General features: G+C 39.2%; 2 protein-coding genes across 2 annotated transcripts; one reads left to right on the top strand and one right to left on the bottom strand.

Moving 5' to 3' along the window:
* Nucleotides 1–2,137: 2,137 nt before the first annotated feature.
* Nucleotides 2,138–56,396, top strand: syndig1 (synapse differentiation inducing 1). The gene is made up of 4 exons (XM_084390943.1): nt 2,138–2,469; nt 8,184–8,799; nt 26,179–26,316; nt 52,370–56,396. The coding sequence occupies exons 2-4, from the start codon at nt 8,266–8,268 to the stop codon at nt 52,526–52,528; spliced, it is 831 nt and encodes a 276-aa protein (XP_084247069.1). The 5' UTR covers nt 2,138–2,469; nt 8,184–8,265; the 3' UTR covers nt 52,529–56,396.
* Nucleotides 48,001–49,657, bottom strand: LOC311280192 (serine/threonine-protein kinase pim-2-like; the record flags this gene model as incomplete). Its single annotated transcript, XM_084392166.1, has 7 exons — nt 48,001–48,101; nt 48,204–48,585; nt 48,770–48,820; nt 48,992–49,084; nt 49,272–49,328; nt 49,449–49,463; nt 49,652–49,657. 7 exons carry the CDS (start codon nt 49,655–49,657, stop codon nt 48,001–48,003), a joined length of 705 nt encoding a protein of 234 aa, XP_084248292.1.
* Nucleotides 56,397–100,938: the final 44,542 nt, after the last annotated feature.

Below are 100,938 nucleotides of genomic sequence, written 5' to 3'. Positions count from 1 at the left end.
GAACTAATCCTTTAACTGGCTACTCTCTGCTGTCTCCGACGACGACATATTTTCCTGTTGGCCACCATAACTTTTGTTGGTTGCAATTCGCAACCTCACCACTAGATGCAGCTAAAAATCACACACTGCACCTTTAAAGCACAATAAAAACACCACACATTAAAAACTTGATTTTCACCACAGGGGGACTGTAATAATAAAATAGCCCAATTTATTATAACATAAATATGAATAAAATAAAATAAAATACCATGTATCAAATATCGTTTCATATCAGTTTAATGCAGAAGTGAGTGTCTCTGAAACTCACATTTTGTATTAATATAATTTTAATATCAATATTTGTTTAAAAGTATTGATACCTTTAAGTAAGTAACTTGTGAGCCTCGATACATTGATGCTGCTGTAGACCTATCGATATGCCCATCCTTAATAATAACAGCTATGGCGGGAAACACCTGTTGTTCACCATTTATGCTGAAGGCCCACTGAAGTGCCTTGAAACGCGCAGCATTATTCAATGTGTTGACGACGTAGGCTGCATCTGAAATATAAACAGCTGACTTGTTGCCTCACTGCTTTATCAGGCAATTCCTCACAGGTACCTCACAAAACTGATTTCAGACAGACTTGATATGCAGCTAAATAGAGTGAGCTTTGGTGAAAACTAAGCAAATATTTACTAGTAGTCATTTCTCGCTAGAAATGACATTAGAAGTGGAAAACGTTGGTCAAAAACGTACATTTACACACAAACTGACCAGCAACCGCAACTTTTAGATGCCATCTTTCTTTTTCTAGCTCAACTGTCACCGAATGGAAAGCACAGGATTGTGGGATATAATAGGCAGTGAAGGATATATCAATGCTGCCTTCAAAAATCCATCAGAAGAAGGTTTCTCAGGAGACAGGAGGTGAAGCTAACATGGAGTCCTCCAAAGGCAGCATTTATAAGTTTTCGGATGCAGCCGTAATTTCCGCTGAAACAGGAAGACAGGGCGGGACATATGGAACAGCTCCTCCCTTTTTAAAAAATAGCCAATAGCATTTCATTTATATCACAGCTTGGCCAGAGCCGTTGAGCTTGATAAAGTTGCAGTGTCCTCCTAATCTCCTCCATATTGCTTTAAAATATAGCATTCTGGGAAGAATTTAAATGGGTCCGATACGTTTTGTGGTCTGCGGCGACTCGATCAAATTCAAGCTCTGTGTGTCTTGTCTCTGGACCGGAGCAGACTGTGTGGCGCTTGACACGTGAAACCAGACTTCATTCGCCCCAATGGAAAACATATTTACACTGTCTGAATCGTTCCCTATCCCCTATACAGTGCACTATGTGCCATTCACCATGTATAGAAAATAGTAAATGTGTAACAAAAATGATCAATTTTATATAGCCGCAGCTTCAGCGTCTATTTATAATGTAGAGGGAGGGGCTTCAGATTCGCATTTGATCGGACAGAAAATCTGATAAGAAGCTGAGGTGCAGAGTGATGTCATCAAAACCATTGCTCCATATTGGCAGAAGTTTTGAATGCTTATATTATCTAAATGTGAATTTTGTCATTGTTTTGGAGCTCACTAGCTTATAGATAACAGTACGACTAACATATTCATACTAAAAGCCAAAAAACTTCCATTTTGATTTCAGGGGGACTTTAATAAATTGGTTTGGTTACACTTTATTTTAAGGTGTTACAGTGTAATACATTTAAGTACTGAGTAATAATAATTAACTACATGTAGCCTACTATAGGGTACGATTAAGGTTTGGTTGAAGGTTAGTTGCATGTAATTATGCATAATTTACTGTTATTACACTATGGTAAGTACATGTATACATGTAACAAGGACACTGTAAAATAAAGTGTTACCAGAAGTTTAAAGACTTGCTGCATTGTGAATATAGTCACTCAACTGCTGGCCATAACAACACAGTTTAGCTGTCACTAGGTTCATAATATAACCATATAATATAAGTGTTAAAATTAGTTTAAATTTGAATTAAACAAATAAATAGGCTATTCATGATGAAAACAAATGGTGTCTCTGCCCTGACTCCTGCCAGTGCGATCTTTAGGACCCAGGGGAACTCGAGCTCATCCATATAAAGACCGCAGATGAGGAGAAAGCAAGTGCACTAGAGTGCTGGAAAATCAACAGTCTCAACGTGTCGTTTCGCTTTTTAACTAGTCTTACCGCAGTCGTATTAAAACGGCTGGCAAGATGCAGTATAATCGACACCGAGTCCGCATGAAAGGTTTTTACTGGTGATTTCTCCATCCTCCTCACATTCTTGATAGATGACTTCTCGAAGCGGGGACAAAACTGGAACACGTTGGACTTTTATTTATCACTCTTCTCCAAAAAATAATATTGTGAAAGGATATATGACACGAGCATTTAACCAGAGATTATCCGTCGTTCAGATGAACATTTAGTGACTGCTACACCAGCTCACCTTGGAAGGTAAGTTACCAGTCTGATCACGAACTTGTACAGCAAATGAATGATTGCACCAAGATGACATCAGTGAATCACAGGCTTTCTGAAGCCTGGCAACAGAGAAACCTTTCTCAAGTCTGTTGTTTGTCTTCATTCTTGCACTGGTGCATTTTACCCAGAGATCACTTGATGCGCAGGTTGATTGATTAATTAATGTAGCAGAGATATATTTTCATCTGCTAGTCAATAATCATAATGAGAGATAGCGGAGGATCATTAAATAATTAAACTTGCATTCATGTGGTCAGTTATGTTGGTTATATATGACATATTTACAAGTCATCTAATCATTGTTTTGTGTCTCAGTCGGATTGGTCTTCATGAACAGATCCCGGACTCAGGGCTGTTTTTGTTTGCTTTGAATGTCCAGAATTGCAGTGCAAAACCCTTTCCGAAAATATTTGCTCAGGATTCATGTTTTGGTCTGATAACATGATTTTGTAGTTATGAAATAAAATTGAATTATTGTAAGTGTTTGAGAAAGAATAAGAGTTCAAATCCAAACAAGCTGTATTATTGAAAACGTAGCCTAGTTAATTTAGTCAATCGATTAAAAAAATAAGTAGGCTAATCACACATTTTTCTGTAATCAATGGCGATTAATCGCACTTAACATCAAAGTTGTAATAATTTCACATTTATTATCCAAATAATGTAGAAACAACATAAAGACAGTATCCTACATATTAAATATTTGTTTAAAGGCATCTTTTTATGAAAGAAGCCAATATCGCTTCAGTCTCTATGAAATAGACCCCCCTCAATTTGAGCCATTATAGCCATTCATCATTACAGTATAATTAAAAGCTATCAATTTTAACATTTATTAGACTTTAAACTTAAAAAAATCTTTACATAAACCCATTATAAATGTCACATGTATCTGTGACCTTCAATATATCAGGGCTCAATTTTTTTTCTATTGGCCCAGTCAGACCAGTTAAGATTTTTACTATTGTTTTTGTTGTTTCTAACCCATGTAACTTGTAAATAGCTTCAAGTAGGTAGGTCTTACAGGTACATAAACTGAATAAAGTTTTCAAACACTTCACAGTCTTCACTGCATAAATTATGAATTAAATATAGATTTCTCCTTGTTAAAGCTACAAATGTTATTCAGTCAAGAGCTGTGAGTGATTTTTCTCTTTTTTTTATTCTTTGATTATCCTTAATGACAAACAGCAGCAGGTTTGTTAGGCTGCTGTCACTTTCAGACCTGACGCACATGACACGGATCTGACACGCATCCCATTTTCACAACTCTACGTTCATTTAAGACTTCATTCATTTTACTCATTTGAGACTCTGCATTCAAGGATAGGCTACTCTACAAAACGGGCGTTTTGGCTTAATTTTGTGTGTTTTTGTTGTCTGAAGGGGCTTTCTGTGCGCACGAGTCATGTGTGTGTCACACAGATCGGAGATTCACAGATGCGCGCCAGTACCGCACTGCATGCCGTTTTCTTTTGTGTCACACTTAAATGATTTGAATGAATAAGAGCGTGATCTTATATTGTAACATTAGCAAAAAGATGACAGGAAAAAAACAGATGCTGCCTTAATTGCTTTAAATATTTTTAACACGTTAAACCAAAAAAGTTAATTGCGTTCATTAACGCGTTCATTTTGACAGCACTAAGTGAATTACGTAGAGAACCAAGTGTTCCATTTGAGAAAAATGGATTTAAAAATGTTAATTATATAATATAATTATAATATAAATAATTATAATAATCTAGCACACCACACAAGCAATGTGAGAAAATTGTACGTTGCTCTTTAATATCGATTTTAAAACACCAAACTCTGTGTTAGTACATTAAAGGCAGCAGCACTAAATGTGCCTGACAGTAATAAAGGGATTGTTCACCCAAAATGTAAATTCTGTCATTAATTACTCACCCTCATGTCGTTCCAAACCTGTAAGACATTTGTTCATCTTCGGAACACAAGTCAAGATCTTTTTAATGAAATCTGAGAGTTTTCTGACCCTTTTTCTGACCATTGACAGCTACCATTTTCAAGCCTCAGAAAGGTAGTAAAGACATCATTAAAGTAATCCATATGACTCCACCCACTGCGCAATATGACGTCGGAGTGACGTCATTTTCGGTCCATTGAAGGGGTTGTTTTGTGACGCCAGGCAACGTCTTTTTTTCGACGTCTTCCGCACGTCTAATGTTGACGTCCATCCACAAAAGTTCGTTTGTGGGAAGAAGGAAGGAGACGGGTTCGGCTTGCTGTGGATCGTGTGTTTTAGATAAGTCTTTTCCAAACAATAATCGCGCTCAGTGCGCTCAAACAAAACAGCGGCTTCTTTAGGCTTCTCCTCATGAGACGACAGGCACGCACACACACACACTTCTTGTTCTTGTTTTCCCTGGGAATCAAACCCGTGATCTTAGCGTTACAAGCGACAACGCTCTACTGTTTGAGCTACAGCATCACACTTTTGTACGCGTCTCCAGTTATCACCTGATGCTGAGACGATCAAATGGAGTTTTTGGAAAATGATCTTAAATAATTATAAATAATCTGTATTCATATGTATTAATCATGTTGATAATAACAATGTTGATATTTGTAAATATTTTTTTTTTTACATAGTAATCATGTAAATTTCCTGCACCTGTCATAGACGTCCAAATGACGTCCAAAAAAATTACCCAGTTCAAAGGTCCAATGTTGAACGTCAATATGACGTCCAAGTTGGGTCATGGTTGAACGTCCAAATAGTGGACCTAGTTTGGACGTCGAATAGATGTCCAGAATTGGTCATGGACCGACGGACCCAATATAGACATGATCTGCACGTCTATCCGATGTCCAATGTTTAGTGGGCAGTGTTAATCCATGTAACCGCAATTTTATGAAGTGACGTGAGTGCTTTGTTAGGGCAAAAAAAACCCTGCAATAATTTACCACTTTATTTACAAAATATTAATCTCCAATGTGCAACAGCATCTGCTCTCGTCAACACAACACACATATTTAGTAAATTTTTTGTAAATAAAGTGGTAAATTGTGTTTCTTTTTGGTGTTGTTTTTTTGCACCAATGAAGCACTCACGTCGCTTCAAAACTAAGGTTAAACCACTGGAGTCACATGGATTACTTTAATGATGTCTTTACTACCTTTCTGGGGCTTGAAAGCGGTAGTTGCGTAGACTGTCAATGGAGGGACAGAAAGCTCTCAGATTTAATCAAAAAGATTTTCATTTGTGTTCCGAAGATGATTGAAAGTCTTACGGTTTTGGAACAACATGAGGGTGTCATTTTTTGGTGAACTAACCCTTTAAGGCTGTACTGAAGACAGAGCATTTGACCAATCAGATGAAAGGGGCGTTTCAGCACCACCCACATGTGTGAATGAAATATGGAAGCCATGAACCGATTTGTAAACCACAAACAAAAAATGAGAAATTGAGCCAAAATCAGTGTTCTGTGTCTGTTAAACTACACGAAACAAAAAACAAACAAACAAACAAACATTTTTTCATTTCTCGTTATTTCTTTTCAGAGAGTATATCAAACGTGTAACCGACTGTTGTTTTCAATTCTATATATTTTTTTAAAGATTGGAGGAATATGTTCATTACGATTTACAAGCCTAGAAAACATGGAGTTCCTCACTTTCAGAAACCTGCTCCTCATATCTGTTAAAAAGACATTTTCATTTACTTTGTGAATTTTGTTGGCCAATAAGTTTTCTAAAGTCTAAGTTTTATAAGAGGCTTATACCAGACTATCATGGTTTGTTTTAATTATACATTTTTTTGATACAGTAACCTATATGGGATTTTCTATGGCTGATGCCGATATCTATAAGGCAGAGTGGCTGATATAATATACAGAAGACAATTAAGTATCAGCAAATGAGTGGTACACAAACTTGCTCAACTGAAAAGAAAGCTTATCTTACGCAACATTTACTCAAACCTCACTAAAACAGAAACAAAAAATGTTTATTATCAATTGACAAAGCTGTCAGTAGAATTTGGGGATATAAACACTTCTGTCTGAAAACCGCTAAATGTTGTACGATTACATGGCCTGGACAAAATATCGGTCTATCGCTAATGTTTAATGTTTCATTCCTGGAGTCTTTAATGTGGTATTGATGTTTTCACACTAGCCCTGTTAAACTGATGTATGTTTCCTTGGAGGGCATCCAGTGCTGTTTAGCGTATCTAAAACAGTGTCAAATCTGAGGGCCAAAGTGCTGAGATCAGGTATTAGAGTTCCTACTCTTTAAAGTACCACTGCAAAGTGTAGGAACGAAGCATCGAAATGTTTACAGGACACTGCTGATGGTGTGATGGATTTTTCTGTGCTCATGGCAGTGGAGTCGAAATCAGATTAGGATGCTGCACACCCATTAGGTGCCCCAGCAATGGACACCGCTTTTATTCGGCACACTGCTGAACTTAGCAGAAAAGAAAGTTTGTGTATTGGGCAACCTGGCTGTAGGGTTTTAGATAACTCTGCAAATTGATGGCCTAGACATGCATTTTATTAGAGCAACCAACATTCACTTGATTGAGAAACAACAATACAATGGTCTTTTGAGAGTTCAGAGGAAAAAACAAACAAAGTTGGTATGAAGACTATTCTAATCTATGACAGTCGGAGAACATCAGACATTTGTCAATGCATGATCTGTATTTATCTGAAAAAATAAATATATATATTACATTTAGTTTAGTCTTAAATATTCACTATAAAAATATTAAACTCAATTGCAATTCAGAGTTCAATTACAGTTTTTTAATAATTTGAATTATTTTTTTTTTGTCAGATTCAAATTGCATAAATAAAATTAAGAAAACACAGACATGCATGTGTGTTTTTATATACTGTATATATACTTTTTTAATGCCAGTTATTAATTGTCAGCGTGGATTCTCATTAGATTGTTGTTGTTGTTGTTGTACTTCTTTTAAAATGTATGAATTATTATTTATTTATTTTTTTTTTTTTTACATATTACAGTCCTTAGACATTTTTTTTTAATGGTACAGAATTTAAATGTAATTATGAAAATTGGGGAGGTACATGAAAAAAATTGCTAAATTAATTGTTCTGTATAAATACCAAGTTCTGGCATGAAACTCTAGATGGCGCAGGCTGATTGGTCCTTAACGCAACTGGATGACATTTGCATCGTTTACTACATGGCACAAGCTGATTGGTTCCTTTTGCATCTGCAGCCAATAAGCTTGCTACTCAGCATTCAAATAGCTGGTTATCGTTTACTATAGCAGTTTCCAGTGCGCTTCAGAGTTCCTCTGAAACCCTCCACCTTCCCCAGCTCCACCTGTATAGATCTGCCAGGGGTTATTTTATATAAGCTATTTGTGCAGCAGCAGTATGTTTTACATGCTCACAGCATGTTTTTATAGACCAAATAATTAACATTGTCATGTCCATTACCATGCTAAAAATCGTGCTAGAAATAGACTTAATTTTCTTTTGAGCAAAATATAATTACTATTTTCTTTCTCTTGATTTTGGGGTGAAATATGATCCAGACATGCTCTTGACAGGTTTTGTGAGATACATCAATTCACCAATATATTTCTTTCACTGTTCCATTAAACACTGACATTTGTTGATGTGTGTGACCTCAAATTCCTCCATCACAGTTTTTATAACCATCGGTGATGTGTGTTCTTGCAGGAAGAAGGGGAGTGACTCTTGAACCTCATGCCTCCACAAAGCCATTCATGAGGCAAGCCTTCCTCCACATCAACAGACCAGCATGGAGAAAGGGCTCCGAACACGACTAGAAACAGGAGTGGCAGATGAGAATCTTACTCAAGGGAAGAACCCATTAGTAGGGAGCGCTGACTTGGGACATGAATGTTGCAAACGTAATGGTTTGATCAATACCCACAACTTAATGGTGGAGACTAAGGAAGGACTGGTGTCGGTCTATTCTGCTCCACAGTACCAGGGCCATGTGGTGTCCAAGGACAAAAATGGGACACCGGATGGTAGAGGACCCCCACAGTTGCTCAACCCCAGCACCCTTCCCCAGGCTATAGACCCTTACTACAGGCCCAATCTCATTCTCTACCCCGAGAGCGTGTTGAGAGCATGGGGAGAGGGAGGGGACTGCTGCGAGACCACCTTCATTGAGGACATGACCCCTGCCTCGTCTGCCGGTGCCGTCACTAAAGATGGGATTCTGTTCTCTGACAGCAGGCTTCTGGATCTCTCTATGGAAGACGCCAAGATTCAGACACTGTCCTATGATGTAGATGATGACGATGATGAATTTCAAGAGCTCGAGGTGAGAGACTGCATTACTCTTTTAAATATAGTTCACCTGGTTACTAACTCACTCTCATGTCATTCCAAACCTGTATCGACTTCCTTTCTTCTTACAATGAAAGCCAATGGTAGGGCTGCACGATTTGGGGGAAAATGTCTAATTGGATTTTTGTGATAATGATTTTTATGGTCATTTTTATGAAATTTATGAAATAAAAAATAAAAGCTCTATGTTTGCTGTGCTTGTTTGGAGGTCTGCACAATTTGACTAAAACATCTGTGATTATATATCAATGTATCTATAATAAAAAATATTATTATAATTATTACTATTGTAATATTTTACTATATATATTACAGAACTATTTTTTTGGTATAAAAAAAACCAAGCAAGCTCAGCCCAGGTGAGAACTAATGCAATTAGTTACTTTTTTAGGGAGTAACTAAAGCAATATGGTAATATATTACTATTAAAAGTAACTTTCCCCAACACTTCTTATAATGCAGGAAATAATAATAATTTGAAATATTTCTTTCAGACAAATCGCATTACCAGAAGTGCTGTGATTACATAATTGTATACGTCCCTTTTTTGCATGCGCACCCTTACACACAAACCAGGATTTACAATACTGCCTACGTAGGCAGCTTACTATGTTTTGGAACAGAGCCAACTTTTTGCTGTATTTTTAGTCTGTCCGAATAATTTCTGCATCACACAAATGTTTTGTTTCCAATCCATACCCTTGTGAACCATACTTTTGTCCAATGCTATAAGGAAGGTGTGAGCTCTGTCTTTGGCCCTTATTTAACACCATCCTGTGATATGGTGCTGCTGATCTTTGCAAGAGCATGTGTCTGGAGCTCTTGCCAGACGACTGAGAGAGAGTGGCTGAACAGAGGGGTGTAGAGAGCTGGTCTGGACAACCAGTACCCGCTGCTGCCCTCCTGTTCACACCACCTGTTCGGAGGCCGATGCGCAGCTTCACAGAGCCGTGCACAAGTGGCCACTGCAGAGCACAGCCAAACAGGCAGATGTGTTGTGGACTGTGTCTCATCAAGTTCACTTTGTCGTCAATTACGTGACCTCCAAAAAAGCCTATCATGCAGTCAACGAATTAAAAATGAACATTTTGGAATGTAATGTTGCTGTTTGAGCATGAAAAGTGTGTGCAAAGTTACAAAGCACAAAGTCACTCCAAAGGGAGTTATTTGCTATATCAGTAAGCACTGATCCCCCCCCCCCCCCCCCCCCCCCCCCCCCCCCCCCAAGAATAAATAATTCTTGCCCAAGGCATTTAAAAAAGGGGGGCGGAGCCTGGTTGAGTTAGTTAGTAGTGTGTTGTCGCCATGTCTGAGACAATGAAATTCACGGTTATGGTAAGAGTATGTGTGTGCGATATTGACAAAAAAGTTTTTCTGGAGTTTTTTCGATAACTATGATTAGATGATATTTTGCTGAGTGTGTTATTGTGCTGGTACCTCAAGGACTGCTGTGGACTGCTGACTCCTAAAGTTTTGGATATTTTTCATATTCTGTGCGGAGGTTAGTTCTCAGCATTGACAGAAATGACATTTTCCAGTAAGTTTAAATTGATTTCTGTCTTTTATCAGCATTTTTACCTTTACATGGGCAATTTTTCCTTACCTAATGAAATTAATAATTTATGATGTCAAATTCTTACATTTCATCAATAAATTCAACAAGACACCATATGGTTGTTTCCAGTCAAATGAAATCAGTATCAATGAAATCCATCTTTGCAATGCAGAGGAAACTCAAGCTGCATCTGAGCTGTGCAAATGCATAAATGTTTTAAATGTTTTAAAAATCAAACATTGAATATTGATATATGGAGCGATTTTAAAATCTAAAAGATACTTTAAATATGAAACTTAAACTGCCAGTAGGTGGCGGCAAGCAGGGGCGTGTCTAGAGCATTTTCAGTGGGGGGGCCATGCTGGGGCACTGCCTCCAAACGGGGTGGCCGCCAGTGACCAAAAAAAAAAAGAAGCTATATTCTACAGTAGCCTATATTACGTAAATCCTACTGATTTTATTTTTTTAACTTGAATAAAGTTACTTGTAAACAAATATAGTAATAAAGCACATTTTTGATTAATTTAGTTTTTTGTCATCCCTGCATCCATTAAGTTAAATTTGAGAGACAGTGTTTATTATTTTGTGTTTTCATAAAACTAACAAGTTTATAAAATAAAAGCAATTTTAATAACGAGCCATTTTAAAAACCCAGAAGCAGAAACGATGTCAACTATTTTCTTTTAATTAGTTTGGCAATTACAATACAGTAGTTTTATTCACAATCTCTTTCAAATAATAATAATAAAAAATAAAATAAAAACAAATTCCCCCCACTGTAATAATTCAAATGGTTTGGCCAAAACATCAGTGTTTCATTCAGCATTTCTTTCAGACTCATTTACAAAAAAGCTGAGTAACTCAGAGTTAAAGGGATGGTTCACTTTGAAATTAAATTTTGGTATGTTTTAGCTTACGTATGTTTAAGGGCATTCACGATGTAGGTGTCTTTTTTTTCCGCAGTAGTTTCAATTTTGATATTTTTAGGTCAAACCGTTCTTGTCTGTCAGTGTCAGTCATATAATAATGCAGGTCTATGATCACTATCTCAAAGAGCATGCACAAATTAAGTCCAAATTAAACAATTCCCCATCGTAAGTACACATTGATGGCCTAAGACACGAAACGAGCGGTTTGTGTGAGAAAAAGAGCAGTATTTATATCGTTTTTACCTCTACACAACCACGTCCAAGTGATCTGAGGGCGCGCGCGCGCTTCCTGGTGTTTGACGTGTGCGCGCGTTCTGGCTTAGTCTGCGCAAGCTCCGGAAAGAGCCGGACGTGATCTCGGATGTGTACAAGAGGTAAAAAACGATATATTTACTGTTTGTTTTCTCACACAAACCGCTCGTTTCGTGTCTTAGGCCATCATTGTGTACTTAAGATGGGTTACTTACTCACAACTTGCGACCGTTGTTTCTCTGGCGCTGCACTTCTTTGAATCGCGAACTTTCAGTAGAGTCTATAAACTGATTGGCCGTAAAATGAACCAATCACAAGACATCTTATAGGGGGGGCACCTGGGGTGGCCAATCGAATTTCAGGGGGGGCCGGTGCCCCCCCTGGCCACCACGTAGACCCGCCCCTGGCGGCAAGTCACTGTTAATGAGCGAGTCATTTACTCAACAGATTTGTTCAAACGACTGATCATTTCAGGAACGAAGCATTTGGCTTTCTTAATGAGTGAGTCATTGAATCATTAATTCAACCAGTTTATTCAAAAGGACTGATTCATTCAGTAACGAAACACAGCTGTGTTGCTCAAAGACGCAAAACAGTTCTGCTGTGGCTTTGTTTAGAACTATTTCCGTTTGCGAAATAGAGCAAAAACAGGCAATATTGTGTCTAAAATGTAAGTCACTTAATATGTACTTATCGTTTATTAAACTGCGGTAAATGATATTTGGAAAACGGCACTCTTTGTGATATAGCCTAAAAGACAAATGCTCATGCAGGGGCATTTTTACTGCATTTTAATAGAGTAAATCACACAATGAGAGCATGCTGACCTAAAGCGTCTTATCACGCAGTTTATGCGTGGACTCTCAAGGCGTGTTTTGTTTGGTTTTTGCAAAGTGAGGGACATACTCAATAATGTCAGATTGCACATCGATAAAACAACAATTATTATAGACGATATATCACACACCCTAGGTAAGGGGCATGACATTTTCACAACACAATGGTCCAGCCCACCAATTGACCCTTCGCTAAGCCACGCCCGAAAACCGCCACAGGCCAATCGTGGCTTAGCAACCGTAACTAGGCGCGGGAGGTCTGGCAAGCTTTCGAGTGAGGGAAACTTGCCGAAGCGTTGTGCGTATGGATTGTGCAAATCTGATACCCGGTATCCTAAAAGTTTGGACATTGGGGTGGAATACAAGACAAGACAAGAATAATGTCTTGTGTTTATTCCACAAGATTTATGGATAAGCTGTTTGATTTATAATTATTATATTATAAATACGTAGACCCGCCCCTGGCGGCAAGTCACTGTTAATGAGCGAGTCATTTACTCAACAGATTTGTTCAAACGACTGATCATTTCAGGAACGAAGCATTTGGCTTTCTTAATGAGTGAGTCATTGAATCATTAATTCAACCAGTTTATTCAAAAGGACTGATTCATTCAGTAACGAAACACAGCTGTGTTGCTCAAAGACGCAAAACAGTTCTGCTGTGGCTTTGTTTAGAACTATTTCCGTTTGCGAAATAGAGCAAAAACAGGCAATATTGTGTCTAAAATGTAAGTCACTTAATATGTACTTATCGTTTATTAAACTGCGGTAAATGATATTTGGAAAACGGCACTCTTTGTGATATAGCCTAAAAGACAAATGCTCATGCAGGGGCATTTTTACTGCATTTTAATAGAGTAAATCACACAATGAGAGCATGCTGACCTAAAGCGTCTTATCACGCAGTTTATGCGTGGACTCTCAAGGCGTGTTTTGTTTGGTTTTTGCAAAGTGAGGGACATACTCAATAATGTCAGATTGCACATCGATAAAACAACAATTATTATAGACGATATATCACACACCCTAGGTAAGGGGCATGACATTTTCACAACACAATGGTCCAGCCCACCAATTGACCCTTCGCTAAGCCACGCCCGAAAACCGCCACAGGCCAATCGTGGCTTAGCAACCGTAACTAGGCGCGGGAGGTCTGGCAAGCTTTCGAGTGAGGGAAACTTGCCGAAGCGTTGTGCGTATGGATTGTGCAAATCTGATACCCGGTATCCTAAAAGTTTGGACATTGGGGTGGAATACAAGACAAGACAAGAATAATGTCTTGTGTTTATTCCACAAGATTTATGGATAAGCTGTTTGATTTATAATTATTATATTATTTTCAAATTTCACTCACCCTGCTGTGCATGAACATAGCTGTTCCTCAATTTGTGTGTTTCCCATTTGAATGGTCAGCGTACGAGGTGGCTGCTGCTTGCGCTGGGACCTATAGGCTTTAGCTTCAATTTTGATTAAATTATTCTCTAATCGGTTGCATATTATGTCGTGGATATATCCCTCGAATGCATACTGCAGTCCCTTTTGTCTTGCTCTCTCAAATATTTCACCTGTTTGCCAAAAATGACTAATTATCTCCTTGGGAATGTCTTGCATTCATACTGTAATTAGACGTTCCAGGCGCGAAAGCTTGTCAGGCGTAGCAACAGTAACTAAGGAGGGCGGGGCTTAGCGAAGGGTCAATTAGAGCACATTGCATTTATCGGAAGGAGGGGCTTCGTAGAGACAAGAACTAAACGGAGCGTTACTGACAGGCTGAGAAAAAGGTGCTGCAATAATGTAAAATATGTGAAAAATAATGTGTTTTTTTGTACATTCAAGCATGAAAACCGATTCTAGTAAACCCCAAAAACTAAATAAAGGGCATAGGTCACCTTTAATAAAGGCCATTCATTGATCATAATGAAAATAATGATCTGCATCTGCCAGAATTTTAATTTTAATTAAAATCTGAACAGTCATTGTATGAAAAAGAGCTGTTTGAAGGTTAAAGACACTCTATCTCTTTTGGGTATTCCATAATCGGCTAATCAGAAATCTAATTTATGGAGAGATTAATCAGTCTATGAAATGTGGGAAATGAAAATCTGATTGCATTGTCCTGAAAAAAACATCACATCATACAGCACAGGACAGCTTGCACAGCCACTACGATGACTCATGTAACACTTTCCCTTATTGCTTTCACGAGTGCATTTTGAGGAGAAGGAAAAAATTTTTTTTACCTGCAGAGATAACTCTGTCACGCCTCCTTTCATAATCGCAGCCTTTAGAATATGCTCTGGCCTTTTTGAAATTCAAATTGGAATCAAATTAATGGAACACTTGACATTCCTATTATGCAGACACACTTCTCAATCTGTTGCACCATTACGTCCTCGCACACGTTGCTTCATATGACACGCTGTTTGGAAGAAGATGTGCCAGGTTATGGGAGCAACTCGCCACTTCACAGCTAAAGACAATTTGAGCAAATGAGATCTTGCAAGATGTGTACTGAAGTTTGTCAATGAGGCTGGACTGGAAGTTGGCAACTGTTCATTCTTATTTGCATAATTAGAAATATGGTGTACCCAGGTGATGCAATCAGATGAATATTAAATTCCATTTGTCATTTCATTTCAACACTCTGCCTCATATTAGGAACTACAGTTGAAATTTAGCTTTTAGCTAATACTATTATAATAGAGCATGAGTTGTCCCTATATGAATAAATGGATATTATGGTATAAATACACTTCTGATGATTCACAGGGGTTAAGGAACATGCTTTGTGTTCCACGAATCTCACAAAAAAAATTCTAACCTTTTTGTGTCAGAATCTCACAAAAAAAAAAAACCATTTCACACCAAAATTAATTGGAAATAGCTAATTATTTTATTGACTCCCATCCCATCCCTTTAATAGAGTCATTTAAATGTTTCATTTTGCTTGTCTTATGTGAGAAGAAAAAACATTTGGCCAAATGCATAAAATGACAGCTTTAAAAGTTGTAATGCTACGATTAACTCTCATTAAATCAGGTAGGCCTCTTGGGAAACATTACATCATACACAGTACTGTAATCTGAAACGAACTGCTCTGACAGACAGGTTGAGGATCCAAACGCAGCTTTTATTGGGACAATCCAGAATTGTAATCCATAAAACAGGCAAATTGGTCAGATACAGTGCAGATAATCCAGACAATAAACCCCAGTGCAGAAAACAAAGGCAAACAGGGAAATCCAGGACAACAGGCAGATGATCAAAACTACAATGCGGGAAACCAGGATACAAGGGCTCAGAACATACAAGACTCTGCAAAGAATGAATGAGGCCCCGTTTACACGAAGGGAAGACGCAGATATTTCTCTGCGGTTTTGCCTCTCATTTACACGAAAACCCCGTTTTTATCACAGAAAACGATTACTTCTAAAAACTCCGGCCAAAGTGGAGATTTCTGATAACGCCGGTTATGTGTTGCCGTGTCAACTGGGAGAAACGGGATTTTAAGTTCTCAAACGTCACATTATGCGCCAGAAAATGCTTAACGTCACGTGAGCGCCCTAGGAAGTCACTTGTGTTATTCGTTGTTGTCGATTCTGAGGATTCTGATTGGCTTGCATGGCTTTATCCTTCTCCCTACACTGCCACCCATAGGTTTGGCATAGTTATGATGGCGCTCGACGGCGTATTTATGCCGGTTGATGTAAATGACACATTTTTTGAAAACGATGTTGTGTGCACGATGTTATTATTGAAAACGGAGGGGGGGGAATATTTTTTTCTCTAAATACCCGGCTATGTGTACATGTGGCCTAAAAACACCAGGTTTATATAGGCAAACATAAATGAGATCATGAAAAACAGATGATAGTAATCAGAACATGAGTCCAGGCAATGGGTTATGGGAAATGTAGTTCATAAAGTGGTAGCAATAGCCTAGGGAGGAGGGCCCTCTGGTGGAGATCAAGGGCACTCCAGCTGGATGTAACAGTAATCAGTGTTTATTCAAAATTGTTATATATAAAGAAGCTCTGGGTTTGCTATGCTTGTTTGTAGGTGATTATATGTCAATTTGTGATTATATATCGATATAACTATAATAATAATAATTTTAAAGTGCAACAGTACAATTACAATGCTTTTATTTATGGCTGTCTTAATTTTTATTTTATTTTTAAACGGTAAACCACCTATTTTGGCAGAAAACTGCAGAGATCCCTCAAAGTCATCAAAATCAAAACGAATCACCATGAATCTAAATTGACAAAGACATTTTTTTGGAACATTGCATTGCTTACTATAAATGATTTAACTGTGCACAGCTTTTTTTCTTTATAAGTCTTTACTATGAATTATTTTTGCATATTTTGGAGCCTTGGTGTGTCGACTTTTTTCTGTTTTTCTTTTTTATTGTTTCCTTTCTAACCCTGAGCATAATTTTGCTGGTGATGTGCGTGCTTTGGTCTTGTTTTGCCAATATTCAAAAAAAGCTCAGCTTTCCAAATGTTAAAAATTAGATAATCAAGCTAGACCTTCTTCTTTAAGACTATGAAGATCTGCAATATGGGCATTATTTAGGCATTAGCTTTATCTGTAAAAGATCTTAGGTCAGTGTAGCTTCTAATAATGTCACATTTCGGGATTAGGAGACAAAATGGTTTAAGAATTAAAGAGTAAATGGAAGAACATGCTGCTCACTAGTGGAGAGTGACAACAAAGATCATTGATGAAACAATAGTGGGAGAGGAGAGGACGCTGGCGTTTGTTGTGTCGCCGCTTCTCCGCCGTTTTTCTCGTTTTTCTCGTTTTCTCTTGAGTTTTGCACGGATTCATACGAAACTGAAAGCTTTACTTACCTACTGACATCTTCTCCAACCTCAACGAATTGACGGTCCACTCCCGCTGTCAGTAGTGAACAACCGGACTTCTCTGTCGTTCCAGCGTTGCTACTACATTGCACCGCGTTGCAATGATATGCACCATCTTCTCTCTGTGCTTGACAGTCTTCCACAGTCTGTCAGTCTTCCATCTCTGTGTTTGGTTAGCGACTAGCTCCAGGCAAACACTTTCGGCGACCGGCATGAAGCTCGAGTATTCTATCTCACAGCTGCTAACTCTCAACAACTGCTTCATTCCAACGCCTATTGCAGCCATCAAAGAACTTGGACTTCAGCGCCGTCCGCGATACATCCACAGAAGTTCCCGTCGAAAGTTTGTTTACCACCAGCCTGGCAATTCTGCTTCAAACATTCCCTCCTTCTGGACCACTGGTGCACGTCTACCGCGTCATCAGAGCAGTGCCGCTCTCGGTGCTAACAACACTGGAAACATCGCGAGCTCTCAGAACGCTCAGCTGAGCAGCACGGAAAACATCGCGAGATCTCTCCACATTAAGTTGGACAGAAAACGTGGAGTAGATCCTGGTGTACTACGGCCTCTACAAAGATCCACTACAGCATCAACACTCAAAATAGAACTATTCAATACACAATCCCTTACAAATAAAGCAGCTTTCATACAAGACCACATCATGGAAAAGGGATTAGACTTAATGTGTCTGACAGAAACATGGCACCAGCCAGGGGTTTACTCAGCGCTAAATGAAGCCTGCCCCCCCGGTTACAGCTACCTGGAGAGAGCACGCAGCACTGGTCGGGGTGGCGGCCTAGCTGTCATACACCAACAAAACTTGGAGCTGTCCCCCCTCCCCCTGCCTACATTGTCCTCATTTGAATGCCTTGCATTTAAATGTCAACCTCCCTTCCCCATGACAATACTTCTGATCTACCGGCCCCCCAAACCAAACTCAGCTTTCATCCCAGAGATACGTGACCTTCTCACAACACTCTGCACCACCTCTACCAATATTACTATACTTGGGGATATTAATATTCATGTAGACAACCCCTCCTGCCACTTTACAGCTGAGTTTCTGCAAGTACTAGATTGCCTCAACCTCCAACAACATGTCGATGTCCCCACACACTCCAGGGGGCACATACTGGATCTGGTCATTTCGAACTCCGCCCCTATTAGCAACCTTCTGGTGTATGATTTGGGTGTATCTGACCATAAGGCCATCTCAATGGAGCTGTCAATACTGTCCCCACACAACAAAGTCAGGCGTCAAATCTGTTATAGGGACCTGAGAAAGATCAACCTGGACACCTTGACCATCGACCTCCAACATCTCTCCTCTGCCGACTTCTCTTCAGCCACTGAGTCAGCTGACTTCTACAACAAATCTCTAAGCAGTCTCCTAGATCTCCACGCCCCTGTCAAAACTAAAACTGTAAGCTTCTTACGCTCAGCCCCCTGGTACACCAATGAACTCCGGCAAATGAAAACAGCTGGGCGTGTCCTTGAGCGTCGTCTCAAGACCTCAGAACTCAATGTTCATAAGCAAGCCTACAGAGAACATCAGAGGTCCTATGCAAGGTCCTTGAGAAATGCACGTTCACTGTTCTTTTCCAACATTATCAATAACAGCCCTGGAAACTCCAAGCAACTTTTCTCTACCATACATGGCATCCTCAAACCGCAAACTCACTTTCATTCAGAAGCAACAGAGGAGAGGTGTAACAAATTCATTACTTTCTTCAGAAAAAAAGTAGACACCATTCGCTCCATGCTATCTAGTTTCTCCACACTGCCTGCCCCGACTGCTGAACCACAGCCCGAGATTTCCCAACATCTCTGTTGTTTTTTGGCCATTTCACAGCGAGAGGTTGAGGACATTATTAAAAAGATGAAACCATCCACCTGTGCCCTGGACCCCTTCCCCACAGCTCTGGTAAAATCCAACTCCCATGCCATAAGTCCCCTGATCACAAAGGTCATTAACCACTCCCTCCGGGCTGGCTTTGTCCCATCAACACTGAAAACCGCTGTCATCAGGCCAGTTCTCAAAAAACCCACCCTAGACCCAGAAGTCTTCGCCAACTACAGGCCTATCTCCAACCTTCCATTTCTCTCTAAGGTGATGGAAAAAGTAGTTGCCGCGCAGCTCCAGGACCATCTAAAACAAAACAACCTATTCGAAAAGTTTCAGTCTGGTTTCCGCCCTGGCCACAGCACAGAAACAGCCCTGGTCAGGGTCACAAATGACCTGCTGATGACTGCTGACTCTGGCTCTTCATCTCTTCTCATCCTCCTAGACTTGACTGCAGCATTTGACACTGTGGACCACAACATCCTCCTCCACCGGCTAAATTCTGTTATCGGTGTCTCTGACTCTGCCCTTGAGTGGCTCTCATCTTACCTTACTGGGAGAACTGAGCATGTCGCCTTGGGAAATACTAAATCTCTGTCACACAATGTCACCTGTGGTGTCCCTCAAGGTTCAGTGCTCAGCCCCACCCTGTTCATTCTTTACATGCTCCCCCTTGGCCACGTCATCAGCCGACACGGAATTTCATTCCATTGCTATGCTGATGACACTCAACTTTACATCAGGACAAGCCCAACTTCCTCTTCCGCCTTGATATCATCCACTCTGAACACCTGCCTGGAGGAGGTAGAGGCGTGGATGAAACAAAACTTTCTGCAGCTAAACAGCACGAAGACTGAAGCCATCTTAGTTGGCACTCCACACCAGGTTCGGTCATCTGACATTACCAGCATCACCTTCTCTGGCCAAAATATTCCACTTTTAACATCAGCCACAAACCTGGGTGTTAAAATGGACTCCCATCTGACATTTGAGCCTCACATTAAACATCTCTGCAAGACCTCCTTCTTCCACCTCAGGAACATTGCCAAACTTCGTTCCATACTCACCTCTGCAGATGCTGAAAAGCTTGTCCACGCCTTTATCTCCTCCAGGCTGGATTACTGTAATGCGCTCCTTACCGGGATCTCTGAAAAAAGCCTTCAGAAGCTACAGAACATCCAGAACCCCCATCCTCAAATCACTCCACTGGCTTCCTGTCTCACTCAGGATTGAGTACAAGGTCTCTCTACTTACCTATCAGTGCATCCATGGTGAAGCCCCCCCCTACCTCAAGGAACTCCTTACTCCACAGACCTCAACACGTGCCCTCCGATCTGCCTCTGCGTATCTCCTGAAACCTCCCAGGACCAAGCTTCGTACAATGGGAGATCGGGCTTTCTGCTCAGCTGCCCCTAGTCTGTGGAATGCTCTCCCTGACTACCTGAGGACACCACAGACTTTGGATGCTTTTAAACGAGGCCTTAAAACCCACCTTTTTAAGAGAGCTTTTGATTGAACTCCCTTTTTCTGTTTTATCCTTTTTTTTTTATCATGTAGCACTTTGAGATTTTCTTAAATATAAAGTGCATTACAAATTAAATTTATTATAAAATTTTTTATTAAACTAGCAGCAGAGTAGAATTCATGTAAATCCAATGCGAGTGTAGTTTGGCTGATGTAGTCTCCAACCATCTTCCTTGAGACTGTGTGAGGGCAGTTCACTCTGCCCTGTATCTGTTAACATATGCAGAAGGCATTTTGGTGCAAATTGGTCTCAAGAGAACCAGGTTGTGCAAGCTGTTTATGCCCTTGTGTGTAGTAAATAAGGTGAAAAAGGAAACATCCTTCTACACACCATTGACTGTGTCTTATATAGCTGTGATTAATACATACCCAAGAACATGTCATCCAGTGTTGTGGCCTTGAGTTTCTATTAGGGCTGTGTATCACAAAGAATCTGGTGATACGATATGTATCACGATACAGGGATTATGATACGATATATTGAGATATTTTGCAATTCAGTAAGAAAGGTGATATATTGTGATATTTCTTTTTTTTAGGAAGTAGATCTAATAAAAAAAAAAACTCATAAAGTACACACCACCATACACCATATATATATATATATATATATATATATAATTATATAAATTATATTATTATCTACACTCACCTAAAGGATCATTAAGAACACCACCATACTAATACTGTGTTTGACCCCCTTTCGCCTTCAGAACTGCCTTAATTCTACGTGGCATTGATTCAACAAGGTGCTGAAAGCATTCTTTAGAAATGTTGGCCCATATTGATAGGATAGCATCTTGCAGTTGATGGAGATTTGTGGGATGCACATCCAGGGCACGAAGCTCCCGTTTCCCCACATCCCAAAGATGCTTTATTGGGTTGAGATCTGGTGACTGTGGGGGCCATTTTAGTACAGTGAACTCATTGTCATGTTCAAGAAACCAATTTGAAATGATTCGAGCTTTGTGACATGGTGCATTATCCTGCTGGAAGTAGCCATCAGAGGATGGGTACATGGTGGTCATAAAGGGATGGACATGGTCAGAAACAATGCTCAGGTAGGCCGTGGCATTTAAACGATGCCCAATTGGCACTAAGGGGCCTAAAGTGTGCCAAGAAAACATCCCCCACACCATTACACCACGACCACCAGCCTGCACAGTGGTAACAAGGCATGATGGATCCATGTTCTCATTCTGTTTACGCCAAATTCTGACTCTACCATCTGAATGTCTCAACAGAAATCGAGACTCATCAGACCAGGCAACATTTTTCCAGTCTTCAACCATCCAATTTTGGTGAGCTCGTGCAAATTGTAGCCTCTTTTTCCTATTTGTAGTGGAGATGAGTGGTACCCGGTGGGGTCTTCTGCTGTTGTAGCCCATCCGCCTCAAGGTTGTGCGTGTTGTGGCTTCACAAATGCTTTGCTGCATACCTCGGTTGTAACGAGTGGTTATTTCAGTCAAAGTTGCTCTTCTATCAGCTTGAATCAGTCGCCCCATTCTCCTCTGACCTCTAGCATCAACAAGGCATTTTCGCCCACAGGACTGCCGCATACTGGATGTTTTTCGCTTTTCACACCATTCTTTGTAAACCCTAGAAATGGTTGTGCGTGAAAATCCCAGTAACTGAGCAGATTGTTTACTCAGACCGGCCCGTCTGGCACCAACAACCATGCCATGCTCAAAATTGCTTAAATCACCTTTCTTTCCCATTCTGACATTCAGTTTGGAGTTCAGGAGATTGTCTTGACCAGGACACCCCTAAATGCATTAAAGCAACTGCCATGTGATTGGTTGATTAGATAATTGCAATAATGAGAAATTGAACAGGTGTTCCTAATAATCCTTTAGGTGAGTGTGTATATATATATATATATCAGGGTTTCCGTTGTCCGGTAATTGCCGGACATTGACCAAAAAAAAAATGAAATGTCCGACAAAATTAAATCTCTCCGGTCAAATTGTCCGATTAAAATTGCCTAACACCGTGTCCTAACTAACTACATGAGACGCGATAAAAGGTAGGCCTATCTTTTCCATGTTAATCAGAGTTTTTGTCCAAACCAGACGCGATGGCGACACGCGACATTTCTAATTTAGAAACGGTAGGCTAACTATTTTTCTGCGACGTCGCGCTGGAACATCAAACACAAAGTGTGGCAATGATAATCTCTGGTAGGCTACTGTTTATGTGCTTTATTTCATGTTAAAAGCGTGAAATGTGACTTTGAATATCATTTAGTGCTCCAGCTTTGAAGCTGTAAAAGCAACAATGGATATAATTCACCTCAGATCTTGAAATTAAACAAATGGAAACATGAACGTTAAAACTGTGAACAAACAGGTGTATTATTTGACAAAGAATATTTTAGTAACTCAGTAGCCTATTTTTTAAATGGTGTAATATCTGTGAATGTTATTATGTAGCTACTTATCCATTTTCTTGCGAGTGCCTCAAGTTTACTCTCTAGTCGGTAGTCGGTTAAAAAAGAAAAAGTGATCTCTAAATTAGGCTATTATAGGCAGGCAGTGGACTAAACGCTACTACAGTTAGCCATCTCATTCCAAGATCTTTTTGTGTGAAGTGAACAAATCCCTCACACTCAATTTTTCATAACTGTCACAAAGAACCAGCAAAAGATTATGAATCTTGATAATAATATATTTCTTGATAATCATAATTCATAATGATTATGAATATGTAAAATATTTCAATGAGACATTTTAATTGTCTATTAATAAACAAGTGTTTTCTGTGTCGGCTGCAAAGATGAAGTCTGACTCGCGATCTTCGCAGTAGTGAACGCGCCGGAGAGAGATAGACATTTCATACAGATTACATCGTTTTATTTTATTTTGAATGGTTCTGTTTAAAAGTAGAGATTTATGTAGATAATAGATATATATTTTTTTCTTTTTTTTTTTTTTTTGTGTGTGAGGCGAGTAGGCTACCTTAGGTCTATACGTTAAATTTCGGTTCATAGATGATAGCTTAACGTTAGCTCCAGACAGTTCAGGCGCTGGCGCCTCCATTTCGTGATTATTTATTGTCTGCTATATTTACTTTTTATTTAATAAATCGAGAAAATTGGATGATGAAACACTGATTAAAATTAAGATACAATTAATACAAAACGAAATTCGTTTTAAAGAAAGGCTTTGTGCTTTCTGTTTGAGGTCTCATCTGTGGAAGTTTTAAAGCAGTCTTTTAGTGCCGCTTTGAACGGTCGCGACGCGTCCGTAATGGAGAACTGTCACGTAAGATGGTAATATTATAAATAATAAATCGTGTAATAATCCCGCCCCCCTAATTAAGAGGCGGTATTTGACCGGCATATCATCAAAATGTCCGGAAAACGAAACCTCTATGACCGGCACCATTTTTTTCTAGCGGAAACTCTGATATATATATATATATATTTTTTTTTAATAGTTTTACATTACAGATAGTGCATAGTTCACGTTATATTTAATACTGTAAAGTTGCTTACTTTAAAGCAATCTATTGTATAAAGCACGATATAAATAAACGTGACGTGACTGGAGTGCTGAATTGCAGAGCTTGTGCAAACATATCCGCATCGCAATGATCATATGCTTTCTTAATTGTTTTCTCACATCAGTTTTGCTGTTATCTAAACGCATCTAAACGCGCAGCAGCGCGGAGGGCGTGGGGATGTTAAGTGAGCTCTTAGATTCAATGTTTTTTCCGAGTATTATATTTTAGCGTGGCTTATTTTGAAAACAACATGATTCTTGATGATCTGGACAGAACCTCGAATGCACTGGCATATCAATTACCTCGAGTTGCTGGAAGTGTTGCTGTCCCTGCTGAGGTTTCAGCTGTTGATCGGAGTGCGGTTTTCGTTCACGTCGCGTGACGCAAATTGCCCACCCTCTCCTCTGGAGTCAGACTAAAGTTACCGTGGTCCCAGGCGAGCTCAATCGTGCAGCAGACGCGATGTCCCGGCAAGTATTGCTCCAAGGACAGTGAACTTCCAACTCCCAAGCTATCCAGCTGACCTGGAGTCAATTCGGCGAAGCACAGGTTGATCTGTTCACTTCCAAGGAATCCTCCCAATACCCTTTGTAGTATTTCTTGTACAAGGCCCCCCTTATCATAGATGCACTGGCACACAGCTGGCCCCGGGGTCCATACAAGGGTATGGGTACATGGTCAGGGAGGACAAAGAAGAAGTCCTGTTGTTTGCACCGTATTGGCCGAGCCGGACTTGGTTCTTGGAGCCCATGTTCCTAAAACATTCCCTCCCTGGCGGATCCCTCTAAGGAAGAACCTCCTTTCTCAGGGATAAGGCACAATTTGTGCACACTGCACGATGGAGAGAAGTGTTGTGCAGTTACACAACACTGCAAAGAGAGTTGGGGGTAAATAAATAATTTAGCAATGTGCTGCTTTTGCTGCTGGTCAAGCAAATGTTTGATATAATTGTAAATATATCTATTAAAATACTGATATTCTGGTCTATAACTCCTCCCCGAACATCCCGCAGCCCTGTTTCTTGCCCTCTCATTGGCTGTAGGTCATCGCCAATGTAGTTTTCAGTCAGAACACATTCGCAAAGCAGGATTTTGAATCACCGACAGGTCCAGATATTTAGCATGCCAAATATCTCACGGGTGTTGGCGATTCTCTGATAATTCATCGCATTCACAGATCGCGTCTTTGATAATTCACACTGCGTGATTGTCACTCACGCGAACGAGCACCGAAACCTCGGGCAAATATCGGGCCTAAAATCGTTCAGTGTGAACAGCAGGTGCCAGCAGGTTGGACCCTCACCCTACGTGCCCAAAGTTCCCACTTCCCCTTTTAGGGATCAAGTGGTGAACTTGCAAGCCCTGCCTTGAGACAAGGCCTTAGGATTGCTGTGTCCAGTACGTGCCTATTTTTTTTAGAAAATTTTAAATGTAGCCTACTGTATCCAAATCGATACTGAATAAAATTGAATCGAGATCAGAATTTAATTGAATCACAAGCTTGTGATCCGAAATCAAATTGTGAAATTTGTTAAAATACCCAGGCCTAATTCTTTTCAGGAATTCAAATTCAAGTTTTAGCCTATATCTTTAAAACAATTCTTTAGAAATGTTTTTGAAAATACAAAATTAGAAGAAGCAATTTTATTCTCAAGAGTTTTTGATGAATCCGTTCACTGAACTTCTGTTTTATTGAGACGAAGTATTTGAAAAATAAGCCACTTTTTATTTGGGATAATGTACCGTTGAACAGTGTACAAAAAGAACAGGTACATTAAGCAAGTAGTAGGGTCGATTTTAACCTTATACTATAAACTCCTCCACATGCAAAATGTGTTACTATATTGTTAGTGGACCCTTGTCTATCTTAGACCTCCTATAGCCTTGTTAGCATTATTACTCCACTTTTTTTGGTCTTATTTTTCCCTGAAAATTAGGGAAAAAGAGATGATTCCCTCAAAGAGATGTGAAATGGAGAGAGTTTGATGAAAAGCCTCTCTGTCATCTGATTCATTCAGTGTTTTGTGTGTTTTCTGCAGAGTGAGTACTCAAGTGACTCAGAGAGTGAAGACAATTTCCTCCTGATGCCTCCGAGGGACCACCTGGGCCTCAGTGTTTTCTCCATGCTCTGCTGTTTCTGGCCCCTGGGAATTGCAGCTTTCTACCTGTCTCATGAGGTGAGAAGTTCTCAACAAATAACTAATATGCCAACATAAATGCCAAGGATTTGTTATATTTCTTAATAATAATAAAAAGCCCATCTATTCACTCTTAAAATAAAGGTTCCAAAAGGTTTCAAAAGCAACAAGAGGATTTGAATTAAGGATACCTATAAAGATCTAGTTCTAAAAATCGTTCTAAATTTAAAAGAATAGTCCACACCACAACTATAACGATAACGGCACACAGAAACGATATTGTTGAAAGCCCTTTTTATGAATTTTTTGTTTCTCCAGCTGATGAACGATAAAAACATTGACAGCCAATCAGAATCCACCTGACCTTAAAGAGCTCGAGGATTTAAAGCGGCAGATAACAAAACTGCAGTGTGTGCTTAGAATAAACAGGAGTGGATGCTGATATTTTATTGCTTAGATGCTAATATGTGGAGTCATTTTGTTATAGTTATCTTTGTAGTTATCCTTCTTGGTGTGGAACAGGTCTTTTCAGTCGTTTTACAATGGTATTAAATTATGATTTTATTGTCCAACTTTTTTTGAGAAGTTGTAAGCCAGGTAATATTGCTTTTTGTGCACTTTTCTTCCTGTGAGAATGCAGTTCACACTCAAAACATTTGCATTGCATTTATTTAATAATGATAATAATAATTTTACATTTATTATCAATCCTTCAGATTAGAGTTTTATTGATACGTTCACCATACTTGTCCCATATTATGCTGGATGCTCCTGTGCTTTGGAAACAAAGACTTAGGGCACTCTGTTTAGCAGCTAAAACTCTCAGTGCACACTGCAGGGTAAAGCCAGTCGTTATGTGTTACACTTTGAACATTTGAAAACAAATATCCATTTATGTAGTCTGATGTATGCTGCAGGGCAGAAGATGGAGAATTCCCCGGGTTTGCCACATTGTTTCATAAAGGTGAATATAGTATGCTGCAGTGTCAGATGTATTTATAGCTTACCGCAATGCTCTTGAGAGGAGAGAGATTGCTTACAGAAAGTGTGCTGAGAGAGGGAGAGGTCATTCGCCTCTGGTGGGAAACGTACCGAGAAGTGGTAATCGCAGTATTTTCACGCATTCCCCTTCTTATTAAATGCTTATTTCAAAGCATTAATTCAAAACAGGAAAATGATGGATATGTGTAGTGTTCATCTCCCTTTGTTTATGGGTGAAAAACAAGTCTATTTTTTTCTTGCTTTTTGACATTATTTTTAAAGGGACACTCCACCCATTTGCATTAAGAGGTCCATTGTTAGAAAACCAGTCATACTATTGAATGGTCATGCAACATTCTCTCATTTTCCCCTGAGACGAGAGAAATCCACTATTTACCTTTTTCACTTCCTCCAACAATGACGCAAAAATCGTCATTTGACGTCATTGTTGGAGGAAGTGTAAAAAGGGTGGATTTCTGTAAAGACTACAAGCACAAGTTCCTCATCTTTCCCAGGGGGCGGGACCCGCTCACGCTACAGACCTATTACAGATCAGTGGGTGGGACTTTACTCTCTGAAACTGAAAGCAATATCCTTCATCTTGTTTGAAGCTAAGCTAACAGGCGCTGTGGAGACAGATGTAAAGTTATGACAATAGCGGAGGAGAGTGCTCAATATGATATAGAAGAAGAGGATTTCGGAAGTCTGATGCTTGAATCAGGTGTTTGTGGCTACCTTTACAAGCCGCATTATAGCGAAGAGCCGCCGAGGCAGAAGACCTGCCTGCCGCGGACGAGGAGCCCGGACTGGCTCGAGTTAGGGCGGACTGGTGGCGCCGGTGATCTCACTATGCAACTCATAGACTGTAAGATGCAACTACGAACACAGAGATAGAGTCCGTCTGCGGCAAAGAATTTCAACGATGACAATTTCTCCTGGACGAAATCTCTGAATCAGACGAGGACACGGACGTTTGTGTTGAGAACTATCCTAGTTTCGCACCGCATATGTTCTGACTGAACATCCAGGTACCATGCAATAATTCACCTTTACAAAAAAGAAATGCAAACGAGGAGTAATGCACTAATGAGTTCGCCAACTAACTAGACATTTTGTGTGAATGTGAAATGAATTTCAAGCTCTGGTGGTAGCTAGCCTTGTAGACGGAAGAGTGATTTCTCTTATAGGCAGATATGCGCTTTCTGGATTAGTGGGAGTGGCTTGCGGAGCTGTGCAATGTGGTGCATTGTGGGAGTTGTTGTCTTTCATACAAATGCGTCCTGAAGTTATTTTTTGTCTTTCCTCGGTCACGAAGGCACCAAATTCAAAATTTATTTTACATTTCGACTACATATATGACCCACTTTAAATAAAAAACAATGTTCAAATGGGTGGAATGCCCCTTTAAGAATTTTCTTAAACGTGGCAGTATTAAAAAACGGTATAACTAATATTATAAATGATGTATAAATATTTTACAATTACAATCATTATGTTTGTGCATTTTCTTCCCACAACAATAATGTCACGATGTTAAAATATCTTAAAGTGCCCTGTTTACAATAGGTCTACATGCATCCAAGGTTACTTAAATTTCCTCATAATATACATTGCAGCATCACTTAATTTCTCATAATGTCTGGAACAGTTTGATCAAGTATTTAGTCTCTCTAAACCCTTCCTTTCCACAAGCCTACTCTGCTCTTGATTGTCTGTTGTGATTGGTCTACCGCTTCCAGCGCGTGTTGGAAATGAAATGAATTTCAGCTCCGGATCTTCCTCAGCACTTGATACACAGTGAAACGAACAGTAACAATGGCATCGATTTTACCGTATCAATTCCAGCCTCATCTTTTTTAAATGCATGCATGGTGGATTTGTTTTCGCAGCAGAAAATGGTGTCCTTTCAACATGTCGACAACACGAACTAAACTCTTCCAGGCCTCAGTTATAACTGCTGTGTTTGAGGGTCAAAGTTGTTGTTCACATTGTTCACAGGCAGCCAATGAAGACCAAAATCTGGCAATATGCAAGTTTGTTACAAACTTACGTAGGTGTAACACTGGGTGCTCCAGAGATAAAAAAAAGAGTAGGATCCAAGTGCAGTATTAGTGGTTTATTAATAAAATAACACAAGTGATCCAAACAAAGGCCAAACAGAGTAAACCAAGACACTGGGAAAGGCAGGCAAAAACAGAACAGAAAGAACAACACCAGAACAACACCAAGAACATGGGAAAACACCGGGGTTACACAAGATAACAAGGGGCTAACACAGGACAGGTGAAGTTGATTAATTGTCATGGAAACTAACTAGGGTTGCTACTAAACACAGGAAGTGAGAACAGAAACATTTCCACCACACTGGAACAATAGGAACAAAAAAACTTCAACTTTAAAGTCCTTACACAAGACAAGGGAACACAAGACAGGAATCATGACAGAGCGGATTTCAGACAGGAGAGATCGGGAGCGGAACGTGGGAGGGATGGAGGGCCAGGCCAGTGTGGTGGAAATGGAGACTGAGGAGGATCAGAAAGCCAAGGCGAAGCCGGCAAGGCAGAGCTGACGGGGCTGAAGACCATCTCAGCAGAACAGGCGGATCTGGAGACCACATGACGGGGCAGGCATACCTGGTGTTGACCACGGCGGGGCTGGTGAAGCAGAAGACCAAGACCACTACGATGGAGCAGATGGAGCAGAAGATCAGATGCCCACCATGGCGGAGCAGGCGGAACTGTAACGGAGAGCACAAAGAGGTTACAAATGGCCATAACGGGAAGCACAGAGGGTTCAAAGAAGGCCTCGAGAGGATCAGTTGCGGTTGCCGCCTCTTTCAGAGGGTCCTCAGTGTTCGCCGTCACCTCGAGAGGAGCAGTAGAAATGTATTCAGCTCAAATACACAAGATGGCGGCTGCCATTACAGGAAACACCGCTGATGGCGGTAGGACCTCTTGGGCCACTGGACCTGGGGCCACCATACATGGAAGAGCGTGGACCACCGGACTCGTGACCACCGAACTTGGATCCACTGAATCCCTCAGACTTGGGACCACCGGACTTGGAAGCCCACGAGGTGGGCCAAGTTCTGCGTGATTAATTGTCATGGAAACTAACTAGGGTTGCTATGGAGACTAACAAGGGTAACTACAGAAACAAACAAGGCACAAAGCAAACAGGAACTAAACACAGGAAGTAAACACAGAAACAATATGAACAGAAAAGACTTAAAAGTCCTTAAACACAAGACAGGAGTCATGACAGGAAGTAAGACTGGAATTAGTGATGACTTTTTTTTTATATATAGGCAGTTCAGAATTTATTATTTCTTTTGGGAGACAAAAACTGCACTTTGATCTTTGAAACTGTAGACCTTTTACATTCACAAACATGTCTATTACACACCTACAAGAAAGGTAATATCTGAAAAGCATAATAAAGGCACTTTAATGTTCCTCAAACAGACCTCATTTTCTTAAAGAAAAACATCATTTCTATTGATTTTGGACTGAAATATGTCCTGAACATGTGCTTGATGGGTTTTGCGAGGGTCATTATGTGTTTAAACTTTCAGTGTTTTCATCTGATGCTGACTTTAAAAGCAGTTTATGGCCCCATCTCTCTCTCTCGCTCTGTTTTTCTCTTTCATGCGATACATCACGACTCAACACCCACAGCTCTCTAATTCTGTGTCTGAAAAAATAAAAATCCTTTCTCAGCCTAGTTCTTAAAATCTAAGCCTACACCATAATCAATTTACTGCAATCCTTCTCCTGACAATCCATGTCAACAGATTCACATTATTTTGGAATGTTTTGTCATGTAAAAATATCACAACAAAATGTTGTCAAAATGTTATTGTGCACTAAGTAGAAATATCGGAATAAATATATAAACATCTGTGTTAAAAGATGCTATATGCAGAGTAGGTTGTTAGTGAGTACATGTTAGACACATTAAATTATGCTTCAATTTTGTGAATGCATTAAAATAAAATGAATTGGTTCAATAGCAGTCTGTATCAACCACACAGTAACATTATTTCTGTCTTACAATAATTCAAATTATCACAGAAGTACTGGGATAAGAGTTTATAGTTCGGATATAAACACGGATGTCTACAGTTATCTATAGATTAAATAATTTTGGAGCAACCTTCATACTTAAATCATCTATTGAAAGTAACTTGACGCTTCAAATAAAGATTGTATCAATTACATTGTTACACCAGTAAGTGGCGACAAGTAACTGTTACAAAATGTATTTGTCATTGAATCATTTATTGAAGAGATTTGTTCAAAAAACCTTGATTCATCAGTCTTTATGAGTGAGTCATTGAATCATTGATTCAAACCGATTTGTAAAAAAAAAAATCGAAATAATTAAATATTTTTAAATAGACTGCAGCAATTAACATTTTGTTAGAACTACTGTTAAATTACATCTTATTTTGTTTAGTTGTCTATTCAGGATAGTGGGAGAATCATGATTCTCAGTTTATTTAGAAGTGTGCAACTCTAATTTATAGACACAAACTCTTGGGTATAAAAAGATATTAAACATTTTCATTGTTATTCCCCCCAAAATGGATCATTTAAAACAAAAAAGTTTAACACACCTTTTGTAACCACACAGCGCATTTTGTCACAGTATACGTGCTAACTTGCAAAGAAAATGTACAAAAATATCAAAGCAGTTAAGGCCAATGAATAATGTAATTAATAAATTGTATAAAACCTAAAACCTACCTTCATTATACAGTTTAGTACTCTTGTCTAAATGTAGACTGAATGTTTTTTTGTTTTTTGTTTTTTACTGAAATGACAAAAATATGATATTGGAGTTCACAAAAACATTCAAATTATTCATACCATTCCTAATAATAGTTACATTTTTGCATCAACCTTATATATCTTGTGTGGCAACTAGCCCTGGCCTCGCCTTTATGATTTTTTCTCTCTCTGCTATAGACTCCAGGTGTACCTAAAGAAAATGTTTAAACTGCACTTTTTACAGCAATTTAAATGTAACATCATTAATTTGAATTTAGAATTGTGTGTGTGTGTTGAAGGCTCAGTAATACAGTCTGAATGGTCATGTATTATACATCTAGTGTTGCTCCAGGACCTTTCATCTTCTCAGTGAGTTTGGCGAGAAGCTAATGGATGGCCGATATGAAAGTCATCCGCCAGTGGGATATTCTGTGTGAATGAACCAGGCGTGATGTGCCTTGAGGGAGGCCGAAGCAGCCTCTTTGAACAGCTTTTTTTTTTCCTATTCTTTTTCAGCGGCATCATTTTTAAAAGGTTATTGCTGTCGGCTGATATAATTGCATAGAGATGTAATCAGATCTAAATAATTAGAAGGAACTACAAGTCATATTAACTAAGAATGAATAATGACCACTGATAGCATCCTTTTATTTTCATGTGCTGTCTGCAATCTTTTAGCTCTCAATTCACTTATGAAAATCAGGTGCAAACTCTACCAAAATGTAGTGCTTAATACACTTTGCATGGCACAATGTCCCATGTTGCACGTTGTTCTGAGTGCTAGATTGTGGAGGATACCTTACTTTACTGAGATTTAACAGCTCCAGCACTGTGATCCAGTCTCCTAAATCTGAAACACTTGTCTGCACCACGCATCTGGGCATATTGTGAACACCCATTTTTGTAGCCATTATTTCTACCAGGTTTTATTATTGGATTTTCTTCAGCATTATGGGAAGTGTGGTGGTAACCCTAGAATTTTTCTATCAAAAGTTTTTTTTTTTTTTTTTTTGATTAAGCTAAAATTACACTGGCTTCAGGTAGGTCTGTCTAAAAAGTTTAATTAATTAATGGGGTGGTGGAGGGATGCTGGAAAACTGTCATAGAACAGCAGTAAATATGCTGTATATATACAACCTGATGCTAATTGAGTTGACTGGATGAGCTCCTCCCACGATGATTAGGTTAATTATCTGAACGTACAGTACTTCTCCCGAACTTTGTTAATAAAACATCACATAAACATTCATGTACTCACACATCAGTTGTGATAAATGGAAGCTCAAGCATGTTCGCTTGACGTGCAAGAACTAGTGAGGTTCATTCTCGTGTTACGCCGCACGTTTGAGCTTCTCAAGAACCAATGAGGTTCATTCTCGTGTTACGCAGCACATTTTGAGCTTCAGCAAGAACCAATGTGGTTCATTCTCGTGTTACGCAGCACGTTTGAGCTTCTCAAGAACCAATGAGGTTCATTCTCGTGTTACACAGCACGTTTTGAGCTTCAGCAAGAACCAATGTTGTTCATTCTCATGTTACGCAGCACGTTTAAGCTTCTCAAGAACCAATGAGGTTCATCTCGTGTTACGCATTACGTCTGAGCTTCAGCAAGAACCAGTGAGGTTTATTCTTGTGTTACGCAGCACATTTTGAGCTTCAGCAAGAACCAATGAGGTTCATCTCGTGTTACGCATTATGTCTGAGCTTCAGCAAAAACCAATAAGGTTCATTCTCGTGTTACGCAGCACATTTAAGCTTCTCAAGAACCAATAAGGTTCATTCTCGTGTTACGCAGCACATTTAAGCTTCTCAAGAACCAATAAGGTTCATTCTCGTGTTACGCAGCACATTTAAGCTTCTCAAGAACCGATGAGGTTTATTCTCGTGTTACGCAGCACGTTTAAGCTTCTCAAGAACCAATGAGGTTCATTCTCGTGTTACGCAGCACGTTTGAGCTTCTCAAGAACCGATGAGGTTTATTCTTGTGTTACACAGCACGTTTTGAGCTTCAGCAAAAACCAATAAGGTTCATTCTCGTGTTACGCAGCACGTTTTGAGCTTCAGCAAGAACCAATGTTGTTCATTCTCGTGTTACGCAGCACGTTTGAGCTTCAGGAAGAACCAGTGAGGTTCATTCTCGTGTTACGCAGCACATTTTGAGCTTCAGCAAGAACCTATGAGGTTCATCTCGTGTTACACATTACGTTTGAGCTTCCGCAAGAACCAATGAGATTCATTCTCGTGTTACGCAGCACGTTTGAGCTTCAGCAAGAACCAGTGAGGTTCATTCTCGTGTTACGCAGCACATTTTGAGCTTCAGCAAGAACCTATGAGGTTCATCTCGTGTTACACATTACGTCTGAGCTTCAGCAAAAACCAATAAGGTTCATTCTCGTGTTACGCAGCATATTTTGAGCTTCAGCAAGAACCAATGTTGTTCATTCTCGTGTTACGCAGCACGTTTGAGCTTCTCAAGAACCAATTAGGTTCATTCACGTGTTACGCAGCACATTTGAGCTTCTCAGGAACCAATGAGGTTCATTCTCGTGTTACGCATTACGTTTAAGCTTCTCAAGAACCAATGAGGTTCATTCTCGTGTTACGCAGCACGTTTGAGCTTTTCAAGAACTAGTGAGTTTCATTCTCGTGTTACGAAAGACGTCTGAGCTTCAGCAAGGACCAATGAGGTTCATTCTCGTGTTACGCAGCACGACTGAGCTTCTCAAGAACCAGTGAGTTTCATTCTCGTGTTACGCAGCACGTTTGAGCTTCTCAAGAACCAATGAGGTTCATTCTCGTGTTACGCAGCTCGTTTAAGCTTCTCAAGAACCAATGAGGTTCATTCTCGTGTTACGCAGCACGTTTAAGCTTCTCAAGAACCAATGAGGTTCATTCTCGTGTTACGCAGCTCGTTTAAGCTTCTCAAGAACCAATGAGGTTCATTCTCGTGTTACGCAGCACGTTTAAGCTTCTCAAGAACCAATGAGGTTTATTCTTGTGTTACACAGCACGTTTTGAGCTTCAGCAAGAACCAATGAGGTTCATCTCGTGTTACGCATTACGTCTGAGCTTCAGCAAGAACCTATGAGGTTCATCTCGTGTTACACAGCACGTTTTGAGCTTCAGCAAGAACCAATGAGGTTCATCTCGTGTTACGCATTACGTCTGAGCTTCAGCAAAAACCAATAAGGTTCATTCTCGTGTTACGCAGCATATTTTGAGCTTCAGCAAGAACCAATGTTGTTCATTCTCGTGTTACGCAGCACGTTTAAGCTTCTCAAGAACCAATGAGGTTCATTCTCGTGTTACGCAGCACGTTTGAGCTTCTCAAGAACCAATGAGGTTCATTCACGTGTTACGCAGCACATTTGAGCTTCTCAGGAACCAATGAGGTTCATCTCGTGTTACGCATTACGTTTGAGCTTCAGCAAGAACCAATGTGGTTTATTCTCGTGTTACGCAGCACGTTTAAGCTTCTCAAGAACCAATGAGGTTCATTCTCGTGTTACGCAGCACGTTTGAGCTTCTCAAGAACTAGTGAGGTTCATTCTTGTGTTACGAAAGACGTCTGAGCTTCAGCAAGGACCAATGAGGTTCATTCTCATATTACGCAGCACGACTGAGCTTCTCAAGAACCAGTGAGTTTCATTCTTGTGTCACGCAGCACGTTTTGAGCTTCAGCAAGAACCGATGAGGTTTATTCTTGTGTTACATAGCACGTTTGAACTTCTGCAAGAACCAATGAGGTTCATCTTGTGTTACGTAGCACGTTTGAGCTTCAGCAAGAGCCAGTGTGGTTCATCTCGTGTTACGCAGCACGTTTGAGCTTCTCAAGAACCGATGAGGTTTATTCTTGTGTTACGAGAAACAGCATGTTTGAGCTTCTGTTTATGTTCGCTGATCAATATTTAAATCTGAATAATAGACTAAATTAAATCTGATCATCATAAAAAGTGATCATGTCTCTTCAGAAAATTTGGACTAAACCGCTGAATTCATATGGATTAGTTTTACAATATCTTTATGTACTTTTTGTAGCATCAAAGTGGTAGTTGCTGAGACTGTCAATGGAGGGACAGAAATCTCTCATATTTCATCAAAAAGATCTTAATTTGTGTTTCGAAGATGAACGAAAGTCTTATGGGTTTGGAACGACACTTTCATTTTTGGGTGAACTATCTCTTTAAGTCACAGTACTGGACTAAGTTTCTTAGAAATATGTCTAGGCTTGTTGTTTGATAATTCTCCAAATATTTTTCCATTTTTTTCAGTTGGGGAGAGTTCTGCTCAGAGACCCTTAAACATTTTTTTGTTTTTTGTTTGTCATTTACTATTCATCTCTCCTCAATAATCATGCTTTCAAACAATGCACAAATTATAATTGTTTTGTGTGGGTTTGTGGTTTTATGTCATTGCTTACTAATTGCATCTGTGTATTGGGGGATGCATTTTTATGAATTTTTTCTATTTAAGTTACCCAGTGATTGCCTCCATGTAAATTTCAATGTTTTTCACCAAAGCAAGTAATTAATTCTGAATTTTAAAATGGTTTTATATTGAGATAAAAATTTTAATGGATTTTAATGTAGAATTAAATCACACATCTTATCACATTTGGGCCTTATGACATGCTAAACAATAACATGTAGTATGATTTCCAACAGTCAAAAAGGGGGAACATTTTATTAAATTATAATATTTAGTAAATAAAAAATAAATTGAATTATTACGGTTATGAATTTGTAGTAGCCATTAGACTGCATCATGATGCTTACACATTTCCATATTTACCACCAGCGCCTCTCATGCAAGTCAAGTCAAGTCACATTTATTTATATAGCACTTTTTACAATACAGATTGTTTCAAAGCAGCTTTAAATTTTCCAGAGATAACAGCAAAATAATGCAAAAAAGTTTGTTTCCAGAAGAAAATAATGTCACAGTCCAGCTTAAGTAAGTTCAGTGATGTTTCATTTTTGTTTTAAAAACGTTATTAATTTAGTTCATTTATATATATTTAGCCACTCTGGAGTAAACTGTGATGTCATCGTCCTGGGCTGTGTTTCCAGATAACGATGGATCTTAGCACTTACGAGGATTTTCTACGAGCGACTTTACGAACGTTCGTGTTCATTTCACGTGCGTTTCACAAAAATGCACTTAGCACGATCGCACGCAGCTGTGCTTTAAGTGCTACTTAAGAGTCGCTGTCCGTTTGTCAAGTGCTGAAATGTCACCTTGTAGAATGGCTCGTAATTGTAGCACACGCTTGTATTTTGAAATCTATAAAAAGCACAAACCTTCGGGTGGAGACACCAGCAAAATGGCTGAACCACACAAAAAAAAAAAAAAACATTTTCTAAAAGAGGAGATTAATGTCATTTTATATGAGGTGGAGCTATCCAAACGTATTTTCAGCAGGTTTAAAGCTACAATATGCAATAATTTTTTGCCGCTAGAGGGCGCTACATTCCAAACAACAACAACGGCGTTCTTGATGACGATGTGAAGGAGCGTGGAATGATGGGAACTGTCGTTTTAAACTCCACCGTGGATGTAAATCAGTCAGACGGGAATCGAAAAATCATGTTCATGGATGAGGCTAAGTTCTTTTTTTATAATGACATGCTTTTTGTGGCGAGGGGGGCGTGGTTCAGCGCGGTCTGTAATGGGAGACGGAAGCGACGAGCAAGTAGGTCAAGTGCAAATGAGGAACACCTGTGTCTTATTGCTGTGATCCGCGTGGAGAGACCGCTTTTAAGCCGCGCACTGGAACGAGAGAGAGACTGAAGAGAAAATTGGACGCAGAGAAAGAAAACCGGTGGATCCGAGCTCTCATTTTTTAACTGTTTTGTGCTGTCGCGGTTGCCATGGTGAATGCGCGTTGTGCACGACTTTTGTTTGTTTTGCTTTATTTTAATAAAGTACGAGTCCCAGTCACGCCGATCCCTGTTTTCTTCCTTCCTGACTCTTGAACCTCATCACACTTTTATTTCATTAAAATGAATTAACCGCAAGAAAAGTAAGGTTTAATATTAATTTGGTTATCATAGATGTTACTGTATGTCGAATTCATTGTTGTGATAACGCGGCGCAGTTTTACGTGTTCTAAACAATTGCTGTAAAAGTACATTCGAACATACCCACATCATTTGCCAAAATACTGATTAATCTTTATGTATAACACATGCTATATTTATTTACATGGCCATAAACACCAGACGTGATAAACAATGTCAATAAACTAAACACAAATCTAAAGCAATAATACTTCCCTTACATAAACATAACTATTACAGAATGCTACATTTGGAAAATATAAAATTAAGCATGCTTTGTCGACAGAACCAGCTGCAATCGGTAAAGAATAATTGTGTTCCATAACGACTGCAAGAAACAAGCTAACGTTTGTTGCTTGATAGACGCTACAACTACAACTTCCGCATTTGTCCAGGACTCCACGCAGTACGAGCGTAAACCGAGGGTAACGCGGATATGACGCAGTTGACTGGCGACTCCCAGCTCCCCCCTGCTCTAACGCCCCGTTTCCTTGGTTAAAATCGCAATTTTCTCACGATTTTAAAATAGTTGGAAACATTTGGGATATTGTAAGTAATCAACTTAAGAAAATATATAACACTGGCATTGAGATTATGGGATATTTTAATGCAAAATTCTTGCATATTGACATGCCATATAATTACATTTCACTTGAATAAAGGTGTAATCTGCCGGTTGTCCTGCAGGTGACCTCATAACTCTGTCTTCTTACGATGCACTTGGGGATTTACGATTACTCCAGAGCGCTCGTAGATCTACGATGATTTTTAAGTGCTACTTAAGTTACGATGCTTTTGGGAAACAGACCGTAATATTAAGATCAGTCGTACGATCGTTTTTACGATCTACTTAGGCTTACGATGCTTTTGGGAAACGCAGCCCAGCTCAGTTCAGTTCTTGTATAATAGTGTCAATGCAGGCAGATCAATATTATTGATGATAATAAATTAAATGTTAAATTGAATGTCCCCAACTAAGCGAGCCAAGCCAATGGCAACATAGGTGGAAAAAGGCGACAGTGGCAAGAAAACAAAACTCCATCAGGGACAGAATGGAGAAAAAAACCTTGGGAGAACCCAGGCTCAGTCGGGAGGGCAGTTCTCCTCTGGCCAATGAACGAACAGTGTATGATTATGATTCAAGCAGCATTACAGGTCAGAAGTCAGATTGGATTGGAACAATCAGAATATTATCCAGTTCCATCTGGCTGAAGATCGGAGTCACGCCGGTATGGAGACGAGTTTGTTGAGGATCAGTGCCGATGGCTGTGGTGTCAATGAGGCCTTCACAGGGGAGAGTCTAGTTGACACAATTTCTGCTGACACTTCAGGGATGCGTTGTGGTCGTGTCTAGGTGCAGGTCCACCATCTGATCTGGATACGGCCCAGATCCGGCTGACTACATCATGCGTTGTGGTCGTGTCTAGGTGCAGGTCCACCATCTGATCTGGATACGGCCCAGATCCGGCTGACTACATCATGCGTTGTGGTCGTGTCTAGTCGAAAAATAAGCAGATCTAGCCGTTTTTAAGGCTTTTCTGTACACAATCGTGCTCTCTCTCCACGAAATTCGAAAAATGTCTAGTTTTGTTTTCTTCCAGTTGCGCTCCATTTTTCTGGCTGCTCTCTTAAGGGCCTGAGTGTGCTCGTTGTACCACGGCGTTGGACTATTTTCTTTAATCTTCTTTAAGCGCAAAGGAGCAACTGTGTCTAAAGTGCTGGAAAAGAGAGAGTTAAAAGTTCTGTCGAAATATCGAGTTCTTCTAACTAAGCTATCTGGGATGCTGAGGAGATGAAACTGTTCAGGAATATTATTAATAAAGCAATCTTTAGTGGCAGAAGTGATAGTTCTAACATATTGGTAACACAGAGTCGGCTTTGCAACCTTGGCTAAATGGAGTATACACGCATAAATGGAAAACACTGTCTCATCAGATATATTACAATCAAATAATAATTTCAGATGTACTGCCCTTATTAGACCTCAAACCATGAGCAATTATTAATTCTGGGCAGGCCAGTGAATGCTGTTCCTATTCTGTCCTGAAACTGAACTGTTTTTGCTAAGCTTGTGTGCATAATCTGATTCATTGCTTTTAGAGCATGTTTTAACACAAACACAATAAGCTCCTTATATAATGGTTTGGCGAGAGAGAGTGCGAGTGTGGGCCTTGTAGAACATAAGCTTTGAATAAAATACCTTTTTTTTTAACAATGGGTGGATGCCTTCAACAAAATGGTTCTCATTTCGTCAGCAACACCGTGGGTGCTCTGTGCTCGGATCACCGCAGAGATTCACATAAGCCTATTTCACAAGTCAATATGCATTTATGCTGTAGTTGATGATTATGCAGGAATCTCACATATTAATATTGCAGGAAATATATTCTGCGCAGCAAGGGAGGATGAAAATAACTTCCTCAAAATCCTCAAAAAAATGGATGAGAAAATAATTTCACTTCACTAAAACCCACCCATAACCCGCCTTTCTGGAACGTCACACAGACCCTTAATTTCACCAACAAATGGAAGTTTTATCAGAACACTAATCAGAAAGAAATCACTGGAAACTAGCGAGATCGCAAAACGAACATGATAAAAGCGTCCATTTGGCATTTTTGTTATTTACTTAAAGATTTTAAACTCAAGCATCGATGTTTTACCAGAGTTTTACAGTAATGATACATTGATCATAATGAATTAATTTATGTCAAGATTGCACATTAGTCACACTGAAATAAAGTGGTGTTTAACATTTTAACATTATTTCACAAAAAAGAAAACATTCAGTTTCTGTTTATTAGTCACAGGACAGTATGTTTACATCACATTTAGAAAGAATGATCATTTCTACGTATTTTCCACCAAAAATACGACCTGTGGAGCTTTAGCGCTTTAGCACTCTCTATTTTCAGTCAGAGAAACAGAGGAAGGTCCCGAAAAAATGGAGTTGCTTTATTTTATGACATATGCGGAGATATGGATATCAGACAGTCCGATATAAAGAGACGAGACGTACTGACAGATAAACAAATACATGATTGTGATAGCCTACATGATTTGTCTGATTTCTTCAAGTGGTCGTATTTTACCATGTTTAATATTTTAAATATTTTACCATGTTTAAACGCAACTGGCCCTGGCACGCACTAGCTCGCCCGCTTTTGGCCCCCTAAAGCTTGTGCGGTGGTTTTGCTTTTCGCAAATAAAATATATTGTTTCAATTGTTGTCTTCATGAGATTTATTTTGTTTTAATAAATAGAATATTAATTGCATAGTTAATGTAAAACTAAGTAAATACTAAATAGAATTGTATTTGGTTTCTCTTTTTTATGTAATGTTTTTTTTTTTAACCAGAAAACTGTGACAACATTAAGTGTAACTGGAAAATTAATTTATATTTGATATATATATATATATATATATATATATATATATATATATATATATATATATATATATATACTGTTGCTCTGCAGTAAGATTTGATATAATCACTGATACGGCAAAGTGAGCGATTGTCGTGTCTCATTTAGTTTCTTTTTCATTTTCTTTTTTTTATCTTCTGTGTCATTACTCTATTGTTAATTAGTTTTTACTTTGATTTTATGGTAATTAATTATGCATGGCTAAATTGAAGCAGTAATTAGGCTACTAAGTACAGTCCTTCATCCGTACGGAACAATAGGCTGATAATCATGTTTGCACACTGACTGTGCACATTATCAGCAGGGGAGGAAGAACACATGAATACTTTGCAAATCAAAGATCAAATACAGCCTGACTTATTTGGAAAAAGGATGCATTATAAATACTGGAGATTACACATAAGGCTGAACAATAAAGATATTTTTCTGGCATCGACAGGTCAGACGTTCAGATCTTAACTTGCTCTGCCAATATTTTGACTGGCCCTTGATAGATAGATAGATAGATAGATAGATAGATAGATAGATAGATAGATAGATAGATAGATAGATAGATAGATAGATAGATAGATAGATAGATAGATAGATAGATAGATTCTTATTCATTCTTATTCGAACTCATTCTTAGTTCATGTTTACTAAGGTATAGTTAAGGTATAGTTAATGAACCTTATTGTAAAGTGTTACCGTTAAGCTTTGTCATAATGTGACATTAAGTTGATAAATAATAATAATTGCATATATTTTACATAACATATGCATTGTTTTAAAGATTATAAGCCACAAGAATAAAGCAGTGTTCATGTTGGTATGAGACTAGTATGATACAATCCCTTATCTGTGTAAAGTTATATCGAGTCTTTCAGTTCATGTCCTTACCATAAATTCAGTAAGTTTTGAAGGACAGCAGACAGGGCCGGTTTACATGGAACAAATTCCAGCCAAAAGAAATATATTGGTAGCTCATAACCAGGAGTTCATAAACAGTTTATTTATTTTTTTATTTACTGAATAATTCATATTATTGCTTTAACAAAAATATAAGCATGGCAAACCCTCTAGACATTTGGTCCAATTTACTTCCATTGTAAGTGCATTATTGTAAAAACTTTTTTTCAGAATGCCTTTCTGTGGTAATAAACTTTATGCCACAAATGCTATTATAACTTATATATTGAATTACAGCTGACTAGTAAATGCATTCATTATACATTCGAAAGATATTGTATTTTTAATGTGTATTTTAAATTAGTTTCCTCAGATTGTCACTACTAACATTTGCCTCTCTGATAAAAAAGAAAGGACAGCCTGTAAGGCACTGAGTAAACGTGGTTGTGCCAGTGAACTGTGACATTTCCAGAGGCCTAAGAACATTTAAGATAGATGCCAGGAAAACAAATGAATAACTGACCTGAAGACAACAACATACTGCTTTGCTGCTTGGACTGTAGGGCTAAAATTTATGCTCTGGCAGTAAGCGTTACAAAAACCATGCTAACTCAGATTGTATTGCAAGCCCAAGGGGAAACATCTCCACAAGGCTCATGTGTACCAATGAGGACTCAAAGCTCACTAGTGGACTGTCTGCTTTTCAAACAATGCATCATGATAATGTCAGTGACAGTTTTATTAGATGAAGTCTTCTGTGATGGATTTAGTGAATTCTGAATGAATAAAAGCAGTGTGTTTAGCCCTGCATGATATCACAGCTTTGATTTATACATCACAAGGCTCTTGTTGTGCATAAACTGTAAATGAAATTGAAACACAAAAGCTTCCCTTCTGAAAAAGTACACACAGTACTATAGCTTTTTTTTTTAAAGTACTTATTACGGAAACAATACGCTTTATAAAGATATACTTAAGTGTAAAATGAATGTAATGTTTTCAGACACGGCTGCATGTTATTTAAAATTAAATTAAAGTATATTATAGTTTAAATTTATATTAAAGCTACACTGTGTAATTTTTTAAGTTGATTCTTTGCAAAAAACACTTTGTTCTTTCAAAATGATATGTACTCATTAATGTGTAATTACTTACCAACTAATGAAGTATTCTCGTAAGTGCAGAATCTGCCATTTAGCATACATACGAGCGAGTCGCTCGAATAGCGGCAGCCATGTTGCGCCTCCATCTTGAAAATACATTAGACAAAGAGGGACATACCTGGAAATTCAAGCTTCGCCTTTCGCGTTTTACACTCAGTGACGCCGTGACGAATGCGAGGGGGAGATTACTCGCGACTGCCAGCAGATTTGAATTAATACGGCCACCGTAGGAGTTAAAAAGCCCTCGGAATGGGAGGGACTAGAAAGTAATATTCAGTTGGTAGTCATAAACAATTTCACTGCTAGATGGGAGAAAATCCTACACAGTGTAGCTTTAAATGCAATTTGTTTAACTTAAGAGTGTTTTTTGACCCACTCAAGTAGGACTTAAAGGGACTGTGTGTAGGAATTTCTCCCATCTAGTGGTGAAACTGTATTTTGCATTCAAACGAATAATGCTCTCCAGCGCCTCACTTTTTCAAATGCGCGTTGCATCTACGGTAGCCGTTATGTACTAAAAAGCTATGACAGGATGTCTTATAATAGCACTTCGAGTTTTTCTTCGGGTGAACAGGTTTGTTATTTAAAACAAACTGAAACTTGAAACAACGAAAAAAAGAATGTTACAGTATGAATTACTGACTGTGAAAAACATTAACTATGGTAATTAGTAGTAATGCCTTCTTTACTCGTTATATTTTTTGAAGTACGTGCATTGTTAGATATCATCATCATCATCATCATCATCATCATCAGAGCCTTCTCTAACGTTACTTTACTCAATAGCTGCTATTCATCAAAGAGCCTGTTTAACTTTTAACTATAAATGTTCTACTGTCTATATAATAAAGTACACAACCAAGCAATGAAAAAAAAGCTTGTAATAAAGACCGTAACATTGACTTACCTGTCGAGAAGAAAGCAGGCAACTTCAGGGTCTCTTTTGAAAGCTTTCTCCTGCATTAGCTATCCCGACATTAGCCCTTGTTTTTGTAATCTCCGGTCACGTTTCCTTTTACGGTCTATTTTGGACTTTTTCGACGATGAGGACTCCTTATCCTGTGACTCAGCATATGTATGAATGAACGGTGTATAAATAACCGTGCAGCGCAGCCTTTTAAACTTGCCGCAGCAGTGACAAGCGCCTCTCACTGCTCTGCTCCTCCGCTTCTGCTGGCTTCAGTCACGTGACGCTGGTTCTGAACGAAACGCGTTGTGGAAACGCGCTGGCCTAGTACTTTTTGTCCCTCTCTGCTATTATAGTTTTTCAAGATGGCGGAACTACATGGAAGCCTCCGTGGACCTACCCGTCCCATGTGTATAAAGATAATAAATTCTTCGTTTACGAGGATTAGTCTGATCATTGGCATAGGTATTTGTACACCATTGAGGGCATATTTATGAATAAAAATATTGATTTTAGATAATAAAATACCTAAAAAGCTACACATAGTCCCTTTAACTACATCTTTATATATAATTTCATTATTATATCATTATTTCTGTTGTCTTTGAAACATATACTGTCATGTATTGACAAGCATACATTTTTATGTCATTTCGATTGTATGATGATGTAGGTGCTGATGTATTTTCTGCTACTTCCGAAGCAGATGCTCAGAAAGCTGTCTCAGACAGCGTGTGAATACTGAATTGAGCTGTTTCACGTCGTCTTGCGCAAATTCATAGAAAGTATTTAAAAATAATAATAAAAGGCATGTCTCGCCGAGTATAGTAAAGATAGTTGGTTAAACAGCTGAGAAATAAAACACACATGTACAGTATAAGTAGGCTATATTGGATCAGTGCATTAGGCCTTAAAGTGACAGCAGCCTAATAATCCTGCTGCTCTCTCAAACAACAAAGGACAAAGGAAAAAAAAAAAACTGAATAACTTTTGTAACTTTAATGAAGATTAACCTGTTTAATTTATACAGTGAAGACAGTGTTATTTTACATCTCATAACTGTCTATTTTTGCAAAAAGGCTTCATGGCCGGTAAATTTTCTTAAGCCACCGGCCATTGGCAGGTCATTTCATAATCATATGATGAACTTTACACAGTTTTTGAACTGGACTGAATCAACATTAAACTGTCTTCAGCTGAATAATGGCACTACTGTCTTAGAGCTGCTTTACAGCACGACTGAATTCTGTTTGAGTCATTGATCATTATCTTCCTGTTTATCACTGTAAAGCTGCTTTGTACAATCTGAAATGTATAAAGCGCTTTATAAATAAAGGTGACTTTAAATTTATAAGAAATTAAATGTGTCTGTGATGACTTGAGGACTTCTTTCCATGCAGTCTTCAGTCTCTCATGTTCTTGCTCAGACGTGGACAGGCTCTGATCTCTCTGGTGAAGCGGCTCACGTGAGTGGCTTGAGTTCCTGTCAGGATGATATCCATCCAATCCTGCATTTAATCCGGTGCGTTTTTTTTTGTAGTCTGGATGGTGTGTGTCCAACCCTGGAGAAGAAAAGCAAAATAATTCTTAACTCTGACAGTCTATTACCTCCCAGGCTTTGGGCTGGACTTCAGAAAGCCAAATATGTTATTCCATATCCAATACAAAGATTATATGAACATGTCTCTTTTAGAGCTTCTTTATAGCAGAATTCTGTTAATTTCCTGTTTATTACCATGAAGCTGCTTTGAAAATCCAGAATTGAAGATAAATGATAACACAAATGTTGTGTCCTACTCTGTCTGTTCCACTTCCTCACTCCTGAAATCACTGATCGAGTGAATCTCCTGAACTTCTCCAATCTACAGTAGATCATTTCTAATCCACTTATGTTGTAAGATCTGCTCTACCGTCGGGCGTTTAGTTGGATCCAGGGTTAGGCACTGGCTAATCAGATCACTGCATTCTGTACACATTTTATCAAGGAGAGAGCTGGTTAGTCATGACCATGTGACACTAATGTTGGCATCTATGAAAACAGCATCTGAAACATGATTAATATAAGGTCAAGTGTTCTTTATCTTTACTTTAAAGGTGAAGTATGTATTTTCTGCGGCACTAGTGGCACGTTGCGAAATTACAAAATAAAGCATATTTTCAAACAACCTAGTAAACGCCCCCCAACTCAAACGCAGCTCTTTACTGGTTCTTGTGAAGGATTGTTTCAGGTCCAACATATTAGGAATACTTTCAGCTCTGTTGCATTTGTCTTTTTGAACATTTATCTTTATGAACATTGGTCTTTCTGAATGAGTGCATGATGATGCTGTATGGTATTGAAGCATCCTTTGTAGCACGTAGCATCACAACGCTCTGTTCACTTTGACGAGTTCATGACCTGTTTAATCTTTGAAGGTATAAATGCAGTGAATTTTTCCCGTGGCTTATCACTGTTGCAGGTCTACACGAATATAGGCGAATTCAAGTGTTTTCATGCAAAGAATAAAATTGTCATTACACTGATTGTTGTTAGATTTTTAATAGTCTTAGTTTTAAAGGCTTAATAGTCTATTTAAAGGGAATGATTGTGGTGGGGAGTTTGCTCAAACTATGGTAGCGAAACTTGTTTTAAAAGACGGCGCCGTCTGCGGAGTCTTGTCTTGCTTACAGGAGTACTGGATTACTGCCCTCCTGAAGTCTTCACAGAACCTCGATTTCATGCCGTCCCAGCAAATGTCAGTGAATGCATACTGTCAGTTAAGTCCTATTCGGATGCTAATATTGTTTCTCATGGGCTCGTCCGGTATTTTAAACATTTACAGGGGGTAAGTCTGTGATTTTATTGCTGTCCGAATCCATAATGTCAGTGTTTTTTCTCACCCAACCCGCGTAAAAATCCCTGGCCAAATTAGCCTACCTACTGTTTTTTGACAGACACGTCGTGTGGTAATTTTAATTGCCGTCTGAATCCACATCTCTGAGTTTACAAGAAGAGATTCCAAATTTACTGTTTAAATCCTTTTTGATCACTGCCGAGCACCGTACGCAAGATGTACACTTTTATTACTGAAATGCTGGAAAGTATTTACAAGAACAATATTTCATCGCAGCTCCACCTCAGCGAACAAAAATGGGAAAGAGAAGTAAGCACGTAAAAATTTGAAAAATGGCAGCAATATATGATACAATTTTAAAACATGTAGGCTAGGCTATTATAATTTGGTTTATTTTTTATAATATCTCATGAGCCCTAATAAATGCAATTTCAACTATTTCTGAAGTGCTTCTTTTATAAAGAACACCGCTTTCTCACATAACGCAGTGAAGCAGCCCCTGCACGAGAGAATAATTGATTCTCGAGCCATCGATATCAACCAATTCAGCACCATCGCCACGGACAGCACCGGGTAACGTCGCACGTAAGAAGGTATATCTTAAGCAGCTTCCTAAGGTATGGTTCGGGGAACACGCCTAGAAATGGTATACCTTTGGTTAAGTTATACCTTAAGAGTCTTCGTAGCGAGCTAAGAGACAACGTTATTGGGAAACCCAGCCCAGACATTTGCTGGGACGGCGTGAAATCGAGGTCCTGTGAAGACTTCAGGTGGGCAGTAATCCAGTACTCCTGTAAGCAAGACATTTGTGCATTGTTGAGCAATTTTTTCAAAGTGTCAAATAATCAGCAAGTCATTACATCCAGGTTTCCACACACTCCCAAAATGCTCACCAATGTAAATGTGGCTGTCGTAGCCATCACTACTAAGCAGCTGACCACAGCCAAAGTCTATCAGCTTGAGCTCTAACGTGTCTTTCTTCAACAGGAAATTGTGTGCATGAACATCATTGTGAAAAACGTCATGATCAATGCAGTGTTGCACTGCCAGCACAGCCTGTCGCATGATGACCCGTGCGGTCGTTTCGTCCAGTTGAGGATTACGAATGATAAAGTCCAGCACGCTCTCGCAGGGTTCGGGATACTCCATCACCAGGGTGAATTTTCGAGGGTGCTCAAACCAATCGTGTAGTTCTATGACGTAGGGGCTTATGGGTTCTTGCCTCATCATTAGCAGCAGAGCCACTTCTGTAATGAGAGGTTCGGGACGCCCAGGCTAGAGAAAAGAAAAGAAGGTATTTTTAAAGGTACTTTTCTTTGATCTTTGTAGATCCGATCAACAGAGCCTTTCCAGGCTTATTTGTCCATTACATTTACACCTAATGCTTCCTACAGGTGTATTGACTACAGTAATCAGCACTTAAACAACTAAATACACATTCAGCTTTTGGCCAACTTACAATAGCAAGATAAACATCGTTGCAAGTCTTGCGCATCCGCTTGATGGCAACCTGCAAAAATGAAAAAAGAAACACACTATTCAATAACAGTAACAGCATTCAAGCGCCTGACCTTACACATAACATTTACGATTTGAGCATCCAAGTATTAAACCATGTGTATTAAATGTTTTGATGCATGAAAGAGCAAAATGTTTATACAATTCAACAAGACTGCTTTACCTTTTTGCCATCAAATTTGCGTGTTCCCTCAAACACTCTTCCGAATCCTCCAGATCCAATCATCTCTCCCGCGTTATAGAGACTCAAAGGAGTCTGAAAAACAAACAGGAAAATATGAGAAATATATGAGCTTGCTAGATCCTTTGTTTTATATTAAGAATATCAAAATTATATTAATATGGGGAAAATAATATTAAGATTCTCTGATAACAAGATAAGATATCTTTAGTGGGAAACAAGACGATAATACTGTTTAAAACAATAATGACTGCAGATTTACCATGATCTGGCTCGACGCCGGAGTGATCTGGATCAGAATCTGGCTCTCAGTCCAGATCTAGTGGAGGAACGAAAGGCTCCACAACATCCACAGCTTTACTGTCAGAACAGCTGAGCGAATTCTTCATAGCCATCCATATACTCTTCAAGAAAGAAGATTTTTTTTTCATCTTCTTACATTATGTGGGTTTTTCTGAAACAAAGGGGAAAAAATTAAAACACTTAAATAAAAATTAGAAACATTTCTGACCTGACATTTAACAATGAAATCATTATATAACTTACATTTTACCGTTACATTCTTATCTTTAATGTCACAAATCCAAAGTAATGCAAATATTTCCAAGCTATCCGCCTGACGACACCGTTTCTGCTTAATACCTGCATAAACGTCCCTTAGGGGTGACCAAAATATATGTTGTATTTTTATTAACTAATATAGCCTAATATATATATTAAACACTGTAATAAATTCATTGCTCTGTTGATATTAGTTAATGCATTTACTTACATTAAGTAATGAGAGCTTATAGTAAAGTATACCAAAATATTGTTATATATAATAAATAATATTGTTGTTAATGTAATTGATCAATAGTTAAAATTAAAAGTTTTTAATTTACATGTAAAAAAGTAGCAAAATAGACAAATAGGCAAAATTGATGTGCATTCAATTGACCTTTTTGTAAATATTTAATCATTTAACTGCAGGGAAATATTTTTTACTTAAAGGGATGTTCAAAGGTAAAATAACTTGCATCCCTTAACTAATAAACTTTATTTAACATAACATCCATTAATGCACAAATGAGATAAGCACAAATAAGTTACATAAATGCTTGTTATGTAGTTTAAACTAGTTGCCATGCAGTGTCTAGGGTGTTTTGGTGGTTACTAGGTGGTTGCTTTCAGGCCTGAAGAGTCAAGAGAGCTCACACCAAAATCTCATTGAGATCCAGGTCTCTAAATATGGCTTGGGTTCCTCCTTCAGTGCAAGTCTACAGGATTTGTTCTTGCCTTTTTGTCATTCTTCAGGCGGAAATCATACCTTATTGCTTAGAAAAGTAATAGCACACAATTTGAGGTTTCAAAATTGTAGCACAGATGGTGTGGGACCAGTATGTAACAAAATGTAATACTTACTTATTTGAAGTATTACAACATGTTGCCATGTGTTATTAAGAGGCTTAAATGTATTACAAATCTAAAAATGATTAAAATTAAGAACACAGCAAGAATGATCCACTTACAAAATTAAATCACCTTCATGTTTTGCCAGGTATTTTGTCAGGTATTACAAGAGTTTGTAGAAAAGCTTTGTAAAGGACAGCTGTCAGTGTCAAGTATCATGCAAGTATTACAGCATGCCTGTCTGCAGCATGTTGCCATGCTGTCGGAAGCGCTGACATCTTGCAGTAATCTCAAGAGTCCCAAAAGCAGGCAGAACGCATAAATTTTACAGCTGCCCTGTCAATGACCACTTTCACTGGAAGCTAGTGGATCTTCCAGATGGACAAAGCTCTCATGGGCTCTCATTATGCCTGTGAATTCTTTCTAAATAGCTCATACAATATTTTATCAGATCCTGTCCAGTCGACTACCTCTTTGCTCTTTCACGTTATCTTCTCTTTCACTTTATCCTCACCTTTTATTGTATCAACTCAGAAACATGGCCTTGGCTTGTAGTTGACATGAAAAACTGAATATGTACTTTCGTAATTCATGTTCCTTGTGCAGTTTTTTTTTTAATGGTAGTGTATATGCATTTGCACTAAAATGGCATGGAGAGGTGACCAAATGTTTATGCATGTTTATTGTAAATTATTCACAGAGCAGATAAAATACTTATAATCATTTATCTTTTTGACTCATCCCTTTTCTTAAAAATCATCTGAAATATGAGGTTTATCATTTTATAAAACTTTATTTTATTTGATTAACATGTAGTACATGTTAGTAGATAATATTATGGGCCAGATTTACTAAACGGGGCAAATTAGCATGAAAACGCAATTCCAAAAAAAGCACAGATGGGAGTTCTGCACGTGATCTACTGACGACACGCAAATGAAAGAACACAGATCAGCCGGATCATTCCCATAACGACCAACACAACCTGGCGCAAATTAGCATCTGGTTTAAGACATGCTTTTTTGGGCAGTAAATAATGGCACAAATACCAGTAAATTGACGAGCGCAAACCTTAGTAAATCGCCTTGCGGGATTTATTTAAGTACTCTCCTCCCATAAATTTTGCATCTGAAAGGGAAACTCCTACAAATGCATATGCAATTAGGTCAGTTTTTAATTGTTTTGTTTGTTTTCTATATATTTCTATATGGTTTCCGTGATAACATTATTTACCATGATCATTTTGGTCACTATAATCGTGATATGAAATTGTCTCTATTTCTTAAACATGCTCTCATTTTTGCTAGGCTGACACACATTAGCTTTATATCATCCAGGCAAAAAAGGAATACACATTTGAGCATGACTAATTTTGTTTTGTTCCTACCTCATGATGCAGTTGGTCAGATGTAGCTGAATTATGATCGGCTGCTAAATGTGAGGGCAATTTCAATCTGACCCGATTAGCATCATCAGATTATTGTGGGCCGAACCGTTTGATGGATGTGGGCAAAAATGAAAGACACAAGCCTACAGACAGACAGTCCAACTTTTCTCTGTATGCAATTACAACCATTATGCAAATAAATCTAGGTATTAAATGTCGAAATATCTCTGAGTGGTCAGGTAGGAGTAGCTGTAAGTGAGCAAGGAAGGATAACAATGTTGTAGCGAGGTGTTGAGATGTAAATGAATTCATCAGAAATATCTCTCCTTAATCTTGGCAACGTTTCCTGGACTTCAAAGGCTGCAAGCCCCCGCAGGAGAGCTCTGAGTCATGCAGCACTTATTATTTATGCTCTTTACCAGATCTGTCAGTCAGCTGTTGGAGAAGGGCCAATTAATAATTTCTCTGTTTTCTTTCTCTCTGCATCTCTCTTATGCGATCATAGCTCATTCACACTGCAAACCTTTCCAAAACATGTCAACATGTGCTATTTTTGTCTTTGTTCTACCTCCCTCATGCAGACTAACAAAGCGGTGACTAAAGGGGACTTTCACCATGCCAGCTCCAGCTCCAGACGTGCGCTCTTCCTCGCCGTACTGTCCATCACCATCGGGACGGGCATCTACGTGGGTGTGGCTGTGGCCCTTATCGCATACCTCTCCAAAAACAATCACTTGTAGCCTTCTCATGCCCTAACCACTCTTTCTTTTCAGCAGTCAGATAAAGACTGGTTTACTTTGGGATCAGCTTTTTGAGAAAACCCCCAAAGGTCACAATATGGGACTCACCAGCAATGTGTTCCACTCCTGCACTTTTAAAAGTCACGTTCCCATTTAATTGGGAACATAATTGTTTGTGTAAATGTCCTGATCACCTTTCTGCATTTTCTTGTGACTATGCCGCCACCACAACATTTTTTTTAGGTTTTTTTTGTGCTCAACGTTTGTGCAAGTGCAAATCTAATGCTACACACATGAGATTTTGGCCAAATTAAAGTCAATTTGAAATCAAAAGGGACCTCATTTACTTAAGTAAAGAACTGATTTACTTATGCATGTTCCCGCTCATATTGTGCACATTTTTCCAAAGAAATCGTTTATCAAAATTGAATCTTTTGCTCCGCCACTGAAACACTTTTCCTATTTGTCATCAGATAGCATTGAATAATGGATGGCCGATCCAATAAATTCCCACTAGATGAAATCAAACCGGTTGCACCAGAATTGCAAAAGAATTTTAGAAAAGAAAGTACAACTTACACACTACTAAATATAATTTGTTGCACCATTAATTGAAACATAACTCTACGTATAAACTAAATATTTATGGAAGCCTCCAACCAGGAGTAACAGTCAGAATAAAACAGCAGATTGATTGAATTGCCGTGGATGCACACAAGACTGAGGCGCCAAGTGCCAAGGGCATTCTGAGCATTTCAATGGAAGTGTTTCCGCTGGGTAAATCCCCATAGGCCTCCCATTCCTCAGCACGCTCATTCAGTTGAGTTCACGGATGAGTTAGGCGGTTCACCTTAGGGTGAATTTAATTTCTCATCCGGGGCTCTCGAAAATGATGAACTGTTAATTGCAGCATCGAAAGGTAGCAGATGACGCGCCTAGGCCCCCATTATCTCATGTGAGGCTGAGTTGGCTGCTGTGCTTGCCCGGGCCACCCTGTCCGTTGCTTTCGCGGTTGGATGATTGGTTTCTGGGCTCGAAGTGTGATGCACAGTTGCACTCCGTCCCAGTGCCTTTCTTCCTGGAAGTGCATCAGGAGCTCACAAAGTCATGGAAGGCAGCTTTCACTGCCAGAATATGCTTCGCAGGTTCTTCTGCCCTCACTACACTCAATGGCAGGGCAGCCAGGGGGTACTTGGAGGTCCCCCAGGTTGAGCATGTGAGTACAGTGCATCTGTGCCCGCAGAAGGCTGCCACCTGGAGGAACCATCTGAGGCTTCTTTCCAGTTTACCTTGTGCTGCTAGACAGGCTGCCTCCGCCCTGCATGCCATGGCCATCCTGCAGGTCCATCAGGTTAAGGCATTGAAAGAACTGCACGAGGGCAGGTCTGACCCAAGGCTAATGCAGGAGCTGCCCTCAGCGACAAAAGTCACGACACAGGCTTTGGGTCAGGCGATGTCCACCTAGGAGCGCCATCTATGGCTTAACCTTGCCGAGATGCAAGATGCAGGGAAAGTGCGCTTTCTTGACGCTCCCATCTCCTAAGGTGGCCTCTTTGGCGACACTGTTGAGATCTTCTTACAACAGTTAACAGCAGTGAAGAAGCAGATGGAGGCAATCAGACACATCCTGCCTCAGCAATCTACAGGCCTCCGAGGTCCCGCTCTCTGTCTGCCTATCGCAGAGGCCATCCCCCTCAATGGAGGTCCTCCTGCAGGAAGGTGACCAGTCCTTCAGGTCTATCAGGTACTTGCAAGCCCTCCCTCAGGTTTGAGACAGACACAGCCTTATGTCTGCAGTGTCCAGTTCACGCCCTGCGCATTTATTTGGAGCGCACTGAGAGCTTTAGACGATCTGAACAGCTCTTTGTCTGTTTCGGGGGACAGCAGAAGGGGAAGGCTTTCTCCAAGTAGAGGATCGCCCACTGGATTGTGGATGCCATTTCTTAGGCATACCAAGCCCAGGGCGTGCTATGCCCCTGGGAATACAAGCACACTCCACCAGTGGAGTTGCTCCCTCCTGGGCACTAGTGAATGGCGCCTCCCTGACAGACATCTGTAGAGCGGTGGGGTGGGTTACACCCAATACTTTTGCAAGATTTTATAATCTCAGAGTGGATCTGGTTTCGTCCCAAGTGTTACTGGGTACGAATGGGTAAACGGCTGGGTATATCACTTGCACTCAGTGCCTTTCCCCTAGGGGTGTTGAAATTAATCGTTACATCGATGTATCACGATGCGGATATGGACGATTCTGCATCGATACAGTAATAGACCATAATTGATTAAAGCCTACTGACTTTTCTCTGACTTCTCGCGCTAGCAGAGAATTGTGCTACCAAGCCCATTACTCATGCTATGCCCCTTTTCAGGAGAGGCTGTATACTTGGGCTTAGTGCTCCATATGTGCTGATTAGCTATTGGTAATCCCATATGAAGTATTTTTCACTGTTTCCCTGTCAGTAAACCCTGTGTCTTCCCCTAAACAGAGCCTTGCTCTGCCTCTAGTCGCTGTGATTGTGAGTTTCTCCCTTCTCAGGCACCCTTCACAGAGAATTTCTCCATTTGTGGCACCTCCTGGTTGGTAAGTCCATGTGATGTATTTCCACGTCTGGCCTGCTCAGCTGTAAGTTTTTGTAAAAGAACAAAAAAAAAAAACCCAGAAAAGGTCAAAAATGGCTGAAGCAACCTATTCCCATTGTAAGTACAGTCCTTACTCCCCCTTGTGGTACGAAGGACTACGGCAACTTACTTGGAAAGGTTACGATGTGGCCTGAGTTCACTTGTTCTTAGGCATGTAGCTGTCTTCTGACACCTGCACCGTCAAACCTTGTAACACAGTTCAGCTGGTTGTGGCGTTTAGCATAGGGACGACCACTAGTGTCAATACATCGACACAATGTTGTGTAAGTGACAGATAGGGAATGTCTTGTTTACTATTGTAAACTCTTTTCCCTGAGGGAGGGAACGAGATGTTGTGACCCTCCTGCCACAACACTGAACTACCTGAAATGGCCAGGACACTGTCTCGGCTCCTCAGTACAAACCTGAATGAGTGGAGCAAGCCATCTCCTTTTATACCTGTATTTCCAAGGGAGTGGCATGCAAATTCCATTTACCAGTTATCATTGGCCTTTTCTGAAATTTCAGAGGTACATGGGGCTATACCCTAGTGTCACGACATCGACACAATGTCTTACGACGTTACTCAGCCTCTAGTGTAGACTTTATGTTCTAAGATCTTACAAACGGCTGGTGCAACCCCTCCCATTTTGTTTCTTGTTGAAGTTTATTTCACTCAGAAATCAGATTATAGAAGTTAAATGGGCTGTGAACAGTATTTCATCTTGACTTTAATATTGGGTTGTCACAAACACAGTATTTGGTATACAGATCTAACCTGTCAAAAGATCCAAACAAGATCTGAATTAGAATCTGAACAATCAGATGACTTTTCTTGAATGTTTTTTTGTTTTTTTTTGTGGATTATGTAAAGCATCTATTTGAAGTGCCATAGTGCTTTCAAGCCTTTTTAAGCGGTTCTAAATCTTAAGGTTTGTGAAACACAAAGGGGCATTTTCAACACTCTTTTGATATTACAGAAACAAAATGAACATGAAGCCATATAGATGGGTTGCTCAAGCCTGCGTGTGGACTTTTTTCTGAATGTATGGGTGAAGTCATTCTTGTGGGGCTGTAACATTCACTATTAACTACTCTGTAATAAAGTCCTAAGGCTTTCAGTTTATACTATTCAGTTTATGTCTATCTATAAAGCTGTAAATGCCTCCTCTGTCAAATTTTCTCCCGTACTTTGGGAAACACCTCTTGCCAGCAAGCTCATGCTAATTAAATGTGGTCTTTTCATTCAAACATGGTGCCGGTGTCTTTGTCTGATTTGGGCCATTTGATCTCATAATGTCTTTCTACGTTGTATTAATATATTTGAGGTTTATGATGCAGTGTTAAAAAAATGAAGGTTCACAGAAAGACAAACAAATAGAAACTTAGATTTGTGTCTAATTTTCCAAATCTTTATCTAGAAGCGCATCTTATTCAATCTTGTACATTTGTACATTGTACATTAATCTTGAACTTCTTCATGCAGTGGATTAAACTACAAGCCCTCATTCACAAATGTACGTTCACGGAATACCAATAAGAACGCATTTGCACACTGCATTTGCACTGCATTTGGTTCTGTTCTGGGCAAGAACTCCCTGCACATCCGTGCAGCCTAGCATGGATAAGAGCAATAACCCCCTTAGGGTAAACAGAACAGAACCAACATTAATGTACTGCAGGTATCATTAATTAATAAGATTTTAATGTACAACATAAGTCGAAATTCAAAGGGGAATCAGAATGCCAAATCCTGACTGACGAGAGGAGCTGAGGATGGAGGAGGGTAATTCGCTCCTGAGAAACGCGATAGCTGTTGATAATACTGAAGGAGCTTGTATATGTATACAGTGATAGGTGTTGTATTCCTATAGGTAGACGTGGATCAGCTGAGAGTCAGCTGATACGAGCTTGACTAACGTGACCTGCCAGAACTGACGCTATGCTTAATTTCTGTATTGATTCAGGTAATAGCTGAAGTGATGGTCGCTACAGATTTTATTGTACTGTTGTGAGTATGTTATGGAAAAATTAGGAAGAGTTCTGTTCAGTTACAATAGTTCCTTGACAACATGAAATCATGAGAGGACAACCCAGCAGAACCTCAAGGTGGAAGAATTTGTCCAGAAGATTAACATTGCGGATAGCATTTGTTGATTTGTGGTTCTGATTATTGAAATCTGAATGGAATGGCAAAGAAACAGTTATGTTAATTTATGTTAACGTAAGTAAGGTTCAATTTAGATTAAGATTATATTATGGTTGTTACATGAATTTAAGGAAGGTTTAAAAAGATAAATGGAAAACATTATAGAAAAAAACATTTTTGTTTTTATGGTGTTATTATCAGTGTTTTAAAGATAGTATGAGCAAAACAACCAAACTTTAGGCATCAGCAGATGTTGTTCTATATACTGTAATCAAATATTGTTCTAGCACACACATTTTGAGGGTGAATAAAGGAAGACTGAATTTGCAATTTCTGGTAAACTCGTTTTTAAAAGGTAGACAGCTAGATCTGCCTCTTGACCTGCTGTCTATCCTGAAGTTTTCATTCTACAGCTCCCATGGGCTGGCTGAATAACTAATCACCTGTGCATATTTCATAAAAAAAAGAGATATCTCCACAGTTTGCCAGAGATATTGCCTGAGGTTAGGATCTCAAATTGTATATAGTTTGCATAAACAAAAGTAGGCAACTTGTTAAACACTGCTTCCTAATTAAGGGAACAGTCATGTTGTCTGAACATAATGCCCATCTAGAAGAAATTAACTCTGTAAAGCCTGACATATGAAATAATAAAACATATACAATAATGACTAAGAGATGAACAAAATAACATCATCTTGAAGTATTACTAACAATATAAAATTTCATTAAAATAATAAAAGATTTTACAAGACACGTTTACTGTACCACGAACTGATGGGGGACATTTTTAGAATTACAATAAAAGGCCTTTTACTTGCTAAAAATGTATAAACTATTAATCAAATGACAAGGCATGTAGTAGATTGTGTTCAACAGGTTTTTCAGCAAAGTTTTGATCGTGTTGATAGTTTAGAGGCCTTATAAATTGATAAAATAGGCTTTATAAGGTTAATAAAGACCTTAGCATTAACTATTACACTTGGACAGAAAGACAGGATGAGAGAGCGTTAATGTGCGTTGGTGGGTTTATGTAACAATTCAATGACAGTGTTTGTAATTTAAGTAATCCTAAAACGGGGATGTAAGACAGTCACTAAATCAATGTGGTCTTTGCATGGTCCCGGTAAATATAAGGGTTTTTACGATCCTTGTTCATAGTTTTAGGATTAATTTGAAGGGCTGACTCTCTCAGCAGCATCTGTTACTGCGATGAGATGATGAGTCATTCGTTGGGAAGTGCACATCTGCAGTTTTCCACCAGCGGAGGAGGAAAGCATAACACAGGCTTATAACTCAAATAAATGTAATTATACGACTATGTGGGTGCTTATGATCAGTTCAGCATCTTCTGGATTAAATTCTGATTTAAAATCTGGTTCAAATAATTGATTCTAAGTACATTATATTTTCAGCAAGGAAGCATTAAATTGCTCATAAGTTACAGAGTGTCACAATCACGTTTGTTTGGATTCTTTGTGTTTCATCATCGTCTGCCTTAATCATTCATTTGTGGGCACGGATACTTATTATGTTCAGCTGTGCACTCATCAATCACCATCATCATCACAGTGCTCTGTCAGTGTAGTATCCGGTGTCATCTATCCCTACATAAGTAGATACGGTAATGTTAAGTGGTTCTTTTCTGCCATATTTTGGATATACCTGTGGATTATCATTAAAGACTATATTTGAACTGTATTCTACATCTTCATCTGCCTTGTCTACCACAAACTCTGACAGAGTGGCCTGCCTATAGCGGACAACACGCTGCAGTTTTGCCTTCTCACAGTTCATTCAGGATACGACGACGAGACGGTCAAATCGTTGTATTGGATCGGTGCCACCTATTACCACCCATTAGACCTCCCAGACACCAACGGACTTTGCTGGAGGGAGGCCATTATCAGGTGTCTGGAGAGTGTCTACCTCGAATCCAAACAACAGCCTGACCCAGAATCCAGCCCGTCACCACCCCGAATGATGGATTTGATGTCTAAGCCCCCCGCAGACTGGATGCTTCTACCGGCCGCAACGAGTGAGCCGATGCCCGAGGAAGGGATGAGAGTGCCCACCATCGCACCGGAGCCGAAGCACCATGTAGAGTCTGACCAGGGGTGTGAGCCGACTTCACCTGCCGCCACCGTGGGAGTCCTTGTGGAGTTTGAGGGATGGAAGCTATGAAGGGTATGAATTCCCTGTATCCCTTAATTTTACCAGAAAGTATATCGTCGTCTTCAGTCCTTTTAGCTGTAACGAATGGACTTTTGCTCTAGACATTTTTCCCCTCTCCCCTGTTGTCATCGGCCCTCAAACCGGTTCTCTTCAAAGACCGTTATCACTTCTACTCTCCTGAACGATCTCAGCAAGAGACTGTTTCTGCAATCCTCAAAAGATAGCACAGCAGACCAGACGACACAATCCATTTGGTCAAAGACTATAGAGACAAACTTCCAATAAACAAAAGAACATTTACTCCATTCTTACCTACAAACTTTCCAAAATATTTATAGTATTTCTCCTGTGTTTTATGCGTGTCCCTATGTTTTATTAGTTATGACTAGTTATGATTCTTTAGTTATGTTAGAGTAACTTCAAATGTTGATGTCCAAAGATGATGTATCACTGCTTTAACGTCTTCAAATCCCCTCTTTCTTAGTATCAAAATAATCCTCTTTTGATTTTATAATCAATGGTGTACAATGATAAATTACATTATATTTTTACCATACTTTTGTGTAAAGACTGCACAAATTCTCCATGCCAGCATGAACATGCAAATGGAGATAAGATGAACAAAGACTTTCACCAGGTCATCTTTGATTGGTCACCTCAACAAATGGGTGTGAACTGATAGGACCTTTAATAGTGTCTGATTAGTTCAGATCTTTGCTCAATCTCTTTGAGACAACATTCTCCTGTCTCCTTCCGGCAACTTCATCTTCAAGTTAATTTCTTTGGATTCAACATGGATCCCAAACGAACACTTCAGTGCACTCCTGGCAAAATCATCAAGAATCTCAAGAATCTCCTGCATCTGGACTTGTTCAGCAACTGAAGTCAATGCAAGTACCTGTTCGCAGCCTTTAGATGCGTTTCTAAGTTATTGTGCCCCTTTAAGGTGCCCCTGATTCTTTGATGTTTCTCATAGGTTGTGGTTAACTGATTATAATCTTGCCATTCCCTTTTCTTCTCTCTCTCTTTCTTCACTTTTCTTTACTTTCTTGATTCTTTATACAATCTTTGCTTAGTTTAGTTGTGTGTGTAGCCTACCTTAGTTTCATTTATTAAACCATTATATTGACGCGTTATTGTCTCTGTGTCTGCCACATACCGAAGTCACTTAAACATCTTGATCCAGCGATACCTATGCTATTACCCTGCTAGTACTTTATTTACTTTAGTTGGAAAAGGTTATTCTTTCTTGGCCAGGAAGATAACATATTTCCTAGAAATAATAATTGATTATGCTTTCTGTTCATTGGATGAACTGATTAAATAATTGTACTATTAATTCTGCTACAGTCAATTCTAAAAATAATACAAATATTTATAATTAATTATAATCTGTTAAAATTAATTATATATTTTGAGCTAATTTGGTACATAGCCCTGCCCAGCCTCCCTCTCCCACCACCTCACCAGACAGTTTCAAAAGTTCTATATATATTTTTTTTGGGGGGTTTCTGCATTGGTCTTCAGTCTCTTCCCCAGTCTCCAGCCATCAGCGCCACCCAGTTATCACTGTCTTCCATCAATTCTTCGGTACCACCCCTGCCTCCTCTCAGTAGCATGGCACCAACCCGGACCTGTCGGGAGCCATCTCCTTCTGCCCCCAGCCTCAGTGCGCTACGCTCTGCCTCGACCCATCGCCCTGGCTCCTGCGCTTGCACTCTTTCAGCCCTCGACTTCAGCGTGGGCCATCCGGCCTCGCCGGACTCCCTCGGCACGTCTGCTCCACCTGGGTCAGACATCGCTTTGCCTCCACTGCGGACTTGCGGACCATTCACTGGTCCTCCACCCCTCTCTAGTCCTCCACCCCTTCGGCTGCTGTTTGCTGGGCCCTACCTCAGGTTTTGCCTCCGCCGTCGTCGCGCTAACTTGCCCTCGGACCTCCGGATCCCCACCTCAATCTCGGGAGGTCGTCGCTGTGGCTCCATTGCGGCCTCCAAAATCTTTGCCATCTCTCCACCACCTCGGCTCATCGGCTGCGCAGTGGCCTCCATCCTCGCCGTCATTGTCTCCAGTCATCCCCATGGCTCCTCCCTCCATCAAAACCGACATGGGGTACTCCCCTGGCTGTGGCCTGGATGAAGAACCATTGGGATGATTGTGAGCCAAGGGAGATTGGAGTGAGCCAATCAGCTCAAGGTCATCCCTTGGCTCACTCCATCTTTATCACCTCTAGAACCTCCTCCTGCCTGTCTGTGCCATCCCTTCGCCAGCCACCTTAACCATCACCTCATCCTCTTTGTCTCCTCTTCTCCACGGTGCTTTTCGAGTCACATTTATTTATATAGCGCTTTTTGTAAAACACAGATTGTTTCAAAGCAGCTTTACAGAGATAACAGGAAAATAATGCAACAAAGTTGGTTTCCAGATAGCGTCACAGTCCAGCTTAAGTAAGTTCTGTGATGTCTCATTTTTGTTTTTGGAAAAAAGTTATTAATTTAGTTAATTTATATATATAGCCGCTCTGGAGAAAACCGTGATGTCATCGTCCAGCTCAGTTCATTTCTCATATAATGGTAGATTACCATCAGGCAGATTAATTTTATTGTGTTATGTTTAATGTCCCCAACACAGCAAGCCAAAAACCAATGGCAACAAAGGTGAAAAAAGGCGACAGTGGCAAGGAACCAAAACTCCATCAGGTGGCAGAATGGAGAAAGAAACCATGGGAGAAACCAGCCTCAGTCAGGGGGCTAGTCTGAAAAATTGGTCTATGTCTTCTTTTTTACGGCCGATTCGACATGTTGAATCGGCGTCGGGCCGTCGGTGAAGGAGGGAACTCTGATTGGCTATTCAGCTTAGTGAACGAGTCAGTGCACGAGAATAATAGCAAAACAGCGAGCAAAGAAGTCAAAACAGTACAGAGAGAAGGCTGTTCTAATGTTATGTCATCTTACCTGAGAGTTCCTTTGTCGAATATTTCAATATTAAAATGAGCGGAATGGAATAAAGAAAGTGTTAAGCAGGATTGATATTCAAAACAGTAAGCACGCACTTCTTTGTTTATGGTTTGAGTATCTGCAGCCTGCAGCGTCGGTTTCCCTTTTTGAATGACGAATATAGATGACTATATGTGGATTATCATTAAAGACTATATTTGAACCGTATTCTTCATCTTCGTCTGCCTTGTCTATCACGACCTGTGACACAGTGAAAGTGTTTATTGAAATAGACATATCATTTATTTGTAATTCTTTTGTAACATTATGAATGTCCCAAAACAAATAAACTGTTATTTTTGATTAATTTATTTTGTCCTTGCTGAATAAAAGTATGTTTTTTTTCTTAATTACCCCCAAACTTTTTAAACATTGATAAAAAAAAAAGAAACGTTTCAGCACATTAGAATGATTTCTGAAGGATCATGTGACACTGAAGACTGGAGTAATGATTCTGAAAATTCAGCTTTGCATCACAGGAATAAATTACATTTGAAAATATATAGAAAACAGTTATTCCAAATTGTGCTATTTCACAGGTCTAGTGTTTTTACTGTATTTTTCATCACATAAATGCAGCATTGGTGAGCTTAAGAGACTTTCAGAGGTAGATATGGAACAATTGTAGACTGATGTTAAAGGGTACATATGGATGTTTTTGCACATTTTGTCTGCACATTCATTTCCTTCCTGTGTTTTCCAGGCTACCTTTTAAAAGTGAAATGTTACAATAATCCACCCATCCAGTAATCGTAGTGAAACGTCAAATGTTCCTGACAAACACGGTGGTTCATAGCACAATTAACTGCATTTGTACTGATACTGTTACTATTCTGCTAAAAGGGTTAAATGGCATCTGCGCGTAAGAGTGCAATTAGCCTAATGCACAGTTGTTCCATGTTTACGATCATTTGCTGAGATGTGATCTCAAGAGCTTTAATAATGTTAGAGGGGTTTGTATGTGTTTACTGCATTTGTGAGTTTTAGTTAATCTCTCTTCCACCTCAACCCAAATAATTAGGTTGCAACATAATACCTGTTGTAAGCCATGACTTGGGGGTGGAAGCAGATTTTCAGTCTCATAATTGGCAGATTGAAATGACTTGTGGCCTTATCAGACTGTCAAATGCTACAATGAATTTATTATTCAAATGAGCACCTGAACATTGGAAAAACACAGATTTCACCTGAGGGTATTATTGGAGAAAATAATTCATGTTCTTCTCAGTTTATGTGAGGTGAATATCAATGAAGCTGGTCAAATTTATGGACCTTCTCAACAGCACTGCTTGCAGGACGTTCTGTACCACATATTTGTACTAAAAATGACAGGATAAATACCATACAAACTCTTACTACTCTTACTACCATACTCCTCTTACAATTTCTACAGTATATAGCCTATAACGTCCATAGAATAAGATTTATTTGGAATATTGGGTTACACTCCCTAGTGGAAAAAAGTATACTTTATTGTATTTGAAATATATTCCCTTTTTCAATAGTACATTGCAAATATACTAACAAAAATGGTACTATCTTTAAATATATTAAAAGTATATTAGCATCATGCTTTTACCTATTTTCACAATACAACTTTTAACACACTTTAAAATAATTGTACTTTAGTATATTTTCTAAAAATATACTTTAGAAAAATATACTTTAAAGTTTTTAAAAGTGTATTTATTTGCACTTTATTAATAATTAAAAACAAGCATACTTTTAACATATTTCTAAAAAGTGCACTATAAGTACATTGGTAATAAATATATGCTTAGTTACACTTTTAAAGGAGACATATCATGCTTTTAAATTGTTCCTTTTTACATATAAATCATACATTTGTAGTCTATATAAAGCGGAACTGCAATGCTTGGGTCTGAATTCTTCATTATTATAGCTCCACAGGCCCCTTTTCTACCCCTTTTCTGATGTGCGTCTGAGAGCAACTCGTTTTGGTGCGGTCTCTTTAAATACAATTGAGACACTTCATACCCCGCCCCCTCTCCAGGTTGCAGAGGTTCAACTCCACCCCATTCGGCCATTTTTGTAGTTTGATAGCAGAGATACGATTATCTAGCGGCACAGAAACTTTTTATTCACACGTTATTAACAAAATGTCAACAACGGAAGACTTGTCCAGCCAGCCTTAGATGTTCGAGCCAGAGTCGGAGCCGGAGCGAGATGAAAATGAAGACGACGAACCTGTAGAACAACGTATTCATATGGATGTATCGCACTGGTGTGTACTGTATTTACACATGAAACTTTGGTCTTCCGACCTTTTACCACCGTGTCGATTTATTTCGATTAATATGTGCGAGGGAGAGAGAGCAAGACAGCGTCTAGTTTGGAGACGGTGATGTCTTGTTTACACTTTCGCCTGGCTCTGAAGAGAGAGAGAGAGAGAGAGAGAGAGAGAGAGAGAGAGCGCTGCTCGTTCTTTCAGTTAAACATGCGCCCTTGTCACAAGCGCGGCAGTTTATCTACATTAGACGGTGTAATGAAGCGTGTGGGTTACTACATCCAACAACCGAACATTTTAACTTACCCTCTCGTAACTTCTGCATCCTTTAGCTTGGACTACAAAATTGCAGCGAGAAATAAAAATGGCGGATTGCTCGAAGTGTTGGGCCGGAAGTCAATGTCCTTATTTGGCAGTTCCGCTGCAAATACTGTGACGTAATAGTTCAAAAAACGTCATAGATAACAGAAAAATCGGAACAGGTTGAAAAATATGACCAAAACAGAATATAAAGATATCAACGAAGCACCTGAAGAGAATAATTTCATATTTTCTGTACTTCTAAACACTCCAAATATACAACAAAATGCATTTAAGGGCTAAAAAAGTGCATTTGGCATGATATGTCCCCTTTAAGAAATATGCTAAACACAAGCATACTTTTATTATATTTCTAAAAAGTACACTGCAAGTACTTTGGTAATAAATATATGCTTAGTTACATTTTTAAAGCACAACTCTCGCCAAAATGCAACCTAGGATCTTTTTGTTAATCTGCCAGAGGCAAACTTTCATTTAAAAGCATAATTAGAATGGAAATTTTCGTTTTCGGTCAAATTGCCTTTTGAATGGGAGTGCTAGGGGCACGACTATTATAGCATCAAAATCACTATTTTTAAAACACTAAGAAAGAACTCCAAAGTTCAGCTAGTTACTAAATAAATAATAAATTGATAATAAACACCATGGAGGTGGAGGGAGGAGGTGATGGAGGGAGGAACCAGAGGATAGCCCAAAGCAGAGATAAGAGGGAGGAGTGATAATGAAGCCAGGAGCCCAACTGACTGAGGATGATGGTGGAACCGAAGGGAAGGAGGATCCCACTTGAGCCAGAGGGGTGGAGGGTTGAGGCACAGCTGGAGATCCAGAAGTCTGAAGCAGAGCCAGAGCGACGATAGACCAAGGTGGAGCCAGAGGGACCCCGGCTGTTGTGTATTGCATTCTAAGAGTTGCATGTTTTGTCCTTACGACACACCGTACTGGTTCCCGGTTGTATTGCATTGTTACCTGCATACATGGTGAAGTAAGCAGTAAAGCTGCAATGTGAAAATGCGTGTATCAGTGTCATCACTCAAGCAGTGCACGGTCATCGCTTACCGATGTAACAAACTGGCGACGAGGATAAATGCTCTCTTCTCTATCCGCTACACTTGTAGAAGTACGTGTTACTCAGCTAACAGCGGCTCATTATCTTGCATGCATTTGCCGGAAGCTAACAGGCTAAACGAATGTGAAGAAAGTGAGTGTTAGCGAGGGGGCCACGTCAATTGTTCCTGTATTGAAAAAGGATGGATCAGTCAGAATTTGTCGTGATTTCAAGGTTACTGTCAACCCCGTTTTAACTGTGGAACAGTACCCCTTGCCACTAATTAAAGTTCTTTTTGCTGGATTAGCAGGCAGCCAGAAATTCAGCAAGATAAATTTAGGTCAAACTTACCTCCAAAGGCAGGTCGATCCTGTTTCCCAAGAGCTGCTGACCATTGTGACACACAAGGGCCTGTACAGATATCAGAGGCTTCCTTTCGGCATAACGTCGGCTCCAGCGTTGTTCCAGCATGCCATGGACCAGATCCTGAGTGGATTGAATGGAGTACAGTGTTATCTCGATGAATCACAGGAAAAGACGATGAGGATCATCTCGGGAACCTGAATGTAACACTTCAGAGGCTAAATGAGTATGGCTTTTTTAATGAAGAAAGACTAATGTAAATTTTTCCCGCCCTCCATCAAGTATCTAGGACAGGTAATTGACATTAGGCCAGTAGGCTTCGTCCCCTACATGAACTGTTGAACAAGTCCAAACAATGGAATTGATCTGACAAATGTGAGAAGGCATTCAGGGACGTGAAATGTACATTAACACAATCAGAGGTCCTCACACATTACAACCCTTCGCTACTGATACAGTTGACATGTGATGCTTCACCGTAGTGTGTCTGTGTGGTAATTTCCCATGTAATGCCATCCTGTGAAGAACGGCCAATCACCTTTGCGTCAAGGTCTCTGAACTCAGCAGAGAGTTATCATCATAATCTTCTGCTTATCCGGGGCCGGGTTGCGGGGGCAGCAGTCTAAGCAGAGATGCCCAGACTTCCCTCTCCCTAGACACTTTCTCCAGCTCTTCCGGGGGAATACCGAGGCATTCCCAGGCCAGCCGGGAGACATAATCCCCCCAGCAATCCTCCCCGGGAAGGCATCCAGGAGGCATCCGGAACAGATGCCTGAGCCACCTCAGCTGGCTCTTCTCGATATGGAGGAGCAGCGGCTCTACTCTGAGCTCCTCCCGAGTGACAGAGCTCCTCACCCCATCTCTAAGGGAGTGCCCAGCCACCCTGCAGAGAAAGCTCATTTCGGCCGCCTGTATCCGGAATCTTGTCCTTTCGGTCATGAACCACAGCTCATGACCATAGGTAAGAGTAGGAACGTAGATTGACCAGTAAATCGAGAGCTTCGCCTTGCAGCTCAGCTCCTTCTTCACTACAACAGACCGGTACATAGACCGCATTACTGCAGAAGCTGCACCAATCCGTCTGTTGATCTCCCGTTCCATCCATCCCTCACTCGTGAACAAGACCCCAAGATACTTGAACTCCTCCACTTGAGGCAGGAACTCTCCACCAACCTGAAGCGAGTAAGTCACCCTTTTCCGACTGAGAACCATGGCCTTGGACTTGGAGGTGCTGATTCTCATCCCAGCCGCTTCACACTCGGTTGCAAACTGTCCCAGTGCAAGCTGAAGGTCCTGGTCTGATGAGGTCAACACGACAACATAATCCGCAAAAAGCAGAGACGAAATCGTGTGATCCCCAAACTGGACACCCTCCGGCCCCTGGCTGCGCTTAGAAATTCTGTCCATAAAAATTATGAACAGAACCGGTGACAAAGGGCAGCTCTGCCAGAGTCCAACATGCACTGGGAACAAGTCTGACTTACTGCCGGCAATACGAACCAAGCTCCTGCTCCGGTCGTACAGGGACTGGACAGCCCTTAACAGAGGGCCCCATACCCTATACTCCCAGAGCACCCTCCACAGGACGTCGCGAGGGACACAGTCGAATGCCTTCTCCAAATCCACAAAGCACATGTGGATTGGTTGGGCAAACTCCCATGAACCCTCCAGCACCCTGGAGAGGGTATAGAGCTGGTCCATCGTTCCATGACCGGGACGAAAACCACACTGTTCCTCCTGAATCGGGGTTCGACTATCGGCCGAATTCTCCTCTCTAGAACCCTGGAATAGACTTGGAGGCTGAGAAGTGTGATCCCCCTATAGTTGGAACACACCCTCCGCTCCCCTTTCTTGAAAAGAGAGACCACCACCCCAGTCTGCCAGTCCAGAGGTACTGTCCCCAACCGCCAAGCGATGCTGCAGAGGCGTGTCAGCCAAGACAGCGCCACAACATCCAGAGACTTGAGGTACTCAGGGCGGATCTCATCCACCCCCGGTGCCTTGCCACCGAGGGGCTTCTTAACTACCTTGTGACTTCAGCTTGGGTGATGGACGAGTCCCCCTCTGAGCCCTCTGCCTCTGCTTCCTCAATGGAAGACGTGTCGGTGGGATTGAGGAGATCCTCAAAGTATTCCTTCCACCGTCCGACGGTATCCCCAGTTGAGGTCAACAGCTGCCCACTTCCACTGCAAACAGTGTTGATAGGGGACTGCTTCCCCCGCCTGAGGTGCCGGACGGTTTGCCAGAATCTCTTCGAGGCCAACCAAAAGCCATTCTCCATGGCCTCACCGAACTCCTCCCAGGCTTGATTTTTTGCCTCCACAACCACCCGGGCTGCAGTCCGCTTGGCCTGCCGGTACCTGTCAGATGCCTCAGGAGTCTTACTTCCGGTGTCCACCACCGGGTTCGGGGATTGCCACCTCGACAGGCAACGGAGACCTTACGGCCACAGCTCCGAGCGGCCGCGTCGACAATGGAGGTGGAGAACATGGTCCACTCGGACTCAATGTCTCCAGACTCCCTCAGGATCCGGTCGAAGCTCCGCCAGAGGTGGGAGTTGAAGATTTCTCTGACAGGGGACTCGGCCAAACGTTCCCAACCGACCCTCACAGCACGTTTGGGTCTGCCGAGTCTGTCCAGCTCCCTCCCCTGCCATCGGATCCAACTCAGCACCAGGTGGTGATTAGTTGACAGCTCCGCCCCTCTCTTCACCTGAGTGAAGTCCCCCAGTAGAACGACAAAGTCCCCACTCGGAGCACTTTCCAGCACCCCTCCCAGAGACTCCACGAGACACAGCAGAGAGTAATTAAGCTCAAATTTAATTAGAAGCATTAGCAATCATATTCTGTGTCAAGTAATTTCACCAGTACCTTTTTGGGCGCAGAATTACCCTGCTCACAGACCACTCTCCTCTGTCTTTGGTCACCAAACCGGCATTCCCTCACTGGCAGCGAATTGCATGCAGCATTGGGCTCTGTTGCTGTCGGCTTACCAATATGACATCAAATACAGGAGATGTGAGCAACATTGCAATGCAGATGGACTGTCCAGGGTGCCTCTGCCGGACACACCACCAGAATGCTCTCAAGCCCACATCTTATACTTCAAAGAAGTGCAAAGTGCTCCTGTAACTGCTCCCCAAGTGAAATGATTCACAAGAACTGACCCAGTCTTGTCATAAGTTCTGGCCTGGATATAGGTGACAGCGTACTTGTTTGTGATTATGGAAAAGGAGCCAAAAGGGTACCCACAACCGTTCTTGCACAGAACGGCCCTGTTTTGTACTAATAAGCCCTCACTCCACCAATATGCCTTCTATGACGGACGATGTTTGCCGGCTCACACACCTATTCAAACTCCACGATGTGCTCAAGGATGAAATTGGCCTCTGATAAACTCTCTGGCTCTCACTTCATGGCGGGCTCTGCCTCTGTGTCTGTGGTGGGCTCTGGCTTTTGTTCCATTGTGGGCGTGGCTGAAGGCTGGCGTTGCACTCCTCAACGAGGCGGATGGTGAATGGCCATCCACAATTACCATTCCCCCTCTACATATTAGGCAAAACTCCCTCGTGGACCTTCCATGGGCAGGTGTGCCTTTGCATGCTTTTTTAGGTTGGTTTTGTAAAAAATGCATAGCGGGCTGTTGGGAAAGTGAATGAGGAATGCCAGATCTAATAATTTCCTTGTGTGATCCTCGAGGAAGCGATCTCCCTGCTCAAGGAGAAGCAGACTAACAACAGGTAAATCCATATCTTACTTTTCTCCTACTGCTTATCTAGGTTCCATGTTCTATCATGGGTTCACGTGTAGTTGGATCCAAAAGAGATGCGTGACTCAGAATGATGATGAACCAAGAGACCTTAATAAACAGAAAGCAAAAGCACACTACACATCTAACATAACTTTAGCGTGGAACACTGAACAGAAGAAACAGAGGGCTTATATACACCGAGGATGATAATCAAAGAAACAGGGAACAGTGTGTAACTAATCAAAAACCATGATAACAAATGATGAACGCGACCTCTGGCCAAACAGTGACAGGAAAAACCATGCAAACTGAACTAAACATGACAATGAAACTATTAAACGAAACAAGACATGATAACGAAACTAAACATCACAAAATTTCTACCACTTCATCCACTATCTTAGATAGATTTGCTCATAACTCATTGATGAATACATGCAATTATGTGTTATTGCTACAGCCCTTGCCTTAAAGTCACTAGGGTTTTAGAACTAGAATGTTCTGCACCACAGCTGTTCTATAATGACAGACAACAATGCATTGTTTTGACTTACCCAAACTGCAGAGAAAAGATTCAATCATGTCTGTGATTTGAACAACATAAAAAAATAGACAGCTAAATAAGTTACTCACAGAAAAAAAAAGAAAAATGAAAACGGTTGGCACATTCATCACAGTGGCAAGGCCTTGTGCTGAAGTGTCTGGCTAAGAAATCATTGCTGCAGCCATTCCTCCAGGGCCATTAATTAGAAATGAACAGCGATTGAGTTTCCCCTGCACACAAACACTGGCCTTACACAGCCTAGAGACTAAAACCTTCCTTTCTGCAGAGCCAGCTGTTTCTCACACTTGCATGCCACTGATGGATGGATGTTAGTATTTATTTCAATTAGAATGCAATACATAGAATTTATTTCCAATGGAAAATACAACTACAGCAAAATGTATGGGATGTATTGTTATAAGTAAAAAAAAAAAAGTAAAAAAAAAAAAGATTTTTTTTTATTTTTATTATGATTGTTAATGATTACAATGATATGGTTCCTGAACAGTCCTTAAATCTTCCACTGGTCACTGAAGCAAACACTCCCAGCCTAAAATTACAGCAGTGCTATAATAGATGCAAGTGCAATTCTTTTGGTTCTGCTAGTGGCACAGAAATTACGCACTTCACCTTTAATAACTTTTTTTGCTAACTTATCCAAGCTTATACAGTAAATGTGCGTCTTAAGCCTTTGACATAGTTTAGCCGGGGAGTCGACTGCTCTAATTGCATTTGAAGGTTATGCAGGAGCTGAAAAAAAAAACAAAAAAAAACGAACAATCAAAGGGTAGCGACACGACTAATTCACATGATCCGTCATTATGTGTTAATGAATAATTATTTATTGTTCCATGTATTACAGTTATAGGCTACTTTACTTACTATGAAATTACTTAATCGTAACAAAAAGACAATTAAATTAAATCTAAAGAAATTAAGTAACCGTTAAGCACATCAAGCAATGACTTTAATCACTGAAAACTTAAATAATATAAAAATAAGAATTAAAAATACCAAATAATTTACATTCAGATATATTATTCATGGAACGTACAAATAGCTTTTAGTTTTATTAACTCATTTATACTGAGTAAATTGTAAAGTAAAGTGTCGCCTCTCATTTTCATGTATTGCCGACGCATCATGCAGCCACAAAAGCGCTCTATGACTGATGTAGACTATTGGTTTTATTTAATTTTCCTTTTTTTATTTGAAACATGATAACCTAAACTTGTTAACTATTTCATGAAATATCTGAGATTCTCAAATACATAATGTATTTTGTCGTGTAAACACCTTTATAAAGATACGTTACTTGATCTACAGATCGATGGGCGCTGCTGCAATTCAGAATCAAAGTTGGCCGGTTTAAAACACGTAAATTCATCCATCTCTCCCAAAAGACTCGAAAGTAAATGGCAGGTGAACTGGGAAAAGAATAAAGTTTATAATAATAATAATAATAATAATAATACTAAAATTACATACACAGCATATCTCAATTAGAAACGTTGTCAAATTATAGATATATCTATATTTTTTGCTAGTATAGGTGTATTTAAATATCAGAAACATAAAACAAATATTAGATGGTTAAAAACACTGAACAGTTGTGATCAATGGTTGTGATGGTTGATGTTAATGAACTCCATCTCTAAGCTAACATTAGCTAGTCCATTATGGGGCGCCGTTTGTAAAGCGGCTCACGCTGAAAATAACAGCAACATTTAGTCACATTTAGCTTCAAACAACGTCAAAAATTTATACCAGTTTTTTTAAACAGTCACTTTTTAGCACATTTACAACAATATTTGTCAACTTAGAGATATTTTAAATAGTTAAATCTAAATATTAAATGTTACACCTAAATGTTAAATCTAAATGCTAAATCTAAATCTAAATGTTAAATCTAAATCTAAATCTAAATGTTAAATCTAAATGTTAAAATCTAAATCTAAATCTAAATGTTAAATCTAAATGTTAAATCTAAATGTTAAATCTAAATGTTAAATCTAAATGTTAAATCTAAATCTAAATGTTAAATCTAAATCTAAATCTAAATGTTAAATCTAAATGTTAAATCTAAATCTAAATGTTAAATCTAAATCTAAATGCTGAATCTAAATGTTAAATCTAAATCTAAATCTAAATGTTGAATCTAAATGTTAAATCTAAATCTAAATCTAAATCTAAATCTAAATGTTGAATCTAAATCCGGTTACCGGCATTTTGAATTTGCATATTAGTTAAATATTTAGTTTCACCCGAAACATTTAGATTCAACATTTAGATTTAGATTTAACATTTAGATTCAACATTTAGATTCAACATTTAGATTTAACATTTAGATTTAGATTTAGCATTTAGATTTAACATTTAGATTTAACATTTAGATTTAGATTTAGCATTTAGATTTAACATTTAACATTTAACATTTAACATTTAGGTGTAACATTTAATATTTAGATTTAACATTTAGATTTAGATTTAGATTTAACATTTAGATTTAACATTTAGATTTAGATTTAATATTTAGATTTAACATTTAGATTTAGATTTAGATTTAACATTTAGATTTAGATTTAACATTTAGATTTAGATTTAACTATTTAAAATATCTCTAAGTTGACAAATATTGTTGTAAATGTGCTAAAAAAGTGACCGTCAAAAATTCATACCAGTTTTTTAAACATTTTTTTTAAGATAAATGTGACAAAATGTTGCTGTTATTTTCAGCGTGAGCTGCTTTACAAACGGCGCCCCATAGTCCTTCACATTAAAGGTACAATCTGTATTTTTTCCGCAACCAGAGGTGGCATTTTCAAAACAATACAAAGACGAAGCTTGATGATGCTATGAAGGAGTGGGACGATGGGAGATGTTGTTTTCACCATCCAGAGATGTATGGAATTCATGAATCATATAAATTATATATCAGCTAATACATTAGTTTTTGTATTACCTGTACGTTTGATCACACTATTTTATGTCATCGTAATGAATTAGCTGCAAGGATCGTGAAATGTAATGCTATATTAGCCTGTTACTAATATGTGACTATTTGTCAAATGATTTTGTGGGTTAATGCTGCGCAGTTTTAAACGTTTAAAACAATCCTGCTAAAAGTACATTTGAACAAACCCAGTATTTGCAAGTAATGGCTAAATATTTTTGTGCAACACATTTAATTTCACTGCCATAGACTTGTTCACCGGACTTGATAAAAAGCGTTACTGAATTACACACCAAGTGCAATATAACTGTATGTGTAGAATAAATAATATATATTTGTTTACCTGTCAATTAAAACACAGATCAAGTCCAAGTTTGTCGTGAAGCTCTCCATCCTGAAAACGCCACACTGATATTGATCCTTGTTTTATTTCTCAGTTTTTCCCTGCTTGCCTCAGTTGATCTATGTTTACGTTTTTTTTTTTTTGTGTGTGGATTTTCTGTACTTGCTAATCAATAATCGTGAACCATGACTGTCATACAACATCATCAAACACATATCTATCCTGGTTTTTAAAAGCGGAAACCGAGGATAGCGCAGATATTACGTTATTGATAGGCAACAATAAGGGATGAGCCATTATTTAAAACTGGAATTTCTCAAGATTTACAAATCTTTGGGAACTTTTGGGTTAATGTAAGTACACAACTGTATGAAATATCTCACACTGTGCGAGTGGTTTTTGAATATTTTATTACAAAAATCGTACATATTGTACCTTTAAAATCAGTCTACAGACATTCATAGACAACCTATAAAGCTGGAGAAGTTTCTTTACAAGCTGTTCACACATTGGCAATAAATAAATTCTTACATACAGCCAAAAGTGCACTTTTAAAACCTTTTGACAGCTTTTTTAACATCCAACTGAACTTTATTAACATGCCAATTCCAACATCTCAAATCACTCTTTATTCTGAACCAGAATTATACTGTGTCCTGTTAAGGCTAATTTCATAGCTATACTGTTTCAACTATCCTATAAGTACAATAATTAAAATATACATTTCCACACTTTAACTAAAAATAATGCACCCAGAAAATGTTTCCCAAAAATAATATTTCTTATTAATTTTCCAATGTCCCATATTTCATCACAAGCATGCTTTTCACCAAGTAACCAAGTAAGGTTGAAAAAAACGTTATTAGGAACAAAGTTGTTGTTTTAGGTGTAAAAAATAACAACTGAGTGACCATTTTCGTACTACAAATATATAAATGCTTTGTTTATTCCACTCTTTCATATTTTAACAATAAATGTCATTAAATTCATATAAAAGTAGCAAAAATGTATCAATAAAGGCATGGACATTTTATTTAATGTGACCTTTATATAGCAAAAAGCAAAATGGTGTCGGCCCAGATCCGGCCCACATCTGGTACGCATTGAATCCACGTGTACCAGATGTGGCCCTGGTCTGGGCCAACACCATGTTGCTGTCTGGGAATTATATTTTATTTAACAAAAATAAACCCATAACACAATAATGTATGAGCATGTAACATAGAGCATGAATTCTGACAAACAGCCAGGTGCTTGTTAATCATTTTACCATTAAATCAAACGTTAAATCAGTGGATCTGTTAACTGTTTAAATGCTGGGTCTATACAGTCCATGCATAAAATATGACTCCCAACATAAAATATGACACTTGAAGCAAAATCAGATGCAAACACTAGCAGTCCAAGTGATAGAGGTCCAGTGTTTAATATTTATAGGACGAATATATACTGGCATGTGTCTGATGTAGAGTGTACGAGAGATGATTTACTGAGGAAATTAGCTTTACCTGACGCCATGATGCACAAACCAACAACAGACAGCCACTGAAAGAGGCCGGGGCTCATTTAAAAAGAAGAAAGACAGAATAAATCACCTTTTAAAAGGACATATAATGCAGTCAAATGCAAATCATTCTCATCCAGTAATGGGCTTTTAATTATTACGCAAATGCTGGACGCGCCGGGATGTAACATCACAGAGGGCACGCTAGGATGCCACGGCTTCTCAAGTCAGTTGTGACTCACGTTTGTGAATATTGATAAATGGTGATTTCATTTTTTACTTGCACTGTGGGGTGGTTGAAACAAAAACCAAAAAATCAAATATGCAACATAAATCTATAAAGCAAAATACAAGCATTGGATTGGAAAGGAAAGGAAAGGAAAGGAAAGGAAAGGAAAGGAAAGGAAAGGAAAGGAAAGGAAAGGAAAGGAAAGGAAAGGAAAGGCTCTGTAAACAGTTTCTAAGATGAAATGTGGTCTATCAGAGCAAATTATGTTTTAAAACAACTGAACACATGCATCTCATATCCATTCTAATACATATGAATCTCCACTCAAAAGGACTCAAAACAGACAGCAGGGTGACCTTCACTTTGACAGCTGACAATGAAAGCAGATGTGCTTAGGAAAAAATGGCAACTGAATATGAAGGGATACAGTGACTTGGGGGTGGAGGAGAACAAAAGATGGGATAGAGAAAGTAAAAAAAAAAAAAAAAAATGAATATGAGGGGGAGGTACAGGGAGAAGAGGGGGCTTTGAGAGACTGTGTATCTCTTTGGTGTTGAGCCTACACTGTAATTCCTCAAAGCCTCAAAGAGAATGAGAGTACAAGCATTTTGTTCTGACCTACATTCTCCGATAAGAACAGCAGCTTTAGTCCATGAGAGCTTGTTTCAGAGACGCAAGCTCAGAAATTAGACGGAAATGTTGTTAAAGTGGTTGCTTTCTAATATTTACCTGAATGGTCATTTATTATGTATATTTTCCCACTGCTGTCAGAGTGATTCTGCTTCTGTTGATTTTTTGTTTAAAGTCCCCCTGTAGTCAATAATTTCATCCCTTAAAATTCATCTTTGATCATCAAAATGACATATTTAAAAAACATTTCTTTAAAAAAAAATGTCTTCCTGCCTTAAAATAGATTGAATGTAACTCTACACCCTTGCCTCATTAAGTATACACTGCTATATGAATATGCAAATTAGCAGCCACCTCCACTCACTTCACCCACTCTTGACGATCGCACATTGGTTCTGATTGGTTACAAGGTAGTTTGTGACGTCAGAAACACCAGCGATTTGAAACCGTTCGCTGCAGTTTTAAGGAGAAAATACTCAGCAATGGCGTTGACATGAATTTACACATGGTTTGTCTTAAAGCATATTAAAAACACCACATTGACATATAAACAACATTAAAAACTTGATTTTCACTACAGGGGGACTTTAAGAGACATAACACAATTTTACACACAAAAAAGTTACATTTTAATCATATAACGGGCACTTTCACACTAGACCTTTTGTTATTTGTTGCTGTTTGCAAAAAAATGGTTATTTCTACCAGAAAGACTCGGGAGATAGAATGATGTAACAAAGCATTAATTTATTGACAGCCCAGCAAGCAATTATTTATAAAGTTCTTTGGCATAGTAGTGCATAATCTGAGGGTAGCGGATCTGCATTTCCTGACTGAAGACGAAGGCAGGGGTGCAGACGACCCCCAAAAGTAGGTGGAGTATGAATCCACCGGGACGGGGCCCGCCCACCCACAAAGAATGGTAACGGAAAGTATACCCACCGGTCGTGAATCCTATAGCTCCTGCAAAATTGGAAAGGAGTTACCATAAAATAGCATGATGAACATTAAATTTGGATACCTCATAGGCCTATAGCTTAATTAGAAAAGAAAGCCACTTAAGTCTTTGTAAAAACATTGACCTGCAAGGTACTACGTGGAGCCATGGAATTTGTTTTTCTTTTTTTTTGCTGTATTTATTCATGCATTTAGTAGGGGCTTTTATCCAAATGACTTACATAGAATTCAATGTACTTTTTACTTTATTGCCAGTTCACTCCTAAGGACACACAGAGACAAGGCCTCATTGGACCACACAGAGCAGTGCCACATTGGGCCATACATAGACAGGCCTCATTGGACCACACAGATCTGGCCACTTTGGACCACACGGCCATTATAGATCACAGAGATGAGGCCTCAATGAGCCACAACAGCCGCTAATGCCACATAGAGGACCAGGTAGGACTAGATGAGCACATAAAACGAAGGCCACCCAGGACTTTTTTATATTTTTTATATATAGCAATGATATGCCACACAGAACTTATGCCCCGAAGGGCTACTGGCCAACCATAGGCATCTTTTAAAGGGCAAGACCAAGCTGCAAAGGCCACACATTGACAAACCACGCAGAGACAACGGCTACTAAGCCACACTGAACCTATGCCCTGAAGGGCCACATGGCCAACCATAGGCATCTTTTTAAAGGACAAGGCAACGATATGCCATAGGCCAAAAAGACCCACACAGAGACAAGGCCCGCTGGGCCACAAGGCTTAATGCCACTCAGAGACAAACCACTCATAGACAAGGCCACTAGGCCACACAGAACCAATGCCATAACTGGCCACAAGACCTCGGGACAAGGCCACATTAGGCTACACGGTCACAGTAGACCACACTGAACATATATATAACATAGAATAAAGCCACTAAGGCTTTTTTTTTATTTAATTTTTTTATTAAACGACCATAAAGACCACACAGGACAAGACCACAACGGCTACTACAGCCACATGGAGACAAGGCCACACTGAGACAAGGCCACTAGGCCACACATAGACGATAACTCAATAGCCATTTATAGAATGCAGGCTTGAGACTATAGACAGGATAATGAGAAAATGAGAGCATAACACCGCCACCAGTAGTTGCGTAGGTATTTACCTGATTTGTTACTGGAGAGCTTGCTGAGCTTTGAGAATGGTTTTTGAATCAGGTCTTATATATGATTCAAATGCTGAGGAAGACCATCTGCCCATGACCTTAATAGCTGACGTAGAGATTCCTCGTTCAGCTGCTGTAGTAGCTGCCCCAATTCTGAAGGAAAGGCCGGTATAGAGAGAGGGGGATAGACTGCAGCTTTTGATAACAGTAGTTAAATGAGTCCTGAACTTAAAATTAAAAGAAATGTAATCACAGATGTGAAGGGACAAAAATGGTAATTGATTTTTGAAAGTGTTAGGGTGACGCCGGAGCCTTGAACGTCATTCTTGGAGTGCTTAAGAAAGAGAGTGAATAAATTAGGTGAAAAGCATAGATCGGAAAAGGAAATACGACAGGCAGAATCAAATTTATTAGTTTCTGAGGTGAATTCCCCTGGATGCACGAAACCTTAAAATGCAGATAAGAACACTGCTTCTAGAAGAATGTTAATATAAGTGGAAAAGAGGCCGTTGCTGGCGGAAATGAATAATCTTTGCAAAAGAGGCAAGGTAATAGGCAGGCGTTTATCTGGAGGTGCTAGAGGATTTAGCTATGCCTTTGAGTAATAAGCGAACGAAAGTTGCAGTGAAAGACTTGGGAAATTAGGATTGATAACTTGCGTAAATTGAATACCTGCGAGCAATCTACGAATGAAAGAAATATTTAATTACGATTTCCGTAATTGTAGACGAGGAAGGAACCACCGGCCATGATCAGGTTGGGAAATAGAGGAATCTGGAAAGAAAAGCAAAACGTTATAATCGGAAGCAGAAGTATGAGCTTTTAAGGTGGAGGAAGCTGCGCCTTCGTGAAGTACGGTCCAGCTGGATTGAGCAGATCCTCTAATTTAACATTTCTCTGTTAGGGGAGGGCAGGGTGATGGATCTGGGTTGGCTAAAGGGCAAAGCCGTCTGAAGCCTGAAAACTAAAGTGCATAGCTATTGCATTGCAGTGGCCTGGAATGTGCGCGACCTTAATTATAAAATTAAGACTACTGATCGCCAGATAAACGTCTCAGAAATGGCATAATCGTCTGACAAGAAGATCTGCCTTAATGATGGCAACCTTGCTTCGTTAGCACAAGCAACATAATATATTTAGCGACCACGTCAAACCCCAAAGGATGCTGGCGACAGCTATAGGAACATTTTCGTGAAGCGCAGATGAAACGAAGCCTGAACGAGCTTGGTAAATTCATCTGGCCTTTGCTGATCCAATGATCCAAATCTGAAATCGGACATGCACCCTTCGTCTAGCAGGACCGGGTCACTTAAAATATGCACGGAGTTAACAGACAAGAGATAATTGCCTGCCTTGAGGAATGATAGCTACTCATAGTGAAATTTAGGTGAACAAACAGAGAAGAATATAAGGCTTTTATAATATAAGACATTTTTTATTTTTATTTTTTTCTCTCTCAAGGATGATGTGACTGAACTACACACACATTAAATATATCACAATATAAAACAGGATTTTGAATCTTATCTTGCAGACCCCAACTTAGTTAGTTCATTTGGACAATATTTGAGGCTTTTTATTTTTATTTTTTAAGTTAAAGTTCAAAATTCATAAGTTCGAAACATATATCATGGAAATTCTTAATAGGAATATAACCAACTAAATCTGACTTCTTAATGCAATACTTACCTGAAGTAAGGTCCCGTCAAGAAGCTACTATCTCTACCTTCGATGACACTTTGATGATCTGTTGTCTTTTGACTGTAGAATCCATTTCTCAGCTGCACAGCATATACCTGACATGGCTCCCAAGTTGCTCTTTGTAGAAATAGTTTTATTCATGGCCAGGAGATCACTGGCCACAACCACCAATTGAGTCTCTTTAATAGAAAGATACATGAACATTTAAATCCGGTTGAGTAAAAACAATGTCACTCGAGTCTTCACTGTGATTAGTTCCGGTGATTGGTTTGTTACGATAAAAATTAATCATATGACTGTTAGTTCTACTGTGTTAAGCAATTTTTGGCTAAGTGTATGTGGCCTTTGACCGGAACATCCTTAGTCTGCATTTTTCTGTACATTAAATGTGGAAATACCCATCACATTAAATATTTCTATCACACATTTCAGTGGATTAAAGTAGTCACCAGGAAAGTTTGTGTGTTACAGCGATTGTAAACATTTTCTAATATTGTAGATCTAAATTTTAAGTATTAAAGGACCTTAATAATATGAATTTTAAGTAAATATGGTGTAAAATAGTTGTTTGTGAAATTTCAACACTTATGTAAATATGTCATTTACTGCCATTTATTTATCTACTACAGCATATGCATAATAGCCAATGAGCAACTTGTTCTCTTTTAGCTCAGCTTCTTCCTTCCTTTTTTCAGATATGGTCATATTTTTACATGTTACATTTTTTTTTTTATAAATTAAACTGTTTTTGTCAGTGGTTAGTATTTTCCATTCATTCAGTTGTTTTATAAACAGTATTGATGATGTTCTTTTATGTTTAGAGATAGTAATATTTGCATAAACGATCGTGATATTCATAAAATAATGTCAATTTTGATTTCATGATGACTTTAAAGTCTGCAATCATTGCTTGATATAAGTCGAGATCTTCCCGGCAATCAGGAAGTGATTGGTAAATAACATATCTGTAATTGCCGACGCAATAACGAATTCAAAGAAGGGCATGTAACAAGGTGAATTATTTACTGCTCCTTTAAGGTGGAACGCACTCTCTCAGAGGTGAGCAGACGTATGAGGAGCGCGACCTGTGAATATAGCATATGCATATAAAGCCAGTTTAATATTTCTGTTACTCTTAAGCTTGTTTTATTTCTATTCAGTTACGCAGTTGTTAGTGAGTAGGGTAGAGTGGGGGAAAACGCCCCCCTTAAGGAAAATGTGACATTACAGTGAAACAAAACATAAATGTGACTAGAATTGCCATCCCGGTTTTGAGTGACTATGGCAGGAGTTATTCACCAAATATTAAAATTGCTCAGCCTTCATAATTAATTAGTATTTCCACTGAAAATATTTTTGTACAAAGGGGGCGTTTTGCCCCAGCGGTGGGGTAAAACGCCCCCCAAGGTGGGGTAAAATGCCCCCTTTCTTACCAACCAGTTTGCTTCATAGATAAACAGCAAAATTAACAGACAATAGTTTTTAATCTCTAAAGGTAAAAGGCAAGTAATGTATCAACATGTATATATATTAATATTTATTTCAGAAATGTTCAAAATAGGCAAAATTAACTACCTTCCATCAGTGAGCTAACTGTGCTAGCAAGCTAGCTAGTTAATGCTCACTTGAGGTATTTTTTTCATGTTTTGTTCAAATATTTTGATTTTACCACCTAGTTATACTGCATTAAGTGTAAAACAAAGGATTTGATAGACAGAAATATTTTATTATAGTAATTATGATGCCCCCGGGGGGGGGGGGGGGGGGGGGGGGACGTTTTACCCCTCAGCGTAGGGGGCGTTTTACCCCACAAGCTATGAGTTTTTTAAAATAATGTTTAATTTTTAAAATATAATTATATTCCTTATAAATAATATATGATCTCAAACTACAGACTTCACTATTCATCTATCATACATCACTGTGATATCCTGCAGAACAATATTCTCTTAAACACTTATTTACTAATATCTGAAAATTATAGCATTTACCATGTAATCCTCTTCTCTTCAAATGTGTCACTGGTGTCAGCTTCTCCATAGAGATTTGTATATCCCCGTTATCAACGTAGTGCATAGCAACAGTAAAAATGTATTTTGACTACTTTTAGTGGTTATTTTGGGAAAAACAGGTGGGGGGCGTTTTACCCCAGGGGGGCGTTTTCCCCCACTCTACCCTATTTTGCAATCTACCCATGTGAGCGTGGGATCGACAACGCTGCTATTGCTAGATTACCACTGCACTGTGGAATATCAGTAACGCGAATCTTTGCATACACTTTGTTACAAACAGTAAGGCGAGCTATCCGGCCCTGCTGTTTAAAGCGTTACAGTATGTTGCGTTGCAGTCTGCAGATCAGCAGTTTTAAGAACACGCCACGTCACCGTAGTCACCAGTTTGAACTCTGCCGCTGGTGTATAGGAAGCAGCAGAGTAGCCATAGCTGGGACCGAGATGGGTCTTGTGCATGTTGCCCACTTGGGTCCCACCTAGTACCAAGTGCAATCCTACATGAAATCCATCTGGGCAGTTAACATGGGGCCATTATGGAACCCACAGACAATCACATTCAGAGCCCATTTTTCAGCCCATTTCAAACCCATATGGGCCCCACATACAAATGTTGGCTGGGTAAGATACTTACCTGAAAGTTTAATCATGGTAGAGGGGACATATTAACAGTGGCTGATGGAAGTGCCTACCAAAACTTGAAAACCGACTTGGAAGCCTTGGAAGTGAAGTGGATCTTGAACTTGACAACCAGAGTTGGAAAAATCAAAATCAACAATATGATTTTGTGTTGTTATGGTTGCAATCGAAACGCGGGTGAGTGAACGCCAGCGTCTGTTTCTGCGAACTTATGTTTGAGTTTGCAGACGCTGACGCAAACAATTAAGTACCGATCTTTTATACAGAAAGTATTAGGACATGATTGATAGATGTGAAGGTAATAAGTGACAGTAATTGAGTCTTCCTGGCAGAACTTATGCTGAAGCTTTAATTTCCCCCAAAATGAAAATTGTCATCAATTACTCACCATCATTTCTTTCAAAACCATTAGACTTCCATTCATCGTTGAAACATAAATATATTCTTCATGAATCCTGAGTGATTTCTGTTCCTCCACTGAAAGTCCATTCCATCACTTTGATGATACATAAAGTTCATAAAAATGTTGTAAAAGGAAAAAGTCTAAAAGTTTATATGATGAACAGATTTAATTTAGACTTTTATACATATTGATCAATGCACATATAAAGAGCAAATAAAATCTGTCTGACAGCAGCTCTACTTGCCTGATGTGTGAAAAGAAATCTCAATGCATTTCATCTATAGGCTTCCATGTTTACCACATATGAAGTGCTCTATGTGCGTTAATCATGAAGTTCTCTATATATGTGCGTTATTCTGACCCCTTCACATATGAACACGTGTGAAGGGGTCAGAATCAAACATTGGTTCAACCATCAAGCCAAATGTGCCATATGAAAGGAAAACAGACCCTTGGAGATTAGTGTCTATTATTATAATTATAGCTTGCCATGTTCATTTGTTAAGGGAGATTGAAAAAAACTTTGGAGCAAGCATGGAGAGGATATAAATCACAAATTGCTGGACGATACCTCTGGTACCTGCCATACATGGTGTTAGTCAAATTACAGGAATTATTTCAGCTCTGTAACTAATCACCCTCGAGTAAAGAAAACATATTTCAAGTTCCATTTTTAGCCTCAAGTGCTGTTGGTATCACATCAGGGACCAAGATAGCACTGATCCTACCTGCTTTGAGATCCCTCTTGTACGTAATGCATTATTCGTAGAATTTGACATATTCATAGGAGAGAAGAAATGGTCCAAGCCTAAGATTGCACATTGACTGACTCGTACACTCAGTGGATTGTTTCCCTTGATGTTGCTTGGCTTTGGTTTCTGCTATTATTTAGGAGATTCTACTGAATCCAGGCAGAGGGAAGGAAGTCATAAGGATTATGCCTTGATGAAATCAACTAATTGAAAGCAAGCTATTACACTCTAATGGGAAGTATAATTGAAAATAACAGCATTATGGAATTATGGCCCTTCCCACAAGAGGTGAAATCATGCATTGTAATAGTTGGTTTAACAATGTGCAATCTGACATTATCGAGTTATGTCCCTCACAAAAGCCAAACAAAAACACGCCTAGATAGTCAACACACACTTGTGTGATGTATAGGTTTAGTTTAGACTACTGCACATTTAAAGTGCACGCTTAAATGTAAAAACACTCTCTTAATTAAAATGCAGTGAAAATGCCCCTGTATGACTATTGTCTATGATACAGTTAGGCTACGGTACACGGAGAAGGTAAACGATACTCATCAGCAGGGCTGGAAAATTTCAGTCCGCCCTGTGGAGGTTGGCTTTCGGGGCTTTGTGGCAACATCTACCGTCAAGCTGCTCAAGGATTTGGGAATCCATGTCCACACCCTGCGCCAGACCATCAGAGAAGTGGCAGATACTGCAGAAAATTGTAGTCGGTGGCTGCGGTTAATGAGAAAAAAACCCTGCTGGGCCCCAAGATGATGGGGACCCACACCATGGTCTGATCAGGCTGTGGTTTGCCTGCCTATGTGGAGGGTGTCTTGTGTTTAAAAGGCAGAAACACCTGAAGTTGCATAAGTACACAACTGAAGCTGGGTTCTATAACATCTTCTGGTGGTGACTTTATATCCAACTAGTGCGGTGAGCATTCAAAATGGGGACTTATAGCATCTTGTCCTATGTTCTCAAATGAAAATAAAAACATTTCATATATCACTATTCAATGTTTTATTTTTAAAACATTAAAACCTTATGTATGCATTTGTAAATACAGGTTAAATGCATTCATGTCCCCCTGAGCTGCATTAAACAGTCAGTGTAAATTCATCTAAATGCCACTTCAGATGCAGCTTCTGTGTTTCCTCTGCATTGCAAAGAGGGATTCCCTTTCAAGGGAACTCACGCTGCATCGATTGACGCTTCGTGTGATGACGTCTTGAAGCACATGTAAAACCAGTCCAATGGTGTGGCGGAACGTCGGAGGCGGGTGACGTCACGAACCAAGAAACTATAAAGTCTGCCCAAAACAGAGCAGCGCTAGCTTCTGTGTCTTCAGTAGCGCTCATTGTGAAACTGTCCTTGTCATATTTGGTGTTGTTTGTCTTCTATCTTCCCTAAAGGCCCCGGCATTACCCACTAAGCCAGTCAGAACCACATTTTCGCTAGTGGGTAAAGCTTACTCAGCCACTGGTCAGGCTGCAGCATGCCTTCACACCATGTCGCATGCCGTTCTGCCAACCCTGCCACCTTGTGTGCTTCAGGGCGCAGCGGTCTCAGGCGAGCACATATCTCAAGGTCCACCCGGAAACGTAGTGGCCTCAGGATGCCTGCCCCCTCCAATGAGGGTTCTAGAGCGTTGGGCTGATTGCTCAACAAAAACCAGAAGCCTGTCTTGAGAGGCTGGTACCACTAGTAGAATTTTTGGCAGTGTGGAGGCTACTGCCAAATGTTTCTCGATGGGTCCAGCAGACCATAGAAAAAGAGTATCAAATACAGTTCGGGTCTCGCCTGCCCAGGTTTATGGGGGTCCTATCCACCGTGGTGGGCCCCGAGCAGGTTCTGGTAATGGTAATGGAACAAGAAGTGGAAACCCTGTTAGAGAAAGGGGCCATAGAATATTTACTTCCCTCCAACAGGGAAACTGGGTTTTACAGCGGGTATTTCATAGTTCCAAAGAAGGATGGGGGGTTGCGTCCCATTTTGGATCTTCGGGTTCTGAACGAGTCAGTCATGCAACTAAAGTTCAAAATGTTAACACGGAGACAAATCGTGCCACAGATCAGATCCGTGGACTGGTTTGTCACGATAGATCTCAAGACGCATACTTCCATACATCCATCCTTGATGCCGCTCTGGCGCCTCTGTGCTTTGAGTTTCTGGTTTCTGGTTTCTTCTGTGGTACTCTGAGGCTGAGGCCTGCAGCTCGTACCAGGGTGCCGACATGGGATCTGGCCATTGTCCTTCAAGGCCTTTCCCTGACTCCTTTCGAGCCATTGGAGGAGGTTCCGGACAAGTTTCTGACCTTGATAGCTTTGTTCCTCCTCGCTATCACTTCTCTTAAAAGGATAGGAGTTTTGCAAGCACTGTCGGTTGTACCCTCGAGCTTGGAATATGCACCTGGCATGGTTAAAGCGTTCCTTCATCCTAGACCAGGCTATGTTTCAAAGGTCCCCACTGATGTGGCTAGATCTATTATGCTGCTAGATCTATTATGCTGCAGGCCTTTTGTCCTCCTCCTTTCCAGAACTCGGACCAGGAAAATAATAATCTGCTTTGCCCAGTCAGGGCGCTAGATGCCTATGTCCAGAGAGCTGCCCTGTGGCGTAAATCTGAACAGCTGTTTGTATGTTTTGGGCCCCCTAACAAAGGGTCTCCTGCATCTAAGCAGAGAATGAGCAATTAAGTGGTCGAGGCTATCTAACTTGCTTATGAGTCGGTCGGACAGCCTTCAACTATGGTTGTCCGTTCCAACTCTACTTGGAGTATGGCGGCCTCCAAGGCCCTTATGTCAGGAGTTGCTCTCCAAGATGTTTGTGATGCGGCAGGGTGGTCCTCACCTCACACATTTGTAAGGTTCTACTCTTTGAACTTGGACTCTACACCAGGGTCCCAGGTGCTCTTGTTCTAGTGCTGCTCCTCGCGACTTCTTACTGGACAGACACTTGTCACTATGGTGGCATTGGTATAGACGTTCCCTCAGTGTCAATCGATGCAGCGCGAGTTCCCTTGAAAGCGCTTGCGTCACCTTGCCATATCTCCTATGTGCCTGTCAGCGACTACTTCAGACTTTTACGAAGCTAGCGCTGCTCTGTTTTGGGCAGGCTTTATAGTTTCCTGGTTCGTGACGTCACCCGCCTCTGACGTTCCACCACACCATTGGACTGATTTTACATGTGCTTCAAGACATCACCACACGAAGCGTTCCCTTAGCGTCAATCGACACAACGTCTTGTTCCCTCTTCAGGGAACCGAGGTTACAGTGAGTAACCGAGGCATTTTGTTGGTACTGATTTCATTTGTTTGGTAACAGCACTATAGTGTCTTATTATTCTAATTGAATTTATTGATTAAATGTGAGAATTTGACATAAAAGATGATGCATAGGCTATATTTATTTAGGCAAGAACAAATTGCCCTTTATAAAGGTAAAAATGCCCATACAAGGGAAAATGTCATTTCTGTCACTGCTGCGAACTAACCACCGCACAGAATATGAGGAATATCAAAAACTTTAAGACTCAGCAGTCCTAAACCTACCAAGGTACCAACACAATCCTGTCCTTTCTTAAACATTTATGTTATTTTCACTGTGTTCAGTTCCTGTTTGTTCTCTTTGCTAGTTTGTCTCCATGGTTTTTGATTGACTTATGCATGCATTTATCTCAGTGTATTTTCTTTGTCCGGTATCGTCAATGTTAATTATTCCCCTGCAATCTCCTGAGTGTTTCCTTTTTGGACTTAACATTAAAGACAAGGTTTTGTTTCTATACTCCTCCTTCATGCACTTTATTACAGCCACCATGACACTTTCTTTAGAAATGTTCTCTTTCTTTTTCATTTCTGTGCCCCACTAAAACATTTTTGCAAAATCTTCTTAGATTTCTTTTATTTATTAAGTACATCTGATGAGCTACAGCAAATCTATAGTGGGTTTGTGCTGAAAATGTTACATTTGAAACAACAGGGGTGGAAAGAGTACTGAAGAAATATACTCAAGTAAAAGTACCATTACTTTCCAAAAATGTAGTGCAAGTAAAGTAAATGTACCCAAAAAGTAAGAGTAAAAACTTATTTAAAAGTACTCATTAGTAGTGAGTAGTTAGTACTGAGCTTCGGATTTTACTCCCTTATAATAAACACTGTACACTGCAATTTAAAAATGTAGAAAACACTTTACACACTTTAATTCACATTATCTTTGGTCAGAAAGAATGAAGAATATATATATATATATACCCTCCAACAGTTTTAATTTTGACTTTAGTCAAAATCAGTGATAAAATGCATCTACTTCCTTAACAACAGGGAAATACTATGAAAAAGTTACCATTTTACAGGAAACTAAATTTAAATAAAATAAACCCAGTTTAAATAAAAAAAGTCCTTTCAACCGAGAAAGCACGTAACGACCTCTAACGGAGGGAAAATAGCAGAGTAAAAGTACAGTTAAATGTACTTGAAATGTACTCAAGTAAAAGTACACAGTAAACTACTTAAAAAGAGTACAATATCTGATAAAAACTGCTTAGTTACAGTAATGTGAGTACTGTAACTACTTCACACTCCTGTGAAACAATCAGTAAACATTTGACTGTGACCTATAGAGATTCCTCTGCAATACTTGATCCTGCATGCGTTTTCTGTGCTTTTGCTTTGGAACATCTTTAGCTTGTGATGCTGTGAGGAGGGATGCATGTAAGGGCAAAGGCTGATTCAGGACATGGTTCTTTAAATTCACTAGAGTCTTGCCTGGAATATGTCTTCATTATCTGTGATCATTCCAAACTTTTGACCGATAGACATTAGTGATGCCTACAGATGAGTTTTAACCCTGACAGAGAATGCAGAAGATAAAAGTCCTACAACAAGAGAACAAAGGCTTTGAGAAATGTCTCTTTCAGGCGTTTTTCAGCATACACCCAGGTGCATAAAAGTCATCTCAGTAAAATAGATTATCAGCGTGGATGTCTAGATTTTGAGTAGATGCCTCTCAGACTCCATCGTCCTGGGATTTGTTGTAAAACATTCATCCAGCATCACTTCTCAGTGAACTGTTGCTAGGTTACCTTCTACGCAGTGGAGCAGTCTGTCCTTGTTTAAACGGGTGAGAAATGTACATCTACGTTTTTTGTTCTAAAAGGGTTAAAGTTCATTGTGCAGATGTGGCAATCCTGAAGAGACATGATGAGCTAATGTTTTTCTCTTAATACACACAGAGCATTTAAACATCATTTCAAGTCTTTTTTGTAAAACCATCAGGATATTTTTTCCTTGATGCAAAACATTACATGTTAACTAAATATCCACTGATATTGTGTAATATATATATATATATATATATATATACATATACATATACATATATATACACACACACATATATATACACACATATATATATCTATATCTATCTATATCTATATCTATATCTATATCTATATCTATATCTATCTCTATCTCATGTACATATAATATATATATATTAGGACTGTCAAGTGATACATTCTTTTAAATCTAATTATTTACATGATGTGGCACACATTTATCACACATTTATTGCACATAATACACAAATTTGGCTGAGAAATTACCCCAAAAAGACAATTTGAAGTCATTATTGATTGTGTTAAATTACAAAAAGTAGCTTTGGAAAGACATATTATATATGATTCAACATAGAATTTATTACACATCAACTTTTAAGCTACAGCAGCCATGAGGGTGAGTAAATGATGACAGCATTTTCATTTTTGGGTGAACCATCCCTAATGGGTTTTTTGTTAGTATAATTTTTTTTTTTTTTAATGAAATAATAAAAAAGAAACTAACACTGCCAGTAGGTGGCGGTAAATGTATAAATGAGTAAGTCATTGAGTCATTCATTCATTCGTTCAGTTTGTTCAAACAGCTGATTCATTCCAGAATGGGCATTAGATACGTTAATAATTTCAATATATTATATATATATATATATATATATATATATATAGTATATATGCATTGAAATGGTTGGTTTAAACTGATTTAAGATCAATTAAATATACCGTTTCAAGGCAATTATTAATTGTCAAGTCCTAATGCACTTCATCAGTAAGGCTATCATATTTTATATACATGCACTTTAGATTGGCTGTGTTAGTTGAAGGGTGTTGATGATGATTTGACTTGCCCAGTATACAGTATATGCACTGCCTTATGCCAATCAATGTGGATGTTTTCAGTGGATTTTTGCTTGATATGAAATAACTAGTGCTAGTGTAAACATAATGTTAAGCTATGTAATCCTATAGGCACTAAACATATAAATAAATAAAAAGCTTATGTATTTTACACATGAAGACGTGTACCAACAAGATGTGGCATTATCATAAAACAGCTATAGTCAGTCACGTGGTATGCTGTAACATTCACCCTGGAAAAGGCCAAACATCCATCTCTCAAACAGGAAATACTACAGCAGGAGGCGAGTATGACATGAGACCTTTCATGCTCAGATGCATTTCCTCTTTCGTATAAAGATCCAGATAGAGATTGCTTCTTAGTGACATGCTCAGAGTGCATCTAATCTCAGCTCAGTCAAAGGACTTGAATGCAAGTCGGCATTGTGCATCAAGTGCTGGAGTATATGATGACTGTCACATTACATTTGATTCATTCTGTAAATTTGCCTGCAGGGACAATATGTCACAGCTGCTTTCTGCTGCAAAAGGCCTTTTCCCCCCTGAATTGAGCCCAAATCAAGACCAAATTTGTTTCCCCTAGCAGTTTTATTTAAAAGCATATCCATAAGCAGAAAACCATCTCTGGAATCAGCAGTTGAGGTCTTTAGATATGCCTTCCTATCACAATAAACCAACAGAGACAGTCATTACAGCCACAAGACTCATTTTTTAGACTCATTTCATCCGACTGCCAAGAGGCAACATGCACTGGTCAGATGTAGTGTCTATAACCTTTCAGGCTTGCTCAAGCAAACTGAAGACGTCACAGGCCAAAGTCCTTCAAAATCTTCCTCTAGCTCTTCGAGTTTGGAAAAGCTGACGAAAGTCAAGCACCTCAACTTCAGTTACTTCCTGTTCACTAAGCAAGGATCTAACAACAGCAGAAAAAGATTTCTTGAGTCAGCTCATCATTTCTTTACTTCAGATTGACACATCACACAGTAAGGGGTCCAAGGAATATGTATCTAACCTGAATTAACCTGTTAAGTAATGTTTGCTTGCTCAACACACCCATAACCTTTTTAAAATGAGTGATCGTGTTTGAGAATATGCAGGGCTCTTATTTTTTTGGATAATTTCATTCCCCTTGTGAAAAAGTACACTTTAGCATACTTTTAAAAAGAGTACTTATTATGGAAATTATATATATAAAAAAAAAACTTAAATGCAAACTGAATTTTATATTTTCGGACACTTAATTGCATATTATTTACAATTAAATAAAAATGTATTGTTTAAATTTATATTAAACTCAAAATAAACAAAAATCAGCACACTGCTGCTTCTGCTCCCAAAGATTTATTTAAAAAGCAACGTTTCGACCCAAAGGGTCTTCGTCACTTCGTGCTTTTTTAATAAATGTTTGGGAGCAGAAGCAGCAGTGTGCTGATTTTTGTTTATTTTGAGTTTGATGATTCATTTTGTTCGAGCACCTGCCAAAAAGTGTCTGGATGTGCACACCATCTCTTTATTGAATTAAAATTTATATTAAACACAATAAGATTGCTTTTTGACCCACTTGACATGTCATGTCTGTTATAAGTAAATATTTGCAATTACACATTTGCATAAAATATATAAACTTTACATGCAATTGATCAAATAACACACGACAGTTAAAATTATGGTTAAACTTTATTTTAGAGTATATGTACTTACAGTGTACTTACCCAAGAAAGTACCGAGAAATGTAAAATAACATGGGTTAAGGTTAGGTTTAGGGGAAGGTTCAGTGTTTTTACCCAGTTATTGTAATTACTACAATAGGTACTGTACATGCGGAGTATGTACTATGTACTATGTACAGTGAAGAAAATAAGTATTTGAACACCCTGCTATTTTGCAAGTTCTCCCACTTAGAAATCATGGAGGGGTCTGAAATTGTCATCGTAGGTGCATGTCCACTGTGAGAGTGCAGTCGCCCTGTCCCATGTGCAGAAAAACACCCCCAAAGCATGATGCTACCACCCCCATGCTTCACAGTAGGGATGGTGTTCTTGGGATGGTACTCATCATTCTTCTTCCTCCAAACACGTTTAGTGGAATTATGACCAAAAAGTTCTATGGTCTCATCTGACCACATGACTTTCTCCCATGACTCCTCTGGATCATCCAAATGGTCATTGGCAAACTTAAGACGGGCCTTGACATGTGCTGGTTTAAGCAGGGGAACCTTCCGTGCCATGCATGATTTCAAACCATGACGTCTTAGTGTATTACCAACAGTAACCTTGGAAACGGTGGTCCCAGCTCTTTTCAGGTCATTGACCAGCTCCTCCCGTGTAGTTCTGGGCTGATTTCTCACCTTTCTTAGGATCATTGAGACCCCACGAGGTGAGATCTTGCATGGAGCCCCAGTCCGAGGGAGATTGACTGTCATGTTTAGCTTCTTCCATTTTCTAATGATTGCTCCAACAGTGGACCTTTTTTCACCAAGCTGCTTGGCAATTTCCCCGTAGCCCTTTCCAGCCTTGTGGAGGTGTACAATTTTGTCTCTAGTGTCTTTGGACAGCTCTTTGGTCTTGGCCATGTTAGTAGTTGGATTCTTACTGATTGTATGGGGTGGACAGGTGTCTTTATGCAGCTAACGACCTCAAACAGGTGCATCTAATTTAGGATAATAAATGGAGTGGAGGTGGACATTTTAAAGGCAGACTAACAGGTCTTTGAGGGTCAGAATTCTAGCTGATAGACAGGTGTTCAAATACTTATTTGCAGCTGTATCATAAAAATAAATAGTTAAAAAATCATATATTGTGATTTCTGGATTTTTTTTTTTAGATTATGTCTCTCACAGTGGACATGCACCTACGATGACAATTTCAGACCCCTCCATGATTTCCAAGTGGGAGAACTTGCAAAATAGCAGGGTGTTCAAATACTTATTTTCCTCACTGTACATGCGGAGGACTTTAAAATTAAGTTAAAAATATAGTACTTAAAATGTTCTTTAGTACATTAGTCAACAAAATAAGTGTACTAGAGAGCATGACAAAAAATGATTTGAAACATACTACTTTAAAGTAAAACTTTTCATTTGACTATTACAAAGTGCAGTTTTTAAAAGTTTACTTAAGTGAGTTGAGAAACAGACATGAAAGTGTATTTTAAATAGACTTAAGGGATAGTTCAGCCAAAAATGAAAATTACCCCATGATTTACTCACCCTCAAGTCATCCTAGGTGTATATGACATTCTTCTTTCAGACGAATACAATTGGAGGTATATTAAAAACTGTCCTGGCTCTTCCAAGCTTTAGAATGGCAGTGAATGGCTGTTTCTGTTTTGATGTCCATAAAAGTGCATCTATCCATGTCAAGTGTTGTAGCTTTCCTGCACAATTTCCCACACTTGAAAAGGAAAACCTCGCCTCTGAATATGAAAAGAACAGGATTCCACTCAGCAAAGTCCTTTTGGATCCATTTGGTCCGTTTATTTTGACTTTTCTTTCTTTTTAAAGTAGCAGGTGAAAAACCTTCAAAATAGAAAAAGGAGAATTCACCAGTGTACACATTTTTTTTTTTTTTTTTTTTTTTAAACCCATTATTATCCACACTTGTACAAAAAAAACATATATTCAATGCAAACATTCTAAATCATCATTATACAAATCCTATATATAAATACTATAAACAGTTAGGGCATGCACCACCCACATAAACAGTTACTGTAGCAATGTAGCGTTCTCTTTAAAACAAACACCGCTTCAGAACAGCATTGGCTTTAACGGCAGGAGTCTATGAGGTAAGCAGATCAGTTTTTCTTACCGGCAGTCTTCCAGAGTTTTTTACGGGTTTGTTGTTTTGTGCAGTGCAACCTGTAGAGTTTCCAAACTGTTTGTGGGCTCGTTTTCCCTTACTGAACACTGACAGCACATATCAGGAAGAAGCAGTTGCACGCGCTCAGCTAATTACAGATTAATCTCACCTGAGCGCATGTGAAAATGCGTACTACCGCCAGCGGGCGGCGATGAACGGCAGTCAACGCAACAATCCATGATAAAAGTGCTCCACACTGCTCCGGGGGGTTAATAAAGGCCTTCTGAAGTGAAGTGATGCGTTTGTGTAAGAAACATATTCATATTTAACATGTTACAAAGTAAAATTCTAGCTTCCAGCCAAACGAACATAAGCAGCCTACTTACGCCTAAAGCACAACTTACACAACTCATGACGTCGGAAGTAGCGTAGTACGTAAATATCAGCAGTGTGTCACATTACTTGCGTAAGTTGTGCTTTAGGCTTAAGTCTAATCTGTATGTTCGTTTGGCGGAAGCTAGTTATTTTACTTTATAAAGTTTTAAATATGAATATTTTTCTTACACAAACTCATCGCTTCGCTTCAGAAGGCCTTTATTAACCCCCCGGAGCAGTGTGGAGCACTTTTATCATGGATGGATGCACTTTTATGATGGATATATGCACTTTTACGATGGATATATGCACTTTTATGGACTTCAAAACAGAAACAGCCATTCACTGCCATTATAAAGCTAGGAAGAGCCAGGACATTTTTTAATATAACTCCGATTGTATTCGTCTGAAAGAAGAATGTCATATACACCTAGGATGATTTGAGGGTGAGTAAATCATGGGCTAATTTTCATTTTTGGGTGAACTATCCCTTTAAGTGGCATTTTACTTCGTTAATATCATATTGTCTGCGTACAGACAAGTACAGTTTTTCAGTAAGATTTTAAGTGCACTACAAGTGCACGTTCAGTAGAATTAAGTGCACTTCTTTTTCCACAAGGGACACCTCAGGGACTTTTTTTGGACTGTTAATTGTTGATTTGGGACAGAGGATTGTGTGTGTTAGTGCCATAATCTTGTTCAAAAGGCTTCACATGACAGGAAGGACATGATATACAGAAACCAAATGAACGAATGGAGACAGTATATTACTTTAGAATCTCGCATAAAACCCTTTCAAAAGGTTAATTTGAATATTTCTCAGAATGCACAAATATAAAGCGGTTTGGAGAATGGATACTCAGAATGTGCACAAATAAAACTGTTAATGATCTCATTCATTCAATTAACTTTCTAGTGTCTGTGAACTCATAGATTAACCGGAATATAAAACTGAGGGTCTTAATGCTTAGAGAGATGTTTTATATGGTCAGCCGCTGCCCTCATGGCGTCATGACTTTGGGATGCAACACATTTTTATCTCATATGGTCTCAGTGCTTTCCTCCCTCATCTTCCGTCACAGTCGTACGTCTCCATGGAACACGGATAGTGTTTGACCAGGCCACATCAGCTGGCAGGCCATGACAGGGTGGCACTCTTACTAACCCTGCTAAAGGTAGTTCACCCGTCACACGTCTGAAGACACACACACACACACACACACACACACACACACACACACACACACACACACACACACACACACACACACATCTTGTTCTGGATCTCCAGATGGGCCATAGAGCTCAGACAATCGTTTTCCTGTTGCACACCAGGTTGAATCCATTAGCTGACAGATTAATCTAGAGGTCACGCCGGCCAGCAAGAGGAACATCGTCCAACATCATGCTGATTAATGATGCGCTACATCTCTACGAATAACTTAGTCATACATCATACTGCAGGAATCAATACAGTTTCCAATTTCCACAGAACAACATGTTTCTAGCGGCGCACTGAGGTTTATTGACATGCAATGACAAATTACCCCCCCTAAAAAAGAGAGTAAAAAAAGTAAAGTTTGAACAATATCCTGACAAAGCCTTCAACCTTTAAATGTAATGTTACATCGAAGGTTACACTGCATATCTTGTGTTTTTTGAATACTCAGATTTCATGTTTGAATGTCGGCCTTGCTAAATGGTTGCTTAGGTGTTGTGTCTGCTTGATTATATGTTGTTCGGCTATTGTTTTTTACATTGCTAGAGTGTTCTTGCTGTTTGCTATGTGGTTGTTAGAAACCTTGCTGGTTTCTAGGGTGTTGCTAGGTCTCAACCAATACAACTAATACAAAGAGTTGCAGTAATATTAATGAGAAGTAAGAAGACAGACAGATATAAAAAGACACAGCTCACAAAAGTCAGAACAGAGAATAAGACGTTGCTGGTATAGAATCAAAGTGTCTGCTAGATTTAGTAAGACTTTGAAGCAGTCATCCTTCAAGTACACTTCTTCAGCAGAGCTTTCATGCCATTTCATGACTTTACAACAGAAAGAAAGCTACATTTATAATGGGTCGTCTATAGCAGATGATTTAAATGACCTTTAAGTATCTAGGCGTTTTGATCAACATGAAAGAAAAAAATAATAATTCTTGAGCTATGAAAGTGGAATACTGGTCTCACTTTGCACAGTGGTTCCCAAACTCTCTTCCACTTTTTCCATTAAGGGACAATATTTACCCCTTTAAACTGTTTTTCAGTTGCATTTTTTACCATTATAAAGGCAAACTTTTTCTAACCCTATTAAATGTATGTGTATGTGTTCAAATTCCATTATATCCATTCATTGAAATATTAATATAATACATAAAGCAATAAATAAATTAAATCAAATGATTAACATCTAATTAAATCCATATCACCAAGCCACTGCAGCGGTACAAGCTGCTTCTAGATGCGTTTACACACTGAATTCAATTACAATGGCATAAATAATTTTATGAGATAATGTTATGAGATAATTTAAATGTTTTAAATAAAACAAATATTCAATATATTCAACCCGCACCACGAGACATAAACTGTTCCAGCCAATAACCGACAAGAAGGGTTTGGGGGGTTAGTGCGCGGATGAGGAGGAGGAGGGAGGGTCGAGCTAGCCTCCGTTTTGTTTGACAATACTTTAAACGTCAACAAGAAGTGACTTCACCCAACATCACTTTAACCTTTAACAAACCTTCACAGACTCACAGTAAATGTATGGTTTCATTGTATATTTTTTACTATCTTGATGCAGGATACTGACATTGCTGTAAAGAGGGAGATTGCACTAAAAAGTCTCATTTTCTACATGGGAGAAGCAGTGGAGGACCTCATCAAGGATTTCCTGGTAAGGCAAGATTCATTTAGCGATGCGAAAATTCTAGCTAAGGCTGTCAACTTCAAAATTAGCCATCAGGCTATGTTCAGTTATATGTCTGAAAACAGTCTGTAAGCAAATTTCAAATAGAGATACAATACCTTTCCACTAAAATCAGAGTCCCAAGTTTATGCGACTGTTATATTTATATTTCAAAAACGAATTGGAGTAAAAACATAATTTTATAATTAGTTAGAAGTAGATTTGCTACTTATACAATTTTGTGCATTTTGTGTTTGCATTCAATTTATTTTGAGTCATTTGTTATCTAAATAAAAAAATAGCATCTGAATGTAGTCTAATAGTTTGGGCTCTGTTAACCTTTAATCTGGGGGGAAACCCAACCTGTATCGATTCCTTATTTATTTATTTTTCTAAATTCTTTTCCAGGTGTCAGAAAAGGAAGAGGCTGAACAAATTCTTCAGCAAGAAACCATGGCAATCTTTGTCATCAGAGATGCACAAGGTATACCCACACACATTGGCATCGTTCTAGAGGGACAAGAGGTTCTGAGCGGCTTGCCCTCTGTCGCAAATGCTGTCGCCATTCTCCTGGGCCTTCTTTATGCCTTCAACCTGGAATATCCCAAGACATTGAAACTGACATTTGAATATATCCAGAAAGTCATCATGGACCTGGACCCAAAAAGCATGACTAACAAAGTCAAGAGGCTCTATAACCAGCTCTACAATAGAGCTTAAAGGACTAGTTCTAACTAGTTCTAGTTATTAAAGGACTAATTCAGGGTTCCCACACATTCCAGTTTATACCCGTAAAGAATGTTTTGTTTAAGTGACTGGCTATAGTTAAAGCAATAGGTTCAGTATTTCAGTAGTAGTACCTGTCATGTCTTGAAGCAGTCCAGTTCAGATAAAATTGCGATAAGTTTAGTTGAAATCGAGACGAGATGGAACGCTGTATTATAGCGGTGTATAGAACTCTGTTCTTCCATTCTAATGTCTGACTTTTCAACAATGAGTTGTTGTTTTACAGTTGGATATCATTTGTAGCAGAGATAGTGAACTGAGAAATTGTTGCATTTCCCTAATTCACTGCATTGTTCTCGGTTAGGCTGATAAGGCTGTTGTTTTCTAAGGTCAATGTTTGCCAGCCCTTGAAGTTAAAATATGACACTTGAGCACTGAAATTGTGGATGTGTGGAAATAAGTTAATAAATCTTTATGCAATGTAAAGTATTTGTCTTTTTTTTATTTATTAGATTTTGGATCAGATCAATTATTAAGCAATGTTCCTTGATGGGAAACATGTTTTATTAAAGCCATATATTTTTGTTTGTTTAAAATGAATAATTTCTATTAACTTTTATTTTTTTAAATGATACATAATTGTTTAATTAAATCTATATATATTTGATTGGAGAAAACAAATAATTTCTAATACATATTTCTTAAATGAGAAGTTTTGTTTTGATTAAATCTATATATTTTTGTTTAGATCAAAAATAGAATTTTAATTAATTGACTTTCTTCAACATGAAAAATTTACTTTGTACCAAGTTTTATAAAATAGTTTTCATAGACATCGAAAATATTGGTTAGGGTAAGTTATTATTTTTCATTGGTTCAAGTTATAAAATATAGATGTGAACCATTACCCTAAATTTTTTTAATTGGATGAATGAAAATGTTTTTTCAGTGTAGAGAAGTATGAAATGATGGGAAAAAAAACGAAGCGATACTTTTAAATATTGAACTAAAACTGCCAGTAGGTGGCGCGAAGTCACTGTTTTAATGAGCAAATCATTCATTCATTCAGTAAAGAAGCAAGTGGCTGTATTATGAATAGATCATTGAATCATTGATTCTCCTAAGTCATTCAAAGCCACTGATTCGTTCACTAACGAGGCCAAATAATTTTTTTTGTCACATACAGCAAACATCTCCTCACTATCCGTTAGCTGCCTGTCCCCTGAACACACTGTAAAAAAACGCGGTCTCTGTAGACAGCCCAGGCTCCACAAACGGCAACAAAAACAAACTGGCCCAGCCTGGACCATGAAACATAACAAACAGTGTTCCAGCCAATAACTGACAAGAATGATTTGGATAGTGTGCGTGCACATGAAGGGGGGTGTGGGGAGTGGAGGAGAGAGAAGCATGAAGAGGGAAGTTAGCTAGAGGAGAGATGTCCTAGACAACGACAACGACTAACATTAAAAAATGATAATCTCTTGAATTTTGATATGGTCCCGAATTTGCGCAAAGTCCCGAATTTATATCGGAAAAGCGTTCAAAAGGTGGCGAGAACTCCGCCGGCAGAAGGGCTACCAATCTGAAATTTAGGTGGCTCTGTTTTTGCTGGACAGGGTAAATCCAGTTTGGTTTTTTTAAATGGTTCATGACTGTTTCAGGAAGCACGAAAGGGAGGGGGGGTGGGGGGACGGGATGAGGAGGAGGGAGGGTCGAGCTAGCCTCCGTTTTGTTTGACAATACTTTGAACGTCAGCAAGAAGTGACTTCACCCAACATCGCTTAGAGCACCTTTAATATTACCTTTTTGTTTGTTGAATTGTTATTTGAAATCATTGTCACATTTGCAATCGTACGGATATTTGGGAAAAATTGCAATCTTGCTTGTGTAATATATTATGAACATAAAAAACAGGAACTCACATAGGGTATGTTTTTGTAGTCAAGAGAGTTTGAGTTTTTTTTTCTTCATGCTAGTAATTACTAAAACCCCACATTTCAAAGGTTCATATTCGAGAACGGTAGTAATGTAGCGTGATTTGCTAAGGCAGCATGCTCTGCACGCAACTATCATATGTACGCTGCTTTTGTGGATGCAGTCAGTTTTGACCGCAAAAGATGAGGTAAACTGATTGGATGTCATGTATTTGACCGTTTACGGCACTACCATTTTCCCGTTTTTACACTATTTTTCCTGTTAGAAATACATGCTCGGTTTTAATCTTATTTTAAGGTGGGGTAGAATTCAGTGAACGGCATTTTGTTCATGTACCCCCTCTGTCACCTCACATACCCCAGTTTGGGAACCACTGCCTTAGCATTTGTACAACATTAGCAAACAAGGTATTTGAACAATCTGAAACCATTTTACAGATATTCAACACTATTCATCCGTTTTTTGAAGGAACAGGAAATTTTCTTCCTTTCATATTCAAAAGATAACAATGCTGAATGTACATTCATGTACATTTAGATGGATTCATGTTTAAACAAGCAAATGTGGACCAGCCCTGGTGTAAACAGAGAAAATGGCTGCATTGCCAATGCATTGCCTACATATTGGTAGATTAACATGGGCCAAGGAACAACAGGGATTTCAGAATTTTGTCATCTGAAGAGGATCAACATTCTGTTCAGGCAAAAATAGCCTTCAATTCTTGAAGTGCAAAAGCAATTCTTCAGGCTAGATTGAGACATGTGAAGGATGTGACATGGCTGGAACTAGCCTTTTCATGTTCTCAGCACAAGCACTTGACACGAGCACCATCTTTGAAGTTTTGCGAGCTGAGGAGCTCCAGAAACTAGAGAGCGAGTAGAAAAGATGCCACAATTCTCCTCTTGTGAACTTCTGAAAAGATAGCCAAATTGTTTTTTAGTGATTGCAGAATTAATTCTGAAAGAGCAGTGGCTTCTTGTCCGTTTGGATCCAACAGGGTCAAAAACA

Source organism: Rutilus rutilus (assembly GCF_951802725.1).
Source record: "Rutilus rutilus genome assembly, chromosome: 20".
In the NCBI taxonomy this organism is placed as follows: Eukaryota; Metazoa; Chordata; class Actinopteri; order Cypriniformes; family Leuciscidae; genus Rutilus; species Rutilus rutilus.
Note: the sequence above shows the minus strand (reverse complement) of the source record. Positions and strands in the feature narration are given on the sequence as shown.

Bases quoted from the DNA above. Each gene is read 5' to 3' on its own strand.
- syndig1 (XM_084390943.1), top strand. From the start codon at position 8,266: ATGGAGAAAGGGCTCCGAACACGACTAGAAACAGGAGTGGCAGATGAG. The intron at 8,800-26,178 runs GTGAGAGACTGC...TGTTTTCTGCAG, and splicing joins ATGAATTTCAAGAGCTCGAG to AGTGAGTACTCAAGTGACTC. The intron at 26,317-52,369 runs GTGAGAAGTTCT...TCCCTCATGCAG, and splicing joins CTTTCTACCTGTCTCATGAG to ACTAACAAAGCGGTGACTAA.